This window comes from Pinus tabuliformis, chromosome J (genome assembly GCF_031772625.1).
Source record: "Pinus tabuliformis cultivar Carrire ecotype Pingquan chromosome J, CPIR1, whole genome shotgun sequence".
Lineage (NCBI taxonomy): Eukaryota > Viridiplantae > Streptophyta > Pinopsida > Pinales > Pinaceae > Pinus > Pinus tabuliformis.
The window spans coordinates 555,625,009-555,769,187 of record NC_142295.1 but is presented as its reverse complement, the minus strand read 5'-3'; the positions used below and the strand labels follow the sequence as shown (position 1 = coordinate 555,769,187).

General features: G+C 38.1%; 2 protein-coding genes across 2 annotated transcripts; both read right to left on the bottom strand.

Annotated features, from left to right (window-relative positions):
* Positions 1-37,688: 37,688 nt before the first annotated feature.
* LOC149228219 (DNA-directed RNA polymerase II subunit RPB2-like) lies at positions 37,689-38,337 on the bottom strand. The gene is made up of 2 exons (XM_089375657.1): positions 37,915-38,337; positions 37,689-37,811 (listed from the first exon to the last, which is right to left on the bottom strand). Exons 1-2 carry the CDS (start codon positions 38,293-38,295, stop codon positions 37,689-37,691), a joined length of 504 nt encoding a protein of 167 aa, XP_089231783.1. The 5' UTR covers positions 38,296-38,337.
* Positions 38,338-38,391: 54 nt separating this feature from the next.
* On the bottom strand, positions 38,392-140,565 carry LOC149228218 (DNA-directed RNA polymerase II subunit RPB2-like). The gene is given in 26 exon segments (XM_089380707.1): positions 38,392-38,739; positions 38,903-39,046; positions 39,161-39,214; positions 39,295-39,364; positions 39,490-39,605; positions 39,764-39,859; positions 40,001-40,078; positions 40,203-40,328; positions 40,443-40,544; positions 40,644-40,799; positions 41,191-41,307; positions 41,374-41,517; positions 41,636-41,712; positions 41,856-41,928; positions 42,016-42,153; positions 42,241-42,285; positions 42,374-42,494; positions 42,618-42,704; positions 42,827-42,891; positions 43,448-43,645; positions 48,054-48,302; positions 48,584-48,805; positions 49,840-50,086; positions 50,613-50,635; positions 74,059-74,177; positions 140,412-140,565. Coding segments are annotated over 26 exon segments (3,369 nt in total).
* Between the last annotated feature and the right edge of the window lie 3,614 nt (positions 140,566-144,179).

The following is a 144,179-nucleotide window of genomic DNA, read 5'->3' as shown; positions in this document are numbered from 1 at the left end:
AAAATGTCTTCAAGTGTGCTCTTCTACTGGAAGATGTCGTCAAAGAGATCATATTCTTTAGTGAATACCTTTATTTTAACTGCCATAGTAAAAAAAATTATTACATCAAAGGGATCAAACTGTCTCCCTGGAAATTTAAACAGTCGTAGACTCAGCATTTTTTCTACTTCTCTGAAAGCATGACCTAAATCAAACAGCAAAAATGCCCCAAAGGCCACAAGGAATTGCGCCCAGATTTCCTTTTTCTTGTCTTTTAATTCTTTGCTCATTCCTCCAACCCCGCAAGTTTGGTAGGCTATTTCACAGGCCATTAACTTATCAAGAACATACAAGGGAAGTATGTGAGGGGAAGCAATGCTTCCAAATACTCTGATATAAGTAAAAAACTCTTCTTCAAACCATCTTCTGATAGGGAGAATATCAATTTCAGGTTCGGGAGAAAATCTTGGGGCGTCTTTATTATACAACATTCTATGAATGGGTAACATAACTCCATGACAGATTCTATAAAAATATGGGGTAAACTTAGAATCCCACAGTTCCTTATGGTAGACCTGAATGGGAAAGGGATTGTGTATAGTCCATTTCAAACCCATGAGAGGAAATCTAGAAACAGAACAGATTGCATCCATGACATAAGTAGCTAAAAAGAAAGGAGGATAAATCATCTGCAAGGGAGTTCTTTTAAATCATCTGTGAGGGAGTTCTTTTAGACCGGTAATTCCAAATAGTAGAGGCTAAGTTATCAGAAAATATATGGGCCCAATCCATATTAGTGGCATTGGTGGCCGCATCTAATAGGGTTAGCCACTCGAATGAAAACTTGTTGATAGCAAGACTTCCAAATAGCCTACATAGCATTGCAACAACAAAACAATATGGAGAGGAGAGGGAACCAGTACTGTACATACCATATTTTTCCTTTTTTAATGGCTCTTCCTTTGTTGACCAGCTCTTGGTGCACTCCGCCAAATCTTCATTCTCCTTGGTGAATTTCTCCACGAACTGCTTTTTGTAGCTAGCCTATGGCTCTGGTAAATGATACGTACGTCTTAAATCCTGTGGGGTAAATGACCCAATAAGCTCCTAGTTCCGAGACTTGAATTGCTTGTCTGTCATATCGACATTCTCTAATACCCATTTAACCATATCTGTATAGGGAAGTATTTTAGGCCTTGTTGTTATGCGGTGCAGGAATGAGCATGCAAGTTCACTAAGTGATGCTTCGGATGACCCGTGTGCATCTGTTGTAACTGTAACTTCCGTAACTTTGGGGTCTTCTTCCTCCAGCAGACTGTACATGCCTTCCCAAGTGGATATGCCAGCTTCTCTGGTATAGGCGGTGTCTGTGAATAAGGGCGTCATCTCTGTTTTCTTAGCAACCAGAGCTTTTCCCTTCTTTCCCATTATATTCTGCACACTGCTCTGTATATTGTTCTACTTGCCGCTCCTGCAAGTTCACAAGTAAGGAACAAATAATGGTAAGTGATAAGGTGAAGGGAAAGATCTTTAATTTTGAAATCATATCAAATATATCACCCTACGTGAAACAAACTTTCGATCAGATCTAAATATTTTCTCATAAATGACCATCAATAAACAACTAAGTTGACATTAATGCCCATAACTCGGTATCAGATTATGATAAATATTTCATTGAACAATAAGCCCTGTTGATCTAAGATAAATCGATTTCGTAATTTGCTTCGCAATATCGTATATCGCAATATCGCAGATCGCCATATCGCTAATCCTTTTCATTAACAACCATTTATTCCTTTATGTGATTGCGAGATGCGATTTTCGAGATGCTTTATCGCATATCGCAGGATCGGGATGTTTTATCTTAGGAGGTGCTTATGACATATGAAATCTGCAATATGCGATGGGTCTTTAAGGCACACGATCTCACATCATCGCATTTTCGCAATTCCGAAGGTTTGTTTATAAGATATCCTCCTTTACCCTTTTGCGATGTGATGTTTATTGTTAAGAGAACGATTGATTTGAGACTTATCATAATACTTAATATTTTGGGTTTGCCGATGTTTTTCCTAAGCTTATGATAGTATGTTTTATTCAAAGGGGATTATAAGTGCTAGTTTTTATTTTTTTAGAAGGGTCCCCATTTATTTAGTGTTATTACTAATACTAAAGTAAAAAGGGGGGTTGTTGCTAGCCACAACAGGTTATCATGGAGAATTTGATATTTACTTCATAGAATGTATTTGTCACGAGTATGTGATTAGTTACATATGGTTACATGTCGCTTACATGTTGATTTTATGTTGCCTACTTACATCCTTGTATGTTAGGTTACATTCTTGTATGTTTTGATTACATGTATCAATATTGTAGGTTATTACAATAATTGATCGTTTATGCTCGACTACATGCTTTTATTCGTATGTGTAGTTGATTAGGCATTGCTTATGCATGTTGTTGGTTGCATGTGGCAATGTGTATAATGGAGTAATGGTCATTGTCATGCTTGAGGTCATATCATGCATTGTTGATATGGCCTTGCAACAATGATTGATCCTAGTTAGAGTGATGTTTATATGTCGATACATTTATTTTTGTAGTTCTATATTTTTTTATGATTATGTTATACATGTATCACACTGATTTGGTGATCTTGCAAACAAGGTATCCTCCATGAGCTATACTAAGGTACGTCAATTTATTATGATTTGTTTATCTGACATATTATTCATTGCAGGAATAAATATCAAATCGCTAGCCAGATGGTTGACTAGCTTGAAGGAAGAGATAAGGAGTTGTAAGGTAGATAATGGTCGGATCATACAAGTACAAGAGAAGAAATCAGAGGTTAATTCTATACTACTTCAAAGTTTGTCTTAATTGCAATGACAAGGGTTGCTTCGGATCAGCCATGGACATGAGGATGGAACTAATGGGACATATAGTAGTAGGTCTCCTAGTAGACACAGGTCAGGTAGATCCAATACAATGAGAGATGGCAGGTTGTTGGACACTCCAGATAGGAGGGGTATGAGTACAAGGACTATTCTAGTTCTAGTTTTGATAGACATCATGATCGTCATCACTATCATCCTTACAGGAGGAATGATAGGGGATACTTGCCAGATGAATTCAAGAAAGAAAAACCACCTACTTTTGATGGAGATATGAAGAAGCCGGAAGATGCAGAGGCTTCAATACTTGGGATGAACAAATTCTTTGTGTTGCATGCTTACAGAGATAACATGAAGGCCAGAATAGTTATCTTCATTTTGAAAGGTAAAGCAAACATCTGGTAGGAAGATGTTAAGGTGGTTAGAGATATCATGATGGATGACTTGAGTTGGCAGTAGTTAAAGAGTATTTTCAAGAAGAAGTACTTGTCAGAGAGGTACTACGACAGTAAGGCTAAAGATTTATATGAGCTAAAGATTGGATCAATGATAGGTGAAGAGTACACGACCAAGTTTCTAGAGCTATTGAGGTATGCACCGTATCTTAGTAATGAGAAGGATAAAGTTCATAGATTTGACTGTGGTTTTCCTTTAGTATTTAGAGATCAGATTGAGTATGATGAGCCCTAGTCACTTGAGGAAGTTATTGGGAAACTGGAGCATTGCTATGAACAATCAAAGCATAAGAATGAATCTCAGCATGGATGGAAAGGAAAGGAAAAAGGTAAAGCTAAATGGAAACCTAAGAGGACAAGGCCTTCACATGCAGATGAGAAAGATAATATGGCACTGCAAGAAATATTTAATGCAGCTAGACAAGGACATGGGTCACATCAGCCACAATAGCATAGAGGTGAGGGCATTAGTCAGTTGGAGTGTTGGACATGCAGTAAAGAGTAACTTGAGATAGATTGTCCATAGAATCAAGGTGGTAGGCATCATATATAAAGTGTACAGGAGGCACAGACTGTTGGGGATGTTGGTCAAAGAATTCCACGTATCTATGTGGCAGTGGAAAACAGGAAAGAAGAATTCCAGGCATCTATCATTGAGATGGATGATAAGCTTTGTGATCAAGTTATTTCTATCTTGATTGACCCTGGATCTAATTATAGCTATGTTATTCTTGACTTGCTGGATAAGTGTGGTTTGAGTAAGGAATTGCATGCAGAGTCTTGGTTAGTGTAGTTAGACACAAGTACAAAGAAGCAAGTTCATCATTTGGTAACAACTTGCGTATTTGATTTGAATAGTGTGCCCACTACAACATATCTAAATGTGTCATGACTAGGATCATACAATATGTTGCTAGGCATGGATTGGTTGCATCTTCATAAAACCAAGGTAGACTGCATGAAAAAGCTATTGAGTGTGTTGATGACAATGGTGAACCAAGAGTCTTGTAGGGTAAGAATAAAGCCACATCACTTAGGATGGTGAGAGCTATGCAAGAAAAGCATAGCTACAAGAAGGGGTGTAAGCTATTTGCAATACACAATTCTAGTGATAAGGGTAAGGAGGCTGAGGATTTAGATGTGTTGAATAGGTACCCAGTTCTACAGCAGTTCAAGTATGTATTTCCCGAGAATATCTCAAATTTTACACCTCATAAGGAGGTAGAATTTCTAATGAGTTAGTGCCAAGGGAATATCCAGCATTGAAAGCACCTTACAGGATGAGCACACCTGATTTGGTTGAGTTAAAGTTGTTTTTAAAGTAAATGTTGGACAAGGGATACATTAGGCCAAGTGTATCACCTTGGGGCACATTGGTCTTGTTTGTGAAGAACAAAGATGGTACTCTCATATTATGCATTAAATATAGGAAAATGAACAAAGTGACTATCAAGAACATGTACCTGGTTCCGAGGATTGATGATTTGTTCTATCAGCTAAAGGGAGAAATGATGTTCTCCAAGATTGAATTGAGATTGGGATACCATCAGGTACGCATCAAAGAGGAGGAAATTTACAAGACTATGTTTAGGACCAGGTATGGGCATTATGAGTTTGATGTTGTTCCATTTGGCTTAACTAATGCTCCAACTACATTCATGTGTTTGATGAATAGTGTGTTGCGCCCATATTTGGATAAGTTTGTTATTATGTTCATTGATGGTATACTGGTACATTCTAAAAATGAGGAAGAGCATGTTAAACATTTAGCATCAATGTTGAGGTTGTGTTGTGCTATGCAACAACCCCCCATTTATTTTTCTTAAAACTTAGGTGATTGTTGTATAAATAAATAGGGACCCTTAAAAAATTAAAAAACATAAGAATACAAGTTTAATTTGAATATTTTCTTAGGAATAAATTTGACTTTCTTTCATTAATAAAGCCTCATTAAAGCTGGAATGACCAAAGAAGGCCACTTTAAAGGAAAATATGAAAATATCACATATCGCAAAGTCTCAAGAGCATAATAGTTCATCTACCGAGTCAATACTTGTGATTACGATAAAGGATATCTCTCGGGGAACCCAAACATATTCATTCTTTATAAAAATCTTAAAGTATTAATAAGAATTCCTTACGGCAGAAGCTTCTCCCATCATGATCCCATGACAAACAAGAAATATATCCAAAAAGGCCTCCCTCTTGTGAAATGAGATAAGTCATCGTACCCAACAAAACATTAAACTATATCATTAAAATACAATCGCATCCGGATGTATTGCAAGAAACCTAATATTCTCCACTCATATCATTTCAATTGGTTTTGATTGTGATAAAGCTATTCATTAGAGAAAAGCGCCCAAGGAAATCATAAAACTTAAACAAAAGCTTCGCTTAAATATAAACCTAAGGGCCCACTACACTACCACGTAACTCACCGCAATGGAAAACCGCTAAAATATTTTGGCAATATCTATTCTCCACTGTCCCGAAATCCCCGATTTCGATATTGCGATAATGCAATTATCGCAATCACAAATATCCCATACTTAATCTGTCGATACAATGATATAGCTATCGCATATTGTAAACACACTTAAAGAATGAACTTGTTTTATCATCTGAAGAAACCTTGCGAAGCAAAATATTAATGAATAATAAATAAACCATGCAGGTCCATGATTTCAGCTAATTAATGGGTTTTAACAGTATTTATGGTTTCAAGGCCCAAGGAGATTTGGTGACCTGTTCAGATAGATTTTCATCAAAACTTATCTTTCCGTCATTTCTAAAAATCTTTGTGTGTTTGCATGATTTTACGTTTTACTCCTATTTGTTATTCATTTGATCTGTATTCTCTGTATTAACAGGATTTCTCCCGAAAGAGAATTGTGTGGAAAAATGAATAAGCCTAAGAAAGGAAATAAGACTGGTGAAGCCACTGAATCCTCTATGTCTAATGTAATAGAAATGCCTACATTATTCTCAGACACAACATGCACTATTGATAGTGGGACTTCCTCATGGGAAGCTATGTACAATTTGTTGGAAAACGAAGGTCCAAGAATAATTCAAACCAAAGCAACGACAAACGCTACCACTTCTTCTAAGGCTTCTTACTTTGAAGCTGCAAGTTCTTTCCTACACAGAATCGCTGCTAGACCGAAGATTTTACCATACATTAATATGGTAAAATGGATAATAGGCAACATTAACATTTTAGATTGTGCATTCCAGACTTCAAGGCAAGAGGTTATTGGTTCCTTCACAGCAGAAGACATGAAGAGAATGTATCGTATACCAGACCCATAGAAGATATATGATAAATCATTCCTCGAGAATTTCGCGAAGCAGAATGAGGAACCATTAGATTCAATTCGACAATGTAGGTCCAATTCAAGCAAGTTCAAATAAGAGAAATTGGGTATGTATCATATAACATCTCTCACTGCTCCCTACTCTTGTGTCACATCCATGATGTGTAGGTTATTTGGGCATGTCAATACAACTAATTTTTATATTGAGTGGGTTTCCCTAATAGATGCAACAATGAACTCTTTTATAAATGATTGGGGTACCATTTTGTCTAACAACCTGGCTATGTAAATTCGGGAATATAGGCAAAAGCGATTTGTCACCACTAGAACAGTCCCATTGTTTTTTATGAGTGCCTACATTATGGATGCAATCTCTTTCACCATTATTTTCCCAACTATGGGGTGGAAATGGACTATTCAAGACCCTACCCCCATTCACATATATCACAAAATTCTGTGGGGATCAAATCACCAAGCCCATTTCTACAAAATCTACCAAGGAATTATGTTACCCATCCACCAAGAATTTTTTAACAAAAGGGCCCCAAGGTTATCCGATGATCTTAAAACATATGATACATCTAATATACAACACACCATTACCATGACCTCCAATAACAAGCCTGTACAACATAAATTAAGGAAAATTCGTCCCAATTTAGAAAGTCAAATCAAATATGAGCTGAATAAACTCCTTAAAGCCAAAATTATCTTTCGCGTTAGGTATTCAAAATGGGTTTCAAACTTAGTACCTTTCAGGAAGAAGAATGGTGACATTCTCATCTGTATTGATTTTATAAATCTCAACAAAGATTGTCACAAGGACAATTTCCCATAACCAACCATGGAACAAATACTGCAATCAGTAGCTGGTTCTGAACTTATGTCTTTTCTTAATGGCTTTTCAGGATATAACGAAATCATTGTTCGTCCAGATGATAGATTAAAGACTACATTCAGGACTAAATGGGGAACCTATACCTACCAGAAAATGCCTCTTGATTTAATTAACACAGGAGCAACTTTTCAAAGAGCTATGGATATAGCCTTTAAAGGTCTGATAAACAAAATTGTTGTCATCTATTTGGACGTTATCACTGTTTATTCCAAGAACAAGAACAACCATTTACATGAATTAAAGCAGATCTTTGAACTTTGTAACAAATATGGAATCTCATTAAATCCAAAGAAGTCTTATTTTGCACTAATTGAAGGTAAAATTCTAGGGTTTATTGTATCCAAAAAAGGAATTTGTATTGATCCAGACATAATAAAAGAAATTGTTGAAATGTCTTTACCCCACAATAGAAAATCTATGAAGTACTTTCTAGGTCAAATAATTGTTGTTAAAATATTTGTCCCTGACTTTTCCCAAATTGTTTTACCATTGCCAACCATGATTAAGAAAAATTCAATCTTCAAATGGGGACATAATGAAAGAGAAGCTTTTGATCTTATCAAACAAGCCATTAAGAATTCTCCCTCTTTAACAACTCCAATTTTTTCTAATCATTTTATTTTGTATACATTTGCTTTTGAAACATCATATGTTTTTGTTTTAACACAACTCAATAATCAAGAAATCGAAGCACCCATCGCTTTCTTTAGTTCTAATTTTCAAGATGTTGAACTAAATTATTCAGAGGTGGAAAAATAGGCTTTTTTTGTCTTCAAATATGTAAAGCACTTTAGGCCTTTTCTCCTCAAAACCCATACTAAAATAAAAGTCTCATTCTCAGCAGTGAGACAATTAATTATGCAAAGGGAAGTAGGAGAGAAAAGGGAAAATTAGGTAACAGCTCTGCAAGAATATGATATTGACATTAGACCAGCCAAAATTGTTAGAGGACAAGGTTTTTTCAAATTGCTTACAGAGCTTCCAACCTTCCAACAGATGAGGACTCGGGTAACTATACATGTATCAAAGGTAATCCTAAACGATATAGAGTCCCAATATGTTGATCTTATTTTCTATTTGAAAAATGGATATGCTCCTCCTGAACTCAATCATAAAAGAAAAAGGGCTTTAATATTGAAAGAAAATCAATATGAAATCATTGATGATGTGTTATTCGGAAGAAATTACAATTCTGTATTACTAAGATGCCTTGAAAATTCTAAAGCACAAAAGTTTTTGCAGGAACCCCAAGATGGACCAGTTGGTGGGAATTTTGGAGGGGATACTACTGCACATAAAATCCTACATGTTGGGTACTATTGGCCAAATTTGTTCAACGATACCCATTAATATGTAAGGAAATGAAAAATATGTCAAAATGCTACTGTAAGACAATGGAAACCTGCCTTACCTCTACAACAAGTCAACATTGATCCGCCTTTTGAACAACGGGGATTGGATATCATATGTGATATTTTTCCTCATTCCCTAAAGCAACATAAGTATATCCTTACAGCTATAGAATATTTTACTAAGTGGGCAGAAGCAATTCCACTAAAGGTAGCCAATTCTAATGTTATCATTTAATTCATTATTACTAGATTTGTCTTACCATCTGCACTTATGTTTGATAATGCATTCTACTTTTCAGGAAATAATATGACGGAATTTTCTCTTAAGAAGGGTTTTAAACTTAAATACTCTACTAACTACTACCCTGAAGGAAATGGTTTGGAAGAATCAACGAACAAGAACCTCATACCACATAAGGATTATTAAAAGAATTGTTGATCAAAACCAAAATAATTGGCATAAATATTTGACATTTTCTCTATGGGTAGATCGGATAACTTAGAAGGCCTCAATAGGCACTTCTCCATTCAATCTATTATATGGAAAAGAAGCTATCATTCCTTCAAATCTAACTAGTCCCCCTTTATCCCTAGTCCAATTTATCGAAGAAACGCATTCTTCTTCTCTACAACTAAGATAGTATCAAATTTTTAAACTAGAAGAAGAAAGGGAAAAAGCCAAGCTTACACATACTCGCCATCAACAGTTAGTCAAATCTTCTTTTGATGTGAATTATTTTCCACGAAATCATTTCAAACGGGAGATCTCGTTTTGAAATGTGATAAGGCACATGAGGAAAAAGGAAATCATACCAAATTCTAGAAAATGTGGATGGGACCATTTCAAATTGTTGAACAAGTAGGCCCATCAACATTCATATTTCAAGGTTTATGAAGAAAGAGAGATTATCTTCCTATTAATGGGATTATTTTGAAAAAAATGATTTTCTTAGAAGATTACATCTTATATTGTACATTATTGCATTTACTTTTTGTTTTTCTTAGGAAAATAATGTTAAATAGCATCACTTTTGGCTTTACAATAAAATCTTTTGAAATATTTTGATCTTTCATTTAAAAAGTAGAAATTCTTAAGGAAATTATCACAACATTTGAAAATTAGCTATCATAAAACTTTGAAATTTTATTTTCCTTTGAAGTTATAAATTCTTTGAAAACCTCAACTTTATAAAATCCTTTTTTCTGTTATCAATCAAGAAAGGTTATCTTTAACAAAGTAAAGACTAATTACAGCTAAGCATCTCTAACTCTAAAATTGTCATCCAAAACTCTTAAGGAGTCAATGGTTCTCCCTATCCATTAACTTTACTATTTTTAGAGTGTAATTCAAAAATATATTAAACTTAAAGCATAAGGGGTCTCATCACAAGCTTGCTTACCATGTTCATAGGGAAATAATAGACTGACATTACCAACACTGAATACCAAACCAGGGTAATGACTTATGATTATTTTAATCTTAAGACAAGGGGTCTCATCATGAGCCAGTTTGTTTAGTTCAATTACAACCAGTGAATGGAATTGTCACTTTCTGGTCACCAAACTAGGACAATGGCTTTTACGTAATAAATTATTATTTTTTTATATATATATATATATATATATATATATATATATATATATATTCTATTGAAATTATCTCAAAAGATTGCACTCTTATATGGATGGGATTCTAAATCATTGATAGTTAAAAGGTAACCATGTCAAAGCTATGGGTGCCTACTAGCAGCAGTGGCTCTATCTGTGACAAATGATTATATTAAAACGCTAAGTTGTAAAAATCCCCCTTCTTTATCTTTACAACTAACTAATGACTTATATAGACAAAAAGGATTTTCAACTGTACGAGGATATAAAAAGAATTGTAATTAAGTGATTTTTCTACATTCAAAGTAATGTTACTTATCCAAAAATTTCAAAAATATTTTCTTTCCTAAATTATTTTTACTTATAAAAGTTTTAGGAATTTCATTATTATCAGAGAAAACTAGTTCTTCTGGTGAATCGCCAATTGTTGTGTTGTGCAACAACCCCCCATTTATTTTTCTTAAAACTTAGGTGATTATTGTATAAATAAATAGGGACCCTTAAAAAATTAAAAAAACATAATAATACAAGTTTAATTTGACGATTTTCTTACGAATAAATTTGACTTTATTTTATTAATAAAACCTCATTAAATCTTGAATGACCAAAAAAGACCACTTTAAAGGAAAATACGACAATATCACATATCGCAAAGTCTCAAGAGTATAATATTTCATATATAGAGTCAAGACTTTCGATTGCAATAAAGTATAGCCCCTGAGGAACCCAAACATATTCATTCTTTTTAAAAATCTTAAAGTATTAAAAAGAATTCCTTACGGTGGAAGCTTCTCGCATCACAATCCCACGAAAAACAGGAAATATATCCAAAAAGGCCTCCCTCTTCCGAAATGTGATAAGTCATCGAACCCAACGAAACATTCAACTATATCATTAAAATACAATCACATGTGGATATATCTCAAGAATGCTAATATTCTCTTCTCGTATCATTCCAATTGGTTCCAATTGCAGTAAATCTATTCATTAAAGAAAATCACCCAAGTAAATCATAAAGATTAAACAATAGCTCCGCTTAAATATAAACCTAAGGGCCCACTACACTTCCACGTACCTCACAACAATTGCAAATAGCTAAAAGCTTTTGGAAATATCTATTCTCTGTTGTCCCAAAATCACCAATTGTGATATTATGATAAAGCGATTATCACAATCACAAATCTCCCATACTCAACCCACCGACACAATGATATCGTTATTTCATATCAGCAAGGCATTTAAAGAATGAATTTTTTTTATCAACCAAATAAATCTTGAGATGAGATATATTAAAGAATAATAAATAAACCACGTGGGGCCATGATTTCAGTTAATTAATGTGTTTTAACGGTATTTATGGTTTCAAGGCCTGAGGATATATGGTGACCTATTCAAATTGATTTTCATTAAAACCTCTTTGTCCATCATTTCTAAAAATATTTATGTGTTTGCATGCTTTTATGTTTGACTCCTCTTTGCTCTTCATTTTCTCTATATTCTCTGTATTAACGAGATTTCTCCCGAAAGAGAATTGTGTGGAAAAATGACTAAGTCTAAGAAAGGAAATAATTTTGGTGAAGCCACTCAATCCTCTACGTCTAATGTAATAGAAATTCCTCCATTATTCTCAGACACAACATGCAGGACTTCCTCATGGGAAGCTATGTACAATCTGCAGAAAACAAAGGTCCAAGGATAATTCAAACCAAAGAAATGACAGATGCTGCCACTTTTTCTGAGCCTTCTTAATTTGAAGTTGCAAGTTATTTCCTGCACAGAATTGGTGCTAGATCGAATATTTTACCATACATTAATATGGTAAAATGGATAATAGACAACATTAACATTTTAGACCGTGCATTCCAAACTTCAAGACAAGAGATTATTGGTTCCTTCATAGCAGAAGACTTGAAGAGAATGCATCATTTACCAAACCCATAGAAGGTATATGATAAAGCCTTCCTCGAGCATTTCGTGAAGGAGAATAAGGAACCATTGGATTAAATTCGGAAATGGAGGTCCAATTCAAGCGAGTTCAAACAAGAGAAATCGGGTATGTATCATATAGCATCTCTCATTTCTCCCTACTCTTGTTTCGCAGCCATGATGTGTAGGTTATATGGGCATGTCGATACAACCAACTTTTTTGTTGAGTGGGTTCCCCTAATAGATGTAGTAGTCAACTCTTTTATAATGTATTAGGATACCATTTTTTCTAACAACCTAGCTATGCAAATTTGGGAATATAGGCAAAAGTGATTTGTCACCACTAGAAAAGTCCCACCATTTTTTATGAGTGCCTACAGTATGGACGCAGTCTGTTTCAGCCCTAGTTTCCCAACAATGGGGTGGAAACAGACTATTCAAGACCCTACCCCCATTCACATATATCACAAGATTCTATGGGAATTAAATTACCAAGCCCATTTCTATAAAATCTTCCAAGGAATTATGTTACCCATCCACCAATCAGTTTTTGACAAGAAGGCCCCAAGGTTATATGATGAGGCCAAGATGGATATTTTACAGTAGGGAGGTGGTTTGGGGAAGATTTGTTTACTCATGTCCGAGTTTTTGGAAACATAGCACCCCTTCATGTCCTCCCTTGGTATGTACCTGATAAGATTATTGCCCAGAAGATTTCTTACTAGAGTGTAGGGGATGGGATAACCAAAAGCTTGAAAGAATTCAAAAAATCCCTTTGGCCTTCTTTTCCCATCCAATGTGGTGTATATGCATTACACGAATTCAAGCATGTTGCACTTGAAATCGAACACATTTTAGTTTTTAAGCTTATTACCATTCCTCGAAGGCAGTATGACACCAATAAGGTCGCACTCAACTTCGCTGCTTCAATTAAAATAAGGCAATTCAGCCATGAGGAGTATGGTTTTGATGATTTATTTGAGTCAAGTGAGTTGCTTTCACAAGTCCAACATCTAGATACTCTAATATTTAATCCACCATATTTGGTCTATTTCCACCTGTACAATAGGGAAAGGTTACTGAAGGTCCCTTTGGACCTATTAGAAATACCTAAGCCAAATACTGAAAAGGAATATACTCCAAGCCACAGCTTGGAAAAAGGCTTAGAACATGATTCTGAGCATGATTCAGAGAAAGTCTCAGAACACAGTTCTAAGCATAATTGGGAAGAGAAATCAGAACATGGTTCTGAACATAATTGAAATCGGAGATTGGCTCGGAGTTTAGAAAAAGGCTCACAACATGGCTCATAGCATGATTCACATAAAAATTTCATAGAAAATCCCAGAAAACAATCCTAAAAAGGACACAGAGAAGGAATCTGAAAAGACCTCAACAAAAAAAGAAGTGGAAAATGTTTCCACTAAAGTATACACAGAGGAGACCAACTTGAAAAACCAACTGGATGAGGCATGGAAATAGTTTTATCAACAATTCAAAGGACAGCAAGGGCATAATAATGTTGAAACAGAAAACATCCTCAACACACCCCGAATATTGAACAAGACTCGCTCACTGACATAGCTACTGACAAAGTTGTTTCCACAGAAGAGATAGAAATCATCTAAGCCTTCCCCTCTGCATAAATTGTTCTCAGAGTAGAGGAAATTACCCCTCTTGATGTCTTTTATAGTACAAACATTGAGCTGTGATAAAACAACAGAGGAAGAAAAGGAAAATATAACAGTACTCGGTGCTAACTCTTGAAAATGATCCAATGGATGTCGTGTGGAAGGATTGTCCTATGGACCCTTCAGATAAATTGACCAAACTATCACCGTTTGTAGGTGCTTATGCATCTGCCATTATTGATAAAGCAGTGGAGGTCAAACAATTAGTAAGGGAGAAAGATGAGAGGATGCAACAATTAGAACAACAATCGTCCGAAGAAAAGAAGAATGTAGACCATCAAATGAAAGCAAAAATGGAACAACTACAATAGAGTTTTTATCAATTAAATCTCCAATATCAAGCAGAGACAAGTGCAAAATATGCTTGAATACAACAACTATAATTTTTTGTGGAACAACTGAAAGATAATCCTAAAATTGAGGATTTTGTAAAAGAAACACTTGAACTAAATTCTTTGTTTTCAATGCAACATGCAACATCTTTCCAAAGGATATTAGTCATCAATATGGTGTGCAAAGAAAGTGATTCAAAGATGAGTTGATTATCCGATATGAGGATCACTTTCAACGAAATTGATGAGAAGATTTTAGGATACATTACATGGCAAGATACTCCAGAAGGAAGGGTAGTAGATCTCCCTAGGATAGAAGAATCTCACAAAAATTTCCTCTTCACTGATTAGGATATTCAGCTAAAATAGGCAAAAAGGGTAGTCGCAAGAGCAACCGATGCTACAAGAAACATCATTGAGACCATCAATGAAAATTTACATAATGCCAATCTCATACAGGAATGCCTACCTAGGATTCTCCCCAATATCAGAGCCCTAGAAGCAAAATGGAAATAAAATTCCACAGCAAAAGAAGAAGTGATTAAACAACTTACAAAACTAGATTGGGAAGTGTATTGGAAGTATTTGGTAAAGCCACATAGTCAGTGGCTAGTACTATGTTGCCTAGCTGACTCAGCCATGCACATGTTGCCTTCCCTTTCAGATGCAGTGTATACCGGCCAGATGCGCACAAGGTTGAAACAGCCGCCTGAACTCAAGTCGATGATGGATATATATGAGCTCAGAGAACAAATGAAACAATATAAACCATTGCATGTTGGAACTACTCATTTCAATAATTTGTCTTTTATGTAATTATGTCACTTATTTTAAGGAGAGTTGTTTAAACCTCCTCAGAACTTCATGCAATGCCTATTTTTGTATGTATATTTTATTATTTAAACCCTTTCATGTCTTTTAATAAAGGTTCTGAAATTTTATAAAGAAACCCTTTATTAGCTTGCACTTATGTACTTTAAAGTGTCTCTTGGTAGAATTCTCGGATCAGTGTCTTGAAATTTTGTGAAGAAGGCTTACAGAAGCTTGTACTTGTTAGGGTCCAACCCTAACCCCCTTATTTAAGTAATAGGGTCGAGTCATATTTATAGTTAAGTAAAGAGTCAATAAAGCCCATATTAATAATTGTAAGTGGTTGACCCACATTTAAAGAAGGGACCACAGTTAGTTGCAAATGGGCCATGGTATTAGATAGGTGGTATTAATAAGAAACATGGTATTGACCCATGGTATTTCATGTATGAATCCTATATAAAGGATAGAGACTCCCCTCAAGGAGCATCGTGTCTTATTTTGTAATTGTGCCCAGATCTATTGGAGGTTGCACCTTTGAAGAGGCAAGTGAACATTGCTTTCCTTTCTGAATAATATAATACATGCTGTTATTTCTTATTGTTCTGTGTTCTGGGTATATTTCTTCGCATATTTGGTATTCTAGTATCTTCTCGCAGGTCAAGATCATAACAAGTGGTATCAGAGCACTTTCCAAGGCTAGTGGGATCTCCATTTTTAGCAAAAAAAAAAAAATTGGCTAGAGACGTGTTCCAGCATCTTTAAACCACGGGATCTATGGTTGAGCGTATAAACCTACAGATTTGGGAAGGCATGCACGTAGGAAATACAAGAGTTGGTCACACTTTTGGACTCCCTTGTAACCCCTATGGGTACCCCTTCAAGTATTAGCGCATTAGACAAAACCGTGCATGGACTATCTTCCAAGTACCCTCTAGGTATATCGAAAACCCCCTAAGCTCTCTTGAAACCTCGCCATAGATAAACCGTCGACCATCTTGCTGCTATAGTACACCGAGAACAGCACTCGGGGAGACTACTTGCATGTACGATAGGGTAGTCAGGTTGTACGGCTAAGGGTAAGGTTGATCCTCCTTGGTTAGTGCCCTAAAATATTGGGCCGAGTACTACTGTCAAACCCTTATGTATATTGCGATCTGTAGCACCTGACACTCCTTAAGTCCATAGTTCCCTTGTCTCCCTCTAGATCAAGCATCATCTTTGCCAGATTAGATCTAGCAGGTGGGGTTCTGTTGCAGCCGCAACAATCAGTTCTGCCATTTAGATCTCTCAGATCTGCCATTCAGATCTATCAAATCCACCAATCAGATCTATCAGATCCGCCATTTAGATCTAGCTGTTTGGGTTTTGCAGCAGTCGTCACAATAAGATCTGCCATTTAGATCTAGCAACAGGGGTTCAATCACTGCCACATTCCTACTCATACTCTGCAATTGAGGGTTAGCCGACAGATTTGACTATTTGTGTGGGCCCCTATACCTAGGTGTGATTCTCGTAAGACATTGGGCAGAATTTACTTTTCTGGGATTCAGCTACTACAGTATTCCTAAGCAAGGAGTAAAACTCCTTTCGGAGTAGAAAAAAAAAACTGAGACCCTCCCGGGACGCTTATAGGAGACTTAGCCCATAAGAATCCGGTCGACGGGCTGAGCAAGGTGGTACCATTCACTTGTTAGCATCAAAATTTCGGGTGATCCCAAATTTTATTTTATTTTCGTAGTAACGAAAAGTGCACTAGACCAGTGCATCATAAAAACCAGAGCTCAAGCTATGTCCAATGAGAAGATCGATACCCTTGAACAAAAGTCGGATGCATTACTGAAGATGATCCAGACCTTAGCTGACACAATGACAAAGGGCAAGTCGGGGAAACAATCAGAGGCATATGCTTTTAATGAAAACATTGAGGGTGAGTCTAGCCATTCTCTTCACCTCTTTGGAGACCACCAACAGTCCCAGCCACAACCACCCAAGCTGGATATGTATAAATTTGATGGCTCTCATCCGACCACATGGCTAGCACAAATGCAACAATATTTCACATTGAATCACATCAGAGATGATGCGACTTCGCTAAGTGTGGGTAGCATGTGTTATGAAACCAGCTCACAGAAAAGATAGAAAAGATAGATGAACACCTTAGAAATAAGCCTCTTCGAGGGGGCAACCTCCTTTGCATTACACAAATGAATAATTCTTGGATGATACAAATGATAAGACCTCCTTTCCATATATAGGAGTCTAAGAGGTCATAATATAATTAGAGCCGACATAACAATAATAATGTAAGGGCACAATAATAACAATAGTGGGCTTCTATGGGGCACAATAGTAACAATATGGGGACTACATCGATACAACAATATAATAGGGGGGTTGTACTAATAACAATAAGGGTTTACACTAGTAGTAAAGGGGCCTAACATGCCCCTCTCCTTCAAAAAGTGTTGTCCTCAATGCTTGAGTAGTTCTTGATGCTTCTGTATAAAATTCTTGTCCTCCCATGTGGAATCTTCAGCGGGTAAGTTCTTCCACTCGGTCAGATACTCTGAAATTTATCGATTTTGTCATTGTCGGGTTCTTGTTTCTATGACTGCTCCAAGTTCCAATATGATTTTTCCTTCCTCATCATGTTTTGGCCATATTGTTTGAATTGGGATCTTTTGCAACTTTTGAATGAGTGGCCACACTTCTTCATCCTTCTTCCATTCATCCCTTGCTTCGTTTATCCAATCTGGTTGGATAATAGAAATAGCACAAAACAATGCTTCCACATCCTCATCCTTTCTTGAGAGTGCATCTGCAACAAAAATTTTCTTCCCTTTTCTATAGATGATGTCAAAGTCATAACCCAACATATTTGTGACCCATTTTTTCTGTTCTTCTAAATATAATATTTTTTCTAAAAAATATTTAAGACTATCATGATCCATTTTTACCTTGAAGTGTCTTCCCATTGGGTAAGGTCACCATTTCTTAAGTGCATGTAGTATTTCCAACATTTCCTTCTCATAAATAGCTTGCTTGAGATGTAGCCGTAAAAATACCCAATCATCTACATCAAAACATCTTTCACTGTGATGTTGATCTACCTGTTGTTTCATTTGATTCTACACCAAAGTGGCGTTATCCTTTAAAAGTTGGAGAACTTGTTGTTGATGCTCGATGTGATCTTTCACTACTTGAACCTTTTTCTTCTTGATATTTCCTTCTATCTTTAGAGTTTGAGTGGTAATTTGTTCCAATGCTTTACAAGATATGGTCAGATTCATTTCTTGATGCTCGATGTGATCTTTCACTTCTTGAACATTTTTCTTCTTGATATGTCCTTCTATCTTGATAGTTTGGGGAGTTGTAATTCCGACCAATGCATTACAAGATATGGTTGGATTCATTTCTTCTTTCTCGATGTGATCTTTCACTTCTTGAACCTTTTTTTTCTTGATATGTCCTTCTATATTGAGAGTTTGAGGAGTGGTAATTCTTGCCAATGCTTTACAAGATATGGTCGGATTCATTTCTTCTTTCTCTAGGTTGGTTCCTAGTGTATATCCTCTTCTTTTGATGCTTCTTGATCCTTTTCTTCCTCCTCTTCATAATCTATGTAAAATAATTTCTTCTCAGCACACTTATGACCTTTAGTGCATTTACTATCACAATTATAACAAAGCACTTTTTCTCTTTTTTTCTTCCAATTGTTGTGGTGTCACCCTAATAGGTTGTGGAAGGCTAGGAGAAACAACACTTCCATGTTTATAGTTGTGAGGGGTAGAATTCATTTTTTCCATAATTTTGCTTTCCACTTTTCTTGCCAACCTGATTGCCTTCTCCAATGAATCAAGTTCCCAAAGACGAACCTCATGTTGAATGTTATCCTTTAAAGTCACTATGGAGACATCAATCCTCTGCTTCTTTGGAATATCATTTACCCTTATATTCAATTTTTGAAAGTCCTCGATGTGCTCTGCCATTGAATACATTTTTTTGAGATTTATCAATTGGCTAAAGAAGGTGTTTCTATTTGTATCCTCATAATGTGCTATCATTTCCTCCGTCAAAATTGACCATGTAACAAGTTGTTTACGAGAACAAAGCCCTTTATACCATAAAAATTGATCTGGTTCTAAATATGAAGATGCAATACATGCCTTTTGTAACAGTGGTACACCATGTAGATCAAAATATTGCTCCATTTGAAGTATCCAATTTACCAAATCCTTGCCATCAAACTTCCTCATATCGCCTTTTCTTGATTTTAGGAGCTCGATATTGAAATGACTGTAACTCTGTAATTCCGGCTCTTCCAGTTCTGAAATTGCAACTTGCAGTATCCCTCTGTGTCCTCTTTCTAATGCCACCAGTCTAATCAAAATTAGATTCTCCAAGAAAGATCTATGCACAATCTTCCAAGATGACCTAATTATATACCTTTTAAGAAGAGAAAACGTGTATGAAGTGCCACGTCTCATTGTTTTGACCTTAGTAGCTAAAAAGTACAAACATGAAACTACAGTCTGTCCTCTTTCTATAACTTCTTACGAAATTTCAATATGATGCTCAAAACAAAAGTTATGACGATTTTACCCAAGTGACCAATTTGGAATGTAATTTGGGGGTCTGCAAAAACCCTAACTTCCTCAGACTATATCTCCATAAATATAGTGAGACGGGATCTGAAATTTGGAGCCAAGGTTTAGACCGATTGCTTCTAAAATGGGTTTTTTTTTAGCTTTTGAAACTTCGTAGTGAAAGAGGTATAGCGAAAATCCCACGATGACCTATTTTAGTTGAAATTCTGGAGCTTGCAAAAACCCAAACTTCCTCAGATTATATCTATGAAAATATAGTGAGACAAGCTCTGAAATTCGGACCCAAGGTTTAGCATGAGTTCGTCTCAAATGGGTTTTTTCTTTCACTTCTGAAACGTCACAGAAAATAAGTTATAGTGAAAATTCGATGATGACCTATTTGGAGAAGTGAAACCCTAGAATCCAAATCTCTGATACCAAATGTTATGAAACCAGCTCACAAAAAGATAGAAAAGATAGATGAATGCCTTAGAAATAAGCCTCTTCGAGGGGGAAACCTCCTTTACATTACACAAATGAATAATTCTTGGATGATACAAATGAGAAGACCTCCTTTCTATATATAGGAGTCTAAGGGGTCATAATATAATCAGAGCCGACATAACAATAATAATGTAAGGGCACAATAATAACAATAGTGGGCTTCTATGGGGCACAATAGTAACAATATGGGGACTACATGGGTACAACAATATAATAGGGGGATCGTACTAATAACAATACAGGGTTACACTAGTAGTATAGGGGCCTAACAGCATGTACTTAGACAATGAAAGATGGCAATGGTGGCAGTGGCATCAACGTTGCTATGGAAGGCCCGTGACTTGGTAGGTATTCACAAAATCCCTTTTGGATCGCTTCGACCATGAATCTAATTTTTTGGGTCATCTTACTAGGGTCTGACAAACAGGAACAGTGGAAGAATATATTACAGCCTTTGAAGCCTTAGCCTTCTACACAGGAGGTCTACGAGATGAGTTCTACTTGGAATGTTTTGTCAATGGTCTCAAAGAAGCCATACAAGCCCACGTTCAACTGTAACACCCAATCTCATGGCTGGATGCTTGCAAGATAGCTTGTGAAGTAGAACATGCGTTAGTGGCCCAGTTGACTCATCCAAATTTCATAGCCAAGGGTCGCCCCACCCAGGCTCCAAGCACCACCCAAACACTTAAACTTCAAAATGTGTCACCAGCAGAAATGGCGGAAAGAAGAAAGCAAGGATTATGTTACTACTATGATGAGAAATACTCCCCCGGGGCATAAATGCAAGGAACCTAGATTCTTTCAAATTGATGCTACTAATCACAGTTCATCGAAGGAAGCCCCACCATTTGAGGAACCAGAGGAGGAAGATGAAGATGACCAATTGGTTCATGCTTTGGCAGGGATCTCTTCTCCCCAAACTCTCAAAATCAGAGGTTTTATTAAGCATCACCCTGTAGTAATCTTGATTGATAGTGGCAGTACGCATAACTTTATCCATCAAAGAGTCGTTGAAGCAGTGCATTGTTTTGTCAGAGCAGTCTCTAACTTCCAGGTCCAAATTGCTGATGGGGGGACAATGAAATGTGAAGGCCACTGTGAAAATGTCAAACTTAAAATGGGGGATTATCAGCTAAAGACCCACATGTTTGCCATACACATGGGAGGGTGTGACATTGTCTTGGGTGTTGAATGGCTCCACACACTCGGCCCAATCATAATGGATTTCTAGGAGTTATATATGAGCTTTAAGTAGAACAACCACACACATACCCTCCACGGACTCCAGGCAGGTGCTCCCTCTATCATCAGCTCGCATAAGATGGAAAAAATGTTTAAAAAGGGCCACCATGGAGTTATAGCCCAATTTAATGCCATCCAAGCCTTCGAACCCACTTCTCTTCATATTCATCCTGATATGCAACAGATCTTAAACAACCATCTGCCGGTCTTTGACTAACCTCATGAGCTTCCACCCTCGAGAGGGGAACATGATCATAGAATTACTTTGGTCCCAGGGGTCTAACCACAAAATGTGTGCCCATATAGATATCCTTTCACCCAAAAGAATGAAATTAAAAAAATCATCAAGGAACTCCTAGAAGCAAGCGTCATTCGTCCTAGCCTTAGTCCTTATTCATCGCCTGTGGTCATGGTGCTCAAGAAATATGGGGAATGGCGTATGTGTCCAGACTTCAGGGCCCTCAACAAACTGATGGTCAAAGATAAATTTCTCATCCCAGTTGTCAATGATTTGATGGATGAACTAAATGGGGCTCAATTCTTTACTAAGCTCGACCTTTGCTCGGGCTATCACCAAATTTGCATGAAAGAAGTAGACATTCCAAAGACTACTTTCCGAACTCATGAAGGCCATTATGAATTCCTGGTCATGCCATTTGGTCTTTGTAATGCCCCATCCACTTTTCAGAGCCTCATGAACCACCTATCCAAACCATATCTCAGAAAAATTGTCCTTGTTTTCTTTGATGACATCCTCATCTACAACCGCACCTGGGCCACACATCTTCAACATGTAGATCTACTCTTGCAACTGCTCCGAAATCATAAATTATCTGTCAAGATGTCCAAGTGCTCTTTTGGCATGGAAGAAGTTGAGTGTTTGGGCCACATTGTGGGGCGTGAAGGTGTCAGGGTGGACCCCAAAAAGATCCAAGCATTGTAGGATTGGCCTCAACCAAAGACCTTGAAGAGCTTGAGAGGATTTTTGGGTCTCATGGGCTACTATCACAAATTTGTCCGCAATTATGGTGGCATTGCTAGACCCCTCACTTACCTTCTTAAGAAAAAATCGTTTCTTTGGAATGATGAAGCGCACTCTCGTATTAGCACTACCTGACTTCACCAAATATTTTGTGATTGAATGGGATGCTTGAGGTATGGGTATTGGGGTGGTCTTAATACAGGAAGGTCGACCCTTGGCCTTCACTAGCCAACAACTAAGTGGGACAAATCTGGGACAATCTACCTATGAGAAGGAGATGATGGCCATCTTACATGCAGTAGATACCTGGCAACCATACTTATTGGGGTGTGTTTCCAAATCCACACAGACCATGAAAGCCTTAAATATTCTTTGGAGCAACACCTATCCTCGCCACAACAAAATATATGGCTCACCAAAATGTTGGGATATGATTATGAGATAATTTACAAGAAAGGTGTAGCAGATGCTTTATCACGCCAATTTGAGGAGGAAAGCACCCTGATCGCAATATCCCTTTCCATTCCAAAATGGATTGAAGAGGCTCGCAAGGAATGGTTTTCACATCCTTTTCTCTTCCAAATCATTAATAAATTGCAGGAGGATCCAAATTCCACAGCGGGCTACTCTTGGCAGGATGAGATTCTTCACTACAAGGACAGAGTCGTGATATCACCAACATCCACCCTCAAAAGTCGCATTTTGGCGGAGTTGCACTCATCTCCCACTACAAGCCATTTAGGTTTTCAGAAAACTTATGCTCGCGCTCGACGTTCATTCTTTTGGACAAGCATGAAAAAGGACATTCTTACTTTTTTATCTAAGTGTGATGTATGTCAGTGCCACAAAGGAGAAACAGTCAAGTCCCTAGGCACATTACAGTCATTTCCCATCCTGGCCTCAATCTGGATGGAGTTTTGTATGGACTTCATTACGGGTCTTCCAAAGTTAGGCAACAAGTCAGTCATCATGGTGATTGTGGATAGACTTTCTATGTATGCTCATTTTTGCACCCTACCCCACCCTTTTACACCGGCTTTGGTGGCTCAATCTTTCATGGACTAGATATTCAAATTGCATGGCATGCCCACTTCCATTGTGTCTGATCGTGACCAGATCTTCACCAGTAACTTTTGGCAGGAACTCTTCAAGCTACAAGGTACCCAAATACAACTCAGTACTTCCTATCATCCCCAAACTGATGGTCAAACTGAAGGAGTCAACAAATGTCTGGAGACCTACCTTAGGTGTTTCACTTCAGAAAAGCAACAACTATGGGTACAATGGTTACCTCTAGTCGAATTGTGGTATAACACTAACTATCATGCCACCACCAAAATGACTCCATATGAAGCAGTTTATGGTCAACTCCCTCCTTCACCTACTTCTTATATCCAGGGATGATCGAAGGTACAATTAGTGGATCAACTCCTACAGAATCACACAACCATGCTGGCCCACCTCAGAGAGAATCTCCATCAAGCTCAAAACCGCATGAAGCAACAGGTAGATCAACATCGTTCAGAATGCAAATTTCAAGAAGGGGATCAGGTATTTTTTAGGCTGCAACCATATAAGCAAACATCACTCAAAGACAAGGGTTGTCAGAAATTATCTCCAAAATTCTATGGACTGTGTCAAGTACTTCAGCGCATCGGAGAAGTAGTCTACAAGCTAGTTTTGCCACCCACGGCAAAAATCTATCCTGTCTTCCATGTCTCATGCCTCAAGAAAGTGATTGGGAACCATTGCCAAATTCAAACCAATCTACCATAATTGGATGAAGAAGGTTCAATCTGGCTCCAACCTGAACAGGGATGGTATGTGAATGTGTTCATTTGTAGGGCAGCGTGTTGGGTACAATAGGTAAGGTAACTAGTATATTGTTATATTTATTTATGCAGTGATAGCTATGTGTTTATGGCAATATGATGCATGGAATTGCATGGCAAAAGAGACTTCCATAGATCTTGAAGAAGGATCAGGTTGAGATTTCCTTTAGAAGCACTGGGAACCATGGGGGTTGAGTCATGGTGTATGCTGAAAGTTTTTTGCTTCTAGTGTTTCGTGATTTGTTTGTGCTTGATTTTTGGTTTTGATTGTGTCTAGTGCATGGCCATGCCATTTTGTTTGTGGTGTTGTATTGTTGTTTGGTTTTTCCTTATTTCCTTTAGCTTTCCTTCTTGTTCTTTCCTTTCATGTTTCGAGGGTCTTGGGAATTGGTTGAGGAATGAAGAAAGTTAATGGAGCTCAGAGAGAGCTCAATGAAACTCAATAGGTAATGTAAGACCTGGAAGGAGCCTAGTGCATGATTTAAGAGCATCTGAAGGCAAGAATATGACAATCGATTGGGCTAGTTGGGTCTATTGGGGTAAATGTAAAGTGGCAGGACATTCACAAGAAGGGTAATCAGGAAAGGTAAAGTAAATGGATTTGAGAAATCAAATGCCTTGGCTAAGTTGGGAACCATTGTTCTCAATATTGTGCATGTTGTGCATGGATAAAGGAAGTTTTTTTAACCTTGGTCTTGTGAACACTGGTAATTATGTTGTGATCATAATTATGCTGGTGTATATCTATGTATGTGTGTGTGTGTGTGTGCCATTGTCTGACATGGTCGTCAAGGGTCATTCTTATGAAAGAATGATTTTTTTATGCAGGTGAATAGCATGAAAAGGTTCCTAGTATGATCAAGAGTCAAGTGGGAAAGTAACCCTAGAAGACCAATGATGCTAGTATCATGTGGATATGATTTTGATATTATGTGCTTATAATTATGCCTATATTTATGTTATGCCAAGAGATGTTGAAGGGTACATCAGTAGAATAAAAGAAATGTAATCTACGACATGCTGGGACGAACATGGATAGTGGAAAGAGCCACAAAATCGGGACTTGGGTTTTGGATGCACACAGTAATGCATGGGAAAGGCACTATAGGCAATGTTGCTTGGTAGAGATGGTATGGTCTCTAGATGTGCAGTACTACTGTTGTGTACATGTTGTACAAGTTGTGTTATGGACATATTGCATTGTGTCATGTGTATTGTGTAGTCATTCTATTGTGGCATGTGTATTCATTGTGTTGTATTGTGTGTACATGTATGTGTTGTGTTTTACACTGTGTATGTGTACGTGCTATGAAGGGGATTGGTTCTTGGGATCTCTGGAGGATGTGGGTTGGGACATGATCCCTGGAGCCCCGTAACAACTTGGGTTCCTTGAAGGCTATGGGTTGAGATAGTAGTCCCTGAATCCCTAAAATGATGGGGAAGAGATCAATCTTGAGTTGTTGATATTGACAGTAGAAGAAATATAGTATTTGGATTCCCTTGTTGATGATATTGTGGGTAGAGATGGTATAGTCTATGGATGTCCTTTTTGCTAATATTAAGGGTAGAGGCGGTATAGTCTATGGATTCCCTTGTTGTTGATATTGAGGGAGGAGGTGGTGTAGTCTCTGGATGACCTTATTGATGATATTGAGGGAGGAAGTGGTGTAGTCTTTGGATTCCCTTGTTGATGATATTGGAGGAGGAAATATAGTCTCTGGATTCCCTTGTTGCTTTGGAAGAGAAGATAAGGCACTGGGTGCTTGTTGGGTTTAGAAACTGATCCAGTGTGTGTACATGGTTAAATAGAAGGAACTGGGTGTTTGCCGGGTTTGGAAATCGATTTGGTGTGTGTAAAAAAAGAAAAATGAAAAAAGATAAAAGAAAAGAATTTTTTAAAATATAAGTATCAATATTTATTTTAGTGTTTAATTATGCACGTGATCTATGATTTTGATTTATGATGGTTAAGTTTTGAACTAACCAGATGTGATATGTTTATACATGATGATTTCATCAAAGATCTAATTTGACTTGATGTGATTGGAAGTAAACATAATTGGAAGTGTACCTTATTGAAAAACTATAAATGAGGTATGATTTGAATTTATTTCAATTCCTTTCGAGTCTAATGACAATTATGTGCTTGGTATAGGAAAGCATGGAAATGCCTAGTTTGGGTGGTTGGAATTGACTGCAAGAATGTTAGCAGCAACAATCAAAGGAATTGGAACATTCAATAATGTGCTGGTAAAACATTTAGGAGCATGGCTATTATGGGACACTACTACCTAATAGTGTCTATTGATTTCCATGACCATGCTATGACCGATATGATGGTTTTGAGGAAGGGATATGCCTTGGGTTTTGGACTATCTAATGTGAGGAAACCTTGCCAAGGGATGGATTGCCCGAGGGACTGGAAAGCAGAGAAGGGGATGTTAGGGAACTTGGAAGGTGAGTGACTACACGAAAGGGCGTGACCAAATTTCCCGAGTGATTGGGAAGCAAAGAAGGGAAGGTTGAGTAATAATTTTTTTTGGTCATTAGCATTTCTAGATGGAATCGGAAGCACATTGGGAGTGTGCCCTAGAACAATGTGTAGAAATTCCCACTTGTAGATCACCTGATAATACAACAAACTAAAACAAAATACTTGATCTACTTCTACAACCAATTTAGAGGAAGCTTAATCGAACATGAGCAACATCAATAAGAACACATATAACTAATAAGAAGGAATCAATCACACATAACACAGAAGATATAACCCGGGGAAAGCCTCAGCCTAAAACCCCAACTCTGTATTATCATACAAGTGGAAATATAGCCAGTATTACAAAAAGAATCGGCTCAAAAACTATCCTGCTCTCTCTACAATACCTCTGCTACTCATAGATAGTCAAATGCCTCTATCTAACCTATGGTCTGCCCTCCAAGCCTCCTATTTCTTTGCACAATTTTGATTGGGGTCTAGTGTAGCCACTTGTGTGAATTGGCCTCTTCACACATTCACTAACCTCTGATCCAACTACACAGTCCTGAAGGAGATAAATCCTCATCATGGATGAGCTTCCTTTATAGGAAAAATATTCATCCAACTGATAGCACACTATCCCTTCTTTGATCTCAACTAGGTCTCTATCTGAACTAACATGCATGAGTTATTCATGAGAGAATCTTTAGTTATCTGAAGTGCAGCAATTATATCCAAGCATGCATTAACTAACTAAACTTTCTTAATTTAAACAAACTGTTTAAATCAATTATAACTGGACTTGACTCAGTTAACTGAGCCAACTAATTACATCTCAAATTAGAACTCATCCTTATCTCTTTAACTGAAGGTTAAATTCCTCAATTAATAGATAAATTATTGCATGTCCTCACATAGACTTCATGTTTGATTTTTCACAACTAATTAACTCATGAAGAATTAATTAATTTATTTTCAAACAACTATTAAGTCAAATTCGAATTTTACTTCCTATTTTAGTCTAGGGACTGACTAAAAATAGGAATCCATCCTGAACTGCTAAAAATAGAATGTTATTTCTAGCACTTCCATTTTTCATTCCATGTTGCTCAATCCATCACTGGTACCCAAACTAGTATTTTTAGCACTTCTATTTTTAACATTTCTTGTTTCCATTTTTCAACACAATGGGTTGGTAACTGTTCACTGAGATAACAAGTAGCACAAGGATTGTAATGTTGGACATTACAGACATGCTTTGATTTTGGAAGTGGATTTTGGACTTCTTAGGAAGGAGGTGAATCCTAGTACTACTTTGAGGGTGAAGGTGTGAGCCTCTAGATTCCCTTGTAGTTGATGCAAGCTCCATATCCTTTTATTTGTTGGTTATAACAAATGTGCATATGTATGTACGTGTTTATTATTGTGATTAATGTGTTGAGATATGTTATAAAGCTCCATAGGTACTATGTTTGGTTGGTCATAAGTATCATACAACGTCAAGGACAATGTTGTCCTAAGGGGGAGGGGTTTGTAACAACCCCGAGTTGATTTTCCATGTAAATAAAATAAGACCAAGATCACGGGACACACATTCCAAGTTGAATGGTGGGTAAACATTATAGTGGGCATCACTTGTGGTTTATTAATGACTATGGAAATTGGGAAATGCAAAGAGGCAATAATCGGAATTTAATTATGAAAATAAAGGAAAATAGGAGAAAAGGAAGATGAAGAGACGCGAATTTGCATGCAAGGGAAATTAGAAGGAAATGAAGGAAAATGAAGAAAACAAAGAAATCAATGATAAAAAGGCATCAAAGAAGCAATTCACAGTTTGTGGTCAGTTTTGGCTTGGTCAGTTTATACTATCTTTGGTCAAAAATGGAAATCTGTAAAGGATCTTAGGATTCTTGTATATTGGCATCAAGACTGGGAAATTTATATAAATGCACTCTCAGAGGCTCATATAAGAATACAAGAACGAGAAGACGAATTAATTTGGGCAATTTCTCCGTACGACATATATTCTCTGAATGAAGGGTACCCATTTATTTTTTTCGATCATGAACCCCTCAATACTGTCTGGTGGTGGCGTTCGCTTTGGAAATTAAAAGGCTCGACAAAAGAAAAGCTTTTTTGTGGTGTTTACTGTGTAATAAAGATCCCATAGGAGACAATATTCAACAAATATCCTTTCAAGGACCCTCCTAGTGTATATTATGCAAGAATAATGTAGAATCAATCAATCATCTATTCCTGCATTGTCATTGATATCAATTTCTGGCAGTCAATAACAGGTGGTAGGGAGACACTATACAAGTAGCTTGGGAATCATGGTGAAATAGAGCCCATCCTAAAAAACTTCAAAATCCACCCTTGTTGGTTTGCTAGGGTATTTGGATAGGAAGAAAGCAACTCATTTTTAAATAAAAGGCCCCTAACTAGCCTTACTCATGTACACACATAATATCTTTATATAACATCCACCAAGAAGATGAACTAAAACAACAACACATGAACATATCTACATAAACCATCAAAAATACTTTTCCTTGGGCATATTTTGATGGTTCGGCACAACAAGATGGTTGTGGCGAAGGAGCAATTTTGTATTTAAGTGAAGATCATTATTTCAAGATGAAGATGGCTTTAAGGAGACACACTAATAACTATTCAAAGCTAAAATAGCATCAGACTTCTTATATTTTCCCTTGAGAAAGGATGTTGACAACTACAAATTTTTGACGATTCTAAAATTGTCATTAATTGGTTCAACCTTCAGCCAGAATTTCTTTTTTTTCCTCAGAAAAAGCGTAATTTTCATTAAAAAGATAAGAAAAGTACATGTTGTATGATACTGCAGATATGAACTATTGTTAGCAAAAAGGGAGTACTGTTTAGAGCTATTATAAACTTTACAAAAACTATTATGATGCTTACTGATAATAAACTTCTGAGAAGTCTAGTAAGTTTATGAGAATATGAGTTTTGTCCCAAAATATACTGAAAACAGGTAAGTTATATACATAGAAGGAGAAAATAAAAGAAAAGTTGTTGAATGATCTAGTGATCATTCTGATAGGAACCAATCATGTCCATAAAAGGATGATGATAATAACTGTAGAAATTGTCACCCCTTTATTCCTGTATCTGCCATTGACCTCTGTTCAGCTACGCTGCCTCTTTGGATAAATGGTTAGCGATCTCATTCCTTTCCCTGCCTTCAACCAAAATTTCATGTGCACACACTCAGGAATTTGTTGGATGAAATTATTACTTTAAAATCTCAATTTGACTATATATCTTGTCGTCATATCTACAGGGAAAGGAACCAGATTTCCAACAGTCTTTCCAAGGAAATAACACATCAACCTATTGGTTCTTAGATGATTCAGGAACAAATTGGACAGGAGTTATATTAGTATTTTCACAGGGCATTCATTGATAATCAGCGACAGGTGGCATAAACTACCTGAATCTACATAGTTCATAGATGGATCTCCTTTTTGTATTTTTGTTCCATTTCACAGAACTATGTTATTGTATGTTATTATGTATCTCATTTTCAGTTACAATTATGTAACAGTCAGTTCATAGACTCTATACAACAAGTGGCATACATAGCCACCGGTTTTTACATATGCTCCTTTTGCAACATCTACACCATGTAATTTTCAATATTTTATATAATGGAAGTCATGATTTTTCCTTGGGGAAAAAAATACGATGAAATTGTGGTCAATTGGGTTTAAGTTGGGTAGCCAGAGAAATGTTGTTATCCTCCCCACTTGAGTTCAATTATGTGTTTGAGCCTCCTTGTCCAAGGAGTCCCTTAAGGACCAAATCATACATATTCCTCATATGATATATAAAGAGATATTTCTCTCACGCAAAAATAAAAGTTTCATTTTATAACTAAATTAATTTGAATTACTTTAATCATAATAAAAAACTAAAATTCACAGAACAATTGTAAATTCTAATAGCATTTTATATTAATATTAGTATTTTTATATATAAAGGGGTGGCAGGAGGGGAGTGATTATCATAAATCCCAAAGGAGAAATGAGAATTATCATAAATTCCAAAGGAAAAATGAAAACCAAGTTTCCCTGGGGCCTAAGGGAAAGATCGAACAGTGTTGCTGAATTATATGGTTTTCCTTCTTGGCCTTTAGTTGGCCAAAGAGCATAACATCTCTTCTATCATTGTTCTAGGGGAATCCTTATTAATCATTCAACATCTTTGCTTGGTGTCTCCCTCAGAACAACACACTTTCTCTCCTCCTTCATAGAATTTCCGGCATCTTAGAATCATTCTCTTGCAAGTCATTTTTTCATATTCTTTGCCATCAAAACAAGGAAGTCGACAAACAAGCCAACATAGCTTGCCAGCTAAAAGAAGGGAAACTTAGGATCAATGGTACAGAACAAGGAAGCCAAAAAACAAGCCAACAAACAAGCCAACATAGCTTTCTAGCTAGAAGAAGAGAAACTTAGGATCAATAGTAACTCATTTGGAAGCATATCCCATGTCAACAAGGCAAAGTTCCTGCTTTATCTCCCCATCACTTAGTGAAATTCGCAAAGGAAGAAGGTACAAAGCTAAAACTTAGGTGACATCATTTCAATACATTTGCAAAGTTGGAAGGCACTGCTCATTATAGTTAATAAGGGATGACAATAGTGTTCCAACAACCCACAACCTCTATATTCGTGGGAAGCCACCCAAATGGAATTCACGGCGTGCCAGATCCTTCATATGGACAACTGCCTTGTCTGAATATATGGAGTGCAATCACAATAGAGTTGGTTTCAAATTAATTTCATAACCTTTGCAATATTTCTCACACTCCATCGTACTCTGCAAAATTGACATTGCTAGTCACCTCCTCCAATTTTCAACGTTGATGGCTATCTAGAAAGCATGAGAAATATTAAATTCAATCCAATCTCTCATGCATGTTGAGCTCATGTTGAAGCTAAGAAAAGTGTTCAACATAGTTAAATTTGATGGTAAATTGGGTGGCTAAGACAGATTTAGGAAAATTCTATGGGTTGGTTCTAATTATCCTTCATCTGGAAGCCATCCTTTCTCTGGCTTCTTTCTTCTCCAAGCAAATTCAGTTAGTCCCCTTCCTAAAAATTCTAAACTGAGCGTAACTCTCTCTCCTTAGGGAAAAATAAGTGTGTTAGAGCTTGCCTTTATTCCAAGGATAACAACTCTGGGAATGTCGGCAGTCGTTGCAACTCTCCAACAATACCAAGTTGGGTCTCTGCGTTCGAGTAAGTATAGAGGAATATGAGCAACACAATAGTAGGCTTTAAGCATAAGAGGTATGGCGGGTAATTTTCCTTTCTATGTCCCTTAGTGGTTTTCTGATCACCGCATTAAAGAATCCTGCACCTCTCTGAACCTAACCACCCAAAGGGTCTTTACAAGTTTCATCTCTCAAATGGCTCACCATTACCACCTGTGTCCATGCCCTCCTCTAGAGCGGTATGCCAGAACCTGCGTCAACAAATTCTGGCCCTAACCAAAACTGTCCAAAATCAACAGGTAATGATCCAATGCATGGAGGACGAGCTGGATGGGTTACGCCTACAACTAGTTGACCTCCAAGCTCAAAGGAACAATGAGGATTCAAGAAGCACAAGTAGTGCTCTTGCAAACCAAATGTGAATTGATCCCCCTCAGTGAGATATGACAAATCCATGTAAATGTATTTTGATGAAATACCAATTTTGTAGAGTCTATAGTAGTAGAAGTTTAAATTTTGGCACTTGGACAGAATGTAGCTCAAATTTTCCTAATCATTTTGAGATATTCTTCCTCTTCCCTTTGAGACTCTGGTCATTTTGAGCAATATGTAAATTCCCCATGTACCTTGTTGTGTCTAGACACAAACTTAATAGCAAATCCTTTTACTTGTGTAAAAAAATATATCTATTTTTATCTCTTCATTGAATATATATATAAACTAGCATCCCTTTATTAAATATAATGTAGGGATTTACATAAATAATATTAGCATTTAGGATGTACTCATTGGCATTCATCAATCATGCGTTTATGGATAATACTTGTTCAGATAAGCTCGTACATGATATTTGTTATTTATTGAGGTAAATATTGTAAGATCCAAGAGTACGGAATTGTCATATATAAAAAATGTAAAGACATTAATATTAATTAAGCATATTAATATTAATTTAAGGTATTAATACTAAAGAAGAGACTCTAGTGTGAAAGAAATATTATGTCATATTATAACCTCTCAAGAAAGCATGAAGCATAATAAATAAATTAATTTAGCATATGTGGTTGTTATGAGAATTCCGGTGGTGGTTGTGAGACTATAATTTTTGAAGCTTGTCAAAATTTCATTGTTCCATTGATCTCCTTATCTAATGTTCCCTCTACATTTTGTTTGGGTTTAGGTTTGGATAAATGAATTGTAAGACATTCTATTTCACTTTGTTTACATAAAAAGAGGGAGAGATAGAGATGAGAGTGGCATGCAATCAATCACCATCATTACCAATTTAGCACCCATCACATTGGGATTCATTTATAATTTTAAGATACATCCATACTCATTCTCATATTATTTATCATGTTGAAAATTTACAGTGTCTATTATTGTTTTTCATATTTAATTAGTAAATAAACACATGACACATGTTTGCAACTAGGCACATATTTGCAACTAGAATAACAATAACAAAATCTGCGAGAATAATTTTGAAGTAGACTACAAATGTAAAATCAAACAACCTATTCTATTCAAATTGCCAAATAGCTAGGACATGACATCTCTACTTGCCCAATTTTATAAATTCAAACGAAACAAAATATAAAACAAACTATTAATTTTCCTATATATTATGGGAAGAAAATGTGCCTGCAAATTCATAGACAAATATGAGAGCTATGCTTCCATTATGTATTCATAAAATGTGGGAAATATTGATAATCTTCCCTCACAATTGCTTATTTAGGGGGAGTTGTCCTGATGATGACAAGGGGAGTAAATGACTGGGGGAGCACTTCATGGGAAAACACTACTAAGAAAAATACTCCTTTTTCCATGATGTCAAAGGGGGAGAGAAGGAAAAGGAGTCTCATAATTAATAAGAGTTGTCTATATGTTACCATCCAATGACAAAGGGGGAGAATAAGGTTGTCATTTATGTCATTAACATTGTTGAGGCAAGCCTAATATGCCTTAGGTGCATGAGCGATGAAGTCTATTTTGATGGAGAGGACACATCTTGGATCCCATGGTTTTGCAAGCAATGAGTTCATTTGTGAAGTTGATAATGAATACATTCTAGATAGCTTCAATTTAAGTGGACATACTATGATCATTCTCTTGACATTTTAGATGTGGAATCCCCCAATGAAACACTTCTCTAAAGATTAAAGAGAAGTCCTGATGATTAACCACACTTAGTGGTTTGAAATGATTTGGCACACTTAGTGGTTTGAAATGCGTTGGCCAAAAAAACTGGAATTTGATTTACTGGAAGAATTCTCTTGAAAAATCAATATGAATCACAAAAGTTTGCATTCTGAAAAATTAAAGAGAAATTCAAGGACAACTGCTTTCTTTTAACTTTGGTGCATGTTAAGCAATTCCAAAATATTTCTTATTTAGGACATGACATCTCTCTTTGCCCAATTTTATCAATTCAAACCAAACAAAATATAAAACAAATGATTACTTTTCCCATATATTATAGGAACAACTTGTGTCTACAAATTCAAAGACAAATAAGAGAGCTATGCTTCCATTACGCATTCATAAAATATATGGGAAGTATTGATAATCTACCATCACAATTGCTTATTTAGGGGAAGTTGTCCTTGAGGATGACAAGGGGAGCACTTATGGGAAAGCAATGTTAAGAAAAATACGCCATTTGCCATTATGTCAAAGGGAGAGAGAAGGAAAAATAGTTTCACTGTTAATAAGATTTATGCCTATATGTTGTCATCAAGGGGAGATTTATCCATGTTCCCTTCAGGGGGAGATTGTTGGATAAGGTTTTCATTAATGCCATGAGCATTGTGGAAGCAAGCACTAATAGGGTATGGAGTTTTATCATGTGGCTCAATGTCGTTTTTTCCCATGGTTATCTGTTCATTTTTTCATGGGTGGGGCTCGTATGGATTGGCTCTAGACTTATCTATTACAAAGCAATAACCATGGCACATTATCTTTTGTCAAAATATATGTTATGATCAATGTGAACTAGGAGAAGGCAAGTGTGGAGTGAAAAAATGCAAGTAGCATTATGAACATTTCAATTCAACTCACTGAGATCATTGGAAGATGGAATTTGAACATTTGCAAAGAAACAATGGTATTCAAGATAGCAGTAACCATGGCACATTATCTTTTGTCAAATATATGTTGTGATCAATGTGAACTAGGGGAAGTCAATTGTGGAGTGAAAAAATGCAAGTAGCATTATGAACATTTCAATTCACTTCACTAAGATAATTGGAAGATGGAATTTGAACATTTGCAAAGAAACAATGGTATTCAAGATTCTTGCATAGAGGAAACCATTTAGCAAGCATTGAAACAAAGAGAGGAAACCAAAGGTTGATACACGTATATGTATTTTGTAAAATTCCTTGTAAATTCAAACTGCTAATTGTAATTTACTAAAACAATAGATTTGAATCTACTCTACTCACTAGTAGAAATAATTAAATGATCATGAAATCACAAACCATACAAGAGAAAGAATTCAATCAAGACATTACACAATGATTTCCTGGGGAAAGCCACAACTAAAAACCCATGGTATATGTATATTGAATTAGTAAGAAAATATGAGAAGATTACAATGCTTTTCTCAAACCCGAGCAACCTCTGCACTATCTCTATTTGTCTCACATCTTCTTAGACAAGCCTAGGCCAATACTTAACCAAATTTCAGCTTGCCCAAGTCCCTATTTCCTTGCATTGTTTCCTTGGGAATTAGCCCCTATTATTTATGGAAACTCCTCAATTGGAATGCCTTCCACTCACTGCATGCACCACCTATACAATTCAGATGATTATACAACTGATAGTAAACTATCCCTAAACTCCAATCACCACCTATACAATTCAGAGGATTATACAACTAATAGTAAATTGTCCCTAAACTCCAATCACCACCTATACAATTCAGATGATTATACAATTGATAGTAAACTGTCCCTAAACTCCAATCACCACCTATACAATTCAAATGATTATACAATAGTAAACTGTCCCTAAACTCCAATCTCAACTATGCATGAGTTATTTATGAGTGAACACATGAAGCAACATGCCACTTTCTAATCTCCTAGTAGTTCCTCTATTAATTAATTACAACTCAAAATAAACTCAACCAAGGTTATTATATGTAGTAGACTCTACATTACTCAAGTTAGACCCTCAACTCAAACTAACTTAGCCAACTAAGTCAAATTAACTTAGTTACTCATACAAATTGTCTTGTGATGTGGAATTACAATTTTATTTGTAATTTAATTCAAGGACAAAACTAAATTAAGATTTTCTTGCTACATTTTCAACATATTTAGTGTCAAGAGCATTTAATATTACATCTATGAGATATCCCTCTCCCATTGATATTTTATTCCTTGCTGAAAGATGATCTAGTCCTCAAGTGGTGCCTTTCATTGTGTGGCCTTTCTTCAACATCCAAGAACCTCATGGGGCCACTATGCTCACGCATTTGAAATTTGTAAAATAAAGGCACAGAAAGTTTGAAATGCATCTTTGTTGAAATGTGATTCACAACATTAATCTTGATGCACTGAAATGTATCCTTTTTATTTGATGCATTGAAATGTATCCTTGTTGAAATGTGTTTTACAGTATAATCTAAAGTCATCAAATCGAATCATACACATCCCAAAGCACACAGCCAGTGATAAGCCTGCTAATTAAAATGAGAATTCAGGGACAAAACTGAAACTCTATGTGGAACTCTGCAAACCATTTTCAGTCCCATAAGAAAAATATACTAACTGTAATGTATATTTGTAAACTCAAGGTACATATAATAATCTAGAATCATTTAAATCAAAACAGCTCTAGTTTGACATTCAAACACCATATCAGCATCATAAAAATTAGTATCCATAGCACTTCTTCTTACTTCTAAAGTATAATAAAAAAGGTTCCACAAATTACAAAGAAATTTCTTGACAACTTTAGAAACACCTCTTTTCAAAATTTTCATAACTAGTATGATCAACAGTTCATTGTCACGATTTTAGCAACAACACCAATTCTGAAAGGGATGAAATCACAAAGGCATCTAATCAATTCAATCTTTCCCACTATCTAATGTTCCTCGCTGCAAGACATCAGATAGTTCAAAGCCCTGACATCAGATAGTTCAAAGCCCTGCAACATGCATACACTAGAGTAATTTGTGCAAGCAAAGGCCCACACGCTGCAGTGCAATTCTTTACTAAACATTATACATCAGTAATACAGTACAAGAGAGGCTGTTGGCTGAACTGAGTTTATACAACCAGGCAGTAAAAACAGTCTTGTATACCAACTTTGGCCAGGCCAACCTTACAAAATTTTTCTCACCCAACCAAAATAAATTTATTTCATTTTAATTCAGATCTCCGACATTAGAATGGCCTTTTTGACCCACTGTTTCCTGTCCAGCTTACAAAAACAGACTTATCTTCCACTGCTATAGGGAGATTGTATTCCAATTAGTTGTGCAGAGAAACCAGATGCAGCCAGCAATGTTCAAGCTCCTCCTTTCTTCTTTTGATCTTTTATATCCTTAATTTCTTTAGTGAACATTCTTGGGGCAATGGCCATGGACATGAGTTCTTGAAACAATAACTTACAAGCATATGGTATGTGCACCTAAAACAAAAACATAATAATGAGGACATGGACATACAGTTTAAAAGAAACTTAACATCACTGTACAATGGATATTTGCAAAGACGTGAATATCCAAACTCACCTGCACAATATCAGTCTTGTTATTGCATCCTCTACAATCAAAAGCATTCTTCTTCAGATTTGCAATCGCAATTAGACCACAGCGCTCACAAACATGGACCCTGTATGCATCACTTTGATCAAATAGCCTTTCTTTCAGGAAATGAGCAGCTCCATGGGCTATCATACAATCACGTTCCATCTCTCCAAAACGTAGACCTCCATCACGGGAACGTCCTTCTGCCGGTTGTCGAGTGAGAATTTGAACAGGGCCACGACCACGAGAGTGAATCTTGTCATCCACCATATGCTTTAATCGCTGGTAATATGTAGGACCTAGAAATATCATGGCAGATAACTTTCTACCCGTGTGACCATTGTACATGGTCTCAAAACCTCTCATCTGGTATCCACAATTATGAAGTGCCTTGCTTATGTTATCCACCTGAAATGTCAACGAGGATTGTAGAATCAAACACAATAACTAAGAAACAGAGGCTTACTGCAGATCAAAGTAATATATAAAAAAAACAATAATTAAACTTACAGTAACATCAGTGAAAGGAGTTGCATCTCCCTCTTTCCCCATGTGAGAAGCAACCTTTCCCATGATACATTCAATGAGTTGACCAATAGTCATTCGAGAGGGGATAGCATGTGGATTCACTATAATATCAGGTGTAATGCCCTCAACTGTCCAGGGCATATCCTCCTGAGTGTATGTCATACCTACAGTTCCCTTCTGACCATGCCTACTACTGAACTTATCCCCAATCTGTGGTATACGCACAGACCTCATTCTAACTTTCACAAACCGCAAGCCATCTTGATTTGTTGTCAGAACAACCTGCAGAAGTGCATATAAGTTATCGACAATTTGTATGCTGTCATAAAACATATTTAAGGAAGACATTCAAGAACTATAAAATTCCTTACTTCATCTCATGATAAGCAAAGTAAACAAACTTGTTACAAAGTGCCTCATATATATAGTTAAACCAGTTAACTACCTGATCAACCACCCCACTTTCACTATGACGCATGGCTGTACTCTGATCCCTCTTTGTGTAACGTTGTTGCTGACCTGCTGCCTCATCTTGTGCTACAGGTGCTGTTTTACCAATGATTACATCCTCTCCTGAGACCCTAGTACCCTGACAAAACCCCAATCATGTCAAAAAAGATTCTGAATAAGTTACATCTACTATTAGAGCTTTCATGGAATGTGAACTTCATATTAAATAAATTCAATAAGGATTTAGACATACAGGAGGAGCAAGCCCATCATCATCCAATTTATCATATGAACCATGTCGCATGCCCTGCAATTTGCCAATAGTAGTGAGGAAATGACGAACGCCAGTAACAAAAAGAAAGAATAAAGCTCAACTGTAGCACTCACTGATGTATTCTCCCTGCTTGGACAACCAAATTCCTCTCTAATGAGTGTCCCCGACCTCTTTTCTTCGTCTCTACAATATACACATTAAACGAAGAGTAGATTCAGGAATATTTCCCTAATGAAATCCAGTATGGAAATGAGAAGCATCATCATTTCCAGAAAGAGTTCCCATCATCAGTTGCATGGAAAACCAACCTGTAGGACCTAAAAAATAATGAACGAAAAAATCCACGGTCTATAGAAGATTGGTTCATGATGACAGAATCTTCCTGATTGTATCCAGAATAGCAGGCAATAGCTACGATCGCATTCTGAAGACAATCATGTTAGACTTGTTTAAAAATCAGGGAATCGAAAGAATAGCAAAACAAATATACATCACCAGAAAGTTGTCTGAAAGATTATTACTAGCCGTGAAATAGCCAAAATCAAAATCTGTGAACAAAAATTAAATTAGAAAAACACTTACGATCCCTGCTGGCAGCTGCCTAAAGTGCAAATGTTCCATGGCACGCGTTGTTACAAGTGGTTTTTGTGGATAGTACAATACATACGCTAAGGTATCCTGCAGAGTAACAAATTTAAAGTGATTGATGACCTCAATAGCTGGAGTTGTTCTAACTTGTGCAGATAATAGAGTAGATATGCCAAGGTATCCTACAGTAAAAAATTTAAAAAGTAACAGAGTACCAGAACACTACAATACCATTCTAAGCTGGTAATTTGTGACATAAATACCCATCGCTTGTTTTCCCATAGCTGACTGGTACGTGTTACGTGGAGACTACAGAGTGGCAATACATAAAAAGCATGCACTTCAATGTATTAGCAAACTAAAAGACGAATCAGAATGCATCCAGCTACAGCAACCAAAAGTAGCGAAAAATATAGGTGCTAAAGATTCAAACCTGATTATGATCAGGAAACGGAATAATTGATGCACAAACACCCAAAATCAAGGAAGGATGAATTTCACAATGGGTGTACGTAGTTGTATATGCTTCTAGAGGATTAGCTCTTGCAGCCACAAGGTCCTACAAAATCATAAAGTTCATTATCTATATTAACTCTGGGTGGAAAATATAAAAGTTACAAGGAAAATGTGAATTTGCATGATCAATCTGATCAGAAATGCCACTGGTACGAACATTAATGGTCATGGAAATCATTGTTGTCTCCTCTTCCTCTGTGTCCACATACTCAATCAAACCCCTTGCAACAAGATCATGCCAACCTGCTTGTGGGCTAGTCTGTTGAGAAAAATAAGTAATATAAGAACTCTTTCACATTTATATAGCTTTTTATATCAGGAAACAAAAACAAAAAAGAGTGTCTTTCTGAGTCCTGACCCGTTCTTGTAATCTTTTAATGTCTGATTTCTTTATGATCAGGCGTTGGTTCTCCACAATAAACAATGGTCGACTGCATCGACCATAATCAGTATACAGTCTCAATTCCTTCAGACGAATATCTCTAACAACCGCAACTTCTGGATTCACATCAACCTGGTAAAGTTCTCACAAGAGTCACAAGGGATGGCATAGCGAAAGACAACCAAAAAACTGATTGAAAAAACAATTAACATTTTGTAGCCATCTTTGCAATTGGAAAAAACCTCCCATAAATCATAAAAGTGACTTTATAGATTCTTTCTTTCTCTGATAAAACTGGGATGTGCAGATGTCTCTCAGAGGAGCGGTACCCATCCCCCTTAACAGAAAACATGGGAAACAACGCATCTCTCTAGAAATACTGGTAAACAATGTAAAATGGCTCAAAGAAACTAAACTATCTAGGGCTCCTTACAAAAATATTATAAAACAATATCTAATCTCCTAAATCTAATTCAATCAAATATAAAATTATTGAACAAAAACAATTCAGACAGCCACACACCTGTCTTCTCAACTGTCTGAGTGCCGACACCAAGAGTTCAGGATCACGGTGAATACCAACCCAAGCACCATTTACAAAAACTTTAGTTGCTGTCGGAATAACTGCTGGAGTTATTTCCTAAAATGACAATGAAGGTTCTCAAGATGATAAACTTAAGAGATAGAATATAAGCATAAGAAAAACTCGATTAAAGGTTCAAATGGGTGGAAATGCATGTACCTCAAAATTTTCTGTGCTCCACTCGTCCAAGAATTCCAGAATTGGACTAGGAGAAGAACCAACAGTGATGTAAACCATAAGGGCCAAATTTTTTACAAGCCCACAAGCCTACACATTACAAAATGGAAATATGAATCACCAAGCCCTTGCGAAATATCATTATTTCAAAATGTTAATCCAAATTCAGTTTTCCAGAGAAAAAAAAAAACAAAAAAAAACAACTCGCCTGTCCTTCAGGGGTTTCTGCGGGACACATCATACCCCAGTGTGAATTATGCAACTGTCTGGGTTTTGCTATCTTTCCTGCACATTAAAAGACACATGTATGTTGCATCAAGCACATAACTGAAGATATAGTTATAAAACAATGTGGGTCGTTGCACTTGGTTGAAGGATAAATTTTCTCCCTACAGACTCAGAATATCAGGATCCTACAACATTCTAACCTTCACGACCAATTGGAGAGTTTAACCTTCTTAAATGTGATAAAGTTGATGCAAATGTCAGACGATTTAAAACCTGCATCAAGAATAACAGAGCGAATAATGAGTCTCAACTGTAAAAGAACCGGGAAAAGAAAAAAAAAAGCATGACAATAAAAAGCACCTGTGATACTCCAGCCCTTGTGCCAGCTGCATTTGCTTGGCCCCAGTTTCCAGTAGCCAAGGAGTATTTCAAACCATTAGTAATTGTTTTTGCTTTGATTGCATATTGTAGATTTACATCTCTTCCACGATCAAGAGACTGTTCACAGTACCACAAGTTATAAGCTTACGATACATATTTAAAAGCATTCAAAATAACATAAAAGTGAAATAAAGTATTATCAACCTTTTGCAACTCAAACTTCACATCTTTGGTCAACTTCCGGAAAAGCTGAGATATTGAAAAAGTATGTTAGTGAACTTCCTTCAGAATTAAAGAATAGCATAATAGTTTTTGATGCAAACAAGCATTGACAGACCATTCTGAACAGTCCTCCAAGAAGAGGACCAGCCAGATCTAATCTTTTGTTCCCATAGTGATCCCTATCATCCTCTGGCCGTCGACCAAGAGCACATAATAGAAGCCGATGGATGATGTACCTAAAGATACACACAGATCATGAGTTACACACATCACATCTTCATAATATACAGAATTATTTCTGAGAAAGAAAACCACAACATCCAAACCAAAAGATAGAAATAATAGAAGTCCATGGTTACCCAAAAAAGTAAGCTTTCTTCGTGTCACACAACTCTCCAACACCTACATGAGGTAACGTTTCTCTCTGCAAAATTTCTTTTGCATACCTGCAAAATCAAACCATTGATCAATGTCAACACAATTACTCAAACTTTTGATTGACCAAAGAATCTTACAAAGAAACTATTAACCGTTGCTAATTGCATAACCAGAAGAAAAGCGATCTCACTTTATACGCTTTTCTCTAGTTACACCAACAGTGGCACCACGTGTTCCAATCCAGTCCAGAGCAACCTGAAGCAAAAATTTTATGGATCAGGGCAGTAACATAGCAGATTCAACACACCCCGATAAATATACACGGGAAATTTTGATCAGCACAATAATTTTGAAGTTTGAACATCTAAAAATCTAATTTTCACATTCGAAATGTTTTTTTTCCGAGAGAAAAAAAAAAATTGGCTAATTTGTATTATATATTAAAATCAGTACATGTAATGTATTGAGTCTGTCGCCCAGCTATCATATATCATCTATTAAACAGAGTAAGAAACAAAGTACCACATCCGAAATATTATATACCTAAGACCTAGACACAATTAGCTAAAAGATCCTCATTGTAAATAATTACAGGGATTTGACAACTCTAGAAACCACAAAGATGTTAAAAATATCAAAATAGCACCAAATTTGCAACAGCTAAGGCAAATTACAAATCATATCCAATCTTAGCCCCATAGTCGTCTAAGCATAAATCATTTTGGGCATCAAGTTCAACAATATTAAAGAATTTAGATCAAATAGTCATGTACATAAGAAATGTATATTAAAATTCAAAAAAATAACAGACCTCTTGACTTTGAATGACAAATGCTTCCTCTATTGATGGTCTCAACAACTCCATCATTGCAGTATCACTGAAGTCATAGCATATATGTTCTAAAATATCTTTGTCAGCGACAAATCCCAATGCTCGAAATATAACAATAATAGGAACTTCAGCACGGATATATGGCAGTGTTGCATGAATACACTGCCCTGTTGAACCCTGCACCACAAAATAAATAGAGAGATATAAGGGTCTATTCTAGGTCATAAATAGAATGAAATCAAAAGAAAATAATATCCATGCATCCATGTGATGATTTTGTGATAGAAAATGCAAGATTGCCTGAAAAATTATCAAAGAATTTATGCAGCAACTTGCACTAAGCCGAATTTAACATGGGACACATAGACTGCCCAAAACGGGAGATGGGGAAGTGTGTATATATACTTTCAAAATATCAAAAATTGCAAAAATAAATAAAGATGTAATTTTCTTGAACATTGACAAATTTTCTAAATGTTGCAATCCAGCACTTCTTATTTTGTTGCTCCATTTATTACAGTGATTCCATATTCTTTTCAAGGAGCCATGAACCCCATATTCTTTTCAAGGAGCCATGAACCCTCTCAAAATTCTTCTGGTATCCTAGTGAGAGATCCCTAGTGTTATACACAAAGGAGGCATTTTGACTTTGTTCCTGCATTCTCCATTCACCACACAAATTTTCACAAAGATAACCACTGCTTTCTTACAGTGCTTCCATCTACTAGGGGACAAATCAATTTTAGTTTTGCTTTCGACTTCAGATTAGTGAGAGCATGAGGTGTCATCTCCATTTCTTAAAACCCTATTTGCAATGCCAATCCAGATATCATACCAAGAGTTAGACCTTTCTCTTCTAGGTAGCAACATGTTGCAATACCCATATATGCTTGTATTTGTATTCCAGACATCCACTCTTCTAGTACATTTTTCTTTCAAATCCACTCATCACTATTAGTGTCTAGCTCTCATGTTTAATCTTAAATCAATAATTTACATTCTGGATCTTGCTTGATATAGGGTTTGTTTTTGTGCCCCTACATTGAATTGACGCTATTGTTATGTCACTTGTACCATTGTACATGATATTTTGTCATATGTTTTGGCTTGCAGTTGTATTTGTAACTAGAATTCCCTCTTTGTGTGCTATCTTTTTTAGAGCTGAGATCTTCGTTCAATACCTTTGTTTGCTTATCAAAAATACATTTGTTTGCTTATCATGTAAAATATTGGTTTGATAGTGAGAAACCATATGCTCGACAATGACTACATTCTTGGTAATTTGCTTGGTCACTGGTTACAATTGTTGTTGGTGTGTATTCCTTTGTTGTTGAAAGGTGTTTTGTGTGTTCACCCTCTGCGAAACACATTCAGTTTTCTCATTACACCAAATACCCATCGCTAGTTGCTGGATGGTTTCAGTCAATTTATTGTTGTGGAATCACTGGTGTGAATCTTGCCATATTCACCACGTTTCGTTACAATTGTTGTTGGTGATGTGAATCTTTCCATATTCACCAAATGAAAGAAATTTTAACGTTCACTAGATTAATTATAGTTTATTGGACCACTAACTTTCGCTATAGCGTGGCCTTGGATAGCAATACTCTTTAATTTATATTTCATTACCATTGACCGAAGTGTTGGGTGATTGGCTTGTGTGCTAGGTGAATGAATCCTCAACCATCATTTTGTTGAACTTAGTGCCACACTCTCTCCATTTTGTTAAGGCTGATACTTCTTGAGGTGTTACTAGTTAGGTGAAATGACTCTTCATATGCCTAAACATTTTGTCATATATACAACCTTAAGTTTGACAAGCTCAAGTATCATTCTGGTTTATGATTCAAATTAATGGTTTCACGCCATAAATGTCTGTAGTACAAATCTATTATGTTAGTAATGATGTCATGTCTCTCACCCTGTGATGTCTCATTCAACTAACTCTAAATCTGAATTGTGAACAATGAACTAAGTGCCCTAGAGCTCAAGGTTAACAACAGACTCTGAAGGAAGACACTACTGCTCTATTTTTCTAAGTATGTTGGGGATTATGGATTCACTACTAAGTTGTTTTATGTGCTATTTTCCTATAATTATATAGATGAATAACCAGAGAACAAACTTCAAAAAATGATTCCACATTTAAGCAATTATAATATTTATTTATGTTCCATTGCCATGTCATTTGGATAAAACTGCCCAAAACATTTATTTATGTTCCATTGCCATGTCATTTAGATAAAACTGCCCAAAACAGTGACAATTATGCTTTAATGAAAAGAAATAAAAAATGACAGTGGACAAAAATGTTAACCTTCAAATATAATATTTGTAATCTTAGTACTTCATCATTGAAATGTAACCATAATCCATCCATAATGCAAACTATTAAAACCAACCAATGTAATGCACATCTCAAATTATAGGGGTACGAGAATATTAGCAAGGATATAATAACTATATATGAACACTAGTATACATAGTAACTAAATGTCCAAATATAAAATAATCAATTAATTAATGGAAATGCTAAGTAAATTATTTGAAGTAATAAGTATATTATGCTTAGGACTCTATAATATCATCCAATGGGTATTAATATAACTTTAATAATAATAAACCTTATTAATCAACACTCATTAATTAATGTGAATATAATGATAAACCTTTTTAATTAGTATACTCAATAATTAATGTTAATATGACATTAATAAAGTATATTAATTAAAAATTAATGTATATTAATTAAAAAAAGTGGTGGGAAAGTTTTCGAAAAAGGGGGTTTTGAGATGATGGTTAAAAGACCTAGGAAGGCATAAGAAGATAATATTTATTTTTTGGTCTCACAAAAGGAGGAAATACCAAAAAAATCACAAAGCCAAAAGACCTTAATTTTGAAGACTTTTCTGAGAACCATATATGTTTAGTTGCAAGAGCATGAACAACAAAGAACCAAAAATACTTTCAAATGAGATTTTCAAGTAAGTACTTGCAAAAGAATTGTTAAACTTAAATTCTTTGATTAAATTCCAAAATTATGGTATTACACCCAAACTGTTCATGTAAATGTGAATGTGACATGGAACTTGGCCAGTGAAAGAGTTAGAATTTTGTATTGAAGTTTCAAACTAGAATACATAGCTAACCTATGGTTCTACTCTTAAAACAAGAAACATATAGTTCCATTTGCCTGCAAACATATTTTTCGAATACCATGGGTCTCATGAGCTCTTAAAACAAGAAACATATAGTTCCATAGCTAACCTATGGTTCTACTCTTAAAACAAGAAACAAATAGTTCCATTTTCCTACAAACATATTTTTCGAATACCATGGGTCTCATGAGTTCTCATTAACCTAAAGCTCAAAAACAACAAGTCAAGTTTACTTTAACTACCCAACAAATATAATAATAACATTATATTTATTTTAACATAGAGTTATTTTTATTTGCATAGCATAACATCACATTGCATAACGGTACAACATCTCTTCCATATTGAAACATTGTCCAAATAGATAGATACTATGTATTTAGTGATCCACTAACAAACAAAATCCATAGTACCCCATTTCTTGTTCAAAATAAAAACCCTCCGGAGCCCATTTCTTCTTCGAAATAGGAACCCTCTAGGTGTACATGGGAAAATATAATGATGCAAGGACATAGATAGAGTTGAAATATTTAACTCGCACAAGGAGTGTTTTGACTTGAGTATCAACATAGAGCTAAGTTTAGGTCATTTTCATGTTGATCTCTCTATCATATTTATGCATATTTGTGGCACATTCTTTGGTGGTAATGAGCAAAAGTTAAGAGTTGTATTTTCAGTATGATAGGTAATGCAATGCATGTTTGTACAGTTTGCTGATATTTTTAGAGGCACCCCACCACATGCAGAATCTAATTTTCAGTATGATAAGTAAAATATAATGATGCAAGGACATAGATAGAGTTGAAATAGCAGAAGTTAAGAGTTTAGGTCATTTTCATATTTGTTCTGTTTGCTAATATTTTTAGAGGCACCCCTCATGCAGAATCTAATTTTCAGTATGATAAGTAATGCGTGTCTATGCACAATCTAATTTTACCTATAAATAGGCAGTGATTTTTTATAAAAAGCAATCCAAGAAAGGCATAGAGATAATAGTTATCAAAACAATGATAAGTAAAATATAATGATGCAAGGACATAGATAGAGTTGAAATAGCAGAAGTTAAGAGTTTAGGTCATTTTCATATTTGTTCTGTTTGCTAATATTTTTAGAGGCACCCCTCATGCAGAATCTAATTTTCAGTATGATAAGTAATGCGTGTCTATGCACAATCTAATTTTACCTATAAATAGGTAGTGATTTTTTTATAAAAAGCAATCCAAGAAAGGCATAGAGATAATAGTTATCAAAACATAAAACATTGCACAATCTAATTTTACCTATAAATAGGTAGTGATTTTTTTATAAAAAGCAATCCAAGAAAGGCATAGAGATAATAGTTATCAAAACATTTTATAATGTCAGACACTTCAAAAGGAAATAGAAACTTACTGCAGTAGCTTTTGCAAGCATCCGAACAAACATACCACTTGGTGGCCTGTTTTGTCTTCGCCCATAGACCTTATTTCAGCAACATAAGAGTATTTATTTGGTTGCCGCTTCTTAAAAACGTACACATGGTTTGTACTCATTCTTTCTTGGGCAATCAGAACCTTCTCACTGCCATTGATAACGAAGTATCCACCTTGATCATATGGACACTCTCCAAGCTCTTGGAGATCTCTTTCATTCAAATTAGATAATGTGCAACATGAAGAACGCAACATTATTGGTACCTAAAGTAATGGTTACGAATAATCATAAATCAATAAAGAAAACACATCATTATTGCTACCCAAAGTGAGGTATCTACAGATAGGTGCAACATTATTGGTACCTAAAGTAATGGTTATAAATAATCATAAATCAATAGAGAAAACACATCATTATTGCTACCCAAAGTGAGGTATCTACAAATAAGTAATGTATGTCTATCAAAAAATTAACATCAAGGGATATATAGGCAATATTGTTGCCACGTGAGAGGCAAAAGGAGTAAACACAAAAAATGACATACCTTCCCAATGTAAACTTTGGAAAGATCTTGTCTTTCTGCCAACTCTTCACAATCATTGCCTTTCTTAAACACTTGTTTAGTAACATCAACATATAGGGGACATGCATATGTCAAATTTCTTAATCGTGCTGCCTTCGGAAACAAAGTAGTACTTTCCCCTTCAGGTTCTGTCATCACAGGTCTGCTTAGATATATTTGACCAAACTTGATCTTGAAAAGAGTCTGCAACCAGAAAAACATGATAAAAACATTTTAGAAATACCAACTTGCTCACTATGTTCACAACCCCTCTAATGATTGTCTCACACACAAAAAAGCAATAAAAAAACACACAAAAAAAAAAAAAACAAAAAAACAAAAAGATGGAAAGATCCAATTTTGACAGAAGCAAGGTATTATGTTGCAATATAATTTGGTAAGGTATTATGTTGCAATATAATTTGGTTTCAAAATGATTTATCAGATGTGTATCATGTACGGTAAAAAACCAACCCCATTTGTATGGAATCACTATTTTGGAGCCCTAACCCAATACTAAGGGATGGGAGGCTAAGCGATGGAAATAATAATTATTTATTATTTTTGTATGGAGTGCAGTCTAGATTTAGAGTATGAGTGAGTTAATTCAATCAAGTTTCGTATGATCAATTGAGGAGACACAGCTTATGTGTTGTGTGTGAAATTGATGACAATGATGATCAAGACATTTGGGACGGTTCATGTTGCTACATAAATTTTATGTTTTTGTGATGATAAATTATGCAAATTTTGGTTTTGGACTTTATTATCATTTTGGGATAAATACTTGGTAGCATTTCTGGCCCTTTAGGTGGACCTTAGAAGCATGTAGGAGTGCCTTTCGATAATTAGGAATAAAGCTTTGTGCTTCAATTTTAACACAAATAAATATTGTTAGATCTAAGATTATTGTGATGAACCAACTAATGTGGTTCATCAGAGAAACCATATCAATTGGTTAAAATGTAAACAAAATTCTAATGATATAATTAATCAAAAAAACATTTAATTGGTTAAACAAAATTCTAAGGATATAATTAATCAAAAAGACATTTATTTAAGGTTTAAAGTCCATACAGAAAACTGAAGTTCATAAAGAAACCAAACCAGGGGGTTGGGAGCAGAACATAAAGAAACTAAGCAGCGCGAACAGAGCATACGATCAGCATGTAGTTTTTGGGAGTTTCGATCGCTTCCTTCCCATAGCAAAACGTGAAATGCAATTGATAATTGATTACCTCTGTGAAGTCAGTTTGTCTCCCGGGATTATGCTGAGGTTCGACTTTAATCTCGATTGTGGATGACTCTTCCACGATTTCCTGAACGGTATTCTGAATAAATTCATCGTAGGAATCGAGTTGTTGTCGGACAAGCCCCTTCGATTCAAAGTTGGCGCTGATAACAGCCCACGCATCTTCCTGCGTTATCTCGTCATCTTCATTAAAATATTCTTCCTCTTCTCCTGCATACATCCTGTCCTCTTTGCTGTAACACCCAACTTAAAGCCCAACCGGAAGAAATCAAATTCCCTTCTTCGTATGCCTTCTAGAAGATTACCAGACGCCAGAAAAAACTTTTATTGGTTTCTCTCTGTGATCGCTTCGCCTTCCAAAGACTAAAGCTTGAAATCAAATACTGAAAAATAAAGTGGTCTTCCAGCAATCCAAAATGGGTATCGGCTCTGCAATGCGAGATTTCAATTCAACTGAAAATTCAGTTTAATGGAGACATGAATCTCGCTGTTTCAGTGGGATGGAATCAGCTCTGCAATACAAAGTTTCAATTCAGCAGAAAAATCAGATTAATGGAGAGCCGAATCTCGCTGTTTCAGTGGCATGGAATAGAGAGTGCGCGTTCTACAGGGTCCTCCTTGTATTTTTTTTTTGTCTTTGGTTTTTTCATTCAAGAGCAGATGAATGAAAAAACCAAAATAGAGAATGGCTGAGATGAAAATTAAAAGGAGGATACAGGAATTTTGTGGGCCTTCTTCCAATTTATGGATCCATCTCACCCTCGTAACTGACGTAGATTCAACTGTATGTGCCATAACGTAATGTAACGTAACCTTTCAATTGCGGTTGCTTCGGATTAAAAGAAGACTACCTTAATTTGTTTTTCAAACACAATGATTTGGCTAATTACGCCGAAATTCTTGGGCTCCGCGACTTTGACGGATTTGGTCTGAAAGAATTTTGCAGGGCAAGAACTTACACAGACTTGGTCGCTGAAGAGGCGATCGGTGTCAGCCGCTGATGGTTTGGGTTTTGTTTTTTTGGTTTTGTTTTTTTTTTTTTTTTCTATTTTAATTAAAATATTACACGTGAAGCATCTGTCAGGTATAAATAGTTTTTGGGATTCGATTACAATTTTTCTGGGATTGGACTATAAGACTTGTGTGACTAAATTTCCTCATCTAATTATAATCATTGAACCATAATTAGGTCTCATGGAGCAGCTGCCAGGTACACATAGTTTTTTCGGGAATTGAACCACAAATGACGCTTTGGAGCATTTAATTTTTCTCTCTCGCTGGCATGCCCATCAATCCTGATGAAGCTAGATTCATTATTCCATATCCTTGATATGATTTGCAGGTAAAGGGCATTCATGCCTTAATCTTTGCATCCCCCTCCCCCGATGATGGCGAATCTTTTAGCAATCTGACTCCCTCTTGCTCCGCTTTTTCATGATGTGCCTTTGCCTCTCCCGCATATATACACCCCTTGCCCACCAAGCGAATCATTGTCATTTCCTCTACATCTCTGCTCTCTCCTTAATCATTCTCCAACCTGTTATCATGGTTCATAAGCGCAGACATGTCAAGCGGGGAAGTGGTGGACGTGGTCGTGGGTGGCCCCCTCATGCTACTGGTTATGATTAGGACTCTACTCTTTTTCACCCAGTTTTAGCAATGGGAATTCATTGTAGCATAGCTTCACTGGAGGTCGATGAATGCACGTGCCTTGGTGACAGTAAATGGGCTCCGAGGAATTTACTTGTCAAGCACCTTTGGAAGCAACAACAAGCCAAAGATGTCACCTCGTTGAAAGTTTCCATGGCCAACACTCAGATGAATCGTCTCCCGTCCCTCTCTCCCCATCATCATCCAACTTCTAAGATGAATCAACTCCCTTTCCATCTCACATTCTTCCCTCTCCCCCTCTGTCCGGATTGATGAAGCACAACAACATGGTCAACCAAGCAGAGACTCTCCAACTCAACAAGCTCAATAGTGTGGCCAAGCTTCGGCTCTGCCGCAAGGTCAAGCTTCAACGCAACAAGTTTCAAGTCCCTACAGTTGTCTCATTGTCGAGGAATCGTTAAATGACGTTGTAGCTCACGAGCAGTCCAACAATGCGCATATGGATCAACGAATTCAAGAGGCAAGCAAATTGTTTAATTTGTCAATCTAAGTTCACTATTTTGGTCAACAACTAAGTTTGCTACTAAGTTCTGTTGGACTCATGATTGCACTCAGGAACCTTTTGGTTTCCTCGTGATGGGCAGTTGGTCCCAACTGGGTACTCATCGACATCACTATAGACTTATAAATTGTGTACATAATTTTTGCTAATATAAATTTCTTGACTTGCTTACAAAAAAAATATAGATAGTTAAGTAATATGTTGTTTTTATATTTTTATTTAATTCATAGTCTCCAAAGGAAAAAAATTCCAAAATCAATTATTTATTATTGAAAAAGAAAAATTCCAAAATTTATAATCAAACATTTTTCCTAAAATCAATTACAGTATAACACAATTTACCAAATATGTTTTCCAACTGTATTGATTGCATCCATGGGAATGCTTTTCTTTACCCCATGTAACATTCTCAATAATATTCTCGAGAATAGTTCCTTAGGAGGTGGCCTAAGCAAGTGTTCCTCCCAAGGTCTCAAAAGATGCCATGATATAGATCTCGGCTACTATCAAGTGATTCCACATAATTTGTTTAATCTAGTGATGTGAAGGATTTGTGGGCCCTGACCATCACTAGAATTCACATCATGTATCACATTTACATACATTATTTAGGAAACCATAACATAGATTATTTTAGTTCCATTAAGAGGTCACAAGGTCACTCCCTATTAGAAATTTGTGAGTTTTCTTTGTCACTATGCAAAGAGGTGGTGGAGAGTGCCTTCCTACCTCTTTACGCGTTTGGAATTGCTTCAAAGTCATCTTCATAACTTCATTATTTTGGGGGGTCCAATGTAACATACAAAGTAGTTGACTTTTTTCTTATTATTTTTTCAAATTTATCTACAACATATACTTGGTCTCTAATGGTAAGTCTTCGCACCAACACGGACAAAAACACATGCAAATTACAATTGGGAAACCCTATAAATGGATATTTTGACAACTTTATTCTAACCATCACCTATCTATATTTCTACCATTGCCTCTACATATTAATCTATTGATCCCCTCACCAACCTACTACACAACTTCAATGGTTTCTATAGATAACTTTTCCATTAATGCAAAAGGCTTCTAATTGGAAAAAAGTTAATTCTTGATGTCAATGGCCTTATCCATTTCATGGTGAGAAATAAGGAAGCTAGAGCCTCTTATTCCAAACCCATGGTTAATATTACCAAGCACCCCTCGTCGTCTGACACATGCCTCTGCTCTTTTTGGTTCTATTTTTTTAATGTTTCAAGCGTTTCGATACTTCTCAATTTTGATCTCTATCCTACAACCACCATAGCTTTTAAGTTTTTTGCCTCAAAGTGTCTTAAGGGTCAAAGTGCTCATCCTCACTTCTTTAAAACTCATGCCATATAGGTAGAGAAAACCACATATCACAACAAGAATGGAGCTTTTACCCACCATAACTTAGCTTCACTTCTTCCATTTCCTTAATCATACACAACATTTGATCTGCGCATAAATTCCTATTAGGCAATATGCATAATTTTTCATCATCTACTTTCTACTTTAAGACATTACTTCTAATGTCATACTACATTAGAGGTAAAATAGTCCGTCTTATTTTTATGTAATCACTTGTCTTTGTAGAATGAATAACTCTTCCACTAATCAACTTGGCAATTTTGGTTGGGCCCATGTTTTTGGAGTAGCTAATCAATTTATTGGCAATTCCTCATCTATTGGTGTTATTTTGTATCTAGTCATGGATTGTTTAGGTCCATTGCAATAGTAATTTCCAAATAATGAGTTTATTTTAGGGGTTTGTCTCTTTTAAAGCTTTTCGATAAGACATGGTTATTAATGCATGTTTTTGCTAATATTCTATACTTAAACTATGTATTTTAAAATGCAACATGTGTTGATTGAATGGTGCATCTATATGAATTTTAGTTGTATTATAATATGTTGTAACATTTTGGTTGGATTGTGGTTTAGGGATAGCTCATGTTTGATTTTTAGGAGATTGAATCAACTTTGTTGGAAAAAAATGAGAGCTTCTACTAAAAAAAGGTATGGATAAGATTGTAAAAGATTAAGTCCTTTAAGTTACATTTTGGTATATCTTATTGTTGACATGGTGACTTGTTCTTGTCTAGTGGGGTGGCTTAATTAAAGAGAATACTTGTTTACGACTTAAGTTAATGCAAATGTTTTTAGTGAAAAAAAATATTTCCATTGTATACTTGTACTTTCTTACTTAGCTACAAAACATAAAACCACACAACATACATAACCTCATATTTGAATAAATAGACTTGATAAATTAAATGGAATATATTTTATTTTTGCAAAGAAAATGATATTGGTTAAGGTTTTATTGTTTAAATCTATTTAGTGTAGCTAAGAAACTAAGAAAATATTTACTTTTTTGGGCGTTATTTGAATAAGAGGTGATATGAGATTCAATCCTGAGATGGCTTGTAAAATTGACAAGTATATTGTGTCAAAATGCAAGAGATCTACTACAATTCTAAATGCAAAACAAAGATTTCATCCTATCCCAAAATATCTTGTCGTGTGTATAATTTTATTTTGTAGTAAAATCAAAAAGAAAAAAACAAATACAAAGAGACAAACGAAGTAGAATTAAGTTGAATGAATATTTGGTGTCTGATACGAAGAATGTAATATGGTAGAAGCTAAGTGGTGTGTCATAATTGTTATTTTATGTTACACAAATAGTGTTATAGTATTGTCTACTAAGCCGTGATGATGAAAAGAGAGTCGGCATATCAATAGGTTGTTTCATGTAGTTTATAGAAATTTAATAATCTTAAAGTAGGTTGGTTTCCCTAGGGTCATAACTCAATGCTTGTTTTCCATTTAGTTATGTAAAATGTGGCTTTTAAGGGACTAATCACCCTCTTTGTTTGTCACTCAAAAATTTCCAACATTTATCATCGTTATATGGAAATCCCCTGCCAATTATACATATCTGCCTACCTTCCTATATCTACCCATGATTTCCTCTTCAATGGAAGACTTTCTTGTCTGTGTCCACCTACTTGTTGTAGTGTGGATGGAACTCCATTTTTGAGAGACAATAAAACATTAGTATAATATTTAATTTTAATCAAGGTTTGATTCTTGAATATTAATCAAAATCTCATACATGTACTACTACTCACAACATTACCACTTAAAGTATATTTAAAACAAGAATATTGAAAGATTCACTAATCATCTATAACATTAGTATTTTTCCTATTTTCACAACTAAAGGATCAATATTGATGGCTATGTGCACCAAGGCCACTGGATTATATAGAATATTCGAAAACATACAATTTCTTCTTGTTTGGTTAGGTTAATCATCTTTGTTCACATTTTACCTTTGAGTAACTAACTAGATGACATATGACTTGTTGAGTTTCCCCAACAATGTCAATGAAAAAGTTCACTTACAACATCAAATGTTAATTTTGCACCCATAATTATCAATAATAAACAAGAGCCATTTGATACCATCCTCATGTTTTTATTATGGTCTTCAACATGGTTTTTAAGACTTACTATTAATTAAACATCATATGTTAAATGTGGGTAATATTAAACATGATCTCAATATTTGCAAATCTTTGTTAGTTAATTTATCTCAAGTATGTGGAGGTTCAACAATTTAAACTACATGGAAATATATCTTTGGTAAATGTATAACCACAAACACACCCTTGTTAAAATAGAATGAGATTGAACCATGGGAAAATGTCTAAACAAAAGGAATCTAAAGAGTATTTTAAAATGTACATTTCTTAAATGAATATTTTTTTTATTGATCATGGATACATAGATGTAGATAAAGCAAGTTTTATATTTTCCCTATAAACCATGTTATCAATATTCTACAGATTAAAATACGGTAGCTTTAAAATGATGTAGATTTGTTTCTTTATGGAATTAGGATTAGTAGAAGATGCTTGGACTCTATCTTCCATGGAAGAGTTAAGGGTATTAAATTATATTTAATCGGAGGAGAATCATCTAACAATCACATTAATATTAAATGAATTTTAGTGAGAATAGACTTTTTATGTCAATTCAAACTTGAGGTATTAGAGCATTGTCATTGAATGTTTACAAGTAACATTATTGTGTTTGTAACTTGTGGCCAAGAGGTTATTTTGTCATTCAAGATAGGGCAACTCAAATTACCATCAATTATAGTACATGTTTGAGAGAGCAATAATTTCTTTGATTTTTGTGTACTCTAGCCTATTGATCCCATCTCACCCATTTTTTTGCACTCTCCAATTAAGTTGTAGAAGTTACCCATGAGATTAACCCAATCCAAAAAAGTAATCCTTAATTCCCTTTTAATTCAATATTTCTCCCAACATATATCTATTTTATGATTGATATGTTGAATCTTATTTTTTGAGGCAATAGACATATCTACAATCTGTGAATGAATGAATAAGAAACAAATGGATCAATTGTGGGAATGGATCCATTATTACTTGTTATTAATTGTTCATTGACCATCCAAAATAAACATCTCTTATCTATAAGCATTGTGATCAAAAAATTAATTCAACATTTTCTTTTACCTGCTTCGGGGGTATCCAAAGTTACAAACAAATTTGTATTCATGGGTTTGTTCATGAATGACATCCAAAGTTACAAACGAATTTTAAAAACGTTGGGTTGAGTTAATTTCGTAATATAATTTTATTTGCAAATTTGTTATTGGATAAAATAGAAATTTACAAAGTTTTTGGGCATAGATTAGTTGGTGATAGGGTTCATTGTTAAGGTACTCCTTGTGATGTTATTGGATCAAAACCTTGACTAGACTTATATGCTATATGAGGGGTAGCATTGGTATGCCTGAAGGTTATAGTGGTAGAAGTTACAATGAACACCATACCACATAAATTAGAGATCACTATAGTTGATGATTCTGCCCAATCATACACAAAAAAAGTTTACAATGTTAATTGATCTAAATTTTTTATTATTTTTCTAATGACTTGGGTCAAAATTAAAATTGGAAAAAACCTTTAAGGACATCATTCCGTCATATATGGAGCCTAGATTATGGTAGAAATTTGGTTATACTTATAATTAATATTATGTCCTTATTAGATTGACTTGGATTATGTTAGGTTCCTATGCTACTTTACCTACTTTTGGCACTTAGTATTTAGTCATTCAATGCATGAGGCTATATTTTCTTAATAAGGCACAATAGATAGTTAGTGGGTAGTTATTTAGTGTGAAAAGGGCCATGTTTATTAAATAAGGCTCACTAGGCAATTGGCACCTACTAATGATAGTACCATGGCCCATTCTTTTAACCATCCTTCACAAATTTCTAGGGCCGCACAGTCACGTTTCCTGTTAGTCACAAGGAACCTTTATGTCAATTGTCAACCATTTTTTTATCACATCCTCAGGTCCCTTCTCCCATAGACACTTTAAATACACCCACAGGCCATGGGACTAGGGATTAGGCCTAATCGTCTCTTAGGCTAGGATAAGCCTAGATTTATTTAACACAACAAATCTTTACAAAACAAATCCCTAGTGCAAATATCAAGATTCTGCCACATCACTTTCCACATCATTTATGATGTCACCTTTCCATGTGGCATCCTTTGGGTGATTCCATGTGTCACCCAAAAATAGGCCACTTAGCCACCCAAGAGTACCAAATCCACCTACCACATGTCACACTGTCAGTGTGCCATGTCATCTACTTGCAACATCACTGCCACCTATATGTTGTGTCATGCTACCACATCATCCATGTTCCTAGGTCCCTAATTGAATCTTTTAGCCATGCATTTGTAAGATAGTCAAGGTCACAAAGCCGAGGTTGCACTACCTAACATCTGAACTCATCTTCCACATCCTTTTTTTCAAGCAATCAAACGCTACCACATGTCATTATTGTCATATCTACATTACATGTCCTGCATCGATCCCATGCTATGCTAGCCAATGTTTGATTTAACCTTTTTTATTACGGGCCGAGAGTCATCCCCCCCCCACCGTTTGTATGATGGTTACTGAGAGGTGGGGGTCCAGATTTTGTTGCTTATGTGACTAAATACCAATGCCCCTTCATGAGTGCGCTAATGAAATATCGCCATTCTTACGAATTAAATGGTTGCTATTTATCTTGGTGCCCCCCTTCCAGCCGACATTTGACGAATGGGGACAATGGACATCCCACACTAAAAAGCACTTACTAACCAATATTGGGGCCCTACCCTAGTTTGAAACTCAATTAACTTGCCTAGCATTCTTGTGAGCGATTGTGTTAGGTTCAGAGTATAGGGGAAATCCCTCAACTCAACCTTATGCCTCCTTAGTGATAGGTGGTAGGCCTACTGATTCTCCTAAAACGAAAAAAAAGTTCTTCGCTATTTTTTTTTTATGTGACTAGAAGGTTATGGATTTTTTTTTTGAAGTGTCATATTGTATTTGAAATTTTTCTTATAAGAGGTTGCGCTCTTGAAGAGGTATGTGAACATCGCTTGCTCTATTGGAGATATTTAATATAGGGGATATATTATGCAAGGATAGTATTATTTTTTCATGTATTTCTTTTTCACATTTAATTTCTCTAAAAATTGTTTATGTTTTGTTATTTATGTTGGTTAGGCATGCTACATGTGGTATCAAAGTTATTTCCTGAGCCAACATGTGCTTAAGACATAATACACGTTAATATATCTTTATGTAATAGAGAGACATGTTTTAACGACATTAAGTAACATAAAGACATGTTTCAACATCTTTATGTAACATAGAAATTTGCATTGCTACCCCTTTGAGTAGTACTGCATTTTACAACACCTATATACATTTTTTGTCCACATGCCCTTGAGTATGTTAGAATTTGCCTAGGTGCACCTCAAACTAGCCTCACTTAAACCTATTCCAAACACATTCAAGGGTGTTAAACTAACAAAAAAAAGTCTACTTGAATTCCATCTATCACTAGATACTTGTTGATCCACAATATGCGTGGAAGGCATCATTCACCATTCATGATGGGTTGTGTGGGTAGCTAGAAAAGTTTTCAACAATTTTCATGCATCAATGCCATATGCATGATGTTTTGATTGCTCCATTGATTGTGATTAAATGATTTTGCTAGTGGTTTTAGAAAAAAAAGAGATAGATTTGTATGTTCTCGTGATAAAGAAAGGGAAGAGTAGATAAGGTAATCTTGATGGATCACTAATTATCAATAGTTTTTTATGAGCCCATGGTTTTGGTAACCCATGGTATTTCTAAGATGGAATAAACAAAAAGAGAAATGTAAATCCTTTTGTTTACATGAAGATAAGTTTTACAAGTGAATGTAAAAATGAATATTGTGATTATTCCCACTTCACCTCTCTCACTCTCACTCATATTGTCGATTGAGCTACCCAAGTGGACAAACCCCGCAATATTATTAAATCTGTGAAATTTTGAAAAAAAAATATTATATGTTAACATCTAAAGTAACAAAAAAGCTTTATAGAAACATAGTTTTTTATTTTATTTGCAATATATATATATATATATATATATATATTGCAAATAAAATAAAAAACTATGTTTCTATAAAGCTTTTTTGTTACTTTAGATGTTAACATATAATATTTTTTTTTCAAAATTTCACAGATTTAATAATATTGCGGGGTTTGTCCACTTGGGGTAGCTCAATCGACAATGGCCATGGAAATGAAGTCTCACCGAACCAGAAGTCATCGGTTCAAGTATTGTGCTATCCCCCTGATCGGGGTGAGAAGATGGACATGATGAATATGCAGTCCTACCAATCTTACAAAAAATTAATATTGTGGGGTTTGTAAACGAATATGAAGTTTCTTAGGTCGGTGATAGGGTACATTGTTAAGGCACTCCTTGAGATGTCGTTGGATGAAACCCTCGACACACCCTATGTGTTGTGTGAGGGGTAGTGTTGGTAGGCCCAAAGGTTATAATGGTAGTAGTCAAAATTGACCCCATGTCATGTGAATACGAGACCACCCTAGTGGTAAATTCTTCCCATTTTCTAAAAAAAAGTTATAGGTTTAATTAATCTAAAATTTCAATTAGTTTTTTAATGATTTGGGTCGATTTAAAATTGGACAAAACTTTTAAGGACATCATTCCATCATATGCGGAGCTTGGATTAGGTAGAACTTTGATTATGCTTATAGCTCATGTTATGTTATTGCTAGATTAGCTTGGATTATGTTAGGTTCCTATGCTACTCTCCCTACTTTAGGCACTTAGTATTTAGTCATTTAATGCATTGGGCCATTTTTTTAATAAGGCCCATTAAATAGTTAGGGGGTAGTTAATTAATGTGAAAATGGTCATCCTTATTAAATAAGACTCACTAGGTAGTTGGTACCTATCAATGATAGGACCATGTGTAGTTATGGTTCTTGCTAAACCTTAACTAGGGCAAATGGTGAACGCCCCATACCGAAAACCGTATGTTGACTAATGTTGGGGCCTTGCCTAGGTTTGAAACTTAGCTAACCCACCTAGAATGCTTGGGGGAAGTTGTGTTAGGGTCAATATTTTAGGGGGAATCCTTCGACTCAACCCTAGGCCTTTTCAGCGACAGGTGGCAGGGCTATGGATTCTCCTCATGCCAAAAATAAATTTCTATTAAGAAGTTGTTTATGTGATTGGAATACTATGGAATGTTTTATGAAGTGACGTTATAGTATTTGGAGTTTTGCTTATAAGAGATTGCACCCTTGAAGAGATATGTGAACATCGCTTTCTCTATTGGAGATATTTAATATAGGGGATATATTATGCAAGTATAATATTATTTTCTCTTTTATTTCTTTTTTGTATTTAAGTTCCCTAAAAAATTGTTCATGTTTTTTTATTTTTGTTGGTTGATATGTTACAAGTGGTATCGAATCTCTTTCCCGAGCAAGCACATGCTTGAGACATGTGACATGTTTTGACATCTTTAAGTAACATGGGGACATGCTTCAACGTCTTTAAGTAACATATGCACATGTTTCAACGTCTTTAAGTGACATACAAATTTGCCATTCTATGGGAAAATATATGGTTTGGGAACAATACATATAGGAAAAACAAGTTAGAACACTTGGTTGGACACTCTTGTAACCTTTATTAGTAGCCCTTTAAGTAGCACTACATTGTACAACACGTCTAAACAAATTTGTCTTCCACATACTCTCGGGTATGTTAAAAATTTCCTAGGTGCACCTCAAAGTAGCCTCACTTAAATCTTTCAGGAATGTTGTTGCTAAAATGCATCAAGAACAACATTAATGGAGATAAATATCTAGTACTTGGGAATCAAATAGTATGGCTAAGGGCATGGTCTAGCCTCCTTAGTTAATGCCTTGAGAAATTAAGTTGACTACTACTATTTGAAACCAGCGTGTATATTAGATAACTATAATACATAACACTCATTTATCTTTAGAACTTTACAACCCTAACCTATGCAACCCAAGTTGCAAAATTCCTACAAAATTTGAACTATTCCTACAAAATTTGAACTATGAAGAATTTGGGGACTCCATCAACACATTAATACTTAATCAAGAGTAATAATCATATAAAAATAAAACTATAAAAAATGTTAAAATCCTAATAATGCCATTATAAGAAATATATCTCCACAATCATTATGAAAAGCTTATCATATAAATATAAGTTTACTAACATTTTTTCAATTAAAATTACATGATGAAAACTAGATCCGCATGGATAATCAACAAGATTACAATACCATAAGCTTTAACCAAAAGATGAACTCCATTAATAACTAGCCCCCACAAAAATAAAGAGGAACTACATGACTCCACTTTACTATGAATAACATTTTGGAGCATTCCCAAAACTAAAAGGAAATATAAAGCATCAAATGATCCCTAACACGAAGAAACATTATTAGATTACTATGAATAACATTTTGGAGCATTCCCCAAACTAAAAGGAAATATAAAGCATCAAATCGATCCCTAACCAGAAGAAACATTATTAGATGAGTGCACTCATAATAGAACGCCCTTTTCTTGATGCAAGAAAGAATGCATGGCACCATTGTATGTGAAAATTATTGTAATTAATGCAAATGGACATGGTCCACATTCAACGGAATATATATGGTTGTCTTGTACATTGTAATAGACCATTGAAGAATAATAAAATATATCGGTAATTTATTGTTGTCTTGGACATTGTAATGGGGCATGGTAGAATAATAAAATATATTTGGTGATTTATTTTTATTTTTAATTTGAGAATTAAAATGTTTAGTGTTTATGATTTATGAGTTTATAGTTTTGGTAACCCATGATATTTGTAAAGTGATATTAAAAAAATATATAAATTTGTTTTTACAAGAGGATAAGTTTTATAAGTATTTATATACAAATTTAATAATGTGAAAAGTAAATAAGTTTTGTGACTAGTATAATGAGATAAATTAAATGGAGTTGTTATTAAATGAGTAAATTAAATTGACTTTATTTAAATTTATTTATGATCAAAGCAAAAGTTTGAAAAACATTTTTTTAAATAATATTGAAAAATAAAAATTTAATTTTTAAAGTTAAACATTATAAGTTTCATTGGTGAATTCTAAACTAATAGTGGTTAATAGGTAGAGTTTTACCTTGGCAAGGACTAATAAGCATCAAATCGATTGCTAGAGTCTTGCCTTGCAGGGGACTAATAAACATCAAAACACTTACTTCATTATACATTTCGAGTTGCTAAATTTAAAATATTCATATCAATTAGCCAAATTATAACTTTATTTGTATTTAGATGATTTAGTAACACTAGTGTGACATGAGGTTGATTCCAACTGCTACCACTATAATCACTAAGTGCCTACATATGCCCATTCCACAAGCATAGGTGAATCAAGGGATTTGAACCTTGAACCTCCACGCACATAACACTTCATTTTCATTTCCATGCCAATTGTGATGCCTTTGGGGCCTGTTTAAAATAATATGATTATTAATGATAAAAATTAATAGATAAGTTAAAAAAATATACATTTTCAAAAAACATATAACAAAATTCTCAACCATGGAGATTCACCCCCACTTTATCATGGATATTTTTAATCTGTAAGTAGATTTTGTGACAATACCATGTGTCAATATCATGGCATATCAATACCACATGCCCAAAAAAACCATAAGTCATTTCATATAGTACTTGTTCATATGACATTCTTTTTAATAAATGAATGTAATTAAAAAGGAAAAAAAACACAAATACTTTGGAAATAAATCTCAATGTTTGATTTGTCTATAATATTAAGAATATCCTAGAATATTCTATGGAGGTTAAATCCCTACCATCCTAAAAACCCCATTCCAAAATAGATATGCCTATCAACATAATTATTCCCACTCCACCAATATATATTATATAAAAAAATATTTTGCAAATAAAAGGACCTCTACTATCTGAAAGGTCCTTAGTTGATCGATTTCCTGTTGTTAAAGCACCTCTATTATTGAGAGGTCATGGGTTCAATTCTATTGACACTCTCAAGGTCAGGCTCCGTGGTTGAGCCAACCAAAAGTGATCCTTCTGGGTAGTTCTACCTGGTACGATTATTCCATGGATGTAGTAGTCACTGATCTCCAAGGACTGTGAAGCCCCCCCACACACATATAGATAGTCAGACCATGAGAGTAACTTCATGAATGAATTTTGTTTTTGCATTAAGAAAAAGCATGGATATATACAAGGAGAGGGAGACTATTGAGTTTCATCTCCCAATGTCTCTTCATCTTCCAATTTCTTTTATATTGCTATTTACAATATTTATATGGATTTTCCTAATCCCAAAGATTACGTGTCAACATTCCCCCCCTTAATCTAAAGGGTTGTTGGTGAGTCAAAGCATCATTCTGAATCTTTCAAACTTTACTCTTCCATTGCCCTTTGGTGAAAATGTCTACAATATGTTCATTTGTGGAACAATGTCGTAGGTGGATTGTCTTGGACTCAACATGATGTCAAATCAGATGTTACTTTGTATTGATGTGCTTGGTTCGATCATGGAAATTCGGGTTCTTGGCAACATTTATTGTAGAAGTGTTGTCAATCAAAGGAGGAGTTAAATGAACTTGTTTCTCTTGCAAATCTTCCAGAATTTTCCTAAGCCACACAATTTCCTTCATTGCTTTAGTTGTTGCCACATATTCTACCTCAGTTGTGGAATTTCCTGGGACTGATTGTTTGCATGACCTCCAAGAGATAACTCTTGATCCAAGACTCATAACATAACCTAAAGTAGATACTCCAGTTTCTTTATCTTCATTGAAATTTGAATCAGAGTATCTAATCAAGTTGAAGTCATCCACCTATGTATACTTGAGTCCAAAGTATTTAGTTCCCTTCAAGTGCTTTAGAACTCTTTTTGCAGTAGACCAATTAGCTTAACAAGGCTTTTGCATAAACCTTGAGAGGATTCCAACAAAAAATGAAATGTTTTGTTTGGTAGTAGTTAGGTAGCTAAGGCTTCCTACAAGATTTCTATATTTTGTTGCATCTACAAATTCTTTTCCTTCAATGGATGTGAGCTTTAAATTTCGTTCAATTGGAGTAGTCAAAGGATTGCACTCAACCATGAAAAACATGTTCAACATATATCCAGTGTACTTCATCTAAAAGAGGAATATGAACTTCGGATGTTGGGTTACTTCAATACCAAGAGAGTAGTGAACATAGCTCAAATATGTCATTTCAAAACCTTTCCTTGGTTCTTTATTTATAGATGCAATGTAGTTCTTATTGTTCCATGTCATCAAAAGATCATCTACATACACCACAAGATACACAATTGTTTTTCCAACTTCCATGACAAGATCAAAATGTTTGAAATCAAGTTTCAGAAGATGCTCAGTAAATTTCTCGTACCAGGTTCGTGGTGCTTGCTTAAGGCCATACAAGGATTTTACAAGATTACATACTTTGTGTTCCTAACCCTTCACAAAAATTCCTTCTAGTTGGTACATAAAACATTCTCTTTCATATCTCCATTCAAGAAATCAATTTTTACATCCATTTGATGGACTTTCCAACCGTTCTGAGTTGTCAAGGCAAAGAGTGTTTGGATGGTAGGCCATTTTTTTTATAGGGGCAAAGGTCTCCTCATAATAAACCCCTTCCTTCTGTGTAAAACATTTTTCCACAAACTTGACTTTATGCATGTCAAGTGAGGCATCTGCTTTATACTTGTTTTTGAAGATCCACTTGCAGCCAATTATTTTGGTTCCTAATGGAGGATTAACCAAATTTCAGGTGCCATCCTTTATCAAAACACCATATTCTTTTTACATCGCTTCTTTCTATTCATCACGAGAAGAAAATTATTTGAAGGAAGTTGGTTCTAAATATATAGAGAAATTTAGTTCATAATCATAAGAAACATCCATATCAACAAGTGGATCATGATCGTGTACATCACCTCCATTATGTCTAGTTGAACTTTTTGTTCTTGTCTTTCCAACCTCATCAGGACGAACACTTTCAAGTGTCTTTGTGAGCCATTTTGGAGGAATTTTCTGAGATGGCCCAAGCTACTCAGTTGATTGAGATGGGGATGAATCAAGATTTACCCTCACAATTCTCTCAATCAATCACACAAAGTGTCTTCTTGATCAGTGGTTGGAGCTTCATGTGGGGGAGAGAGTGCTTTAGAAGGAGATTCCACAGATTAAGCTAGTATAGGGACCCTCCCTTCAAGTTGTGGAATCTCATTATCAAACTCTTGAAAAGACTTCTCATGCTCAAACCTATTAAAGTGATCAAGATGTTTCTCAACAACATTGTCAGTTGAGGCTTCTGTGATCCATATCAAGTTTACGAGAGATTTTTCTGCGAAAATCACATGAGAAACCATTTGTCGAAAAATCTCTCGTAAAAATTGTTAGTCTCGGGAGATTCAAGAAAGATAACATCTCTAGATATTATAAAATTGTTATTTATTTCATCATAAAGACAATATGCTTTGGAGGTATCTAAGTACCCCAAGATGATAAAATTTTGACTCCTTGCACCAAGTTTTTTTATTTGTTCCATATGTATCAAGACATAAAAAGTGGAACCAATAACCTTGAGATGCCTCACCAAAGGAATGTGTCCATACCACATTTCATAGGGAGCCTTGTTTTTGATAGCATGATATGGACACCTATTCTTTATATACACAACACATAAAACCGCATCAGCCCGAAACATCAACTTAGCATTCTTGAAAACCATCGTTGAGTGTACCATATTTAGGATTGTCATGTTCATTCTTTCAGCTACACTGTTATGTTGGGGATTATAAGGCACGATTGTTTGATGTTTGATCCCATGTTGGCGAAGATAGTTTTCAAATCCATTAGAAGTATATTCTTTTCCATTATTAGTACGAATAGAGCCAATATGAGATTGTGCATCATTTTCAATCCATGCATGAATGTTTTTGAATGTTTAAAAAGCTTCAGAATAGTTCTTTAATAAATTAAGCCAACACATTCTAGTGAAGTCATCAATAAATGTCATCATATATTTATTACCATTTTTAGAAAGAACATGCATAGGGCCTCATAAATCAGAATGAATGAGTTCAAGTTTTCTATGTGATCTGGAATGAGAATCGTGAAAAGGATGTTTGTTGTGCTTTGTTGAGGTACAAGCATCACATTGCTTAAGTTCCCCAAGAATAGTTGGAAAACCAGTGACATCATTTTTTCAACAAATGAAGGTTGTCATGGTTCAAGTGTCCAAATCTATCATGCCATAAAAGACTTGATGGAAGTGTACCTTCATCATAGTGAGAACTGTATGAAAAGTTTTGTGCATGAGCAGAGGTTCCTTGCAACTTTAATAGTCTTTATTCTTTTATACCATTCATGACAAGTGAGTGATCTGATGCTTTTTTGACCTCAATGTTTCCATAAAATATATAAAAATGGAGTGTCCTTGTTGGCGGATGTGGACCAAAGAAAACAAGTTTCTCTTCAACTCCCGGAGGTATAGAACATCATGTAGAAGAAAGTCTAGAAGACCAAGTAGTTTGAGCCTAATGGTGCCAAGCCCTGATGGCTTGTGTTTTGACTTGTTTGCAAAGTAGACCGCTCCATCAACATTACCAGTGAATTCTTCAAATAAATCTATTCTGAAAGTCATGTGGCATAACTACTTTGGAAATAAAAAGGAAAACAATTTCACTGGGGTAAACATGAGACAAAGAGTTACTATGACATGAACTAACCTCCAAGCTTCAGCTATGAAAGTAGGGTTGACAAATGGAACTTTTTGACCACAAATTGACATCTTATAGGGCTCATAGGGCACTCAGGGGCCAAAAGACCACCCCAAGTGACCAAAGCCTAAGCTAAACTTCCTTTCTAGTGACCTAACATTCCAAGCACATGCACAAGCCTTCATGAGTGTGGTTATGACCCTCCATTCGCATGCAAAAGCCTTCCTAAGTGTGGTTGTGACCCAAAATCCTTAGTTCAATGACTGCGGTCCCAAGACCTGAGCCATAATTCGAGGCCAAACTCAAGACTACTTCCTAGAACTTCCGGAGACTTTAAAAAATGATTAATGACTTGAAGACAAAGATAAACATACAAAATTTGATCAAGGAATTGACCTAACCAGACCTAACCATGGCAATAATTTCTTCAAACATATGGTGAACATGTAATCTACAGGTCATGAATACATATTTGAACATAAGAGTATGAAACTTATATGAGAATGACTAATAAGTTCTAATGCCCTCTCATAATAGTTGCAATAACATTTATCTGCCCATGCATTCATTAACCATCAAATACTTATCAAATCCTGAATAAGACATAGCTATAGTACATTACAAGTCCATGCTTATAACAAACATATAACCAAATTATGAACCATGGCATAACAAACATCAAATTACCATAATAATAAGTACAAGTACTCATGAATCACAATAATAAAACAACTCTTATTAACATATGAAAAATTTAACCAAGTCAAGGAATTCCACATGCCATTCGATCATATATTAGGCTGAAACAAATATTTCTTTCAACAATCATCCCTATGCCATATTCCAAGCACGAATGTGGGATCACAAGACATAAACAACTAGGGATTCCTAGAGATTAAACCACCTCCACCCTCATGCTCCTGTTATCTCACCAAAACTGGTCAAGAGATCACATAAGCAAACCAAAACATAAAAAAACCAAGGCTTCCTAGAGATTAAACGACCTCCACCCTTAGGATACCTCAATCTCACCAAAGCTGGTCAAGAGATCACTAAGCCCCAAAACAAGCTTGGATGCCTCAGAGTTTCTTCGCCATTATCTTGAGGAATTTTCATGTCTCCTCCCACCTATTGAGGGCTTCTCAGAGATTAAAACACCTCCACCCCTAACCCTTGGAAATATTCTTGAGACCACCTCACACGGTTCCAAAACCTTCTGACAATCCAAAGCTCAATCGAGAAAAGAATCCCATCACACCATGGATATCCAGAAATAGCAAGGTAAGGTTGAAACCACTATCACACTAGAAAAAGCCGATGCCAATGAAAATGATCCAGGTGGATATTGGAGGCCACCTTACTATCCCACTTGGACCCCCACCATTGTCTCTTTCAATTTTTCAATTTCCTTATTTGTAGTATAATTTACTATTTTTGGTAGTTTTCGGGTCCTGAATTTTTGGAGCTATTTTGAGGTCCTAAATTTTTTTGGAAAAATGCCTCTAGTGATATTGAAATAAACCACGTCAACAATTGTAGTCCTCAGAGAGATATTTCCAATGAAGTATCATACATGACAAACAGAGGTAATGACCAAGTTACGACCCTGGGCAGTTGGCTGCCTAACTAACCCAAAGTGGCCCATAAACTCTTGGTGTTACATCTCCTCTGGTTATGGTTTTTATTGTTTGGGGTTTTCTCTTATTGTTCAATAATAAAAAGGCCCTTGAGCCTTATTGTAACTAAGTTCAAAGGCATGTCGCTGCCACATCTCTTCTCAGAGACAAGCTACCATCGCCCGATCTATCTTATTTCGATTATGTTTGTAAGCATAGTTTAGTATTTTTCTATTAATGAAATGAAGTGTTTTTCTACTGCATATTTGTATTTATGGTTATATGTGTAATTTTTTACATTTTTGTTTAAATCCATATCAGTGGTATCAGAGCGATCTGCTCTTTCTCTGTTTTTCTTTGCATGTCCCCATTGAGGTTAGGATATAAGGAGTTAGGGCTTGAACTTGTCAAACCTTTGGAAGACCAGCCTCACAAACCCTGACGAACTACCATGGAAGACGAAAAGAAAGAAGAGGGGAAAGGAGATCCTATCAAAATCTTCCTCAAAGAAGCCCTTGAGTGACAAAGGAATTCGATGATGGACAACTTTGTCCAGATCCATCAGTGACTACCCAGGGCCAACGCATCTACTTCCAACAGCTACTCTGGAAGCCCCCACCCTTTAAGGTACAAGTTAACTTTGGCATTCCCATATTTGAGGGTCAGATAGATCGGACGACATAGATAAATGGTTAAATCTTCTAGAAGGATATTTTTTTGTTCATGATTTTTCCAGCTGGGAAAAGATAACGTTTGCGCTTCTCAAAGCGCCCCCACGTCAAGGACCAGTGGGAAACCTACTGCGAGTAGAAGGATGAAAGTATGAACTCACTGTTTTCAGCTGCACTTACTTGGAATTCATTTCGGGATGCCATCAAGGAGCAGTACTACACTATTGGAAGCTATGAGGATAAATACATAAAGTGGACCACGCTGCGGCAAGGAAGGGACCAAGACGTGTCAAAGTTTACCAATATTTTTCATACACTTTGCACAAAGTAAGGAATCAAGGATTCTAAGTGGCATTTGGTACTCAAATACTGTGGCTGCCTACATAGGTACATCTAGGATGAGATGGAGTTCCTGGACATATACTCACTTGGCACGATGTACCAATATGCTATCAAGATCGAGCATAAGTTTAAACAAAAGAAGTGAGAATTTGGATCTGTGAATCTAAAGAAACTAGGACAAAGCCAAGGTAGGATGACTCGAGACAACCTGTCGAAGCTACAATAAAAGAGAACCACCATGAAGTCAAAGAAGGACATAGGAAATTGGTGTGAGTTCCATAAGAGCTCCACTCACAACAAAAGTGAGTGTCGGGCCATGCAGCTATTGGTGGCCGAGTTGAAGGCTTCAGAATCAGATGGATGTTCCGACCCTGAATAAGAACCCGAAAAGGGGAATAGAAAAGGGAAGGAGTTTATTGATGCGGTTCCTAGTGCCACTATTTCCACCACCAAGATCTAGATGAATGAGCCCGAAGATACAGAGGAGGGGGATCACCTTTTTCACTCACAAATGTGGGTGATTCGCTTCTACAATTCATTGTTGATAGTGGCAGCCAAAAGAACCTCATTTCAGCAAGGGTCATGAATCGGATGGGCCTACTAACCATACCACACCCGCAAGCATACAACCTCAGGTGGCTTCACCAAGGACGAGATATTCGAGTTAGCTAGCAGTGTTGAATTCCCTACAACATCAATTCCTTCACAGATGAGGTATTGTGTGATGTTTCTCCTCTCAATGTTTGTGATGTATTATTAGGAAAACCATACTTGTAGAAGAGACATACTGTATATGAGTCTAGACTTCACTTTGTGATTATTTATTTTGGTAATACATTATACAAGATACTGGAGGTAGCCCCACCTACCACCACCTGTTTGATCTTTGCTAAGAAATGCAACAATATCATCTCCTAGACTAGGAAATTTATTTTCTTTCTGGTCCACTCTCAAAGTAAGGGGATGATTGTAGCCACATCCATGGCCCTTAGGAAGGGTTCCTCCACGTAGAAAAATAAGGTGGATACGGTCATGAAAGAATACATGGACATCTTCTCCTCACCCACAGGGGTACTGTTGCACTGTCAAGTCAAGCATTCATTCGATCTGACTCTCGGAGAACCTCTACCCAATGGGTCGATAAATCACCGCTCCATTGTGAAAAATGCAAAGTACAAGAAACGACATGATCAACATTAAGTTTCACAAAGGTTTTAGGTGGGCAACAAAGTTTGGTTACATTTGCAGAAATAATGCCATACCAGAGCTCATCGGAAGCCTATACCACTCCAATATGGTCCTTACACCATTACCAAAGATGTTTGAGACAATGATTTGGAGTGCAACAATCTCCCATTACTTAGCTTTCACCTAGTCTTCAATGTTGACTACCTTTGACCATACTTCCGACCATTACTGGACACATCAGACATTGCAGAACAACTCACACGAGCAGAAGTCTCCTCATCTCATGGAGGAACTCAACGCAATTGGGACCATTGCTTCCTAAGGGGGGAGGACTGATCCAGGTGGATATTGGTGTCCACCTATCTATCCAACTTAGACACTCACCATTGTCTCTTTCAATTTTTTAGTTTCCTTATTTGTAGTACAATTTACTATTTTTGGCAGTTTTTTGGGTATAGAACTTTCGGAGCCATTTTGAGACCCTAAATGACGTTTTTTTGGGCATACAAATCTAACGATTTTTAAGAAAGTCACATTGAAAGTTGTAGTCCTCAGAGAGATCTTTCCAATGAGGTATCATATGTGTCAAATAGGGATAATACGGCCAACTTATAACCTCAGGAAGTTGGTTTCCCAACTAACCCCAACGAGGCCCATAAACTCTTGGTGTTACATCTCCTCAGGTTAGGGTTTTGGTTGTTTAGGGTTTTCTCTTATTGTTCAATAATAAAAAGGCCCTTGAGCCTCATTGTAACTAAGTTCAAAGACATGTAGCCACCACATCTCTTCTCAGAGATAAGCTACCATTACCCGAGCTATCTTATTTCCATTCTGCTTTTAAGCATAGTTCAATATTTTTCTATTAAATAAATGAAGTTTTTTTCTTCTGCATCTTTGTATTTGTGGTTATATCTGTAATTTGTTGCATTCCATTTAAATCTAGATCAGTGGTATCAGAGTAGTCTTATCTTTCTCTGTTTTTCATTGCATGTCCCCAATGAGGTCAGGATATAAGGAGTTAGGGCTTGAATTGGTCAAACCTTTGCAAGGCTAGCCTCGCAAATCCCGATGACCTCCCATTTTGGATGAAAAGAAAGACGAGGGGGTAGGATATCCTATCAAAATATTTCTTGAAGAAGCCCTCGAGCGACAAAGGAACGCGATGATGGACGACTTTTCTCATATCCTTCAGCAGTTACCTAGGGGCGAGGCATCTACTTCTAGCAGCTACTCTAGAAGCATCAAACCCTTTAAGGTACAAGTTAACTTTGACATTCCGATATTTCAGGGTCAGATAGATGTAGATGTCGTAGATAAATGGTTAAATTTTCTAGAAGGATATTTTTTTCTGTTAATGATTTTTCCAGCTGGGAAAAGATCACTTTTGCACTTCTCAAATCCACCCCCAACATCAAGGAATGGTGGGAAACCTATTGTGAGCAGAAGGATGAAAGTAGGACCTCACTATTTTCAGCCACACCTACTTGGAATTCATTCCAGGATGTCATCAAGGAGTATAACTACCCTGTTAGAAGCTATGAGGATAAATACATAAAGTGGACCATGCTCCAATAGGGAAGGGACCAAGATGTGCCAGAGTTTACAAATATTTTTCATACCCTTCACACAAAGTTGGGTATCAAGGATTCTGAGTGACATTTGGTACTCAAATATCGCGGTTTCCTACATAGGTATATCCATGATGAGATGGAGTTCCTAGACATCTCCTTGCTTGGAATGACGTATTGATACACTGTTGAGATTGAGCAGAAGTTTAAACAAAAGAAGAGAGACTTTGGATTTGCAAATTTGAAGAAAAAAGGACGAAGACAAGGTAGGGCGACCTAAGACAACCCGTCGAAGCTACAAGAAAAGAACACCACCACGAAGTCAAAGAAGGACACAATAAGTGGTGTGAGTTCCATAAGAGCCCCACTCACAACACAAGTGAGTGTCGGGCCAAGAAGTCGTAGGTGGCCAAGTTGAAGGCTTCAGAATTAGATGCATGTTCCGACCCTGAGTTAGAACCTGACAGGAGGAATGAAAAAGTGAAGCATATTATTGATGTGGAGCCCAGCGCCATTATTTCCACTACCAAGATCCACATGAATGATCTCGAAGATCCAATGGAGGGGTAGCGTCTTTTCCACTCAAAAATGTGGGTGAAGGGTTCAATGCTGCAATTCATTGCCGACAGTGGCAGCCAAAGGACCTCATTTTAGCAGAGGTCGTGAAGCGGCTAGGCTTACTGACCATACCAAACCCACAATCATACAACATCGGGTGGCTTCACCAAGGATGAGATCTCCGAGTCAGCCAACAGTGTCACCTTCCCTACAACATCAAGCCCTTCATAGATGAGGCATTTTGTGATGTTGCTCCTCTCAATGTTTGTGATGTATGATTAGAAAAACCATACTTGTGGAAGTGACATGTTGTATATGACTTTAGACCTTGGTTTGTGATCATTTCTTTGGGTAATACATTATACAAGATACCAAAGGTAGTTCAACCTACCGCCACCTCTTTGATCTCTGCTAAGAAATGCAGCAAGATCATCTCCCAGACTAGGAAATTTATTTTCTTTCTAGTTCACTCTCAAAGTAAGGAGAAGATCATAGCCAAATCCATGGCCCCTAGGAAGGGTTCCTCCATGTAGTAGAAGCAGGTGGATATGGTCATGAAAGAATACATGGACATATTCTCCTTAGCCACAAGGGTACACTTTTACTGTCAGGTCAAGCATTCGTTCAATCTGAATCCTGGAGCACCTCTACCCAATAGGTCGATATATCACCGCTCCATTGTAGAAAATGCCAAGTACAAGAAGCGACATGATCATCATCGGGTGTCACACAAGTTTCAGGTTGGCAACAAAGCTTGGTTACATTTGTAGAAAGAATGCCTTACCATGGTCCATCAGAAGCTTGTACCACTCTGAAATGGTCTGTAGACTTACCAAAGATGTGGGAGATAATGCTTTGGAGCGTAGCATTCCCCCATTCCTTGGATTGCACGTAGTCTTCAATGTGGACCGCCTTCGACTATGCTTCCCACTATTACTGGACACATCAGGCACTGCAGAATAAGTCACACCAACAGAAGTTTCCTCATCTCATGGAGAAACTCAACGCAATGGGAACCATTGCTTCCTAAGGGGGGAGGAATGATCCAGGTGGATATTTTTTGCCACCTGCCTATCCCACTTGGACCCCCACCATTGTCTCTTTCAGTTTTTTAGTTTCCTTATTTGTAGCACAATTTACTATTTTTTGGCAGTTTTTTGGGTCCTGAACTTCTGGAGCCGTTTTGAGGCCCTAAACGACACTTTGTTTTGGCAAAATGCCTCCAGGGATTTTAAAAGAAATCGTGTCATAAATTGTAGTCATCAGAGAGATCTTCCAATAAGGTATCATACGCATCAAACGAAGATAATATGACCAAGTTACAACCCCGGGAAGTTGGATGCCCAACTAACCCTAATGAGGCCCATGAACTCTTGGTGTTACATCTCCCCGGGTTAGGGTTTTGGTTGTTTAGGGTTTTCTCTTATTGTTCAATAATAATAAGGCCCTTGAGCCTCATTTTAACTGAGTTCAGAGGCATGTAGTTGCCACATCTTTTCTCAGAGATAAGTTGCCATCACCCAAGCTATATTATTTCCATTCTATTTGTAAGCATAGTTCAGTATGTTCAGTGTAGGAATTGCGATTAAGAAGACTCCTTCAACACTTAATTGTCAACCTGGGGGTTTCGTAAACTTAGAGGTGAAGCACAGGAAATGCTAGAAATGATATGAACTTTTCCTAACTCTATTCCTACTTCCTTAATCACAATCTCGCTGGATTGAAAATAAAAGATCACTCGAAAATGTACACCAAAGAAATTCTAGTGTTGGAATATGAAAGAAAGTACTTTTGTGAAGAAATAAATAAAAGGAACTTTCAAACTCTTGTAAGCAATCCTGATTAATTGAAATGGAAAGCTATGTCTATTTTCAGTATAGTTGTATGTCATATTAATAATTGGACCCTTGAAGATATCTGATTTCTTTATAGATCTTTCTCCTTGCACTGAGTTGTTATTCCTGTACTCCTGCAATAGTATTGCACCAGTACCTGAACAAATTTTATATGTTGGAAGTATATTACACACTTGTACTGAAGATTTCTATCCTTATGCCGGGGCTCTAAGTCTTAGGACTAGAGCACTTTATTCCTGTATCAAGATATTGATTCTTGTATCCGAACATAGATTCCTACACCAAGTTTTAAAATTTCTCTAATAAAAGAATAAAGAGTGTGTTAACTTAATAAAAGAATTTGCAAAGGTGAACAAAACTTAGAAATAGATTTCACAAATAGAAAGATGCTTCAACCCAACTTAACTTCAAAATAAGAATTATCTTTGAAAGTCAAAGCACACTTTTCTTCAATCGAGGAACTCTTTCATGCAACTAAAGAAATCATCTAATTGTGACAGCAGGCTTTATCCCTATAATAGTTATTCACATAAATCCGATCTGCCTTTTTAATCTTTTTAATTCAGAAAGGTTCACTTTGAATAATTAGATGTGAAGTTCGATCCTTTCCTTAAAAGTGTAAAGTGCAGGTACATATTAATGCGTTATAACAACATTCATTCCTTAATTACCAAAGCATATTTAATCCAGAATATCAAGAATACTTCTAAAATATGAACACTCACTTGCAGAAACACATCAATATCCTTATGACAAAAAAGAACGAAAGAATTCGTTGTAATGAACCAAACAAATCAAATTGCAGAACTATAAATGCACTAGTGTAGGAATAACCTGCTTGCACGATCTAGGTAGAAATAATACTAAGCTTTGAAAAGAAAAAATACAAAAAGGTAAAATCAAACTTAGTTAAGCATGCACACCACGGATCCGTCACACAATGGCTATAAATGAAATTGAACTTGAAATTTTTGAAAGAATAGAAGCATCTACTTAATTCATGTCTTGCATTAAAACTAAATCAACACACCTTTAACGAGAAAGAAGAATGCGAGGGAGAACGAGTTGGGTTGGCTAGGCCCTAGCCAACCAACACGTTTCCCTATTTAAGAAACTTGGAAACTCAACTCTCAACAACGCACAACATATAATTAAAACACATGATTGAAATAACATGGCGTGGTCCCTTTATATTAAATTTCAGAATCAACAAATGTACATGATGAAATCGAATCCAACCTAGAATGAGGGCGATACCAACAAAATTACAAAATACCACAGTTATAGTAGAATTTCTATCACCCCATTTCCTATCTGAATCCTACATTACATACATCCCTTTAGGCCTGCATCCGTAACAAAATTACATTTAGTGTTACGATCTAAGCCTTTTAGTTGTAACGAAATAATGACAAAATTACAATCTGAGCCTTTTGGCTATAACAAAACACTAAACTTAAGCATTCGGTTGGAAACCTGATCTCTATCATATCCCTGAATTATCTCTGCTCCGAGCCCAACTCGAGATGACCATTTCTGGATGAGATGTCTGCATTAGATAGTGAGCTATCATGAAAGTTTAGGAATCACCAGTGGTGTAGGAATCCTACCTGCACTCGACCTTGCTAAATAAATGATTAATACATTTCTTACCAAATACTTTAGGAAATAAGATATTAGTTGCAAAGAATATTAAAGGTATAAAATCTATAAAAATAATTAATTAAGTACATTTGTAACCCTTAAATATGAAATATAAAGCTAGTGCAGGAAAAGGCACGATTCTTGGAATAGTGCAAGAATAAGGAGGTTGCGAGGTTATAAACGAGGTCTAAGGTTATGAATTTGAAGTAGAAAAGGGGTTAAAAATGAAGCAATTTATCCTACCAAAATCCTCCCCTCCCTATGTTTTTGTGTGTCCTCACACAAGCTTTACCTACTACAAAAGAAGCCAAAACAAAGGAACCTTCCTTCAATCCTGAACTTGTATGTTGATCCCTGCTTTCACTGTCTTTGCCTTCTTACCTCAAGCCTTATTGAGTTTCTTGGTCACCTTTTTAAGATATTTATAGCACGTTGAGACCCGAAATTTCCATATCTTGACTTAACTTTTCTGCGCTTTCACTTCTCCTTACAACTTTGCATTTATCTACTTCTGCACTATATCCTGCTCTTTCATGGATTGGTTTAATATCTCCAAGCCATAAACATGCTTCTTGAGCTCTTCTATCTAACTATTCAGATAGAGGGTGGAGTTTTCTACTCCCAATTCCTCTAGTGTAGACTTCTTGGTAGTCGATTCCAAACATGTTCTGACATCATCAGATTCAAGGTTATATTGGCTACCCAGTTCCTGCATTTCAACATCGTCAAGGGTTTCAATACCCGGAATTTCAATGTCACTAAGGGTCTCCTGTATGTTCATCTTACTAGGGATTTCAATACCTGGAACGTCAAAATTATCAAGGGCTTTAGTACCCATAACTTCAATGTTATTAAGGGCCTCAGCACCCTACACATTCACCTTACTAGAGGTTTCAGTACCCAGAACTTCAAAATTATCTAGGGCTTCAGTGTCTCGAGCCCCATCATCCATTTAACCCTCAGCCGGGTCTTTGATTTCACTTGACATCATTTTTCTCTTCTTCATCTTACCAAAGATTACAGAAAAGGGTGTGTCGTCCTCCTCCTCTCCATAGTCTTCGTTGACCAATGTATGGGCCGCCACCCAACGACGGCTAAGAGGTTATTATTACCTGGTGAAGTAGGTGGTGAGTCATCCAATAGTATCGGGGAGGTCGACTGCACATGACTTTCCCTTGAAGAGGTTGTCCTTTTCCTGGCTGATCTCCTAGTCTCGGTAGGATGCAGGGTCATGGTTTTTTATTTTCCTTCCTTTCTCGCACTCTTCTTCTTGGACGATTTCCTTGCACCTCGTCCTTGAAACTCCTTCAGAAATTATTTCCAGGTTACGTTTCTAACCTCTAGTTCCTTCTTGATTAAAATTTCGATCAACACGTGGCGGTATAACTTGTATGCAACCTGGCTTGACTTCCCTATCTAAACACCTTTCGACATTTTCTCCAAGCTCCTGAGCAGATAATAGGGAAATTTAATGAGCTTACCATACTCAAAATGCAGAAGCAATCATATGTGATATAGGAAGGTCAGTGAATAATGACCCTTGCAGGTCAGAAAATTTTGCAATACGTAAAGAGGTCCTTCCATTTCCAAAGCATAGCGCTATGCTGGACACCTTTCTTACACTCCACCTTTTGCTTCGAGTTGACCACGAATCGACACCACAACTTCTTCTCAATATTCTCCTTCTTAAACCATTTTTCTACCACTACTGCTAAACCTGTAATGTGAGATATGGACTCCTCTATGACTGCAAATTCCAGTGAACCCACCTTGGCTCAACTTCCATCAAATTTCGGGCGAATCTAGCACCACGACTGAGTAGAATCCATGAAATTTTTGCAGAAATGAGAAGAACCCAAATTCTTGCAATATTGCAAGACTGTTTCTATGCTCGACCATTTTCTCCATCTCCTTCACGGACCATGGTTTAGTCCTTACAGGTGCCATTTCTTTGTTTGAAGTCACCCAATCTCTGTCTAAAACTTTGGAAGAGTATTACAAATGAAGAACTCAAAGATTTGTTGAGGGATTTATAATGGTTGAGCTATACATCCGCTACTATATTGGCCACCTTCCAAACATTCAAGCTCCATCATTAAGATTACACTCCTGGGACAGATGTGAATACAAATTGGTTCAAGAATAGGTAGGCATGATGATTGGGAAAAGCAACGGTTTAGATAATGATTCGACGTAACAGTCATGCGAGGTCGGATATGAGGTAAGGCCATCATTGATAGGTGATGATTCTTTTGAAGAAGAGGTAAGTATTGGATTTCGAGAGAATCATACCATCCCACATTCACTTCTTAATCTCACATAAGGTGTATTGAGTACTCATTAAAAAGATGATATTTCATAACCTAAAATATCTTTGTACTTAAACAATTTCTTCGTAATTTAGTAAATGATAAAACAAAGTGTTAAGCATAATACAAATAATTTAATGCCATGTTCTACAAGTGGTGTAGTCATTCTGCCTGTACAAAATTTTTATGAAACAATGATAAGCTTTTCAATACACATTTTTGCACTAGGTGTTCTTGCACTGTATTTGCATTGAGACCATTGTTCTTGCACCAAAACATGTGTTTGCATAATTGGGCATGCTCAGTGGTGTGGATTCTTGTACTGAACATGCATGCACTTAAAAATGCCTGCACTTGAACATGCTTGCACTGAACATGCTTGCACTCAAACACACATTCCTGCACCAGGGATATTTGTAGCATATCTGGAAAGAGAAAGGGAACCAAAAAATTCTAATAGGATATAATTCATAGGTTGGATTTGAAAAATTTGTTGGATATATAAGGGAGATTTTATTTGCCAGCCTTTGGTGTTGATATATGCCTTCTGATCTAACTTTTCAGTTCACATCAAATCCTACAATCGATCCATGAGGGAAAAAAAATAAGTGGGAAAAATGGTAAATTTTAGAATGGGAATGAAATTACGACTGGGACTTCAAGAGTGAGACCACCAAGAGGGACAAAATGAAAAGGGATTTTGGGGAAAACTTTTCAAGGGGAAAAGATGGAAATATGAAATTAGATAGGGAAAGTTTCTTTGAAGAAAGGGATGGTAAACTTCATGGGATTTTTTTACGAAAATGGGAATAGAAGAAGGGCAGAATCACCTGAATTCTACCTGTATAGTGCTGATCTGAAAAGTAAATGCAACAGAATTGAGTGTTGCTTGGATAAAAATTTTCGTTCCAGCTCTCCCAAACTTGGATAAGGGCTCAGTTCCTGCACTTGAACCTACTTCTTCTTGGTGATAGTCAACACATCTAAAAATCAAGCAAAATTCCCATTGTATTAGAATTTGATCTTCTTGCCAGCAAGCTGGTTTTAAGGTTGATCCTTCTACAATCATGTTAGTAAAACTAATTTTCACAATCACAGGAAAATATTTTTTCTTTACCTTTATTTTTATTTTTATTTTCTTTAAACTTTATTTCAAGAGAGAAGAAATCAGATCACAATAGGGCGGCATAGCCACCTACCAACTGAAGTTTAGGTTGTTGCTACACTTGCTACATGAAATATTCCTTTGTGAGGGGCTGAAAGTATGCTTTAAGCTTATGCCCATTCACAAGGAAAACTGAATTTTTCCCATTGGTAGTTTTGACTTCTACAACCTCATTGTCGAAAACTTGAATTAACTCATACAATCCCATCCAACGAGTATGGAACTTCCCTTTAAAATGTTTAAATATAGAGTCATAGAGAAGTACCCAGTCACCTGGTTGGAACTATTTATTCTTGATAAAATTTTCATGCCACTTCTTGCGTTGCTGTTGACTAAAATATTATGTTGAAAAACATCCCTCCTAAATTCATCCAACTCCTTTAACTGTAATAGATGCTACTGTTGTTTTTCCGAGAGATCTAGACCCAATTTAACTATAGCTTTGAAAGTCTTTATCTGAAATTCAATTGGCAAAAGTAATTTTTTTCCATACACCAGCTCATATGGTGTATGTCTTGTGCTATTCTTGCAAGTGGTTCGATAAGCCCATAAGGCTTTAGGAAATCGTTTGGCCCAATCCTTTGGGTGCATGTTTATTGTTTTGGTGAGGATGGATTCGATAACCTTGTTTGTAGATTCCACCTAGCCATTTTCTTGCGGGTGGTATGGTGTATGTTTCCTGTGTCAAATCTTATATTGATTCATGACTTCCTGTACCAAGTTAGAAACAAACTGCTGTCCATTGTTAGAAACGATTTCTCTAGGAACACCAAATCGAGTAAAAATTTCGCTAAATAGAAAATCAACAACAACTTTCTCAGTGGAAAAAGAAACAACTTTGGCCTCTACCCATTTAGTAACAAAATCAGTACAAACCAAGATATGTTTTTTGTTTAAAGATGCGGGGTTTATGGGTCCTACGAAATCAATAGTCCATTTTTCAAAGGGCTCAATCATAACTTGAGGACATAAAGGCATTTCATTGGATTGAACAGGTTGAACCATCTGTTGAAAACTATCACAATGCCTAACATATTGCTTGGCATCCTTAAACAAAGAAGGCCAAAAATAGCCAGTTCGTAAAATTTTATATGCGATTCATTTATCAGTGAAGTGGCCATCACAAGGTTCATCATGGGTAGATTTTAAGATATGAAACATTTCTTCCTCTCTCACACATCTACGAATAACCAATATTTGGTCCAGTGTAAAAGAGGTCTCCTTGTATCCAAGAATACAAAGCACTTTTCTGAATGATATTCCACTTTTCACAAGCGGATAAGTGAGGTGGTGTTTTTCCGGTGAATAAATAGTTCGATATGTCAACAAGTCATGGGGATTTTTCTGACATAGAAAAAATATGTTCGTCAAGGAAATCATCATCAACAATAATTACTTAACCACGATTATTTAATCTAGAAAGATAATTAGCTACAACATTAGACTTTCCTGGTCTATCAATAATTGTAACATCGAATTCCTGTAATAAAAGAAACCACATAGTCACTCTACCACTAGTTAAAGGTGTTGGCATTATGATTTAGGTTTGGCGCTATGGCACAAGTGTTGTACTTGATGGCAACTCACTCAAGTGGCAAATCTCTATTCAGGCTCTCAAAATCATAGAAAAAGAGATACCCGCAGGTGAGCTTAAGAAAAGCTACGGACCCGCAGGTGCCCCGAACAAGAAGTGCGAGCATACCCGCAGGTTCTCCGAACAAAAGGTGCGGGCGTCAAATTCACTCACTTTAATGCAGAGAAGCACGCGCACGTGGGAATTTTTATGATTAGTCCATGGTATTTAGTCCGACGTACATGATCCTATGGTTTTGGTCCGTGGTATATCATCTAAATTATCGAACCCTGGTTTTGGATCCCTTGTATTGGTTTTCGATGGTTTTGTTCCATGGTTTGAGTAAGGGCTTGCCTATAAAAAGGGAAGGAGATCACTTGGCCTGTCACTTGTGAAATTTGAATATCTTAAGATCTGAAATTTTGGGTGATTGGTTTGAAAAGCTAGATCTAAATCAAGGTGAAATCTATAAATTGTAAGGCGGACCTATTGATAGGTCGTGATATCTCTGGCGCATGATCAGATCTGTGGATTTTACTATCTATGGCACATCAGAGGACTATTAATTTGGCTCTATTCGGAGGTCTGCAGGCGATCCACAGCGCAGGTGTGGGGGTACGCAGTGCAGCAGAAGGCACAGGTGCGGGGGTACGCAGCGCAGCATAAGGCGCAGGTGCGGAGGTCTGCAGTGCAGCAAAAGGCACAGGTGCGGAGGTACGCAAAGCAGCAAAAGGCACAGGTGCGAGGGTCTGCAGCGCAGCAGAAGGCGCAGGTGCGGAGGTACGCAGAGCAGCAGAAGGCGCAGGTGCGGAGGTATGTTGTCGGGTAGACAGTGTAGGTGTGGAGCTGCGCAGTCCAGACACAGAAGAACTGTGGATATTCGCAGGTTTCTATTGGTGAAGTTGCAGACTTTTATTAAAATATTTGTTGGCTGCCTTTTATCTATTGCTGCAAAGTTCTGGGTTTAGATTACCGGTATTGCTTTTCTGGTTACTGCATTATGAGAAGTTATTGGTTGACTCATTGGGTGATTGTAAAAGGAGATTGGTTGATTCACATGTACTTGATGATTATTTGATGTTCATGGATCCAATTTGAAAATTTATGAAACATGGTCCTTGGAAGAAAAGAAGTAGGTCATCACCTACGTACTAGTAGATCAGCTAGTACAAGAGCTAAGGGGGTTGTAGCTCCCTTCCAGGAGAGACTGGAAAACGAGAGAGGGTTGTAGCTCTTAGCAGGTTGCAGCCTGCGTACTGGTAAAGGACTGCACAATTACAAAATCATTGTAAAAGAAGTTTCTAATTGAAAGAAGATAGAGACATATTGCAACAGGTGGTTTTCACCCACATTGGGTCTCCACCTTATATCTGGTGTTCTTTGGTGTGACTATCTGTTTTTATTGTTCTTGCTCATTATTATATGGTACTGACATACAAATTAATGATCAATATCTGAAGAATAAATTAAAGTATAAATCTGGAAGATACATTGAAAAGAATTTGATAATACTGATTCACCCCCCCCAGTATTATTTCCAACAATTGGTATCAGAGTAGGTCCTTCTGAAGAAGCTTGATCGCTTGAAGGAAGATCCATCATCATGAGCAACTAGGAGAGAAGCATCTATCAGGCCACCAATTTTTGACGGGACAAACTTCATATATTGGAAGGTAAGAGTTACTGCCTATCTTCAATCTCTTGGTACAGAAGTCTGGGACATCATAGATACAGGGTATACTTTTCCATCAACAACTCCTACAGATCTGGCTGAGAAGAAGAAATATGAAACAAATGCAAAGGCTGTCAATACTCTATTACGATGTCTATCTCAATCAGAATTCGTGAAGGTTATGCAGTATAAATCCGCAAAAGAAATATGGGACAAGATTGTTCTGAGCTATGAAGGAGATGAATAGGTAAAACGAGCAAAACTTCAAACCCTCAGAATTCAGTATGAAAATCTCATAATGCACAATGATGAAAGTGTGGCTAACTATTTCCTTCATGTAGATGAGATTGTTAGTTGTATGAAAAATTTGGGTGAAGAAATAAAAGAGGCTGTTGTGGTTGAAAAGGTTCTAAGATCTTTGTCCCCTAGGTTTGAATCTAAAGTTTCTGCAATAGAAGAGAAAGAGAATCTACGAAACCTTACCATGTCACAGCTGCACAGAATTCTGACTGCTTATGACATGAGGAAAGGAGGACCATCAGACAGGAGAGAAGCTACCTTCAAGGCTTTAGGCAAAGGAGATTACTATGAGTCAGGATACGTGTCAGAAGAAGAAGAAGAATCAAATTTTTTCAAAAACCTTCAACGGGGTGTTGTATGATTTCGAGGTAAGTTACCTTTCAAATGCTTTGATTGTGGAAGAGTCAGTCACTATGCTACCAAATGTCCTCATAAGGATAAGATTGACAAGGGGAAGGAACCTGTTAGATGGAACAAGAAACAAAATGCAAATAAGAAAAGCTATTACACTCATGAAGACAGTGATGGACTTTCAAATAGTGACAAAGATGAACGAGGTAATAATTATAAAATTTTAATGGATTTTGAAGATGATGATTACATGGATGCTATAGATGAAGAAGGTATTTATGAACAGATTTCTAAACTCAAAATTTGTTTAGAAGAGAAAAATGTGATTATTGATTCTCTGCAATGTCAACTGGCTGAAAAGGAAAAACATCATGAAAAATTGGAATGTGAAATTATTGGTCTTAGAAAAGAGATTGAGAAAACAAAAACTCTTAATATTAAATTTGTTAAAGGATCTGAAACTCTGGATGAGATTATCAATGTGCAGCATTCTCCACTAATCAAGACAGGTCTGGGATATAATGGAGAAGCATCTCAAGCATCCACCTCCAAAAGCTATCTTGATGCAACAAGAAGGAGCGAGAAAAGGCCTAATAGAATTCATCAGGGACAGTTTACCTCAAGAATTAACAAAGGCTATCAAGAAAATCGGGGCAATCTACCTTAAGGACAAATAGAAGCCACAACCAGCCACAAGTAAAAGCTTCCCAATTTGGCTCAAGAATGGATGTCAGTAGAAACTATAATCGGTTGATTGATAGATTTGATAATCGCAGGAGTTTCTTCAATGGCAAATGTTTCTCTTGCCATAACTTTGGTCACAAAGCAGCTCAATGTGTTGCCTATAAGACAATCATGACTAGAGAAGCTCAAAAACAAAGAAGTATGACTGGAATCACGAAAAGGACCTATAATAGCTTTTCTGCCCTTGAAAGTGAAATTGAATGTTCTATTTGTAATAACTTCGGTCATGAAGATTTTGAATGCAGGAGAAGGTTTCAGAAGACAACTCAGAAGGAACAAACCTCAAATGCCAGAACATGGAGAATGAAGGAACCACAACCAGAAAGATGTGGGATAGCTTTATATGCAGAAGGACAGGAAAATCAGTGGTACATCGACAGTGGATGTTCGAAGCATATGACAGGTGATAAAAGAAAAACTTCAATCATATAGTGCTTTAGAAAAGGGAAAGAAAGTTTCTTTTGGAAATGATACCCCTGCAGTCATAAAAGGAAAAGGCATTGCTCAGTTGAAAGAAAAAGTCAAAGCTAGAAATGTTTTGTATGTTGATGGCTTGAAGCATAATCTATTGAGTATCAGTCAGATGTGCGATCAAGGAATTGAGGTAATATTTCGATCAAATGGATGTAGTGTTCGTGATCATGATACAGGAAAAACCGTGATCAAAGGCATAAGAACTCCAAATAATTTATTCATATTTGAAGAAGGACAACAACAATGCTATTTGAGAAAAAATGATGAACACTGGTTATGGCATTGGAGGTTGTGGCATCTAAGCTTTTCACAGATAAGGAAAGCATGCAAGTACCAGGCAGTTCGTGGTCTTCCAAACATCAGAATTCCAGACAACACAATATGAAAATCATGTCAGTTTGGTAAGCAAACTACAACTAACTTCCCTGAGAAGGAAGGATCAACTATCAGGCCACTTGAACTTGTCCATACTGATGTATGTGGCCCATCTAGGAAAGGGTCACCTCGAGGAGAAGAATATTTCATATTATTCATTAATGACTCTTCCAGGATGTGTTGGATAGGACTTATGAAGCACAAAGATGAAGCCTTTGAAAATTTCAAATCATTCAAAGCCTTTGAAAATTTCAAATCATTCAAAGCCTTGGTGGAGAACGAATCAGATCACAAAATCAAATGCCTCAGGTCTGATAGAGGTGGATAGTTTACCTCGAATGAATTTTTCGACTTCTGTGAAGAACATGGAATAAGAATGGAATTCTCTACAGCTAGGACTTCTCAGCAAAATGGAGTAGTGGAAAGGATGAACAGAACAGTTCAACAAATGGCTCGTGCTATGCTTGATGAGTCTGGAACTCCCGCAAACTTTTGGGTTGAAGCTACATTTTCTGCGGTTGTTATTCTCAACAAAACAAATGTCTGGGTTAATAACACTCAAATTCCTCATGAGCTCTGGTATGGTGAGACTCCTTCGGTAAAACATTTCAAAATTTTTGGAAGCAAATGCTATATTAAGAATAATGATGAACATCTTGGCAAATTTGAACCTAGAGCAGATGAAGGCATTCTCCTTGGTTATCCTCCCCACAGCAAAGCATACAAGTGTTACAATAAAAGACTTGGAAGAATTGTTAACAACATTGATGTAGTGGTTGATGAAGAAGGAAACATTCCTAGGCAAGTAAATTATGAAAATATCGAAGAGGATGAAGAACATCCTTCAAATCAGACTGATGATGAAAAATAACCTCAAGAGGCACCAAAGGAACAGATAAGGATAGAAGAGAAGACTCCATCCAGGTACGTTCAGAAGAATCATCTAGAATCTCAAATTTTGGGGCAGAAAGAGGCAGGTATACAAACAAGAAGAACAATTGCAGAAGCCTCAAGCTATTTGGCATTGCTCTCCTCCACTGAACCACGAAATGTAAAAGAGGCATGCAAAGATGAATGTTGGGTCAAGGCAATGGATGAAGAACTTGAGCAGATCGAAAAGAATAACACTTGGGAGTTGGTTCCTAGACCAAAAGATAAGAATGCTATAGGGACAAAATGGATCTTTAAAAACAAGTTGAATGAAAATGGGGAAGTGATTAGAAACAAGGCCATACTTGTTTGTAAAGGGTATGCTCAACAAGAAGGAATAGATTTTGAAGAAACTTTTGCTCCTGTTGCTAGACTTGAGGCCATCCGAATGTTCCTTGCTCTCTCAAGATTTCAAAAGTTCAAAGTATTTCAAATGGACGTGAAATCGACCTTTCTGAATGGAGACTTAGAAGAAGAAGTGTACATTGAGCAACCAGATGGTTTCATTCTTGGGAATGATCCAAATCTTGTATGCAGACTAAAAAAGGCTCTCTATGGTCTTAAACAGGCTCCAAGGGCTTGGTACTACCGTTTGGAAAAATATGTTCATCAACAAGGTTTTTCAAAAGGATCAGCAGATAGCAATCTTTATATAAAATTTGAAAATGAAAAATTGCTAATACTTGTTGTGTATGTAGATGATATTATCTTTGGCAGCAACGAAGAAGCTATGAGTCAAAGCTTTGCCTTGGTGATGCAGAAAGAATTCGAAATGTCTTTGCTTGGAGAACTCACATATTTTCTTGGATTGAAAATCCAACAAAACGAAGGCGGTATATTTTTGTCTCAAACCAAGTTCCTCAAGCAGATTTTGAAAAAGTATGGCATGGAAGATTCAAAACTAGTATGTACACCTATGGTTACATGATGCAGCCTCAGTGCAAATGATGAATCTATAGCAGTGCATCAACCAACCTATAGATCCATGATTGGAAGTCTGCTTTATTTGATAGGTACCCAACCAGATATCATGCACGCAGTGGGAATAGTTGAAAGATTTCAAGCAAATCCAAAGGAAACTCATCTTTAGACAGTTAAGAGAATCTTCAAGTACCTTCAAGGAACTCAAAACTATGGCTTATGGTATCCTAGAGATACAGATCTCACACTTCATGCTTATACAGATGCAGATTGGGCCGGAAGCGTGGATGATAAGAAAAGCACTAGTGGGGGTGCATTCTTCATGGGTTCCGGATTAGTATCTTGGTTCAACAAGAAACCGAGTTCAATTGCTTTATCTACAACTCAAGCAGAGTATGTGGCTGCTGCATCTTGTTGCACACAACTTCTTTGGATGATGCAAACCTTGCAGGACTTTCAACTCACTTGTACTCCACCTATCTCCATCCTATGTGATAATACAAGTGCTATCAGAATTTCAAAGGACCCAGTCATGCATTCAAAGACCAAGCATATACCTATCAAATATCATTTTCTTCGGGAACAAGTGCTTGAACAAAAATTCAAGTTGGAGTATTTTCCTTCTAAGGAACAAGTTGCTGATATGCTCACCAAACCACTACCCAGGGAGACCTTTGAATACCTCAGGAAAAAGCTGGGGGTAGTTGATGCATCATCTTATTGTTGAATCTTATCTGTTTCAGAGATTGTTGGTTGTACGCGAGTTTCATATGGGGTATATGCGTACATTCGCTAGTTTATGGATTGGTCAAAGACCATCTGGCACAGGTTCAGGGGGAGCATTTATTCTTCTAATAATACATTGTTGGCATTATTATAGAAGATCTTGGAGGAGAAAGTTCAGAAGGAGAACATGGATGCTGATCTAAATACTGCTGCTAATGTTTTGTCTCTATGTCTCATATCTCTTTTGTGAAGATCATTTATGGTGTATGATGGATTATGGTTCTTCTTGAAGAAAATTTCTTTTACAGATCTAGCCTACAGTCAGGGGGAGCATGATCAGCACAACAGAGTCGAGTTTTTAGCATGTTCTCAGGGGGAGCATAACCCTTTTCCCTTGATGAAAAAGGGGGAGAATGACTTTGAGGATCTTGGGGTTGCCATCAAGTCCAAAGGGGGATATTTTTGGCATTATGATTCAGGTTTGGCGCTATGGCACAGGTGTTGTACTTGATGGAAACTCACTCAAGTGACAAATCTCTGTTCAGGCTCTCAAAATCATAGAAAAAGAGATACCCGCAGGTGAGCTTAAGAAAAGTTGCAGACCCGCAGGTGCCCCGAACAAGAAGTGCGGGCATACCCGCAAGTTCTCCGAACAAAATGTGCGGGCATCAAATTCACTCACTTCAATGCAGAGAAGTGCATGCACGTGGGAATTTTTATGATTAGTCCATGATATTTAGTCCGACGTACATGATCCTATGGTTTTGGTCCGTGTTATATCATCTAAATTATTGAACCCCGGTTTTGGATCCCTTGTATTGGTTTTAGATGGTTTTGTTCCATGGTTTGAGTAAGGGCTTGCCTATAAAAAGGGAAGGAGATCACTTGGCCCGTCACTTGTGAAATTTGAATATCTTAAGAGCTGAAATTTTGGGTGATCGGTTTGAAAAGCTAGATCTAAATCAAGGTGAAATCTATAAATTGTAAGGCGGATCTATTGATAGGTCCTGATATCTCTGGCGCATGATCAGATCTTTGGATCTGATTGTCTATGTCACATTAGAGGATTGTTAATTTGGCTCTATTCGGAGGTCCGCAGGTGATCCACAACGCAGGTGCGGGGGTACGCAGTGCAGCAGAAGGCGCAGGTGCGGGGGTACGCAGTGCAGCATAAGGCGCAGGTGCGGGGGTTCGCAGCGCAGGTGCGGAGGTACGCAGAGCAGCAGAAGGCACAGGTGCGGGGGTTCGCAGCGCAATAGAAGGCGTAGGTGGAGAGGTACGTAGAGCTGCAGAAGGTGCAGGTGCGGAAGTACAATGTAGGGTAGACAGTGCAGGTGCTGAGCTGTGCAGTCCAGACACAGAAGAACTGCGGATATTCGCAGGTTTCTGTTGGTGAAGTTGCAGACTTTTCTTAAAATATTTATTGGCTGCCTTTTATCTATTGCTGCAGAGTTCTAGGTTTATACTATTGGTATTGCTTTTCTGGTTACTGCATTATGAGAAGTTATTGGTTGACTCATTGGGTGATTGTAAAAGGAGATTGGTTGATTCACATGTACTTGATGATTATTTGATGTTCATGGATCGAGTTTGAAAATTTATGAAGCGTGGTCCTTAGAAGAAAAGAAGTAGGTTAGCACCTACGTACTAGTAGATCAGCTAGTACAAGAGCTAAGGGGGTTGTAGCTCCCTTCCAGGAGAGACTGGAAAACGAGAGAGGGTTGTAGCTCTCAGCAGGTTGCAGCCTGCGTACTGGTAAAGAACTGCACCAGTACAAATTCATTGTTAAAGAAGTTTCTAATTGAAAGAAGATAGAGACATATTGCAGCAGGTGGTTTTCACCCACATTGGGTTTCCACCTTATATCTGGTGTTCTTTGGTGTGACTATCTATTTTTCTTGTTCTTGCTCACTATTATATGGTACTGACATACAAATTAATGATCAATATCTGAAGAATAAATTAAAGTATAAATCTGGAAGATACATTGAAAAGAATTTGATAACACTGATTCACCCCCCCCTCAGTATTATTTCCAACAAAAGGTTTATTCAATAAATATTTTATAGAAGAACGATCAATATGCACATAAACTTCATATCCTGTAATGTAATGTTTGAATTTATAAATATCAAAAATAATGGCTAAAAGTTCTTTCTCAGTCACTGTATAGTTAAATTCGGCAGGTGACAAATTTGTTCTAATGTGATAAATAACATAGGATTGTTTATTCTCCACTTGTCCTAAATCTGCGCTAATGGTAGTGTTTGAGGCATCAGAGGAAATGTGAAATGGCAGGGACCAGTTTGGTCCTCTAAAAAATGGTGCATGTACTAATTTTTCCTTCAATGTCTCAAACATCTTTTGGCTAATAATCGAAAAAAGGGGGTAGCAATCTTGGAAAAATTCTCAATGAATCTCTGTTAATAACCAGCGTGTCCTAGGAAGCCTCTCACTTCCCTTTGTGTTTTGGGTGTAAGCAGACGAAAAATAACTTCAAATTAAGTGGGGTCTACCTGGATATCTTTGTCAGAAACCAAATGACCAAGAACCACTCCTACTTTGCACATTAATCTACATTTTTTTTTCACTCAAAGCAAGAGGAGCCTCTTGGAAACGTAAAATCACTTTTTCTAGATTTTTAAGAGCTTCACCAAATGAGTTACCAAACATAGAAAAGTCATCCATATAAATCTCAACACATTCAAGATCAAAAAAAATAGCTAGCACAACCCTCTAAAAGGTGGTGGGTGCATTACACAACCCGAAAGGAGGCACTCGATAAGAAAATGTACCCCAAGGGCATGTAAAGGTAGTTTTGTCTTCATCTGAGGGTGTGATCTAGATTTGGTTATACCCACTAAAGCCATCTAAAAATGAAAAGTACTTTTTACCACCAAGCGTCGCTAGCACTTTATCAATGAAAGGTAAGGGAAAGTAATCCTTGAGAGTGGATTTGTTTAATTCTCGGTAATCAATGCATATACACCATCTCCAATCTTTCTTAGGGACTATCACTAATGGAGAGACCCACTAACTGTCAAAAATGGGATAGATGAAATTAGCGTCTAAGATTTTTAATAATTCCTCTTTAACAATATCTCTTAGCGCAAGATTCATTCATCTCTAGGGTTTTCGGATAGTTCGGGTCCCTCCTAAATGCCTTTCATGTCTTCGTAACTCCAAGCGAATGCATCCAGGTGATCTTGCAACAAGGTAACAAGCTGCTCTTGCTGAGATGAATCTAGGTCTGAGCTAATGTGTAGAGATTTTCCTAAACTAATTTCAACAAGAGTGGTCTTGGGCTCAAGAGTATAGGAAGATGATGCTACAATATGGGATGAGGAAGGGTGGGAATCATAATTTTCTTGAAAATATAGACTAAAGATTTGATGAATTCTATCAAAGTGAGGCATAGTGTCTAAATTGTTCAAGAAATCTCGTAATTCACCCTTCCTTGGTAAACTTGGTATGATGATGAATCAAAGAAATAGATCGGGTCTCCTCATCACTACTGTCATTATCTAACCATAAAGTGTCCTTGAGTTCCCAAACAGATCTAGCAGGTGGATATAAGTTGACCTTTTTCCTAGAGTATCCATGTGAAATGTACATATCATCGGAGTGACATCCAATATAAGCATCGGTCGTGGCAAGCCATGGCCATCCCAGAATCAAAGGATGTCCTCCTGCTGGATTCTTTGGTTGAAGCACAATGAAATCTGCTAGGTATTCCCATGAATCTATAGAGACAACCACATCATCCAATACTCCATCAGGCTTGATTTTAGATACGTTTGCAAGTTCAAGCACAATGGGTGTAGGACGAATATGGTCCAACCCAAGTTGTTCCATGGTTTTCTTGGTCATAACATTGATGGCCACCACCAGGTATATCAATACATTAGAGACAAGGATATCACCTATCTGGACAGGAATAATTGGGTTTCTAGGATTTGTCTATTTCTCCATTGATACACATCCTGTCATTAACTCATCTTCTCTACCAATAAACTGAATGGTTTGAGGTTCTACTCTCTTCCTCCCTAGATTTTTAATACATTACTCCTTAATGATCATTGTGCAAATGGGAATTTCTCTAATAGCCTGAAGTAAAGGAACCTTTATGCAAATATTCCTGAACTCTAAAGCTAGAGTGGACTCAGGGTCGCTCTTCTCCATAGCCAACCTCTCTGGATAAGGAGACTGGTTTGAAGAAGATGGTGAATCTAAAGGTACGATAATGGGCTAAATGGTGACATTTTTTTTTGAATGATCAAGAGTTTCCTCCTCATTTTTCTCCTCAATGATCACCATGGGTTGTTGTTGTTGGTTTGCGTTTTTTTTTTTTTGGTTTAACTACCCTTCTTGATCTCAATTGAAGCTCATTTATCCTAATCAGCAAGGTTTGATAGGTAGGAGAAGGGGACGGTCTAACCAAGTGAATCAGTTGTACCACCTTATTGCTAGGACTTGATATCGGTTGAGCAGGTAGTTGAGGTGATCTAAATGGTGGTGAAAAAGGAAATGGTGCCATTGGTTGACTCTGCTAAGGTAGAGAGGGAAAATATGGTCATGACATATGGTGTGGTGCATATGAAGGAGGATATGATGGCATATGTGTAGGATATGGACAATATGGATGGTTTGGCCCTCTCCATCCTTGTTGCGAAGGTTGAGAGGACTATCCATGGTGAAAATGGTTTTCGTGCTGCTAATGTTGAGAGTGATTATTATTATTATGATAGGAATATGGAGGTGAATTATAACCATAAAAGTGTGGTTTAGGAACCATACTTGCACATACTTGTGGCTAGTTCCTTCGCACTCCAATGGCATGTAATGGCTCAGGTTTAGAGCACTTTCCTTCACATACAATTTTCAATCTAGGTATGAAAGGGAATTCCTTGGTGGCATGGTTCTCTGCACAGATCACACATTTATTAGCACTCTTTATATCAACAAGACACTCTCTTAAAAGATGTTTTTTCCTACATTTTGGACAAAAAATAAACAATGACTATCGTGTTTTTTCTAGTTTTTGCTGAAGTTCCAAAGAGTCTATTTGTTTGCTAACACTATTCATTATTTCAATTTTCATATTTTCCATTTTATTCTCCAAGCCAATAATCATAGCATCTGTAGATCCCCGTTTGTTAGTTCTGCCTTGACCTCCTCTAGTGGATCTAGATTGATTCTGTGAGAACTTCCTGCACAAGTCACAAATTTGTTCAAAATTTTTCTGATCAATATCTCCTTGTCCTAACAAATTCAAATTATGTCTAGAATCCTCAATAAGCCCTTTTAGGAACAAGGTTCGAATGGTACTTAAATCAAATTTGTTTTTGGACCTTTGGATTATGTACAAAAATCTCTCTACGTAGTCCTCCAAAGTCTCATCATCACCTTGTACAATGGTGAAGATCTCGTCTTGTATTTCTCTAGTTTTACAATATTCCTGATATTTATTTAGAAACACTCTCTTCATTTCCTCTCAAGAACTTATAGTCTTTCCTCCTCGTCCCATGAACCATCGCAAGGCTGAATCCTTGAGAGTTGCAGGAAACAATTTTAATTTTTGGACATCTGAAGAATAATCATAACTCTTACATAGTATATCAAACTCAAAAAGGAATGAATTTGAGTCTTCGTGCACCTTACCATGAAAATGTAGTAGATACGAGGGTGAAATATTCTTCATTTTCACATTCGCTTCAAAATTAACTATTGGAAATCCAAAAATGGTTTGCTCTTCATTTACTTGATTCTCGTCAGTCCCCTTTGCATGGTCTTCATGATTAGCCATTGTTGTGCCTCCAAACAAACCACTTCCGGAAGATGAAGGTTGACAATTGCTGAATTAGACTTTCTTATCACCGTTAGCCTCCTTCTTCCCCTTATTGGGTTGTGTCACACCTGAATTATTGTTTCCAGAATCCAAGTGGACCGTTCCAGCGTGATGAGTCTGGGTCTGCTTGGACTTTATCCCTGCAAAATAAGGTCCAATATAAGAAGAGTTTTCAGATTTTTCAGTGTTTTTTTAGCCCTTATTGGGCTTTGGACCCCTACCTTTCTTAGGAATTCATTTTAAAAATCAAACTCAAGAAAACAAAATTCAAATGTTGTAAAGAAAAGAATCTATCAATTGTTGCAAAGAATAAAAAATTAGCACTCGTAAAATCCTTAAAACAATAGAAGCATACTGCAAAAAAATAATAGCATACTTACCCCTATTTCATAAAATAGAAATTTCTTACCAATTTCAAATAACCTCCTGAGCAATGACACCAAAATTTTGGGTGCAGGAATTGCTGTTAAGCAGACTCCTTCAACACTTAATTGTCAACCCCGAGGATTTGTAAACTTAGAGGCAAAGCATATTAAATTCCAGAAATGATATGAACTTTTCCTAACTCTATTCATACTTCTTTAATTACAATCTTGCAGAATCGAAAATAAAAGATTACGTGAAAATTTACACCAAAAGAATTCTAGTGTTGGAATATGAAAGAAAGTACTTTTGCGAAGAAAAAAATAAAAGGAACTTTAAAACTCTTGTAAGCAATCCTGATTAATTGCAATGGAAATCTATGTCTATCTTCAATATAGTTGTATGTCAGATTAATAATTGGACCCTTGAAGATATCTGACTTCTTCATAGATCTTTCTCCCTGCACCGCGCTGTTATTCCTGTACTCTTGCAATATTCTTGCACCAGTACTGGAAAAAAGTTTATATGATGGAAGTATATTCTACACTTGTACTGAAGATTTTTGTCCTCATGCAAGGGCTTTAAGTCTTAGGACTAGAGCACTCTGTTCCCGTATCAGGATATTGATTCTTGTATCGGAACAAAGATTCCTGCACCAAGTTTTAAAATTTCTTTCATAAAAGAATAAAGAGTGTGTTAACTTAAGAAAAGAATTTGCAAATGTGGACAGAACTTTGAAATAGATTTCACAAATAGAAATATTCTTCAACCCAACTTAACTTCAAAAGTCAAAGCACACTTTTCTTCAATCGAGGAACTCTTTTAGGCAACTAAAGAAATCATCTAATTGTGACAACAGGTTTTATCCATGTAATAGTTATTCACATAAATCTGATTTGCCTTTTTAATCTTTTTAATTTAGAAAGCTTCACTTTGAATAATTATATGTGAAGTTCGATCCTTTCCTTAAAAGTGTAAAGTGCAGGTATAGATTAATGCGTCATAACAATGTTCATTCCTTAATTACCAAGGCATATTTAATCCAAAATATCAAGAATACTTCTAAAAGATGAACACTCACTTGCAGAAACACATGAAGATCCTTATGATAGAAAAGAATGAAAGACTTCTCTATAATGAACCAAAGAAATCAATTTGTAGAACTATAAAAGCACTAGTGTAGGAATAATGTGCTTGCACGATCAAGGAAAAAATAATACTAAGCTTCGAAAATAAAAATTACAAAAAGGTAAAATCAAACTTAGTTAAGCATGCACACCACATATCTGTCACACAATGGCTATAAATGAAATTGAACCTGAACTTTGTGAAAGAATAGAAGCATCTACTTAATTCACGCCTTATATTAAAACACAATCAACACACCTTTAACGAGAAAGAAGAATGCGAAGGAGAATGAGTTGGGTTGGATGGGCCCTAGCCAACCAGCTTGTTTCCTTGTTTAAGAAACTTGGAAACTCAGCTCTCAGCAATGCATCAACATATAATTAAAACACAGGATTGAAATAACATGGCTCAATCCATTTATGTTAAATTTTAGAATCAAAAAATGTACATGATGAAATCGAATCCAACCCAAAACGAGGGTGATACCAAAAAAATTACAAAATACCACAATTATAGTAGCATTGCTATCACTCCATTTCCTATCCGAATCCTACATTATATACATCCCTTTAGGCCTACAACCGTAACAAAATTACATTTAGCGTTACGATCTAACACTTTTGGTTGTAACGAAATAACAACAACATTACATTATAAGCCTTTCGGTTGTAAAAAAACACTAAACTTAAGCATTTGGCCGACAACCTGAACTCTATCATATCCTTGGCTTATCTCTGCTCCGAGCCCAACTAGATATGACCGATTCTGAACGAGATATCCGCATTAGGTAGTGAGTTGTCACAGAAGTTTAAGATATGCCAACAGTGTAGGAATCCTACTTGCACTCGACCATGCTAAAGAAATGATTAATACGTTGCTTACCAAATACTTTAGGAAAGAAGATATTAGTTGCAAAGAATATTAAAGGTATAAATCTATAAAAATAATTAATTAAGTGCATTTGTAACCTTTAAATATGAAATATAAATCTAGTGCAGGAAAAGGCACAATTCTTGGAATAATGAAAGAATAAGGAGGTTGTGAGGTGAGGTTAAAATAAAGGTCTGAGGTTATGAATTTGAAGTAGGAAAGGGGTTAAAAATGAAGTAATTTAGCCTACCAACACAATATTTTTATATTAATGAAATGAAGTGTTTTTCTGCTACATCTTTGTATTTATGGTTATATCTGTAATTTGTTGTGTTCATGTTTAAATCTGGATCAATGATATCAAAGCGGTCTGCTCTTTCTCTGTTTTTCTTTGCATGTCCCCAATGAGGTCGGGTTATAAGGAGTTAGGGCTTGAACTGGTTGAACCTTTGCAAGATCAGCCACTCAAATCCCAACAACCTCCCATGGAGGATGAAAATAAAGATGAGGGGGATGGAGATCCTATCAAAATATTACTTGAAGAAGCCCTCGAGCGACAAAGGAATGCGATGATGGAAAAATTTGCCTAGATCATTCAGCGGCTACCTAGGGGCGAATGCATCTACTTCTAGCCACTAATATGCAAGTGCCACACCCTTTGAGGCACAAGTTAACTTTGACATTCCCATATTTGAGGGTCTAATAGATGAAAATGTCGTAGATAAATGGTTAAATCTACTAGAAGGATATTTTTTCTATTCATGATTTTTCCAACCAGGAAAAGATCACTTTTGCACTTCTCAAAACTACCCCCCACATCAAGCACTGTTGGGAAACCTACTGCGAGGAGAAGGATGAAAGTACGACCTCACTTTTTTCAGCTACACCCACTTGGAATTCATTTCGGGATGCCATCAAGGAGAAATACTACCTTGTCGAATGCTTTGAGAATAGATACATAAAGTAGACCAAAATGTGGCAGGGAAGGGACCAAGACATGTCAGAGTTTATACTATATTTTCCTTACCTTTCGCATAAAGTTTGGTATCAAGGATTTTGAGTGGAATTTGGTACTCAAATAGTGTGTCTACCTACACGTGTACATCCAGAATGAGATGGAGTTCCTGGACATCTCCTCGATTGGAACAATGTACTAATACGTTGTCAATATCAAGCATAAGTTTAAAAAAAAGAAGCAAGATTTTGGATCTGCGAATCCAAAGATCAAAGGACAAAGCCAAGGCGGGGTGACCCAAGATAAATCGTTGAGGCTACAAGAAAAGAACACCACCATGAAGTCAAAGAAAGACACATGAAATTGGTGTGAGTTGCATAAGAGCCCCACTCACAACACAAGTGAGTGTCGGGCCAAGCAATCGCTAGTGGCTGAGTTGAAGGCTTCAAAATCAGATGCATGTTGCAACCCTGAGTCAAAACCCAACAAGAGGAATTAATAAGGGAAGTAGATTATTGATGTACAACCCAATGTGACTGTTTCCACCACCAAGATCTAGACGAATGAGACTAAATATCTAGAGGAGGGGAAGCGTCTTTTCCACTCACAAATTTGGGTGAAGGGTTCGATGCTGCAATTCATTGTCGACAGTGGAAGCCAAAAGCACCTCATTTCAGCAGAGGTCATGAAGTGGCTGGGCATACTGGCCATACCACATCGACAACCGTACATCATTGGGTGGTTTCACCAAGGACGAGATCTCCGAGTCAGCCAACAGTTCCACCTTCCCTACAACATCAAGCCCTTCACAGACGAGGTATCGTGTGATGTTTCTCCTCTTGACGTTTGTGATGTATTATTAGGACAACCATACTTGTGGAAGAAACATGCTATGTAGGAGTCTAAACCTTGCTCTGTGATTATTTATTTGGGTAATACATTATACAGGATACCAGAGCAAGCCCCACCTACCACCACCTATTTGATCTCTGTTAAGAAACACTACAAGATCATCTCCCAGACTAGAAAATTTATTTTCTTTCTGGTTCGCTCTCAAAGTAAGGGGAAGATCGTAGCCACATCCATGGCCCCTGGGAAGGATTCCTCCACACAATAGAAGCAAGTGGATACAATCATGAAAGAATACATGAACGTCTTCTCCTCACCCACAGGGGTACCATTGCACTGTCAGGTTAGGCATTCATTCGATCTTACTCCCGCAGTACCTCTACCCAACTCCACTTCATTGTGGAAAATGCCAACTACAAGTAGCAACATGATCAACATCAAGTGTCACATAAGTTTCAGTTTGGCAACAAATTTTGGTTGCATTTGTAGAAAGAATTCCTTACCAGAGCCCATCGAAAGCTCATACCACTCCAATATGGTCCTTACACCATTACCAAAGATGTGGGAGATAATGCTTTTGAGTGAAACATTCCCCCATTCCTTGGCTTGCACCCAGACTTCGATGTGGACTGCCTTCGACCATGCTTCCCACCATTACTGGACACATCAGATATTGTAGAACAACTCACACTAGGAAAAGTTTCCTCATCTCATGGAAGAACTCAATGCAGTGGGGACCATTTCTTCCTAACGGGGTAGGAATGATCCAGGTGGATATTGGTGTCCACCTTCCTATCTCACTTGGACCTCCACCATTGTCTCTTTATTTTTTTTGTTTCCTTATTTGTAGCACAATTTACTATTTTTGGCAATTTTTCAGGTCGTGAACTTCTAGATCCATTTTGGGGCCCTAAACGTTGTTTTTTTTTGGCAAAATGCTTCAAATGTTTTCTAGGAAATCACATTGGCAACTTTAGTGCTTGGAGAGATATTTTCAACGAGGTATCATACATGTCAAACAGAGGTAATATGACCAAGTTACAACCCTGGGAAGTTGGTTTCCCAACTAAGCCCAACGGGGCCCATATACTCTTGGAGTTACATCACTTTGGGTTAGGGTTTTGGTTGTTTATGTTTTTCTCTTATTGTTAAATAATACAAAGGCCCTTGAGCCTCATTATAACTGAGTTGAGATGCATGTAGCCGCCACATCTCTTCTTAGAAATAAGCTACCATTGCCCAAGCTATCTTATTTCCATTATGTTTGTAAGAATAGTTCAATATTTTTCTATTAATGAAATGAAGTGTTGTTGCATCTTTGTATTTATGGTTATATCTGTAATTTGTTGCATTGCTATTTAAATTTGGATCAGTGGTATCAGAGCGATCTTCTCTTTCTGTGTTTTTCTTTGCATGTCTCCAACGAGGTCGGGATATAAGGAGTTAGGGCTTGAACTAGTCGAACCTTTACAAGACTAGCCTCGCAAATCCCGACGACATCCCATGGCGGGTGAAAAGAAAGACGAGGGCGAAGGAGATCCTATCAAAATATTTCTCTAAGAATCCCTCGAGCAACAAAGGAACACGATGATGGACAACTTTTCCTAGATCCTTCAGCGGCTATCCAGAGGCAGCGCATCTATTTGCAACAGCTACTCTAGAAGTGCCACACCCTTTAAGGTAGAAGTTAACTTTTACATTCCCATATTTGACTGTCAGATAGATGCGGATGCTATAGATAAACGGTTAAATTTTCTAGAAGGATATTTTTATGTTCATGATTTTTCCAACCAGGAAAAGATCACTTTCACACTTCTCAAAGCCACCCCCCATGTGAAGGACTGGTGGGAAACCTACTGTGAGTAGAAGGATGAAAGTACGACCTCACTGTTTTTAGCTGCACCAATTTGGAATTCATTCTGGGATGCCATCAAGGAGTAGTACTACCCTATCGAAAGCTATGAGAATAAATAAATAAAGTGGACAATGCTGTGGCTGGGAAGGGACCAGGACGTGTCAGAGTTTACCACTATTTTTCATACCCTTAGCACAAATTTTGGTATCAAGGATTTTGAGCAGCATTTGTTACTCAAATACTGAGGCTGCCTACACAGGTACATCCAGGATGAGATGGATTTCTTGGACATCTCCTCGTGTGGCATGATGCACCGATACACTGTCAAGATCGAGCAAAAATTTAGACAAAAGAAGCGAGACTTTGGATCTATGAATCTGAAGAACAAAGGACAAAGCCAAGGCGGGGGTGACCCAAGAGAGCTTGTCAAACCTGCAAGAAAATAACACCACCACAAAGTCAAAAAAGGACAAAGGAAAGTGGTGTGAGTTCCATAAGAGACCCACTCTCAACACAAGTGAGTGTCAGGCCAAGTAGTCGATGGTGGCCAAGTTGAAGGCTTTAGTGTCATATGCATGTTCTGACCCTGAGTCAGAACCTGACAAGAGGAATAAAAAAGGGAAGTATATTATTGATGCGGAGCCCAATGCCACTATTTCCACCACCAAGATTCAGATGAATGAGCCCAAAGATCTAGAGGAGGGGGAACATCTTTTCCACTCACAAATGTGGGTGAAGGGTTCGCCGCTGCAATTCATTGTCGACAGTGGCAACCAAAAGAACCTCATTTTAGAAGAGGTCGTGAAGTGGTTGGGCTTATTGACCATACCACACCTACAATTGTACATCATCGGGTGGCTTCAACAAGGACAAGATCTCCGAGTCAGCCACTGCAATCTTCCTTATAGCATCAAGTCCTTCAAAGATGAGGTATTGTCTGATGTTGCTCCTCTCGACGTTTGTGATGTATTATTAGGACCACCATACATGTGGAAGCGACATGTTGTATATGATTCTAGACTTCAATCTATGATTATTTCTTTGGGTAATACATTATAGAAGATACTGAAGGTAGCCCCACCTACTGCCACCTCTTTGATCTCTACTAAGAAATACAGCAATATCATCTCCCAGACTAGGAAATTTATTTTCTTTCTGGTTCACTCTTAAAGTAAGGGGAAGATTGTAGCCACATCCATGGTCCCCAGGAAAGGTTCCTCCACGCAGCAAAATCAGGTGGATATATTCATGAAAAAATGTAGGGACATCTTCTCCTCACCCACAGGGGTACCCTTGCACTATCAGGTCAAGCATTCATTCGATCTGACTCTCGGAGCACCTCTACCCAACGGGACGATATATCTCCGCTCCATTGTGGAAAATTCTAAGCACAATCAGTGACATGATCAACATCGGGTGTCACATAAGTTTTAAGTGGGGGACAAAATTTGGTTGCATTTGCAGAAATAATGCCTTATCAAAGCCCATCAGAAGCTTAGACCACTTTGATATGGTCCTTACACCATTACCAAAGATGTGGTAGAAAATGATTTGGAACACATCATTCCCCCATTCCTTGGCTTGCACCGAGTCTTCAATGTGGACCAGCTTTGACCATGCTTCCCACCATTATTGGAGACATCAAACATTGCAAAACAACTCACACCAATAGAAGTTTCCTCATCTCATGGAGGAACTCAACGCAGTGGGGACAACTGCTTCCTAAGTAGGGAGGAATGATCCAGGTGGATATTGGTGACCACTTGCCTATCTCACTTGGAACCCCACCATGGTCTCTTTCAGTCCTTCAGTTTCCTTCTTTGTAGCACATTTTACTATTTTGGTAGTTTTTCGGGTCCTAAACTTCCAGATTCATTTTGAGGCCCCAAACGACATTTTTCTAGCAAAATTCCACTACAAATTTCTAAGGAAATCACATCACAAACTGTATTCCTTCAAGATATTTTTCCAACGAGGTATCACACATGTAAAACGAAGATAATATGACCAAGTTACAACCTCGAGAAGTTGCCTGCCCAACTAGCCCCAACGGGGCCCATAAAGTCTTGGTGTTACATCTCTTCAGGTTAGGGTTTTGGTTGTTTAGGGTCTTCTCTTATAGTTAAATAATAAAAAGACCCTTGAGCATAATTGTAATTGAGTTCAGAGGCATGTGGTCACCACATCTCTTCTCATAGATAGGCTACCATCACCCCAACTATCTTATTTCCATTCTGTTTGTAAGCATAGTTCAATATTTTTCTATTAATGAAATGAAGTGTTTTATCTGCTGCATATTTGTATTTATGGTTATATATGTAATTTTTTGCATTCTTATTTAGATCTAGATCAGTGGTATCAGAGTGGTCTATTATTTCTTTGTTTTTCTTTGCATGTCCCCAATGATGTCAGGATATAAGGAGTTAGGGCTTGAATTGGTTGAACCTTTGCAAGACTAGCCTCCCAAATCCCAACGACCTCCCATGGTGGTTGAAAAGAAAGATGAGGGGTTAAGAGATCCTATCAAAATCTTTCTCAAAGAATCCCTTGAGCGACAAAGGAACACAATGATGGACAACTTTTCCTAGATCCCTCAGCAGCTACCCAGGGGTGACACATTTTCTTCCAGCAGCTACTCTAGAAGCACCACACCCTTTAAGGTACAAGTTAACTTTGACATTCCCATATTTGAGGGCTAGATAGATTCATGTTGGGTTTTGTTATATTCTTTCCACAACTAGCCCACGTAGTTAACCAGGGGGTTAGAGGGGGGGTAGAGCCCCCCCTTCGTTGCGTCGATTGCATAGAGGGGGGTCATAGGGGGTTTAAGGGGTGTAGGTAACCCCACTCTATGGGGTTTTGGAACCTATGTTAGGTTTGGCGGACCCACCTATGGTTTTGTGCATGATTTTCGCACATGTTTTTGGACACGATGGTTTTCAGTCCATGGTTTTGGACGTGATGGTTTTCGGTCCATGGTATTGGATGCTTTGGCATGTATAAATATGTATTATAGCATTGAAAGGAAAATAATGAAAAATCAAGCTGGTAGTCCCGGTTTTGGGATCTAGGGGAAAATATTTGTGTATATGTGTTTTATGTGTTATGCTCTTGCATTGTTTATTTTATGTGTTTTAGAATTCATATGTAGGTAATTTCTGTATGGGATTAAAAACTACATTTGGTATCAGAGTTGTTTGGCTTCAAGGGGATGCCTTTGTTGCTGAGGGGTTTCACTCGGGCCTGTGGTAGACCTTGTTTAGTGGGAGATCTGCGAGATCGATTCTGGTGGTGAAAGAAGATGGCGAGCAGTGGAAAGATAGAGATCGAGAAATTTAATGGTCAGAGTTTTGAGTTGTGGAAACTCAAGATGGACGATCTGTTGGTGGATAAAGTTCAGTGGATCGCAGTAGATCTGGGTACGAAACCAATGGGAGTGTCCAATGAAGAATGGATGAAGTTGGATCGGAAGGCAAAGAGCACAATACGATTGTGTCTCAGATTCAATATTGCTGATTGTATTAGGGGAAGCTATGGCGAAGGCTTTGTGGGACAAGTTAGGGACTTTGTACCAATCTAAGTCTTTGGTGAATAAACTATTCCTACAGAAAAAGCTGTATAACCTGAGGATGAAAGATGGAGACTCGATGACAAATCATCTGAACGCATTTAATACTGTGGTAAGTCAGTTTGCATATGTTGATATTAAAATTTTAGATGAAGATAAGTGCATCAGTTTGTTGTGTTCTCTACCGGATTCATGGGATAGTCTGGTTATTGCTATAGGTAGAAATGCAACTGCCTTGCAATTTGATGAAATAGTCTCATCCTTGCTGACAAAGGAGATGAGATGGAAAAATATGGAGAGCCAGAATGGTGATGCCTTGTCTATACGAGGATAGTCCTATAACAAAAACAAAAATAAGTCATCGAGTGGGAGATCTAAATCTAGAGGGAGATCTAAATCTCCAGGAAAAAATGTAAAGGTGGTGTGCTCGAAATGCGGAAAGGAAGGGCACTACAAAAGGGACTGTAAATGTAAATCCCCTAATAAAGGAAAGGGATCTAAAGATTCTCCTTCTGCAGAGGTGAAAACCACCTCAGATGAAGGTGGGGATGTGTACTTGGCTTCTTCAAGTACACATGTAGATCATGAGGCATGGTTGATTGACTCAAGTGCATCTGTTCACTTCACTCCCCATAGAGAGTGGTTCTGTGAGTATGAGAAATACGATGGTGGTGATGTCTACTTAGGGGATGATAGGAAGGCTAGAATCATTGGTCACAGAAAAGTAAAGTTGAAGTTGCAAGGTGGAAGGGTTATAACACTTCTAGGTGTTCTGCATATTCCTGCATTGGCCAGAAATCTGATTTCTATAAGCAAGTTGGGTGATGCAGGTGTAAAAACAATTTTCGAGAAGGATACCTACAAGATGGTTCGGGGAGCACTAGTATTGATGCAGGGAGTTCAGATTGAAACTCTGTACAAGTTGCAAGTTAGCATGGTTGTTGATGGGTGTAACAATTCTGTGGTTCCTGAAAGTGGAGCAGAAAATCTAGTGGTCTTTGGAGAGAAGACCATGTTGTGGCATCAAAGGCTTGGACATATTGGAGAGAAGGGCCTTCAAATACTTCATGGTAAAGGTATGGTAGAAGGTATGAGTAATAGCTCTCTATATTTTGATTTCTGTGAAAATTGTGTATATGGGAAGCAAAATCGGGTGAGTTTCCCCTTTGGTGGTAAGAGGATGAAACATATATTAGAGCTTGTGCATAGTGATGTGTTTGGATCTGTGAAGGTTCCATCACTGGGTAAGTCTATGTATTATGTATCATTTATAGATGACTTCTCAAGGAATACATGGATATATTTCCTTAACAAGAAATCTGAATTCTTTGACAGGTTTAAAGAATTCAAGGCTCTGGTGGAAAACCAGATAGAGAAGAAGATAAAGGTGCTGAGGACAGATAACGGTGGAGTTCTGCAGTAAGGAATTTGAAGAATTCTGTAAGAAGTGTGGTATAGCATGGCAGAAGACTACTCCATATACTCAGAAAAATGGAGTTGTAGAAAGAATGAAAAGGACATTGATAGAAAGGGCAATAAGCATTCTCAGTGGTGCCAGGTTAGGACATGAATTCTAGGTAGAGGTAGTGGAGACAACATGTTACATGCTCAACAGATCACCTTCATCAGCGTTGGAGGATAAAACTCCACAAGAGGTATGGACTGGTAAGAAACCATCTCTTTCACATCTAAAGGTATTTGGATGTGATGCATATGTACATGTTCCAAAGGAGAAATGAACCAAGTTGGATAGTAAATATGAAAAGTGCATCTTTATTGGGTATAAGGATGGTTTAAAGGGTTATAAGCTTTGGAACCCAGTAAAAAGGAAGGTTGTGTACAGCTGAGATGCGGTGTTCAGAGAGGTGAAAGATGTTATTTAACATGAAGTCCAATCAAAGGAACCTGAGAAGATAGAGTTTGAGCTAAAGGAGGAAGAACTAGACTCTACAACAGAGGAGGAATTAGAAGATGAAGAGACACAAACTCCGAGTGTGAGAAGATCATTTCGAGAAAGAAGGAAGCCAAAAATTTATAGTCCATCTAATTTCTGTTCAAATTTTTCTTTATCTATTACTAATGATGATCCTAGAACTGTGAAGTAGTAGATTCAGAGGATGGAAAACTCTGGAAATAGGTCATGGTTGATGAAATGGCATCTTTTCACAAAAATTAGGCTTGGGATCTAGTGGAGTTGTTGGCTGGAAGCAAACCCATTGGCAGAAAATGGGTGTTCAAGAAGAAGACAAATGCAGAAGGAAATGTGGAGAAATACAAAGCTTAGCTGGTAGCAAAAGGTTATTCCTAGGTGTCGGGAATTGATTTTGGTGATATTTTTTCTCTTGTTTCCAAGGTAACTTCTATTAGATTACTTTTATCTATTGCTACTACTTTTTATTTTGAGGCAGAACAAATGGATGCGAAGACAACATTTCTTCATGGGGATCTGGAAGAGGAAATCTACATGAAGCAGCATGAAGGTTTTGTGGTGAAGGGTAAGAAAGAACTGGTATGCAAGTTAAAGAAGTCTTTGTATGGGTTAAAATAGTGACCAAGGATGTGGTATCAGAAATTTGATACATTTATACGGGGACTTGGCTTCACCAGAAGCAAAGTAGATCACTATGTTTATTTTAAATTAATTGGTGAACATGTTATTTATTTGGTCTTGTATGTGGATGATATGTTGCTGGTTGGAAATGACAAAGAAATTATCCAGGATTTGAAGACCCATTTGTCCTCCAAATTCAACATGAAAGATCTTGGTTCTGCAAACTATATTTTGGGCATGGAAATTAAAAGAGATCAGGCAAAGAGGAAGCTCTGGCTAAACCAGAGGAAGTATGTCGAGATAATATTGCAGAGATTTAATATGCAGGATAGCAAACCGGTGAAAGTTCCTATTCCTATAGGTGTAAATTTATCTACTGAACAATGTCCCAAGACACAAGAAGAGGAAGAGGACATGTCCCATGTTCCATATGCAAGTGCAGTCGGTAGCCTAATGTATGCAATGGTCTGTACTAGACCAAACATTGCACATGCAGTGGGAGTATTGAGCAGGTTTATGTCAAAACTAGGAAAGGAGCATTGGACAACGGTGAAGCAGTTTTTAGGTATTTGCGTGGCACTAGTGATTATGGTTTGTGCTACCAAGGAAGACCAGGATTGGACAAAGTGTTGGATATTCGTGGCCTTGTTGATGCAGACTGGGTTGGAGATCTGGATCAGAGAAGATCTACAATTGGGTATGTGTTTAACCTATTTAGAAGTGCAGTAAATTTGATGAGTAAGAAAGAATCTGTAGTGGCACTATCAACTATAGATGCAAAATACATGGTAGCCGCTCATGCAAGCAAGGAAGCAGTTTGGTTGTAGAGATTGTGTTCAAGTATGGGTTTAGTACAGGGAGCTATAAGGATAGACTGTGACAGCCAAAGTGCAATTTTCTTCGCAAAGAACCTTGCATTTCATTCAAAGACAAAGCACATTGATGTTCAGTATCACTTTGTGAGGGATATGATAGAAGACAAAAAGGTGTTGCTGGTAAAAGTGGATAGTTTGAAGAATAATATAGATGCATTGACAAAATCTGTGAGCTCTGAGAAGTTCTCTTGGAGTAGAGAAACAATGGGCATTGTAGGGCCAGATAAATGACTAAGCTCTCTTGTGGCCCCCTGTGGAAAGAAAACAACAAATGGGAGAATGTTGGGTTGTGATATATTCTTTCCATGACTAGCCCACGTAGTTAACCGGGGGGTTAGAGGGGGGGCACAACCCTCCCTTTGTTGTGCCAATTGCATAGCGGAGGGTCACAGGGGGTTTGAGGGGTACAGGTAACCCCACTCCATGGGGTTCGGGGGAGCGCCCTAGAAAATTTTGGTTTTGGAACCTATGTTACGTTGGGCGGACCCACCTATGGTTTTGTGCATGATTTTCGCACATGTGTTTTGGACATGATGGTTTTCAGTCCATGGTTTTGGACGTGATGGTTTTCAGTCCATGGTATTAGATGCTTTGGCATGTATAAATATGTATTATAAAATTGAAAAGAAAATAATGAAAATAAAGTTGGTAGTCTTGGTTTTGGGATCCACGGGAAAATCTCTGCCTATATTTGTTTTATGTGTTATGCTCTCACATTGTTTATTTTGTGTTTTAGAAATCATATGTAGTAATTTTTGTACGGGGTTAAAACCTACAATGTAGATGCCGTATAGAAATGGTTAAATTTGCTAGAAGGATATTTTTTTGTTCATGATTTTTTCAGCCGAGAAAATATCAATTTCACACTTCTCAAAGCCGCCCCCTATGTCAAGTACTAGTGGGAAATCTATTGTGAGCAGAAGGATAAAAGTACGACCTCACTATTTTCAGTCGCACCCTCTTGGAATTCATTACAGGTTTCCATCAAGGAGTAGTACTACCATGTGGGAAGCTATTAGGATAAATACATAAAGTGGACCATGCTATAGTAGGGAAGGGACCAAGATGTGCCAGAGTTTACCAATATTTTTCTTACCCTTCGCAAAAATTTTGCTGTTAAGGATTCTGAGTGGAATTTGTAACTCAAATAACAAAACTTCCTACATAGGTACATCCATGATGATATGGAGCTTCTGGACATCTCCTCGCTTGGCACAATGTATCGATACATTTTCAATATCGAGCAAAAGTTTAAACAAAATAAGCGAGACTTTGTATCTACAAATCCAACGAATAAAGGACAAAGCCAAGGCGGGGTTACCCAAGACAACTCATCAAATTTTCCAGAAACAAACACCACCATGAAGTCAAAGAAGGACACAGGAAAGTGTTGTGAGTTCCATAAGAGCCCCACTCACAACATAAGTGGGTGTTGGGGCAAGCAGTGGCTGGTGGCCGAGTTGAAGGCTTCAAAATCAGATGCATGTTCCAACCCTGAGTCAGAACCTGATAGGAGGAATGACAAAGTGAAGTATATTATTGATGCGAATACCAATGCCATTTTTTCCACTACCACGATCCAGAAGATTGAAATCGAATATCTAGAGGAGGGGGAACTCCTTTTCCACTCACAAATGTGGTTGAAGGGTTTGAAGTTGGAATTCATTGTCGATAGTGGCAGCCAAAAGAACCTCATTTCAACAAAGGTTGTGAAGTGGCTAGGACAACTGAGCATACCACACCCACAATCGTACATCATCGAGTGGCTTCACCAAGGATGAGATCTTCGAGTCAGCCATCAAGCCCTTCATAGATGAGATATTGTGTGATGTTGCTCCTCTCGAAACAATGTAAACTATGAAACGGGAACTATAAACTCAAAACGGGAACTCTGGCCAAAAAACCCCAAAAAACCATAAAAAACAGTGCTCAAAACGAAAAGTGTGTATACTGGAACGATGTTTTTATTTTTTAGGCATCAATTTTGAACATGTTTTAAAATTGGCAGTGACTACAAAATTTACTATGAAATTTTCGTGCAAAATATAGCTTCAAAATGAAACTGATGACACTGGAACAATGATTTTTTTTTTAGGGTCAATTTTCAGTATTTAAAAAAATGCTAATAAAACCAAATTTCTATGTGTCAAACAAAGTTGTTTATGCCGGAAAAAACACACTAATTTTTTTGGTAGAATATCATTTTTCTTTCCTAAGTATAAATTTAACATGTTTTCAACCATAACATGCTAGATACAAAAAAAATTGAAAAATTTTCAACTATAAAATAAAAAAAAACCATGACATTATGAACAAATTACATCAGTAAATGCATTCAAAAGTCATTATTTGTATATTGAATAAAACATATTTTATATCTCTAATTTAATATTGCATTGTAGATATTTTAAACAATAAAATTTATCATAACTAAGACATATAATCCAACAACATAAAAATGCCTCATAACTTCTCATTTAACACCATATGGAAAACATTAATTTTATTTGAAGATACGATGCATACATCAGTTATATAAACTGTCTTAAACAACTATTCAAAATCACTCATGTTTTCTGGCACACCATCAGAATTCACATCTTCAGATGAGTGACTGGATGCTGACGAAGATGTTCCATATTCTTCTCTTTCATCAACTAGTGCCCCATCTGAGTCCACATGCATGCCCAACATTTCAGGTCTCAAAATTCTTCTAGATCTACGACTGGTTTCAGGTGACTCCCATGTCAACACTGTTCCTTCTGGTAACAACCTTTTCAGAATCTCTATCGTCTTGAAGTGAAGAGTTCCTCTCTTTGTTAAATTGAAGTCATAAACAAGTATGTCTACATCCTCCAATTTTAATATGTCTGTGCGGTGGCGATTTACATTTGTACCCTTTCTTTTTCTTTTTCCGCCATTTTTTTTGTCAACTACCATCTCTGGCTTATACACACCATTGAATGGGTGTGTATTTGTGGCATACCAATGTACTTCAACACTTGTAACATCCTCATTTTCTGTAAAGACCTTTATAACTTTAGCAACCTAAAATGGATAGCCATTGGGATCTCCATCTGCTAGCACTGCAATCATGCAACCCTCCTTAATATCCTGTACTGAACCCCTATAAAGGTCTTCCATGGCTTCACGTTGTGCACGAGATCTTCTGGAACCAATATACATCTCTCTTTCCTCTGCCTGTGAAGAATTAATAATACCTTGAGATTGTTGTTGTTCAACAATGTTTACTTCCTCATGTTCATTCGACACATTATGTGGCCAAATAAATGGATTTTTCAAAGGTATATCTTCATTTATTGTTGTTGAAATGATATCACTTTGATTATTGAAAAACGACTCCCACCAAACAGAATCAGCAATGTCAAAGTACTCATATGTATATCTAATACATTTTTTAATTTCTTCCAGGCAATCAGAATAATTTATAGCCCTGTTCTGTCTACGTGCATTCTGAACTTCACCAACTGATTGTAATAACAATATTTTTGATGCAAATATTGGATGATCTAGAATGAACTTCAAAAATTTCAATCCTGATGACGGTGCCCATTCTGTAGTAGTTGAATACTTCTTGCCCCATATTAGTGTGTTCCCATCAATTTTTTTGATACGAAATTGATGTTGGAAGCTAATGTCATTAAGTTGTTCAATGCATCTCCCCTCACCATATGATCCCAGAATAAACCTTCGCATGTCAATAGTTTCTTCCAACACATCAAAAGTAGGCTCTGGCATGTATGATTTCTTAATACATTCAATTAGTGATGGCAAGCTACCAACTTCCTTCCTCCTCAATGTGACTGAAAAACGGCTGAACATTTGATCAATATGGTCATGAGTGTGCCCAACAAGAAGGAAACCAACCTCTACCTTCTGAAAAATACCCAATTCAACAAGCATGTTTAGATATCCAAAAACAACCTGATTTTTGTTTTCACGGCAAGTGTTGTCCAATTGTAGATACAAAACTTCAGGAAGATTACCAGACCAATGAGAAATCACATCATGAATTATAGTTATGGTCAGATTTGCATCATTGTGAATATTTGGAGCTGTGAAGTACACCCTTGGCAACATTTTCCCATTGAAGACCATACAACCGACCAAGTGAAATTGAATAAAGTTTTCCTCCTGTAAATTTTTGGGTGTGCGAACAAAATATGGTAAAAGTGTTTTCTTCTGGTCCATACCATCAATTATCAAACCCAAATATTTATTCGGATTATCATAGCACTTTTTTTTATGCTTGTACAACTTCTTCCTTTCGTTTGTTTGTTGTTCGCGATGCTCCTGAAGTTGTTTGACAATTAAATCTACACAACATAAAAGAGATTCATTAAGAAATATGTTTTCATAGTTGATGACTATACAATTTTAAAAGTTAAAGTTATAAACGCTTACCTCTTTCTGAGCCTTCACTTTTGTCCCTTTTTGATTTAAGAGAAGCACATGTACTGCAAATCCCCATCCTTGTCTTCTTAGGAATACGGACATTGTTGAATTCTTTCTTCCATACCTTCACAAAATATTGATATGTAATAAACTGGCCATGTCCCTCAGCACCTTCTGCATATTCTTTGTATAAGTTGTAGATTTCTCGTCTTGAAAAATTATCTGGAATATGTATTGTCTCTCCATTTGGCATACACTCTCCATGCTTTGAAAAGAAATCTTTCATCCATGACATTGCAATATTTGATAATGGACCAAAGTGTTTTTTATGACGTACTTCTGAATAAAAAGTGGGATCCTTTTCCAAATTTTCTTGAATTCTCGAGAGACGAAAATTCCCAATCGAATGAAACATTTTGAAACCTTTTCTACAGATAAAAAAAGTCCCAATATGATAATCATAACCTGACAATGTAGATTGCATGCACCCAACTAAATATGAATTTTGCATGCTTTTATTCATTGACAAATATCTCTTCATGCTTTCTAATGCAAATTTGAAATCCATATGTTTCAAGCAATCTTTTTGGCAACATTCACTTGAAATGAGAGCACTGATAGAACTTCTTCTCGTCAGATATTCTGCTCTACCCCTTGTATAACTAGAACAACTTGCATTGATACGAAAAGGCCTGCTCCTACTCCTTGATACAATGTTTCTTGGCAACATCTCCATCATTTGATCATCATTTGTATAAGGCTTTTCATCATCATTAAGAGGAATGGTATCCACACTATGATCAGCTCTGCTTTTCAAATATTGACTTGGAGGATATTCTTCATCTTCTGCTTCTTCAGTGCTACTGTCGTAGTCCTTAGAATTCGGACTGAATGGAAAATCTGACTCGATGTTTAATGGATATTCTTCCTCATATGCATTGCCAGTGCTACTCTCCTAGTCCATAGAATTAGGACTACGTTGAAAATGTGACTTACTTATTGAAGATGCTACATCCCGTCCTTTGTCACTGCTACCTTTATACTCATTAGAATTAGGACTAAGTGCATCATCCTGTCCTTCATCACTGCTGCTCTCATAGTCCGCAGAATTAGGACTAAGAGGACACAGTGACACTCTATTATTTTGAAATTCATCATCACACTCTTCATAACTATTGCTCTCATAGTCCGCAGAATTAGGACTAAGTGGACACTGTGGTACTCCAATATTTTGAATTTCATCATCCCACTCTTCATCACCGCTGCTCTCATAGTCCTTAGAATTTGGACTAACTGGGCACCGTGACACTCCATGCTTTTGAAAACCAACATCATGCTTTTCATCACTACTGCTCTCATAGTCCTTAGAATTAGGACTCAGTGGACACTTTGACACTCCATACTTTTGAAAATCAACATCATGCTTTTCATCACTGCTGCTCTCATAGTCCTCAGAATTAGGAATAAGTGGACACCGTGACACTCCCTTCTTTTGAACTTCACCATTATGCTTTTCAAAACTGCTGCTCTCATAGTCCTCGGAATTAGGACTAAGTGGACACCGTGACACTCCCTTCTTTTGAACTTCACCATTATGCTCTTCAAAACTGCTGCTCTCATAGTCCTCAGAATTAGGACTAAGTGGACACCATGACACTCCCTTCTTTTGAACTTCACCATTATGCTCTTCAAAACTGCTGCTCTCATAGTCCTCGGAATTAGGACTAAGTGGACACCGTGACACTCCCTTCTTTTGAACTTCACCATTATGCTCTTCAAAACTGCTGCTCTCATAGTCCTCGGAATGAGGACTAAGTGGACACCGTGACACTCCCTTCTTTTGAACTTCACCATTATGCTCTTCAAAACTGCTGCTCTCATAGTCCTCGGAATTAGGACTAAGTGCACACCGTGACACTCCCTTCTTTTGAACTTCACCATTATGCTCTTCAAAACTGTTGCTCTCATAGTCCTCGGAATTAGGACTAAGTGGACACCGTGACCCTCCATTCTTTTGAACTTCACCATCATGCTCTTCAAAACTGCTGCTCTCATAGTCCTCAGAATTAGGACTAAGTGGACATCGTGACACTCTGTTCTTTTGAAGTTCACCATCATGCTCTTCATCACTACGGCTTTCATAGTCCTTAGAAGTAGGACTAAGTGGAATATGTGACTCTTTATTTATTTGAAATTATCCATCTCCTCTTTCATCAGTGCTGCTCTCATAGTCCTTAGAATCAGGACTAAGTGGAAGAAGTGACTTTCTATTCATAGTGGAAGAATTCCCGCTATGTTCATCAATATGAATAGAGTTGTTACGTGATGCAGAAGTTGATGGTGTATAAATCGAAACTTCACTATCAGAACAATCCATCCCTTTCAAATAGAAGATGTTGAATGATACAAATGGAGAGTCTCCTAAAGATATTATATAGCTTAAAGAATGGAATTTTCCCTCCAAAAAATTTCGCGAAAATATTTCCCTCCAAAAAGTTTCGCGAAAATATTTCCCTCCAAAAAATTTGTTAAATTTATTTACCTTTATTACTTTGTTCTACAATTTATTGGAAAATGTAAACTAATTTTTTTTATGAAATCATAATTAAAATTGTACACTACAACTTCTACAATTATTATAATAGTTAAACCATATAATATTCTCTTTCCAATACTACAATATTCACTTTAAAATATTTTAAAACAAATTATCCCACATTCAACATGTTGTAAAACAAATCAATAATATTCACTTTATAATATTGTAAAACAAATTATCCCATATTAATTGTACAGTAAAACATCCTTGTAACTTCACTTACATATTAAAATCTCATTATCACTACTACTAACATCACATCCAGATTTTCTGAAAATCGTTGAAAGAGGTCGTGAATTTGTGGAGCAGCTAAATCGCTATCAACAACATAATCAACGAAGAATTCTCGTAATTAAAAGGTAAGTTAAAATTTTTTCTTGAAAACTTTCATATTAAATTAGTTTCATGAAAAATCGTGAGCATGGTGGGCCCGGCCCCTCCAGGCACTTTAACAGCGCCCCCCCTCACCCGCCTGCCCGGCCCCTCCGGGCACCCTGACAGCCCCCCCTCACTCGCCTGCCCGGCCCGGGCCCCCTCACCCGCCCAGCCCACACACACCGTCCCCCCTCACCCGCCTGCCCGGCTCGGCCCGGGCGCCTTAACCCCCCAGCCCCACCCCTCCGGTCGAACCACCCACACCCCCCTCACCCGCTCGCTCGGCCCGGGCGCCCTCACCCGCCCGCCCAACCCCTCCCGGCGCCCTCACCCGGGCACCTCACCCCTTTGGATGGGCCACCCACCCCCGGGCGCCCTCACCCGCACGCCCCGCCCACCCCGGGTGACCTGACCCGCCCGCCCGCACGGCACGGGCGCCCTGACCCACCCCCCTCGCCCGCCCCGACCCGCCCGCCCGTTCGTCCCACCCGCCGACGGGCGCCCTCACTCGCCCGCCCGCCACACCCGACCGGCCCACCCGTGGGCGCCCCACCCGCTCGCCCGCCCGCCCGCCCCATACACCCGCGGGCGCCCTCATCAGCCCGCCCAACCCACACCCGGGCGCCCTCAACCACCCGCCCGACCCACCCCCGGGCGCCCTCACCCGCCCACCGCCCGCCTCACCCGCCCGCCTCACCCGCCCTCCGCCCGCCCGCCTCACCCGCCTTCCGCCCACGGCCTCACCCGCCCTCCGCCCGCCCGCCCCTCGTGCAGGCGCTACCCGGGCTGCCCGCGCCCTCGCCCGGCAGGCAGGGCGATTCCGGGAATCGCCCTGCCTGCCGGGCGAGGGCGCGGGCGGCCCGGGTGGCGCCTGCACGAGGGCACCCCCGCTCGTGCAGGCGCCACCCGGGCCGCCCGCGCCCTCGCCCGGCAGGCAGGGCGATTCCCGGGTGAGGGCGATTCCCGGAATCGCCCTGCCTGCCGGGCGAGGGCGCGGGCGGCCCGGGTGGCGCCTGCACGAGGCGGGGCGCCCTCATGCAGGCGCCACCCGGGCCGCCCGCGCCCTCGCCCGGCAGGCAGGGAGATTCCGGGAATCGCCCTGCCTGCCGGGCGAGGGCGTGGGCGGCTCGGGTGGCGCCTGCATGAGGGGGGGCGCCCTCGTGCAGGCGCCACCCGGGCCGCCCGCGCCCTCGCCCGACAGGCAGGGCAATTCCCGGAATAGCCCTGCCTGCCGGGCGAAGGCGCGGGCGGCCCAGGTGGCGCCTGCACGAGGGGCGCCCTCGTGCAGGCGCCACCCGGGCCGCTCGCGCCCTCGCCCGGCAGGCAGGGCGATTCCGGGAATCGCCCTGCCTGCCGGGCGAGGGCGCGGGCGGCCCGGGTGGCACCTGCACGAGGTTGCCGGAATCGCCATGCCTGCCGGGCGAGGGCGCGGGCGGCCCGGGTGGCGCCTGCACGAGGCGGGGCGCCCTTGTGCAGGCGCCACCCGGGCCGCCCGCGCCCTCGCCCGACAGGCAGGGCGATTCCGGGAATCGCCCTGCCTGCCGGGCGAGGGCGCGTGCGGCCCGGGTGGCGCCTGCACGAGGGGGGGTGCCCTCGTGCAGGCACCACCCGGGCCGCCCACGCCCTCGCCCGGGAGGCAGGGCGATTCCCGGAATCGCCCTGCCTGCAGGGCGAGGGCACGGGCGGCCCGGGTGGCGCCTGCACGAGCGGGGGCGCCCTCGTGCAGGCGCCACCCGGGCCGCCCGTGCCCTCGCCCGACAGGCAGGGTGATTCAAGGAATTGCCCTGCCTGCCGGGCGAGGGCGCGGGCGGCCCGGGTGGCGCCTGCACGAGGGTGGCCCGGGTGGCACCTGCACGAGGGTGGCCCGGGTGGCGCCTGCCGGGCGAGGGCGCGGGCGGCCCGGGTGGCGCCTGAACGAGGGCGCCCAACCTCGTGCAGGCGCTACCCGGGCCACCCGCACCCTCGCCCGACAGGCAGGGCGATTCCGGGAATCGCCTTGCCAGCCAGGCGGCCCGGGTGGCGCCTGCACGAGGGCGCCCAACCTCGTGCAGGCGCCACCCGGGCCGCCCGCGCCCTCGCCCGGCAGGCAGGGCGATTCCCGGAATCGCCCTGCCAGCTGGGCAAGGGCGCGGGCGGCCCGGGTGGCGCCTGCACGAGGAGGGGCGCCCTCGTGCAGGCGCCACCTGGGCCGCCCGCGCCCTCGCCCGGCAGGCAGGGCGATTCCGGGAATCGCCCTGTCTGCCGGGCGAGGGCGCGGGCGGCCCGGGTGGCGCCTGCACGAGGTTGGGCGCCCTCGTGCAGGCACCACCCGGGCCGCCCGGCAGGCAGGGCGATTCCCGGAATCGCCCTGCCTGCCGGGCGAGGGCGCGGGCGGCCTGGGTGGCGCCTGCACGAGGGTTGGGCGCCCTCGTGCAGGCGCCACTCGGGCCGCCCGCGCCCTCGCCCGGCAGGCAGGGCGACCCTGCCTGCCGGGCGAGGGCGCGGGCGGCCCGGGTGGCGCCTGCACGAGGTTGGGCGCGCTCGTGCAGGCGCCACCCGGGCCGCCCGCGTGGCGCCTGCACGAGGGTTGGGCGCCCTCGTGCAGGCGCCACCCGGGCCGCCCGTGCCCTCGCCCGGCAGGCAGGGCGACCCTGCCTGCCGGGCGAGGGCGCGGGCGGCCCGGGTGGCGCCTGCACCAGGGTTGGGCGCCCTCGTGCAGGGGCCACCCGGGCCGCCCGCGCCCTCGCCCGGCAGGCATGGCGATTCCCGGAATCGTCCTGCCTGCCGGGCGAGGGCGCGGGCGGCCCGGGTGGCGCCTGCACGAGGGGCGCCCTCGTGCAAGCGCCACCCGGGCCGCCCGCGCCCTCGCCCGGCAGGCAGGGCGATTCCCGAAATCGCCCTACCTGCCGGGCGAGGGCGCGGGCGGCCCCGGTGGCGCCTGCACGAGGGGGGGCGCCCTCATGCAGGCGCCACCCGGGCTGCCCGCGCCCTCGCCCGGTAGGCAGGGCGATTCCCGGAATCGCCCTGCCTGCCGGGCGAGGGCGCAGGCGGCCCAGGTGGCGCCTGCATGAGCCGGGGCGCCGTCGTGCAGGCGCCACCCGGGCCGCCCGCGCCCTCGCCCGGCAGGCAGGGCGATTCCGGGAATCGCTCTGCCTTCCGGGCGAGGGCGCGGGCAGCCCGGGTGGCGCCTGCACGAGGGCGCCCCCCCTCGTGCAGGCGCCACTCGGGCCGCCCGCGCCCTCGCCCGGCAGGCAGGGCGATTCCGGGAATCGCCCTGCCTGCCGGGCGAGGGCGCGGGCGGCCCGGGTGGCACCTGCACGAGGGCGCCCCTCGTGCAGGCACCACCCGGGCCGCCCGCGCCCTCGCCCGGGAGGCAGGACGATTCCGGGAATCGCCATGCCTGCCGGGCGAGGGTGCGGGCGGCCCGGGTGGCGCCTGCACGAGGGCGCCCAACCTCGTGTAGGTGCCACCCGGGCCGCCCGCGCCCTCGCCCGGCAGGCAGGACGATTCCGGGAATCGCCATGCCTGCCGGGCGAGGGCGCGGGTGGCCCGGGTGGCGCCTGCATGAGGCGGGGCGCCCTCGTGCAGGCGCCACCCGGGCCGCCCGCGCCCTCGCCCGGCAGGCAGGGCGATTCCGGGAATCGCCCTGCCTGCCGGGCGAGGGCGCGGGCGGCCCGGGTGGCGCCTGCACGAGGGCGCCCAACCTCGTGCATGCGCCACCCGGGCCGCCCGCGCCCTCGCCCGGTAGGCACGGCGATTCCCGGAATCGCCTTGCCTGCCGGGCGAGGGCGCGGGCGGCCCGGGTGGCGCCTGCACGAGGTTGGGCGCCCTCGTGCAGGCGCCACCCGGGCCGCCCGCGCCCTCGCCCGGCAGGCAGGGCGACCCTGCCTGCCGGGCAAGGGTGCGGGCGGCCCTGGTGGCACCTGCACGGGGGTTGGGCGCCCTCGTGCAGGCGCCACCCGGGCCACCCGCGCCCTCGCCCGGCAGGCAGGGCGGGGCGCCCGGTAGGCAAGAGCGGGCGGGTGAGGCGTTTTGGGGTGTGCGGGTGAAGGGGTGCGGGGTGAGGGGGTGCGGTTGGGAGCCTGGGCGGAGGGGGGTTCGGGTGAGGCAGGCGGGTGGGTGAGGGCGCCGGGCGGGGGGGTGGGTGAGGGCGCTGGGCGGGGTTGAGCAGTTGGGTGAGGGGTGCATGATGGGTTGCGGGGTGGGCGGGTTGGGGGAGAGGTAGGGAGCTCGGGCAGAGGGGGGTTCGGTTGAGGCGGGTGGTTGGGTGAGGGCGTCGGGCGGACGGGCGGGCGAGGGCACCCGAAGGGGTGAGGGCGCCAGGAGGTTTGGAGCGGGCGGGTGAGGTGGTGCGGGGTGGGCGGGTGTGGGAAGAGGTAGGGAGCCCGGGAGGAGGGGGGTTCTGGTGAGGCGGGCGGGTGGGTGAGGTTGTCGGGCGGGGGGCGATTGTTGATTAAAATTTATGATAAGTTTTCGTTGTTACTTTAAGTCAATATGTTTTTATTATTTACTAATTTATGTGTTTCTATTTTTCAGGAAAATGGCATCAAAGAGAATTTCAGTGAATCTTTCTGGACCGAAGACTAATAAAGGTGCATCTAAAAGAAACATTGGTGAACGAACTCCACCTCAGCTCATGACTACAAATCTATCAAGTGCCTCAAGTGATAAGAAGATGATTTCAGACTGGAAGAATTCGAAAGAGGTGAAATTTCCATCAAGCATGTGGTATGTGAAAGAAAGAGAAAGCGCAAATGTGAATATATATCTATATATCGATATACCGAATGATAGTGGAATTTTTGAGGTGATGGGAAGAGTCGTAGATATGTGTTCGGTAACGAACACTGAAGTTGTTTACGTACTTACAAAAGCTCCCAAGTCACATGAAAGGGTTAAATACCAACTATCATATTCATTGTATGACACGAGCGAGGTATCTACAAAGTTGTGTAGTCAAATCGTAAATGAGATGACAGATAACATCGTAAGTATTATTATTTATATTTGTATTTTGCGTTTTTTAAAGTGTCTCACTATATTTTTTAACTTTGTTTTTTATTGACATATGATATTTTGTTTGGCAGAATTTCGTTGAAAGTTTTTCAATAAGGTTGGGAGGCATTCATTTCATTGAGACTGATATCATGAAAGTTGTCAGCAGTTTTTACTCAGTGTCAGAAGAAAATATGGAAAAGAGGCAAAATGAAGTAATTGATAATGCTACAAAACTACATCCAAAGAATCAGAAAAAAAGGTCTCTGGTGGATAAATCTAGCAAGGGTAAACAAGTTACTTTTGAGAACGATGAAGTTGAAATTGACGATGAAACATATGTTGTCATTACTGAAGATGACATTGGAACTGAGAAGAGCCATAAAAATCCAAAAGTAACAATGCCCAAGAATAACTCTGGTGGGAATGTTATGACCAAGAAAAGTAGAGTTGATGATTTTGAAGCAGTCATTACCAGTAGTCAAGAACCTAGTGAAACTTCAAAAGAAAGCAGAGAAATCATTACACCAGGAGCTGATTTAGAAGATGGCATTATCAAAACAAAACAAAATGTCATTCGAGAGAATTTGACAAAGAGAAACTTAATTGATGGTGGTCGCACATTTCAGCTTAATGTCAGGCAAACCTATAAAGCAAGTGAAGGATAATGTCAATATCAAGTTAGAAAGCCACATCATCTACATGTTCACAACTTGAAGACATTGATGAGGTACAATCCATATGCTCATGTGGTTAGTTATGTGCTTCTTGTTGATCCACTTCAAGTTCCCAACAAAGAAGCATTTGATAAGTCAAAATGTTTTGAATACAATTATTATGTGCTTGGAGGGAACCATTCTGTAGAAGCTCAAAGACAATTGATGGAGGAATATCCTAATAACCCACGTTTTGAAACAATGAAATGTATCATTTACGCTGGTTTATCTGATACATAAGCAAAGTTAGTGGCATGGGATCATAATTCAGATAATGAATATAGGATGTCTATGACTTTCATCCAAAGGGTTAGATTTATTCATAGTGAATTTGAAGAAAAATGTGGTGGGGATGGGACAAAAGTTACTGCAGAGTTCCGAAAGGAATGTTGTATGGAAATAGGATATCAAATTGAAGAGAAAACCAATTCAAAAGGTGGAAAGGGCAACAAACATAGTGATTTATTCAGAGGTGTTGATAACATTTTCCAATTGGCATTTAGAACTGGAGATGTTTGGAGGTTGATTGATGAGATTTTTGGCATGTGGGAAGACATTGCCATTAAAAATCAGAAGGTCAAAAAGTCTAAGCCAATCATATGTGGCAACAGTAAATTAGCTCCTGAAATGAAGCATCTTCCAGACGATATGACTATCACACCTTGGAGGGCGATGCAAGGAGTGAAAGATGAGAAAATTGTCAAAACAATATTATCTCGTGTGAGGTCAGGGGAATTATCAATGGAGGAAATGTATGAAGAATTTCAAAAGTAAGTTTCTTGAAATATTCTTATTTATTTCTAGATTATAATTATATTTTAAATAAAACATGCTGTTCTTGGTAGTATTTGTTATACATATCATTATATTAACTTTTTGTTACTTTATCTATGCAGTCACAAAGTTTACATGAAAATTCAAGAACAAATGGTTAGATTGTTGAATGAAGATAGTTGGGATGATGTCGTACGCAACTATCCAGATGCAAGTTCTACATCAACATTAAAATCTTTTTATCTTGCATTTAAAAAGGTATCTTGATTTATACATTCATTTTTATTCACCTGTGTACTATTTTTAATTTATAACTTACACATATATTTGTTTATTTTATAAAAGATGAGGAAGGATGATAATGGAGTGCTAGATAGTTTCAAAACCTTTATCGAAAAGATAAAGATCGAAAGACTGAGGAAGCAACGTATTAAGGATATTCAACTTGATCCAACTCTTAATCATTTCATTTGGAATGGGCTAGACACTATTCAATATCAAGTAATACAAGGCGACTGTGAAGACATTGCTAAACTCATACCTAAAATGGATTATGCCCTAGTCATTGCAGATATTCCCCATGGTTTCAATATTCCAAACATTGACTATGATAGTGACCCTTATACTTATCAAGCTTTTAGTAAAGTGGTTGCGGGATTTGTAGAAGTCACGTCATCACCATTATGGAGATTTGTGACATTTCATTCAGACACACAATTGGCAATGATATTGTCAAGCTTCAAGGGGAAAACAAATTCAAGGATGCAGCTTACATGGTAAGACGTTTAAAATGTATATTTGATTAATGTTGAAAAATTTATTTATGTACAAGTTAATTTAACTTTTACTATTTCGTGTTACAGGGAAAAGCCAAATCTTCTTCACAATGAAGATCAACAATTTATAAATGATTGTGAGTTCATTCATATTGATAGTTGGGCAAAAGATGATAGCCATATGTCTATGATTTTTAATCGGGTAGACAGAAAGAGTCATAGCCAAATACTGAGTTATGATGCTGTTGTGAGAAAACTAACATATGAAGACAAAGAAGCAAAAGGAGAGATAGTTAACATTTATCAAAAACCACAGTTATTGATTAACTATCTTATAGACATTTGTTCAAATGAAGGAGATTGGGTTTTGGATTTATTTTCTGGCTCAGGTAAGTTTTATTATATGGAATTGAATTTCAATATGTTATTTTTTTAATTAATATGTCATTGTACTAATTTAGTTCATTATTTCTTTTGTGCTTGAAAATTAGGTACAACACTAGCATGTTGCCTTCAAAAAGGAAGAAATTGCATTGCAATTGAAAAAGATCCAGTACAGTGCAATTTCATTCAGCAAAGAATTAATGCTCTTCAATTTCTTCCAGATGCAATGCAAGAAATTGGGTTGAAGAAAGGGGACTTTAGTGAATCACGTGTGGCAAAAAAGGCAAAGGAACCCCAACCACCATTACATGGAATGTTTGGAAAGACATACATTAGGAGTTTCGCAGACATCAAAGACCCATTAGAAGAGGAAAATGAGCAAAATGAAACAGAAAATATTGTGGAAGAGGACAATGATGAAACTCTAGAGGACGAAGAGTTTGGATTACGTGACATTGTTGATTAAATTTAAGTTATGCTTGTAAATCAAGCTTTGCAATGTTTTGACTTTGACATTTTATGAGAAGAATAAACACTCAATTATGGTTGTTATACGTTCAATATTGGTAATATGTGATTTTTGCATTGATTTTTAAGTTAATCATTATTTTTTGAAAAAAAAAAGTGATTTTTATTATTTTTTTGCCATGAAATTGAATCATAGAAAAAACTATTATTTAACCATTTTTAGTTAAAATTATCGTATAAAAATTGTGATTTTGACATGTCAATTCTAACAAAAAATTATCAAAACGTGTAGTTTTTTAGTTATATTTATGTTAAAAATGGTTATTTTTATGTCCATTGTTAAAAAATATTGTTTTTTAGAAACAATTATTTCATGTCGATTGAAAAATTAATTAAGGATGTATAAATATGTAGAATATCGAAAAGTCTAAATATCGACCTTCTAATTTAAAAATGCAAAACAGTAAAAACCTCACGATTTTTTTTTTTTAATTATAATAAAAAACAAGGAAATGTGAAGAAAACGACCACTTCAAAAATTATCAAATTTACTAAATAATTATTTACATTCTATACATTAAAAAATTTAAAGCCAAAAAACAGGGCTTTAATGAAATGAGTGTGATGCAGAATGCTCACTTTTTAAAATCAACATGAAAATCACTACCATTCTAAAACGTGATGTACATAAAAAAAACTAAAGTGCCAAAAACTATGCTCTAGAAAAAACATGTGCGTTCTGCATCACCCATTTTCAAAATCAGGTCACTTTTTAGCTATCTCTACGAAACGGGTAACAGTATCAGTTCTCGTTTCATAGTTTACATTGTTTCAACCATTGTGATGTATTATTAGGACAACCATACTTGTGGAAGTTACATATTGTATATGAATCTAGACCTCACTCTATTATTATTTCTTTGGGTAATAAGTTATACAGGATACTGGAGGTAGCCCCACCTACTGCCACCTCTTTGATCTCTGCTAAGAAATGCAGCAAGATCATCTCCCGACTGGGAAATTTATTTTCTTTCTAGTTCACTCTCAAAGTAGGGGGAAGATCGTAGCCACATAAATGGCCCCTGGGAATGGTTCCTCCATGCAGCAAAAGCAGGTGGATACGGTCATGAAAGATTACATGGACATCTTCTCCTCACCCACAGTGGTACCATTGCACTATCAGGTCAAGCATTCGTTCGATCTGACTCCCAGAGAACCTCTACCCAATGAGTCGATATATTGTTGCTCCATTGTGGAAAATGCAAAGTACAAGTAGCTACATGATCAACATCGGGTGTCACACAAGTTTCAGGTGGGAGACAAAGTTTGGTTGCATTTGCAGAAAGAATACCCTACCAGAGTCCATCTGAAGCTTAGACCATTTCGATATGGTCCTTACACCATTACCTAACATGTGGGAGACAATTATTTGGAGCGCAACATTACCCCACTCCTTTCCTTTCACCCAGTATTCAATGTGGATTGCCTTCGACCATGCTTCCCATCATTACTGGACACATTAGGCATTGTAGAACAACTCACACCAGCAAAAGTTTCCTCATCTCATGGAGGAGGAATGATCTAGGTGGGTATTGGTGGCCACTTGCATATCCCACTTGGACCCCCACCATTGTCTCTTTCATTTCTTTAGTTTCCTTATTTGTAGCACAATTTACAATTTTTGGCATTTGTTTGGGCCTTGAACTTCGGTGCCGTTTTGAGGCCCTAGATGACATTTTTTTGGGAAAATGCCTCTAATGATTTCAACAAAAACCACGTGATTGGATGTATTCCATGGATATATATTTCAAACAAGGTATCATACGTGTCAAATAGAGATAATATGAGCAAGTTACGACCTCGGGAAGTTGGCTACCCAACTAACCCCAATGGGGCCCATAAACTCTTGGTGTTAAATCTCCTTGGATTAGGGTTTTGGTTGTTTATGTTTTTCTCTTATTGTTCAATAATAAAAAGGCCCTTGAGCCTCATTGTAACTAAGTTTAGAGGCATGTAGCCTCCACATCTCTTCTCAGAGATAAGATACCATTGCCCAAGCTATCTTATTTCCATTTTGTTTGTAAGCATAATTTAATATTTTTCTATTAATGAAATGAAGTGTTTTTCTGCTGCATATTTGTATTTATGGTTATATCTGTAATTTCTTGCATTCCTGTTTAAATCTAGATCAGTGGTATCATAGGGGCCTGCTCTTTCCTGATTTTATTTGCATGCCCCCAACAAGGTCAAGATATAATGAGCTAGGATTGAACTGGTCGAACCTTTGCAAGACTAGCCTTACAAATCCTGACAGACTCCTATGGTGGATGAAAAGAAAGACAAGGGTATAGGAGATCCTATCAAAATCTTTCTTGAAAAATCCCTCGAGTGACAAAGGAACACGATGATGCACAACTTTTCCCAGATCCTTCAGTGGCTACCCAGGGGCGACGCATCTACTTCCAACAGCTACTTTGGAAGAGCCACACCCTTTATGGTACAAGTTAAATTTGACATTCCCATATTTGAGGGTTAGATAGATGTGGATGCCATAGATAAATGGTTAAATCTACTAGAAGGTTATTTTTCTGTTCATGATTTTCCAGTTAGGAAAATATCACTTTCGAACTTCTCAAAGCTTCCCCCCATGTCATGGACCGGTGGGAAAACTTCTACCAGAAGAAGGATGAAAGTATGTTCTCAATGTTTTCATCTGCACCCACTTGGAATTCATTCTGGGATGCCATCACGAAGAAGTACTAACTTGTCGGAAGCTACGAGGATAAATACATAAAGTGGACCACGCTACGATAAGGAAGGGACCAAGTTGTGCTGGAGTTTACCAATATTTTTCATACCCTTTGCACAAAGTTTGGTATCAAGGATTCTGAGCGACATTTGGTACTCTAATACCGTGGCTACCTACATAGGTACATCTAGGATGAGATGGAGTTCCTGAACATATCCTCGCTTGGCATGACGTACCGAAACTCTGTCAAGATCGAGTAGAAGTTTAGACAAAAGAAGCGATTCTTTAGATGTATGAATTCAAAGAACAAAGGAAAAAGCTTGCGGGGTGACCCAAGACAACTTGTCGAAGCTGCAGGAAAAAGCCACCACCGCAAAGTCAGAGGAGAACACATGAAAGTGGTGTGAGTTCCATAAGATTCCCACTCACAACACAAGTGAGTGTAGGGCCAAGTAGTCACTGGTGGCCGAGTTGAAGGTTTTAGAATCAGATGCAAGTTTCGAGCCTGAGTCAGAACCCAACAAGAGTAATGACAAAGGGAAGTAGATTATTGATGTGGAGCCTAGTGCTAGTGTTGCCACTGCTAAGATCCAGATGAATAAACCCAAAGATCTAGAGGAGGGGGAACGTCTTTTCCACTCACAAATGTGGGTAAGTGTTCGCCGCTACAATTTATTGTTGACAGTGGCAACCAAAAGAAGCTTATTTCAGTAGAGGTCATGAAGTGGTTGGTCCTATTGACCATACCACACCCACAACCGTACATCGTGGGGTGGCTTCACCAAGGATGATATCTCTAAGTTAGCCAGTAGTGTCACCTTCCCTACAACATCAAGAACTTCATAGATGAGGTATTGTGTGATGTTGCTCCTCTCGACATTTGTGATGTATTATTAATACAACCATACTTGTGGAAACGACATGATTTATATGATTCTAGACTTCACTCTGTGATTATTTCGTTGGGTAATAAGTTATACAGGATACCAGAGGTAGCCCCACCTACCACCACCTCTTTGAGGTAATTATTTTCTTTCTTATTATCTCTCAAAGTAAGGGGAATATCATAGCCACATCCATGGCCCCCGGGAAGGGTTCCTCCATGCAGCAAAAGCAGGTGGATACAATCATGAAAGAATACAGGGACTTTTTCTCCTCACCCACAGGGGTACCCTTGCATTGTCAGGTCAAGCATTCGTTCGATCTAACTCTCGGAGCACCTCTACCCAATGGGACGATATATCACAACTCCATTTTGGATAATTCCAAGTACAAGAAGTGACATGATCAACATCGGGTGTCACACAAATTTCAGCTGGGCGATAATGTTTGGTTGCACTTGTAGAAAGAATGCCTTACCAGAGCCCATTAGAAGTTCAGACCACTCCGATATGGTCCTTACACCATTACCAAAGATGTGGGAGACAAGGATTTGGAGTGTAGCATTCCCCCATTCCTTTTTTTTCACCCAGTCTTCAATATGAAGACCTTCGACCATGCTTCCCACCATTACTGGACACATCATACATTGCAGAATAGCTCACACCAGCAGAAGTTTCCTCATGTCATGGAGGAACTCAACGCAATGGGGACCATTGATTCCTAAAGGGGGAGGAATGATCCAAGTGGATATTGGTGGCCACCTATCTATCCCAATTGGAACACCACCATTGTCTCTTTCAATTTTTTCAGTTTCCTTATTTGTAGTACAATTTACTAATTTTGGCAGTTTTCAGGTCGTGAACTTCCAGAGCCGTTTTGAGGCACTAAACGATGTTTTTTTTTTGCAAAATGCCTTCAAATATTAGTGAGGAAATTACATCAGCAGTGATAGTTCTCAAAGAGATATTTCCAGCGAGGTATCATATGCATCAAATGGAGATATTATGATCAAGATATGACCTTGGGAAGTTGGCTTGCCAACTAACCCCAATGGGGACCATAAACTCTTGGTGTTACATCTCCTCGATTTAGAGCTTTGGTTGTTTAGGGTTTTCCCTTATTTTTCAATAATAAAATGCCCTTGAACTTAACTATAACTGATTTCAGAGGCATGTAGCTACCACATCTCTTCTCAGAGATAAGCTATCATCGCCCGCGCTATCTTATTTCCATTCCCTTTGCAAGCATAGTTCAATATTTTTCTATTAATGAAATGCCGTGTTTTTCTGCTGTATCTTTTTATTTATGGTTATATCGGTAATTTTTTGTGTTCTTGCTTAAATCCATATCACTGGTATCAGGGCGGTCTGGTCCTTCTTTGATTTTGTTTGCATGTCCTCAACGAGGTCGAGATATAAGGAGTTAGGGCTTGAACTGGTTGAACCTTTGCAAGACTAACCTCGCAAATCCCTCCCGCCGCGAATGAAAATAAAGACAAGGGACGATCTAGATTTAAACAGGAACGAAACAAATTACAAAGATAACCATAAACACAGAGATGCAGCGGAAATAATACTTCATTTAATTAATGTAAAATACTTAAATATGCTTACAAACAGAAATGGAAATAAACTAGCTAGGGCGATGGTAGCTTATCTCTGAGAAGAGATGTGGCGGCTACATGCCTCTAAACTATGTTACAATGAGGCTTGAAGGCCTATTTATTGGTGAGAAACAATGGAAAACCCTAAACATCCAAAAACCTAACCCTAGGAGATGAAACACAAAACTGTGGGCCTCGTTTCGTGTAAATTGGTACATCAGCTTCTCAGGGTCGTAACTTTGGCATATGATCTCCGTTTGACACGCACAATATCTTTTTAGAAATATATATATGAGAATTACAACTTTGGGAAGAGAAACATCAGTTCAAGGACCCATGTTGCTCCTAGATTTCCCAAAAAACGTCGTTTATGGCGTTAAAATGGCTCCGGAAGTTTAGGACCTGAAAAACTGCTAAAAATAGTAAATTGTGTTACAATTTAGGAAACTGAAAAACTAAAAGAGATAGTTGTGGGGGTCTAAGTGAGATAGGTGGATGGACACCAACATCCACCTGGATCATTCCTCCCCCCTTAGCAAGCAATGGTCCCCATTGTGTTGAGTTCCTCCCTGAGGTGAGGAAGCTTCTGCTGAGCTGGGTCCCTAGTGAGCTGTTATGCAACCTCTGATGTGTCCAGTAATGGTGGGAAGCATCGTCGATGGTGGTCCACATTGAACATCTGGTCCAAGCGAAGGAGTGCGGGAATGCTTTTCTCCAAAGAATTGTTTCCCACAGCCTTGGTAATGGTGTAAGGACCATGTTGGAGTGGTTTGAGCTTCTGATGGGCTCTTGTAAGGCATTCTTTCTGCAGATGCAACCACTTTGTCGCCCACTTGAAACTTGTGTGGTAACCTTGTGGGTGAGGAGAAGTTGTTCTTGTGTTCTATCATGACCATATCCCTTTGTCGCTCCTACTGCATGGAGGGACCCTTCGCAAGAGTCATGATGTGGCGATGATCTTCCCCTTAATTTTGGAGTGGACCAGATAAAAAATAAATTTCCTAGTTTGGGGGATGAGATTGCTGCATTTCTTAGTAGTGATCAAAGAGATGGTGGTAGGTGGGGCTACTTCCAGTATCCTGTATAATGAATTACACAAATAAATAATGACAACGCGAGGCTTTGACTCATATACAACATGTCGCCTCCACAAGTATGGCTGGCCTAATAATACATTACAAACATCTAGAGGTGCAACATCACACAATATCTCATCTGTGAAGGGTTTGATGTTGTAGGGAAGGCGACACTATTTGCGAACTCAGAGATCTCATCCTTGGTGAAGCCACTCGATACTGTACGATTGTGGGTGTGGTGTAGTCGGTAGGCCCAATTGCTTCACGAACTCTACTAAAATGAGGTTCTTTTGGCTCCCATTTTCGACAATGAATTGTAGTGGCAAACCCTTCACCCACATCTGTGAGTGGAAAAGACGCTCCCCCTCCTCTAAATCTTCACGCTCATTCTTTTGGACCTTGGCGATGGCAACAATGGCGCTAGGCTCCACGTTAATGATATACTTCACTTTGCCATTCCCCTTGTCAGATTCTGACTCAAGGTTCGAACATGCATCTGATTCAGAAGCCTTCAACTCGACCACCAGCGACTGCTTGGTCTGACACTCACTTGTGTTACGAGTGGGGCTCTTATGGAGCTCACACCACTTTCCTATGTCCTTCTTCGACTTCGTGTTGTTGTTCTTTCCTTGTGGCCTCGGTGGGTTGTCTTAGGTTGCCCTGTCTTGGCTTTGTCCTTGGTTCTGCGATTTGGGGAAGTTGTTCCCTTGCTTGGGATTCGTAGATCCAAAGTCTCACTTCTTTTGTTTAAACTTCTGCTTGATTTTGACAGCATATCGGTATGCCATTTTGAGCGAGGAGATGTTCAAGAACTCCATATCGTCCTGAATGTATCTGTATAGGCAGCTGCGGTATTTGAGTACCAAATGTAGCTCAGAGTCCTTGACACCCAACTGTGTGTGAAGGGTATGAAAAATGTTTGTGAACTTCGGCACATCTTGGTCCCTTCCCTGCCGTAGCGTGGTCCACTTTATGTATTTGTCCTCATAGCTTTTGACAGGGTAGTACTGCTCCTTGATGGCATCCCAGAATGAATTCCAAGTGGGTGCGACTGAAAATAGTGAGCCCGTACTTTCATCCTTCTTCTCGCAATAGGTTTCCCATCAGTCCTTGACGTGGGGGGCTGCTTTGAGAAGAGCGAAAATAATATTTTCCCAATTGGAAAAATCATGAACACAAAAATACACATCTAGCAGATTTAACCATTTATCTACGACATCTGGCTCTATCTGACCCTCGAATATGGGGATTTCAAAATTAACTTGTACCTTAAAGGGTGTGGCATTTCCAGAGTAGTTGTTGGAAGTCGATGCATGGCCTCTGGGTAGACGCTAAAGGATCTGGGAAAAGTTGTCCATCATCGCATTCCTTTCCCACTCAAGGGCTTCTTCGAGAAAGATTTTGATAGGATCTCCTGCTCCCTCATCTTTCTGTTCATCTGCCATAGGAGGCCGTCGGGATTTGCGAGGCTGGTCTTGCAAAGGTTCGACTAGTTCAAGCCCTGACTACTTATATCCCGACCTCATTGGGGACATGCAAAGAAAAATAGAGAAAGAGTAGACCGCTCTGATACCATTGATTCGTATTTAAACAGGAACACAAAAAATTACAGAGACAACCATAAACACAGAGATGCAACAGAAATAATACTTCATTTCATTAATGTAAAATACTGAAATATGCTTACAAACAGAAATGGAAATAAACCAGCTAGGGTGATGGTAGCTTACCTATGAGAAGAGATGTGGCGGCTACATGTCTCTAAACTATGTTACAATGAGGCTCGAAGGCCTATTTATTGGTGAGAAACAAGGGAAAATCCTAAACATCCAAAATCCTAACCGTAGTAGATGAAACGCCAAACTGTGGGCCCCGTTTTGGGTAAATTGGTACATCAAATTCCCGAGGTCGTAACTTTGGCATATGATATCCGTTTTATGCGCACAATATCTCATTAGAAAGATATATATGAGAACTACAACTTTGGGAAGGGAAACATGGGTCCATGCTCCCAGATTTCCCAAAAAACGTCGTTTAGGGCCTCAAAATGGCTTCGGAAGTTCAAGACCCAAAAAACTACTAAAAATAGTAAATTTTTTTACAATTTAGGAAACTACTATAAGAGATAGTTGTGGGGGTCTAAGTGGGATAGGTGGTTGGCCACAAAAATCCACCTGGATCATTCCTCCCCCCTTAGCAAGCAATGGTCCCTATTGTGTTGAGTTCCTCCCTGAGATGAGGAAGCTTCTGTTGAGATGGGTCCCGGTGAGCTATTCTACAACCTCTGATGTGTCTAGTAATGGTAGGAAGCATGGTCAAGGGAAGTCCACATTGAGCACTCGGTGCAAGCAAAGGAATGGGGGAATGTTGTGCTCCAAAGAATTTTTTTCCCACAACCTTGGTAATGGTGTAAGGACCATGTCGGAGTGGTATGAGCTTCTAATGGGCTCTTATAAGGCGTTCTTTCTGCAGATGCAACCAAGCTTTTTTTCCCACTTGAAACTTGTGTGGTACCCTTGTGGATGAGGAGAAGCTATTCCTGTGTTCTGTCATGACCATATCCCTTTGTCGTTGTTGCTACATGGAGGGACCCTTTGTGATGCCAGGGTTTACCCCCGCTTACACCCACAATATGCATATAATTGCATCCACTCAGTAGTCCTAGGTATTTAAATCTCAAAGGAGTCAAATCCTCAACCACAAATGGTTAAGGCTCTCTTTTATCAGTTCCTTTATATCGAAACTCAATCACCCACTTAAACCCTCATTTACCTTTGTTAACCCTTAAGCCACATATATATTTAAACTCCATTTATAAGTAGACTTACACATGAAATCCTCTTATCAGTGCTTAATCCTTTATAATCCATTTACAATGGAAATATATGCATAAACATACCTTTTTTCCCTTTATATAGCCTCTGCACACTTACTCAGGTTCTACCTTTATCGCAATCAGATATCGGTGCCTTCGCAGGTCATAACACATACATGCCTCATCACCCCTTCCCCTCCGATATGTGACTATTGGAAGCATTTGAATAATGCTTAAGTCTTAAAAGACTCGGGCAACACATCTATTGCAATACACAAGAAACACATGGGAAACTCACTCCAAACACATTTAGCGGATCTCAAATTTTATACACTGACACTTATAAATGTCGTCGAGTCTGTCTCCTAAAGGCTTTCCGCTTGCCGTTTCGCTGAACTCCGATAATTGATAGCTCCGATCTCCGATCGCCGATCGACACTTTATTGTTATCAGCATATCGGCATATACAACATTTGACCTCTTCCACTTAAAATCACTGATCTGATATGCCTTATGGCCTGACAAGTTTATAGGTCACATTTGATAAGGTTTGGGGTCCAACTAACAAATCGCATATTGCTCTTTCTTTTGGCCAAGGTTCATTCCTCCCTTTAGATGGTTTGCGATGTGAATTTCTGGTTCTGATTTAATCCCAACCATTGATCTCCCAGATCTAACGGTTCCTATGCATCACTATTTACTTCTCCAATTGTTCTTTTTACTTAGAAATTACATTGTTTTCTTCAACATTTCTCCATGGTTCGGGTTTTTTTCTTCAGGTTCCTTCAAAGGTTCCACTGCTCAACTTTCTCTGAGCTTTTCTCTTCTTCGAAATATCCCTTTGCTATTTCTCCCCAGAGCTTCACTCTGATCTTCAACTAGATTGAATGACTCATTTATGATTCCTCTAAATCATTCTGTGCCTCTGCATATTCTTTAGAATTATACCTGCAACAATGTACAAAAACTACGAATTCACATGTAATGCATTCATTAAATACTTGTTTCACACACACTAACACAGTCAGGAATAAAACTCTCTATATATAATTATAAACAAGAGATTACATTCGAGACTCTGTGTCTTGCACATGCTTGGTCTTCAAATATTAGTGGCCTCCTCCTGCACTCTACCTGTAGGCTTACATTTATACCAGAAAGGTTCGTTGAACTAATCTTGGTTCAACTCCTAAATCTACTGAACTGACTCCTATATCCTCTATCCTCTACGTCGACTTCTTATCTCCATTTAATTCCTAAGAACTCTCCTTAATTCCTCGAATCATGGAGCTACTTAAAGAGTCCTAATTGACTTTAGACTCTTTTGTCATTATTTCTCACTCATGTTCTCATTTATTTGAGAGCATTTAAAAACTTCTTTCATTATCTAATTAAAGCCTAAATATTACATTAACTTGAGACTTAGGAAACTAATTTCCCTAAAACACTTGACCCCCTATGTATACTAAATATAATGATTTTCACTTGGGTTGAATGCTCCTACATCAGACTCCCAATGTAGAAAATATTCAGGATCTCATGATCATGTGTCTTCTGGTCTTTGTCTTCCTGGATCCCATTCTTTGTTTTGTAACTACCCAAATGTCTTGTTCCTTTCCTATTGTTGTACTTCTGTTGTCTTCTGATCCATCTTCTTCTCTTTGTCAATCAGGTTCGTGCTCTAATTGATCATTCTTCCTGATGCTAACATTTTCTTCCCTATGGCCTGTTTCATCATCAACTGCCACAATTCTTCAATTTCTTTTTCCATCACATCTTTGGGCTAGTCCATACTCTGCCACTTACTTTTGCCTCTTTCTCTTTGTTTTAGGTTGTTGCTGTTGTCCACCAACCCTTCAAATTTTTTTTGGTTACTTTTACTTTGTAGTTGTTAGTTCAATTTTTCTTCTACTTTTGCTCTATCTCCTATGCTTACTGCCTCCCTTTCATCCTTACCATCTTTCATGATTATTTCTGTCTGTACTGAATCATGAATTTCTAGCATTCTATCTAGCAATTGAGAATATCTATTCCATGGATTGAATTCTTCCACAGAATCTTCTTCTTTCATCTTTATTTGGCTGCTCATCTGTGCCAAATTTCCTCCAGCATCTGCAACTAAACCTGCATTCACAACATACTTGTTAAAATAAAAAACACAAGGCTTCTGTGCCTTATCCTCCTTTGGCAACAATTCAGTTTGCTGCTCTATTTCTTTCTCCTCTGTCAAAACATCATTATGCTATTTTGAATTCTCAAAAGAACTCATGAGACTGTCAACTAGTCACTCTTCCACATCATCTGCTCTAATGATGTCTTCCTGTTCTTTTCCACCATAGTGAACTCCTTCCTTTGTAGTGTCAATCTGTTGAACTTTCATATCCATCTCCTTTTTATTATGATTGTCATTCATGACAATGTTTTTGTTTTCCTTTTTCAACAATCTCTCTTGAACATCTATTCTCTGTTTTTCCAACTCCCTTATTTGATAATCTAATTTTCTATATAACTCAATAATTTCAATTGGAGTAGAATTTGGAAATTTTTACACAATTTTCCATACCTTCCTTTGTTATTGAAAATTCATCAGATATCCTTTTTCCCTTTGCTAATTCTTTTTCATATACTTCTTCTTCCTTAACATCTTTTAGTAGATGTCCTTCTTCTTCAGTACATTTTGCCTTGGTGTCCCTCTGTAACTCTTCTCCCAGAGTTATCCCTGTCTCACCATTTGCATTAACATTCTCCTGCATTTGGTTTTCATCAATAACATTAATCAAAATCATTTGATTACCTTTCTGAGACAATATTTCTTCATTCTTCATCAGAATAAGATCCCGATTCCTCATCTCCATGACAGCTTCTATAGACTCACCATAGACTTTTCCTTCTGTATGCAGTCAAATTCTTCTTCTTTAAAGAAGTTTTCTTTGTCACCTTTTACTTCTATATCTTCATCTCCTTTGAAGATATCTTCATAAAATTTCTTTTCTCCTACAATACCTTCCATTATACACAAACTATCAGTTTTAAAAACATAAGACCCTATGGTCTTAGTGGATGCTTCAACCATCATATATCCTTACAGTTCCAATTTCTCTTTATCACTCAGAAATTCTTCGGTGGTCTCCTCTTCAATCTCTTCAAGCCCTTCACTTGGTTGCTTGATATATTTCTCCAACTGTATATGAGACCTATCTATCTCATCTTCTTCCAGAACAGAATTTAGATTCTTCTTGTCTTCTTCCTCCTTTATGACAATATCAGCAAATCGTCCTTCACATGTTTCACTTGCAAACATTCACAAATTGTCAGATTTAAAATCATCAGACCTTTTGGTCTCACTTGAAGTTTCAGTCTTCAAGTCTTCATCTTCAGTTAGCATCTCCTCATGCCATTTTGAACTATCCCAATAGTCCATGAGATCTTCACTTGATCTCCATTCTTTATCTTTAGTGTAGTCTTCACTTTCTCCTAGAATTTCTCCCTATTTTGGTTCACAAATGGACTCTTCCATTTCCAACTCAACATCCTTTAGTTTTTCCATCAGCCACCTTACTTGTTTTTGTTGTAGCCTTCTTTGCATCTCATGACATTCCACTGGCTTCTTCCTCAAGACCCAACCTAGTCTTTGGATTTCCTCAAGTATTCTCCTTAATGCATCGAGTTGTTCTTTTAACTCTGCAATCTCTTTGTCAATTTCCTCTTGACTCATCCTCTTGCCATTTGCCTTGGCATCCTCTTTCTTTGTATTTCTTCTGTTGTGGCTTCTCTATGAACCTCTGCTGTGACTATCAATAGTCATCTTCTTCTCCTCTTCCTTCATGAGCTCCTTACTCATCTGCATCAAGCCTTTGCAACAACTAGTTCTCCTCGCTGCAATCTTACCTCACTAAGCTCTCCTCGCTCAGTCTCTTGGTAAGCATGGTCCTCTGTCTAGAACCTCCTCTTTAAAAATACCTTTGCTCCCTCTAGGCTTCTACAATCTCTTGAGAACACTTCAGCTACCCTCTCTCTCTATCCAATCCCTTGTTGGATTCTTCAGCTTCACTACCACTTTTTCTTCAAAGTGTTTTCCTTACTCTGTCTTCCAGAACACATCTGGTTCTCCTCTCACATCTTCTCTTGTTGTCCTTTACTAAGATGCTTCATCTGAAACTATAATCTTCAATCAAATTAAAACAAACATGTCATCTCACCTTCAAGATCTCAGCATGATCTTGTTTCACCATTCCACTTGTATCTTGAATGGATTTCCTCTGTCTCTTGCATCTGCAAGTTCTGCTACACATCACCTCTATGTGTCTACCTTTTGTCAGATTAGAATCTGATCCTTCCTCTTGCCTGCGTAAACACCTTAATACATAACTCTGTTCTCCATCCTTTCAAGAAATGTTCACACAGAACTCCTTTAATCTGCTATGATACTAAATGACACCAGGGTTTATTCCCGCCTACACCCACAGTATGAATATAAATGCATCCACTCATTAGTCCCAGGTATTTAAATCTCAAAGGATTCAAATCATCAACCTGTTGAAGGCTCGAAAAATTGGGGTTCCAACAAGGGGGATAACCACTCGGTCTGGACCTTAGGACAACTCCTTTTTTGTTTGGATTAGTGGCTCCAACTGGGGATGATGGGACCTGTTTACCAATCTATTTGTAATTTTCATGTTAACGGGATTATGTTTTTCTTTTCTAGGTTTCATGGGGTGAAAACTTGTTCTAAACTTAATCTAACTATCATATGCAATCTATCATAATAAAAGAAAACATCTAACTTTAAAACTATCCCAGGAGTAATGTTTGTATATGCGATCTAAAATGATTTCTGAAAGTAATTGACAATAAAGATCATTCAATTATGATAAGAAGAGAATTCGTTTAATAATGATCATTTTGTATAAAAAGCTAGCCGAAACAATATGAGAGATATATCACATAAAAAGTCATTCATATATTCAGCATAAAGAATAAATCATCATCATACAAAAGTGAAATAATGATAACTAAGAATTTAAACTTTCATACATAAATAACTGAAAATGATTTATTGCTTGATACACAGGTAAAAAGAATTAAGAGATAGAAGTACCATTTGTAATACGTCCACTCATGTGCTCCAGCAATATTGATCTCAAATGCTTTCTTTTCAAGATTAGCGAGATAGTTGTATTCCACCATCTTTTCTTATTCTTTGTCCCAGCTAAAATCATTCGGATCCTGTGCATCTGGATAGCTATCTTGGAAAGCCTGGAAAGTATATTCTTCAATTTTTCCTTTACCTTTGGCATCTTCTTTAGCTTTAGATGTCTGTCCTTGGTCCGAATTTACTTTAATTTTGTGGAGGTTTTGCTGTTGTGGAGTAAACATTACATCATGATTCTCCCACTTGTTAAGAAAGGGTAATTGATTGATATCAATATCTAAAAAGGAATCTTTAAATACTTTTTGGAACGCTGGAGAAGGCTAAACCGCAAACTCAACACCATCTAGAAGTTCCCATTTGAATATTTGAAACATATTAGTAACCGATTCCACTGACTGTTGCACCCAAGATTTATAGTTTTCATTAATGAATGCTTTAGATTGTCATCTAAGTTCAAAAATTACTGAAGTACAAATTTTATTTGAATTCAACAGATTGATTAGATGAACGACATTAGTATTCCAGTTTCCTGAAATAATGCTGATTGTGATTAACGCAATGCAGTTAATCATAAAGCGTAAAACCTTGCGTTCTCCTTGAAGTTCATCTAATTGTTGCAACACCTGTCTTTTCTCAGTCAGTTTTAACATCCCAAAATCTTTAAACCAAAGAGCCAGGTGTTTAATTCTCTCAATATTATTGCTGGTCTTTATTCCTCCTATAGTTTCTTGACAGATAACCTATGAAAATGGATTTGGAGAAAGTTGTTCTCAAAACCGTAAACTCTAATAATCCCAAGGAGATGAGAAACTCCTTAGGTATTGTAGAGTTTGTTGAACACATTGGGATGCTCTTCTCGATGGCTTTTTTCTACAAAATCCTCCTTTGATTTCCCAATCAACAAAATTTTCAAAAATTTCATATTGAGGGAAAGTATCATTGGGGGCATAATTTTCATCATTTCTCTCTAAAAAGGATGCTTCTAGTTCTTCAAAAATATTAGGAATCCTTAGCGACCGAAGATATCTTTATAATTCTGCTTTGATTGGGATGGCTTCTAAATATAGCATTTGAGCTCCTATATATATGCCTAAAGCAAAATCCACCCCTCCAATCAACTGATAATAATTTAATTCCTTTAAAATCCAAATCATATTTTCAGTGAATAGGGATGACCACATATCAGTCAAATGTTTAAAATAAATCTTCACCTGCATATTGGGCAAAGGATATATATTAATCAAATCAATATCTAATCCCAAATATATGCCAACATTATTTGAAGTCCATGCTTGACATATTCTAATCCACTGATTTCTTCTAAGTCGCAGACCTACCACTTTCTTAATTTCTTCTGTCAAATGGCTTGCATGATTTTCCAGAATTCTGAACCTCTCAACAAATGTGCTAAAATTGTCATCCCGAGGCCCCTTTCTAGGTAGAATAAAATGACTTTGCAGAGCTGAAACAAAGGCTTTACTCATGTCTCTAGTTAGAGAGTCTACTAAAAAATTGGAATTGCTGGGTATCCACTCGACATCAAAATCAAATTGTTGGAACCAAATTTGCCAAGAGAGTAACCTTCCTCTAGCAAGTTGTCTTGAAATTTTGGCAGATAGGAAATATTTAAAATTCATAGAATTAGTCCTTATGAGAAATTTCACTGGTGCCAGATATAATTCAAATTTTTGTATTCCATTAAATATTGCTAACGTTTCTTTTTCAGCAATATAATAATTCTTTTGGCTAGGAGAGAATTCACCTGATGCATATGCACAAAGTATTTATTCGTCCTTTCCATCTTCATTCTTCCTTCTATAAAAAAGAACAGCTGCCCAGAATTCATCAGAAGCATCTGTTTGTAGGTTCAAAAGGCCATTACCTAGTGGTTGAAGCTTGGGAAGCTTTCGACATTATTATTTGAGTTCCATAACTGCTGGAGTGCCTTTGGCTGACCATCCTTCTTGAAGATGCTTTTGGATTGGGGTTGTTTTTTCTGACAATCTGGGAATGTATCTATGCACATAATTCAAGACACCTAAGAATCTTTGAATAGTTGTAGTGTGTTTTAATTCATCTGGAAACTAAGACAATTTTGTAAGAATATGGGGCTGCATCTGAATTTGTCCATTAACCACATTAATCCCCAAGAAATCTATACTGTCTTGGAATAAAACCAGGTTTTTCTCAGACAGGACTATACCATGCTTTTGAACTTCAGTGATAAAAATTTCTAAATGATTTACATGAGTCTCTAAATCTGGACTATGTACAAGAATATCATCAATATATATTACAATAAAATCATATTTCCCAAAAATAAAATCCGTTCGTCTTTGAAAGAATGCAAGAGCATTTTACACCAAAGGGAACCACCTTCCACTGATAAGAACCTGCAGGACATGTAAATGCAGTTTTGTATCTATCCTCTTCCTGTATATGTATTTGGTAGTATCTTGATTTCATGTCAAATTTACTGAATACTCTGCTATGCTGAATTTTCTTCATGATTGTTTTTGGTCTTGGTAGAGGGTAATGAAAACCCTGAGTTATAGCATTCAGAGGTTTATAATTAATTACCATTCTTGGTTTACCTCTGACTATTTATGAGTGATTTTTAACTAGAAATGCTAAACAAGAATAGTGAGATATACTAGGTTCAATAAGTTCATACTAAGCAGCTCACTTATTTGTTTTTTGATTTCTTGTTCATCTGCAGGGGTGCATGGATCAATTTTCCCTTGACTCCATTATCGTGTAGAGTCACTATTTCTTGTTTTATACTTTCAACGGTCCAAAAGTGCTGAGGATTATTTGAACAACTTTCCATCAGTCTTTTATGTATATCAATCTGCTCTTCAGACCATTTTGGGTCAATGCAAGCCTTTTGTTTTGACTCCACTCGTTTCTCATGTAATTGCAGAACCTCTTGCCAATTGTTGGAGTCTTTAATGGGTTTGCATGCACCTACTTTATTTTGAATATTCTCATTTCTTGCCTCAGAATTTGCTATGGATAGTCTGGGCACAACAACAACCTTCTTTTTTAAATTAATTATTAGTTTATATTCACTGATAGTAACTGGTAATACAGAATTGATAAAAGGCATGCCACACATTAAACTTGTAGATGGATCAAAATGCTAAATAGCAGAAATTTTAACAATACTCCCCCCAAATTTTATAGGAATATTATCCACATAGTGTGTTAACTGAACAGATCCTCCAATGGTTTCAGAGACTAGAATGTTTTGTAGTCGCTTCCAAAGAGATTTAAATAGCGAGGGTCGAGCAAAATTATTAGATCCACCAGTATCAATAAAAGCATCTACATTTATCCATTCATGGAGAACTTGGACTTGGACTGGAATTTAGATCAGACTATTGGTTTTGATGATCTTTTTTAATAGAGCATTTTCTTCGACTCTATTAAATGCTGGGACTAGACAATTGGTAGAAGCAGCAATACTCTTTTTATATGGACAAAAGGAATTAAGTTCAGGCAATTTCTGTATTGGTTGCTTACCTATTGGCTTTTCATCAACAGTTGTATCCTCAGAGTCATCTTCAGAAACATCTGTAGTTTCTTCTATTTCTTCAGTTTCACTGATGTTAGTCTGATCACTATAGTGTAGTTCTTCAGAAAAATCACTATCTGTACAAGAGGGGAAAATATTCATTTTCTATACAACAGGCGGATTGTCTTCTTCATCTAAAGCTTCTGTTAAGATATATGCATTAGAAACTTCATTGTTTGCACAAATAAAGACCAATAATCTTGAAATTCCTCTATATCAACACAGGCTTTTAACTTGGAGGAGGAATTGTTAGGAAATTTTCTAGCAAAGTGGCCTTCCTGCTTGCAAATGAAACAACAATTGTTGTTTCTTGGGTTCTTTCTCTTTTTTAAAAATTTAAATTTTCAGAAAGGCTTCCAGGGATTGGAGACTCCTTTGGGTCTAAATTTTCCATATCTCTTTGATTTCTTCTTCTTTAATGATGTCTAGGGAAGCATTGTTTTGCAGACCTCTGAACTAGGTGTAATATCATGTGCTTTCTTCTGCCAGCACAAATATTTAACCTTTTCGGTGCATCTAAAGAGAATATCAACCCAATAGATTTGGTCTATCCTTTTATTCTGAACATTAAGATCTCTCATAATTAGATCTCGTAAATTTTAGGGAAGCTTGGACAAAAATGCAATTTTTTGAGCTATGTCATTGGAAAGATTTTCTTTAAAGACTTTTGCCATAAAATCTTTTCCAAATTGATCAAGATATTTCAAATCTTTTAATTCCATACGTCTTAAGTCTATAAGAAATAGTTTTTTCTCATCTATTGGCTCAGGGACAAATTGTATCTTTAGTAAAAGCTCTAGAGTGGCCAGTCCTGCTTCTATGACAGCTCTCCATTCTTCATCCAATGGTCCTATCCACCAATCATATACAATGCCGGCCATTCTTTTCTCTGCTAGGACCATGATAGAAACATTATCTAATTTGGTGGTGACCTGCATCTGATACAGAGCACCAATCCATATCCTGATTGATTCTTCAGGATTGGAAGAATTATCTAAATCAAGAATATACCCACTGGTATTTGCAGCATATAAATCTTCTTCAATGCACGGGTATTTTGGGACTTCTTTCAAGACATGAGCTTTATTTTGATTATTTATGGAAGGAAGAATAAAAGAAGGAAACTTAGAGGCTACCTGATCTAGAGTCATGATTTCTTTCTTTGAGGAAAATTGCTTATCAACTTTATAGGCTTCCCCTTTTACACTAGCCAACTTACTTGAAGGTTTTGAAGTTGACCCCTTTGCACTAGTGGCTGTAAAAGCTCCTTCGGTATCTTCATCCTCTTTTTCTCTATCCTAATAATTGGGAGTGCTCATATCAAAAGTAAACTTTAGAACTTCTTGTGCTTTTTTCTTTTTTCTTCTTCTTCTTCTTTCCTCCTTTGCAGATTTCTCAGACTGTTGTTCTTCATATAGTAGTCTAAGATTTGCATTAATTAATTCTGATTGTCTACCCAAATCATCAAGGACATCTTCTGCATGTGCACACCAAGTGGTAAGATAGTTTCCTATCTGGTGGACTTCGTCAAGATCAGTGGGGCTTTGAGAGTTATGTTGAAGGAGTGGTGCACATTCAGCTCGGGTTGGTGGTTTTCTAGACTGAGAGGAAGAAGTACAGAACTTTGTTTTCGGTGGCCATTTTCCACCTTTAACATATCTATGATTTGCATATTGAAATTCTTTGACAAGAGAGAAATTAGATACATATGTTCTAAACATCTTATTAATGGCAAGGAATGGCTTTTCTTCTGGAATATACAACTGGTCTGATGAAGTAGATACAATGGAATCTGTAGATGGATGGCTATATACATTTTTTGAAACAGATTTACGCCTACTGGTTACTGGTTGCTCGATTTCAGAGATGGCTGGTAGCACATGTTTTTTAGGCATAAAAATAGGTCGAGGTACTGATGATCTATCAGGTAAGATTCAGACATGACCATCGCTTACATACATTCTTCTTATTTTGTTTCTTGGAGTGTATGTTGATGTCAAAGATTTGTATTGAATATACCAGCCATTGGGAAGAGATGCTTTATCATAAGGAACTCCTTCTACTTGAGCATTATTGACTCCAACGGTGACACAATCTTTTAGCACTGGTTGCTTTAACTTGGGATGGACAGTATTTGTAAGCTGAAAAGATGCTTGGACTAACACATAAAGGAATTCACTATCTTCTACCATTTCAAGACCTTGGGCACCAACTAATAATTTCCAACAGTCTTTTAGATGAGGATCATACAGACTGATAGAATAATCGAGGAAAATGGTGCCATGTTGATAACCAGAAGATAGATTTCCTAATATTGTTCTGATACGAGCATGATCATAGATCTGATGTTGGGTGTCAAATACCTCAGATATACATGGAGTGTTAAGGCCATGACGAAACAGTGGGGCTAGTCCCATCCTTATCCCTCCAAAATGAAAATAAGCAAACCGTTTTTAAGCTACATATTTTTTTGAATTTTTTAATTTCATCCTCAGAAAACATAATTAAACCAACAATCTGGACAGAAGGGCTAGAAATCTTAAGTTTTAGCTCAACTTCTTCCAAATAACTCTTCTTTGATAAACTGAATAGAGATGGAACTTGATATATTTCTTTTGAACTTAACACAGGGGGGTTCTAATTCTCAGGATCTTCAACTATTTCATGTTCATCTAAATCATTTTCAACAGAACGAGAATCTACCTCAGTAACAGTGCATCTGTCAATATTTGAAAATGATCTTAAGAAGTTAGCCATGATTATAAACTAGACCAGAGATTGAATAAAGCAACGTTTATCTACTCAACAATTGTAAAACAAGAGATTTTCGAAGGCGTCTGTCAATATTTGAAAATGATCTTAAGAAGTTAGCCATATCCTGATTGATTCTTCAAGATTGGAAGAATTATCTAAATCAAGAATATACCCACTGGTATTTGCAGCATATAAATCTTCTTCAATGCGTGAGTATTTTGGGACTTCTTTCAAGACACAAGCTTTATTTTGATTATTTGTGGAAGGAAGAAAAAAGAAGGAAACTTAGAGGCTGCCTGATCTAGAGTCATGATTTCTTTCTTTGAGGAAAATTGCTTATCAGCTTTATAGGCTTCCCCTTTTACACTAGCCAACTTACTTGAAGGTTTTGAAGTTGACCCCTCTGCACTAGTGGCTGTAAAAGTTCCTTCTGTATCTTCATCCGCTTCTTCTCTATCCCAATAATTAGGAGTGCTCATATCAAAAGTAAACTTTAGAACTTCTTGTGCTTTTTTCTTTTGTCTTCTTCTTCTTCTTTCCTCCTTTGTAGATTTCTCAGACTGTTGTTCTTCATATAGTAGTCTAAGATTTGCATTAATGACTCCATTAATGGCATCATTAATGGCACCATTTTCCCCAATTATTCTATTAGTTTGTCTGATCCTCATCTAAAAGACTGTTGGAAATTATTAGTTGGTGTCCAAGGTCTTGAAATGGTAGAAGATAGTGAATTCCTTTCTGTGTTAGTCCAAGCATCTTTTTAGCTTACAAATACTGTCCATCCAAAGTTAAAGCAACTAGTGCTAAAAGATTGTGTTACCATTGGAGTCAGTAATGCTCAAGTAGAAGGAGTTCCTTATGATAAAGAATCTCTTCCCAATGACTGGTATATTCAATACAAATCTTTGGCATCAACAGACACTCCAAGAAACAAAATAAGAAGAATGTTTGTAAGCGATGGT

Bases quoted from the DNA above. Each gene is read 5' to 3' on its own strand.
- LOC149228219 (XM_089375657.1), bottom strand. From the start codon at position 38,295: ATGAGAGGTTTTGAGACCATGTACAATGGTCACACGGGTAGAAAGTTA. The intron at 37,812-37,914 runs GTGAGTTTGGAT...TTTTTGTTTTAG, and splicing joins ACAAGACTGATATTGTGCAG to GTGCACATACCATATGCTTG.